The sequence below is a fragment of the Dermacentor variabilis genome, unplaced genomic scaffold (genome assembly GCF_050947875.1).
Source record: "Dermacentor variabilis isolate Ectoservices unplaced genomic scaffold, ASM5094787v1 scaffold_17, whole genome shotgun sequence".
In the NCBI taxonomy this organism is placed as follows: domain Eukaryota; kingdom Metazoa; phylum Arthropoda; class Arachnida; order Ixodida; family Ixodidae; genus Dermacentor; species Dermacentor variabilis.
This window is the reverse complement of record NW_027460335.1, coordinates 9354744-9498922: the sequence shown is the minus strand read 5'-3', so window position 1 is coordinate 9498922 and position 144179 is coordinate 9354744. Positions and strand designations below refer to the sequence as shown.

At 45.9% G+C, this 144179-nt stretch overlaps 2 protein-coding genes across 2 annotated transcripts; both read right to left on the bottom strand.

Annotated features, from left to right (window-relative positions):
- Positions 1–26690: 26690 nt before the first annotated feature.
- LOC142568148 (uncharacterized) lies at positions 26691–115117 on the bottom strand. Its single transcript, XM_075678226.1, has 5 exons — positions 114982–115117; positions 88677–88732; positions 74243–74395; positions 65436–65531; positions 26691–26851 (listed from the first exon to the last, which is right to left on the bottom strand). The coding sequence occupies exons 1-4, from the start codon at positions 115064–115066 to the stop codon at positions 65463–65465; spliced, it is 363 nt and encodes a 120-aa protein (XP_075534341.1). The 5' UTR covers positions 115067–115117; the 3' UTR covers positions 26691–26851; positions 65436–65462.
- On the bottom strand, positions 80466–82400 carry LOC142568133 (uncharacterized). Its single transcript, XM_075678202.1, has one exon. It carries the CDS (start codon positions 82210–82212, stop codon positions 80905–80907), a length of 1308 nt encoding a protein of 435 aa, XP_075534317.1. The 5' UTR covers positions 82213–82400; the 3' UTR covers positions 80466–80904.
- Positions 115118–144179: the final 29062 nt, after the last annotated feature.

The window sequence follows — 144179 nt, the reverse complement described above, 5'->3', positions numbered from 1 at the left end:
CGACTCTAGAAGGAAACCGTGCGGTAGCGCGAAGAACTGGGAGGGGAACTAGAACCGGGGCGAGGCGACGACACCGTTGGTGGAGTGGAAGATGTTGCGTGCGAGGCGCTTCTTCGCCATCGGGAGCTTCCATCGGGAGCGTGGAGACGATCCGTTTCTCGCAGTCGACCGTGACTGAGCGCGTGCGACGCGTGGCTGAGGCTGTCGTAAACGCAGGGCTCTGCAGCAAGTGGGTCCATTTTCCTAATACGTCCGAAGAAAAGGCAGCCGAGAAGGAGGGTTTCCTTTGACGCGAGGCTGTTCCCGGCATCATCGGATGCGTTGATGGCAGCATTATTGCCATTATCGCACCACAGGGTGAGCGCAAAAGCTGCATTCATGTGTTGGAGGGGCTACTGCCCTCTAAACTACATGTTTGCAAGTGTGCGTCATGTTTTCTAGTGCTGCTGATTCTTTTCACAGTTATCTTGCACTTGTGAATGCGAACACATAAATACTTCGTTTAGCGCAAAACAACGGACACAAGAAAAGGCGACAGGACCAGGCGCCTTGTCCTGTCACCTTTTCTTGTGTCCGTTGTTTTGCGCTAAACGAAGTATTTATGGATCCGCACCAACTAGCCCGCCAACACATTGTTGTGAATGCGAATTCTCACCGTTTCCATATACCTCAGATCTGCGACGCGGACATGACGATCCTGGCCGTGGATACTATATGAGATCGGAGTCGGAGCACAACTGGTTCGAATTGCGGAAGACGTTCCTGCGCCGGCAGTTACACGCGGGGCGCATCGCGGAACACGGGGAATACCTCCTCGGTCAGACAAAATATTTTTTGTCACAGTTACGCCTCAGTAGCGAATAGAACGCCATGTCCGCTCCAATACAAACGTTTAGGTGAATTACGAGCGCATGAGTAAGTGCCTGTCTGGAGTGGAAAAAAATGCTGATCCCACTCACTGCGGGAATCGATGTAAGCGAAATTTTCTCTACTGTTTACTTTGGTGTACGATGATTAGCGGCAATGTTGACGTCTAATGTTTCATTTCTTCAACATTTATTCCAATGCGAGAGTAGTGAGTTGATGTTAAACATTTCCTAGCTTGCATACACTGCAGTTTATCTGCGTAGTGCACAGAGGACACCTGGGGTGGAGTTTGCTTGAGAAGTCATTGTGCACCGTACTTCATAACCTCTGAGAGGGATGAGCATATTCATTTCCTCCCGTAGCACATCGCAACGTGACAGAAGTATTAAACTTTAATTGAATTATTGGGTTGTACGTGCCAAGCCCTCAATTAGATTATGAAGCACGCCGTAGTGGTGGACTCCTGATCAATTTTGACACCGAGCAATTATTAAGCGTGCCCCTAAATCTAAGTGCACCAGCGTTTTTTTCTTTTTCGTCCGCGTCGTAATGCAGCTGCCGTGGTCGGGATCAAGCCCTTGACCTCGAGAAATTCCATAGCCACAAAGCTACCACGGCGGGTACAGCAGTGTTGATTTGACATGTCGCCGCTTCCATAGTGACGCCTACAACCTACTGTGCGGTTTACTGCGGCTTCGCTTCTGCATGCTTTGCCCGCTTGAGAAGTTTGCATGGTGTTTATTTTTCAGAAATAGCAGAAATGTAGCGTAGCGTACATTGAACATAAATTTGTCTCCTTTGCCCGCAACCGCTCTCGTGTCTATAGTAGTAGCGTTTCCCTGAACTCTCACGTCACCTTCTCCCTAGCCTTCCATCCCTACCCCCTTTTGTATGGGAACTGCGAGCGTGACTGGCAAGGCTATTATTCACTTATTTCGCGACTGCCTTGTTTTTACCCATCCTCCGCCTCCTGTCCTCATTCCCCTGTACTATACTAGCTAGCTTCCCTCTCAATAGCTAAGATAGATCAATTTTATTGAAAGAATTATCAAAATCATCGCTGATAGTCGGGGCCCCTAGTCCAGGGCTCCGCTGGCTTTTGCAATCTTCTCAGCTCTCTGGATCAGCTTGAGCTGGTCGTCGAGAGCCTAGCTGAACAGCAGTGCCTTCCGTTGTTCCACGGTAGTGTTCGTATCGTTGTGTGTTATTTTGCGTAGCGTTCACTCCCAAGTAATGTGGTATAGGGCTGGTGCGGCTCCGCATTACGGGCATTCGTCCTTGCAGACTGTGAGGTGTATGCGATGTAATATGTGTATGTTCGTGTAAGTGCCTGTCTGGAGCCTGCGCCAGGCAGTGGCATCCTCTGTCTTTAATTTCGATAAGGTGGTGGGTATCGAGAACGACTCTCTCTGGCGGTTCACGAAAGCTGAATACTCGAGGTCAACAGGGTCCGGGTCTTCTGCAGCCGGAGTGATCAGTGCTCGGTTATGCGCGAATACTCGAGTTCTCTGTCGGCCTGCAGGTTGCGCGAGACACGAGTGTGGCCTGGTATCTAGATGATGGCTTGGGTGGTGATGTCCTCAGTGCCCTCCGTGAGTATTTATGCTGCGACTTGTGCAGCATGTCTTCCGATTCTTCCCTGTAGGAAGTTGTGACAGGCCTCTTGGGAATCCAACAGGCCTGTCACAACAATCCAACAGTGGTTTGCTTGGGCGTTGGCCATCGCGGATGGCTAACGCGATGGGATCGATGGGAAGACGTGGGATCGTTCCCCACTTGCGCAATTTATCTTTTACTTCATCCAAATAGATTTCGATTAATTCATAATTTCTTCAATTTATTTAGTAAGAACAAGTAATTACCCCTTCTCTGTCCTAGGTGTCAATGTTTGTTGGCTTCTTATGATATGATTATTAAAAATCGGGCCGCTCGGTTAACCCCCTTTCTCCTCGTTTATTAAATAACGAGGATCTCGAATCCGGCAATATTGATGCCTCCAGGTAGCATGCGTGGGTTTATTGACCAGTTGGCTTCACCCAAAATGATCCCGTACTCGTGACGCCTGCGGCAGAAAGGATGTTCCACATCAGCTGCCAAGTGTTGTGAGTCGTGGCGCTGACTAACACTCCCAGGGTTCTAGTAGGAAACACAAATACCAAGAAACTGCATGGGGAAACGGCGCCGCGGTAGCTCAATTGGTGGAGCATCCCACGTGTAATGTGAAGGCGTGGGATCGTTACACACCTGTGGCAAGTTCTTTTTTCATCTAGTTTCATTTCGATTCATCCATAATTTCTTTGTTCTTTTCTTAAGTGCAACTAATTTCTCCTACATTGTCCTTGGTGTCAATATTTGTTGGCTTCTTATGATATGATGAAAAAAAATTGGGCCCCTCGGTTAAACCCTCTTCTTCTCGTTTATTCTATAATGAGGGTCTCAAATCCGTCAATATTTAGGCCTCCAAGTAGCATGCGTGAGTTTATTCACCAGTTGCCTTCACCCAAAAAGATCACGTACTCGTGACGCCTGCGGCAGAACGGATGTTCCACATACGCCGCGAGGGCTTGTGAGTGGTAGCAGCGGCTAAAACTCACAGGGTTCTAGTAGGAAAGATAAATACCCAAAAAAGTACATACAGATACGGCACTGCCGTAGCTTATTTGATAGATCATCGCATGCGTAATGCGAAGACATACTTACCTATCTGCATAGCTAGTGGTCCTTGCCGGTATACAACATGAACGACTCCTTTCGCACGGTGCTTTCTTCGACAGTGACAGAATTTTACGTGCCAAATCCACAATTTCATTACAGCACACGCCGTAGTGATTATAAGGTGAGAAATTCAAAAATAATTGCCTGAATAAGGACGTATTATTGGAACAACAATATCAAACGATACTATAATCGGCAATAAGGTTATATTCATTCATGATATCATCGAAAATACGGTGTCCAGAGTAATAGCAAAAGTTCGACTCAGCAAACTAATCAATTTGCCGCTGCAAGACTTGTCCTAATTGCTCATGACTATTACGATGTAGATTCACATAGAAAATAAATTCAACATTGATGGAGCAATGAAAAGCTGGATTTTATACTTTGCTAATCAAAGTTGCAGAAAAATTGTTTAGAAGCGTCTAAGAACGGGCGTCGTACCTTGTTAGGAGTGTTACCATGCTTTGTCAGAGTTGAGAATTTAATGGTGTTTGAAATGCAACCACTGAGGTAGTTCCATGGAGTAAGGTTATATTATGATTACTGCATAAAACACTGTGAAATCTTTCTTTCGCAGGCTTAACCTCCGTATGCTTCCCCCGTATTTATGCTAAGGTTATCCTCGACTCAGACAAGTCGACGCGACTGGCCTACTTCCCTCAAAACGTCGTTGCGTTTAATTGGCACTACTTCACAATTTCTCTGCCGAGAATGACCTTGAAATTGTGCGCTCGACTCGAATGATGTGCGCCGACCGAGAAAACGGTCTGATATCGAAAATATTCCTAAATGCACTTAGCAAATACCCCATTATTTAAAGTGCGTGTCTGTTTCCCTCACTTTTCTTCGTTATAAAACGACAAAAATGCGAATTGCACAGCTTAAGCTCGGAAACACTGCCGCTGGAATGTTTCTACTATTATGCCAAGCGGGAGCTCTGCTCGAGGTCTGGCAACAATCACAACCGAACAGCAGAGGGCATAGCGCACGGCTGAGAAACATCAAAATCTGTGCCCGCAGTTGCCTATTGCTTTTTCTTTCCATGCGCTTAACTTGTAGTTCATGTGGATGTTGTTAGTCCGGGTTGTTATGGCTGATATTGTCCCTGCGTGTATTGTGACCGAGCAGCATCGACTTCCAAGGAGACAACAGATGTAACGGCCGGTGGAGAGCTTTGCATGTTGAGCTTAAAGTCCAAGTGCTGCTGAAAGCTTTCTGAAAGCAACCATAGCAGAGCAAATATGGGTGAGTGAGTCATTTTTCCGTGGAAGCACATTGCACTGATGCGGTTTTCATGCAGATGCCACCGCAATGTCAATAAACGCTTGCGAAGTACCCAATCACGACTGCTCCAATTAAATTGCTCATGCTGCAGGCATTAGCACCTGAAGGATAATATTTGAGGCAGCATAAGCATTTGCGACACTACTTCTCCTTTTTGCGAATTTGGAGATTGTGCAAGATTCGGCACAAGAAACTCTTATTCGTTCCGCTTCCTTATCGCAAATGCAGAAGATAACACTCGTCGCCTTTGTCCAATAATCATTCCCGTATCATGTAAGAAATCTTTCAGTAGAGGAGAAGCAGTCAAATTATACATGTCACAGAATTTGTATGGTTGAATCTGACAGATTCAAGAAAACGTTTTTGTTCCCTGTATTTTGTTTTAGAAGACGTAGTTGTTAGTCGGTTTGTTGATATTGCAGCACATACGAGCAGTTAAGCAGCATCGATGTGCATTTCCAGTGCTTCCTTACTTCACACATACGCTGCACAAGCTTTTATTCTTCCGAAAATTCACTTGGCAGTAGTTCATTAGCATCATTGGTGTTTTTCGCTTTAACTCTTTCAGTGTGCTAAGTGGCAGGAGCTGATACGTTTCGTAAACTGTGCATTAACGTTCACGCAACGGTGATATTTTTTAGTTGTGCTGTGTCCTTTGGTTTCAGTTGCCTAGCTACACTGAAATTAGCGCAGAAACGCTCTACGTACATAACATTTCTAACATTCTGATGCAGGATGTGAGCCTGCGAAGCTTGCGGGATCGTTCGCCACCTGTGGCCTGTTGTTTCTTCATGCACTCTTTCATTTCCATTAACTTAGCGTTTCTTTATTTCATATATTATGCACAAGCAATTTCCACTATGTTGTCCTTGCTGTCAGTGTTTGTTGGCTTCTTATGATATGACTAATAAAAATTGGGCGCCTCAGTTAACCCCCTATCTTCTCGCTTATTACATAATGAGGGTTTTGAATCAGGCAACATTGATGCCTTCAGGTAGCATGTTTGGGTTTATTGACCAGTTGCCTTCACCCAAAATGATTACGTACTCGGGACGCCTGCGGCAAAAAGCATGTTTCACGTCTGCCGCCAATGTTTGTGAGAAATGGCGCTGGCTAACACTGCCAGGGTTGTACTACAGAAACATAAATACCCAAGAAAGTCGATGGGGAAACGGCGCCACCGTAGCTAAATTGATAAAGCATCGCACGCGCAATGCGAAATTTGTGGGATCATTCCCCACCTGCGTAAAGTTGAGTTTACTTCCACTTTCATTTTCATTAATTTATCGATTCTTGATTTCATTTATTACGCGCTTGTATTTTCTCCTATGTTGTTCTTGGTGTCAGTGTTTGCTGGCTTCTGATGATATTGCTGTTATTTATGTCATTTACGTGAACTAAAATACGGTGGACCCCATAATCAAACCCTGCCACACTCCATATTTTATGCCACATATTTGCGAAAAATACCGTTTACTTCAATGAACGGCTGCTGATTGGAGAAATCACTTGGAATAAGAAGCTGGTGTCTCCCTTCAACACAATACCTTTCTGTTTGATAAAATCAAACATCTTACCTCATAGAATCACAACGCATTCATGATATCAGTAGGTATACATACATTAAACAGCCGCTGATTTAAGGGGTTTGCAGTGATTTGCTTTGTGTGCATTTATGAGAAATATGATTAGTGATTTGCTGCCTCTGCGTGCGACCTCCAGTGTAAAATATGTTATTGTTTTCTTGAGAAACACCTTTGTTCACCGTTTTCTAACATAGTATATATTTTTATGACATATGTGAAGAAATTCGTGTAATATTGGTGTGATCATTTATCTTTGTACTCTTATCTAGTTCTCCAGACACTCATGCTTCCCTGCTTTGTGGGCTGCTGTTTTACCTAAAGGGAACGTGTCGTAGTCTGCAGCATGAATTCTTGAAAGAAAAAAATATTGTAGCATGCGTGTTCATCCTCGCTCATCAGCCCATCTTCAAAGCCCTTGTTCACTGTCATTACACCTGAGTATAACTCTACGAGATTGAACCGCATATTTGTGCGCTGTTCGTTTTGGTTCGGCAAAATCTAAAGCTTAGTGATGTGGCGAGTGAAGTCACACGAAAGATCAACAGCCACAACGTCGTCTATCTTCGAATTTATGATACATCGATCTAAGAGCCTGTTTGATTGTTTTCAAAATCTGGTTCGTAAATATGTAGTGTTTTCAGAAGAATGCGCGTGGAGAACATTTAGTAAACAGTGCTTTTAGTGCCTACAAGCAAGTAACTCTTGAAATGCCCTTATTCCTGTTGTTCGGAGGCGGATGGCGTCTCCAAAGTCTAGCAGTAGCTCGAAAAGTCAGCAAATTTGGATACAGACGCGGTTGGAGGATTTTAAAAGCACAGCAATAAATAGAAAGCTAGTTGGATACAGAAAAAGTACAATACAAGCATTCAAGTACGAAATGGCAAGGCATTCAACTTCTCTTGTTCTGTGAAATATTGAAGTACGCTGACATTGTGATATAGGGCTGTAGACCGAGTGCTCGTTTCTCGGTTTTCTGGAATTGCTTCAAAATCTCTTGTTGCAGATTACATAATTATCGTGTTTCAATTGCAGTCTTCAGAGATGCGGAAATTACTTGCACCAGAAACACAAACCTATGCTCAATAATTTTAAAAAATCACTTACAACTTAATTATTTACCTTGCAGAACATACTGAAAGCTACAATCTGTAGCCGGTGAGTCCGCAAAGCGTGTACAGTTGGAATTAAGTTCCAGAATGACACGAGTTTTATTATTTGCGCCATCATATTCCCCACCGAGAAGCGTTGTTGCTCCACCCACTTTCTTAAGAAAACGCTTTTTTCATGTATTGAATTACAAACGTAACCGAGTCGTGCATGTATTTCGTTTCATACTTTAGGACGGAAAATAATATCCCAAAACTCATTTCAGCCTGCACATCGATTTTAATTAGAAACCCCCTTGCAATCTCACCTGCTACAATTCATAAATCGTGATATGCGCCACAATGTAATTATGAAGAATTTGATTACTAAATTTTGGCTAGTTAGTCGTATAATTGTTTCAATTTCTAATGCTAGTAATGTCGGCTTGAATAATCTAGCTCTAGCTAAGAATTATGCAATATGCTGCAAACAATTTTTAAAAATTTCAGAAAGCTAACAACTGATCCCGTATAGAGCAACGTCGCCACCCCTTTCTTTTTCTGGCAGTGCAAACTACTAAGAATATTATGTTTTGCTATACGATGAAGCGTGCGAACTAAACCATGTTGCAGTACCCGCTGTCGTTGCTCAGCGGCTATTGTGTTGTGCTTCCGAGCACGAGGTCGCGGGATCGAATCCCGGCCAAGGCGGCCGAATTTCGATGTGTGCGAAATGCGAAAACACCGATGTACTTAGATTTAGGTGGATGTTAAGAACCCAAGGTGGTAGAAATTTCCGGAGTCCTCCACTACGGCATGCTTCATAATCAGAAAGTGGTTTCGGCTCGTAAGACCCCACACAAAAATAAAAAAAGCATGTTGCTGAAAACGCAAAGAATTGAAAGTAAAAAGAGCTGATGCAGCAAAAAAAAGAAAGAGCCATAATGATAGCTTACCAGAAACCTGTTCCTAACCTTCTTGACATGCTATCCTACTGGTACTATGCCTATATTCAGGTACTAGGGCTATATCTTCAGAAACTCTGACACTACTAGATTTTTGACGCGACGCTGTGTAGTGCCGCAGCACTGAAAGGAACGCCTACGGCGTTTACCACTGCAATTTTGGTGTGGTATTTGATACCATAAATGGTCACATCCCCATAAAGTGCACACACATTCATGCGATAAGCTGAAAGAATTATTTTGTTAGATAACTGAACCCATGATTCTCCCTTAACTAGTTTCCGAGTGTTCGATCGCCTTGTTTCTTTACACTTTACCGTTGCCCTAAACTTCGAGTTTGCTGAAGAAAAAATATCTCAGTGCCATTCCACTCTGTGAAAAAGGATGACCAGCTTAGCTGTGTGTGTGAGCCCCTTAATGCTGAACTACACCTCCGCCGCTGGTCGGCCCGGCATTGCCCTATCTTCGGGATCGGCCTTCGTATGGGGAGTGCTTGACGCCTGCTTCACATCCGCCGTGGGTCGGCCCGGCATTTCACAATCTTCGGTATCAGCCCACCTTTGGGGAGTGCTTAAAGCCTCCTTCACCTCCGCCGCTGGTGGCCCGGCATTGCACCACCTTCGGGATGGGCCCAAGTATAGGAAGTGCTTAACGTCTGCTTCACCTGTGCTGCGGGTCGGCCCGACATTTCACAATCTTCGGTATCAGCCTACCTTTGGGGAGTGCTTAATGCCTGCTTCACCTCCGCCGCGGGTCGGCCTGGCATTGCACTATCTTCGGGATCGGCCCACGATATGGGAGTTTTTTGCTTACCACGCTAACAACGAAACAAAAGTTTCCTTGGAAGGAAGAGGTATACAGCTTCGCTTTAGAAGAGTGCCATCAATTCGAACTCGCCCAGCTTTCCGGCTTCATGAACTAGCACCTAATGTAACGACGCGCACTTCATGGGTTGCACCTTCTCGACTACTGGCCGCGTTCTCCTCTCGAGCTACGGATTGGGAGCTGCTCCCTTATGGCCGTGAGCGGCTTAGATAACTTGGAGGAGGTTCCCGTATAAAGGGGCCGAATACACATCTATACTGATGGTTCGGTCTCACATACCAGCTCTTCGATGCCGTTGTCATTCCGGCTACGAAAACCGCAATAAAATTCAAACTGTGCCACATGACAACATCAACGGCGGCAGAGCTTGCTGCCCTGCGTGTTTCAAATATATGCTGCAAGAGACAGCTCAGAAATGCGTAATTTTTTGCGACTTTAAGGCGCATTTCAGAGTCTGCATTTTACCATATATCATAGGACTCATGAGCAGCTGACATACTAAATAGGAGATCACCATCCAGCTATCGCTAAAGGACATGAAAATATATTCCAGTGGCTCTCTGGACATGCCGGTATTGCTGGCAAGGACCTCGCCGGCGAAGCAGCCCGGTCTGCCCATCGGGATGCCCGAACAGTTCCAATCCCCCTATCAAGACCCGACGCAGCAAGACACCTTCATGTTGTGGCGAAAGCTATGATCCACAAATACTGGTTTTCTCCCAACATCCGAAAGTGTCGCCTTCATAGGCTGGATTCATCCTTAAAGCTACAAGTGCCACCAGAAAGTTTCCTGTCTGATGCGACAGTATTGAGCCGCCTCTAGCTCGGCGTGGCATTTACGAAGGCCTGCTCGTTCCGCATTGGAATGGGGGATACGCCCATGTGCGACTCTTGAGGAACCACAGAAACGATTGACCACATCCTATGTAACTGTCGCCAATACGTCGTCGAGCGCGAAGTTCTCTTGATAGCACTGAACTAACCTGACTCTAGACCATTTTGCGTAATGAAAATTCTTGCACCCTGGCCATTCGCGTCAATGGCACAGAAAATCATGGAAGCACTCTTGAAATACCTCAAGTCGACAGGTCTTGGGAACCGTGCGCAGACTCGGTGCGAACCTTCCACTGTGCGCGAACTTGTGCTCTCTCTCTCCTCTCACTCTTCGTCCCCATACCTCCTCCCACCAGTGCGCCATAGCAAACCGGACATGCATCTGGTTAACCGCCCTGCCTTTCCGGTCTTCAATTTCGTTCTATCTCTCTCTCTTTTAATTTCCAGAGAAATCATTTCATTTCTTAGAAGGTATTGCAGAGGAAATTTACGAGGATGAATCACAAACTCTTCGCCCCTTTTTTTCTACCTAAGTTACGGCCGTAAATTTAAAGTCGACATTTCCATTACAACCAGTAGACCCTTCTTTGACCGGGCCGGTTTTATCGGCCGGTAGCTCTGCGACACGGCGCTGCTGTAGATGGCAGTTGTGCTTCACATGTCCATAACCTACGAGCAACGAAGTCTGGCAGTAAGAATGGCCAATATGCTCTGGTAATTTCAAAGACGGAGTCTGGACAACCCATCATAGAGTACGGATATTGCTCCTATTGATTTCCACGTTTTCGGTCCGCTGAAGAAGTTCTTTCTAGGACAGCGATTGGCGTGCAACGATGAAGCCAAAACAGCCATCCAACGGTGGTTCTACACCGGTTAGGGTAGCAGTACATTAGGTTGTACGGATAGGGTCGCAGTGCATTAGTGTGCCATCTATAAACTTGTACAGTGCTGAATATAATTTTTTAGATTCTGTCGCAGGAGTGCACTCTTGTGATCGGATGTTGGTGGCTCCTGCACATGGTGCTCACTGCACATATTCCTCTAGTTTCTGCGGTCTATAAAGGAGTGATGCAGTAAAATGATGTCAGTTGAGAGTGTAGCGCCTTGTCCTGTCGCCTTTCTTGTGTCCGTTGTATTGCGCTAAACAAAGTATTTATGGATGTGCTTCTACAGTTGGCCGGACGAATTCTACCATCGAGTATTTCAAATTTAGTGCTGTGACAGGACAAATATCTGAACTCGTGTGGAGACTATGTGGAAAAATAGTGTATGCTAGTAGAATAATACGTATGCTTGTAATTATCTGTATAGGCCTGTATGCATCTGTTGCCTTATTTTGGCTAATACATTATATGGACAAGTATTTTCTGATTGGTCCTTGTAAAACACAGACATAAAATGCAGTGAATTCACCCGTTTAGTTACCACCGCACATTCGACGCACACAACTAGTCAACATAAAATTTCAGAAATCAATTTCAACTGTAACAAAATCTGGAGACCATAAAAAGACAAGTTTCACACTGCGTAGCTATAAAGCAACCTCCGTGCCAAATTTTAAATGTTAAATTGGAGCGGTTGTCACAGCAAGAGCTAGAAAAGCAGGCACCTATATCTACTGAAGCAGAAAGCAAGTACTGCTCCTACCATCTGCAGTAAATGTTGTTTGACGTAGAACATTGACAGCAACCGCAGTTCTACAGCGTAGTGTGCGAAATCCGGAAGCAGCCACGGCAGGATGCAAATAAAAGTCAACGCGCTAAAATTTGCTTCGTATTTATTAACAATCCTTTTCACGTGCCGTACACCGTTGAGCTATTTAGAGGTAGCTAACAAAGGGATTTGCCAATTAGGAGTCCTGTGGCTTCGCCAGGGTTGTTTCAGCTGTATATACACCAAGTGACAAAACTCTCATTTGCGGCAGTTTATAGTATGCATCCAAACACAGCTGAAAAGGTTTTGTTTTCATCCAGCTCGCAGTGTTTATATGAACACATGCCATGACATATGAGCCATCTACTGCGGCACGCGCACATTTAGGGGTATGAAGAGGAGGTGAACATTTTTTTTTCTTTGTCTGGTCCCTGTATAGACGTGGACGCTTGGCTGTCTGTTGTTTCGCCCATGGCATTACAGGTGGAAGTTCTGGGCAAATGCACCTTCGCCTTCATGTTTCCGCGATCACTTCTAGCCCCTTACAGAGAACCGCATCTCGCACAGCAAGAACCAGCCGCCGCCTTCAAGGACTTCAATGACTTTAAGGATTCGCTCCCTTGTCATCGAGATTGGAAACAATGATGTCATCGACGACTACAAACCAGGCGAGCCGAACCTACCATGCCCAGTCTGCTCTTCCTCATGTTTCCCATGCGCCCCAGACACCCAGACCATTCCACGGATATACTTTTGACGATGTTGAAGACCGGCTCGTCCATTTCGATCGCGTTGCCAGCATCAACAAATGGGACGATGTTCTCAAGCTGTGGAGAGTTTACTTCGCGTTGGAAGACTCGGCAAACACGTGGTACGAGAACCATTAGAGTTACATTCCGACATGGCAAGAGTTTAATCTCCAGCTCCACGATGCGTACCGCCACGCTGCAAGAAAGGAGAGCGCTGAACAAGCCATGTCTTCTAGGAACCAGCGGCCAAATTAGAGTGTCTCGATCTTTGTGGATTACATGCTTCGTCTTTTCAGGCGTGCAAACCCTGGAACACCCGAAGAAAATAAGGCGCAATATTTAATGCGCGATGCCAAGGAACACCTTTTTGCTGGACTCGTACGCAGTCCATTAAGAACTATGGCCGAGTTTGTGAGTCAAGCAACCACGATGAAGCGCGCTCTGTCACACGGGTCGTCACAGTACGAACGCCATGACATCACGGCTAGTGCATGCTCTATTGGATTCGACAGCGAGTAGTCCCTTGCAGACTTCATACAACGTGTTGTGCGCGATGAACTGTGGCAAGTCCAAGCAGTGGGACCCCAACCCCCTGTGACAGCACTTGTAGAAGTCATACAGAGTAAAATCAGACAGACGGTGCAACCACTGGCACCACCAAGACCTGAGATCCCCTTCCTAACGTATGCGGTGGTATTGAGCGCTCCTACGCCACCGCCTACAGATCCCATCATGCAGACAGCTGGTGAGGCTACACCTCTGTTCTCGAACACCCATTCGCATTTACCACTGCGCTCAAGGTACCCGACATACCTATGTATCTACCACCTGGACCTAGACATTGCGGTTCTAAGGCAAGTGTACGGCACTCGTCGGCTAACCGTACGCTCTGCTATCACTGTGGCGAAGTGGGTCACGTGCACCGCGATTAGGATTAGTACCATCAGCTAGGTCTCCGCGGCTTTTACTCTGACGCGCGGTGCCCACACTATGGTTTGCGTCCTCATGAAATCGACGCGTATCTGACTGGCCAGCAGGTTCCTGTTCTGGGCCACCAATCACGATCACCATCTCTTCATCTTTCCGTGTCACCAAATTTCCCTCGGTGTCTTACGCTCCCCTCAACATTCGATCAGGCATTCCCTACCGGGGAAGCTAGGAACCGCGACTTCTGGAGTCGAAGATGTTTTCCAACGAATATTTGAAGAACCTCTCTCGACGCAACGACCCAATGAAGACCGTCCCGGTTTTTGTTATTTTGCTACAGTAATAAGATTGTTTCTGCCAACATCACTGCCTTTGCTAATAATAATGTTCTACCTGCCCTCGTTGACACCGGTGACGATTATTTAGCTATGAACGGTGCACTTGCATCTAATTTGAGGAAAGTCAGCACATCCTGGCAAGGGCCCCAGTTGCGCATGGTAGGCGGCCATCGGGAGATACCATCTGCAATGTGCACGGTACGCATTCGAATCCGTGCGCCAACATTCACGGGGTCTTTCCTCGTGCTACCTGTTTGCTCCCGCTGAATAATCCTTGGTATGGACTTTCTTCGTCAATACGGGGCAATCATTGACCTACGTGAGTTGCTGTGAGGGCCCCTTTTCTTTGTGAATATGAACAGGACGTTCCTGACGCTGTAATTGCGGAGGGAAATTTCTCTTCCCTTCTTGCACGCCAGGTATGCGTTGGCAGAGGCGTTATTCCACCTAGAAACAAACACGCCCACCTGCTGGTCACGAACTTACCTGCTCATGCTCACCAACAGGCTCACCTGCTGGACACGATGAACCGCCATTGCTTACTTTGACGAAATTGTCGACGTCTGCGGTCCGCCAATATTTGCTGTTCTTTCGCCGTGCGACCATTCGGCAACAGTGTTCACGTGTACTCCCAATGTAAAGCCGAGCCAATCATCATCGCAACGAGAAAGCCTTTTACATGTACTCGGTTCTTTCCAAGATAGTTTTTCTACAACGACGAAGGCTAAACCGTCACCCCTTTCCCTGCATTGCATGGTTACCGAATCTACCGAGGAACGTCGTCAATCTACTCCTTGACAACGTGTCTATCAGGGGTCGCAAACAAAATAAGACGCTATTATTTGCCAAGTTCAGCAGACGCTTACAAACCACGTCATCCAGCCATCGACCAGTCTCGGGGCTTCGCCACTTATGTTAGTAAACAAGAAAATGGTGCCGTACGATTTTGCGTCGATTATCGAAAATTGAACAAGATCACGAATAAAAACGTTTGACCTTCGCCCCACATAGATGATTCCTTAGATCGTGTTCGCAATCGTGGATACTTTTCTTCCATAGATTTACGCAGTGGCTATCAACAAATCGCGTTTGACGCCAGTGATCGCAAAAAAAATGATTTTATTACTCCTGAAGGCCTCAACGAGTTCAACGTCCTTCCTTTTAGGTTGCACTCGGTGCCAGCTACTTTTCAAAGAATGATGGAGTTCGTTCTTTCTGGGGCTGAAATGCTAATCCTGTCTCGTTTATCTAGAAGATGTGGTACTCTATTTGGACTCGTTTGAACATCACGTGCAGCGCCAGCAGACAACTGTCGAACGGCGGGACGTTCTCTAAACCCAGAGAAATGCCATTGTGGGTACGAATAACTGAAGTTTCTTGTTCATTTTGGGACCCATGTCGGCATCCGCCGAGGCACTGACAAAAGGAACGCCGGCACCGTGTTTGCCGTGCTAGCAAATAATCGCGATCTCCGCCGATTTCTTGGGCTCTGTACGTACTATCGACACTTTGTCCAAAATTTTGGAAATGTCGCTGAACCCATAAACCAACTTACGAAAGGAGGCGTCGCGTTTTTTTGGAGTCAGGATCAGCGTCACGCCTTCTATTTCCTCCGAAGCCTTCTCCAAGGCCCACCTGTACTCGGCCACTTCGACTAGAACGTTGATACGGATTTGCACACAGACGCCAGTAAGGCCGGACTTGGAACTGTCTTGGTTCAGGGGCAAAATTGCGTCGAGCGTGTGATTACCTATGTGAGCCGCACGTCATCTGTGTGGATCGCATGTTGCGGAGTGGAAAAACTACTCTGCAAAAAAAAAAATACTTAGCTGTTGTCTAAGGCGTAGCAAAGTTTGGGCAGCCATATTTGTACGCCCATTCAGAGCAGTCACCTGCCGCCATTCTCTTTCCTGGCTCGCAAATCTCAGGGATCCCTCCGGTCGTCGGGCACGTGAAGCCTTCGACTGCAAGAATTTGACGACACGATCATTCACAAGTCCAATAAACACACCGACGCTGACTGCCCCTCACTTGCACCAGTCGGAATCCCTATGCTGACCTTGAAGAAGAACTTTTCTTTCTGCCGTATCATCAACTGAGTTGGCTCGACAACAACGCGGCGACTTGATGCTCAGCTATCTTATCGACTACCTGGAAGGGTACTCACTAAGTCTTCTTCACTGATTAACATGCTCGCTAGCCTTATTTTCTTCCCGAGATGGCATCCTATATAAAAACTGTGACTATACGCAAGCTACATACCTGCTAGTTTCGCCGAGCTCGTTTCGTGACCATATTTTACGTGCCTGCAACGAAGAACTATCGTCCGGAGACCTAGGCTACACACGTAGGTTGGAACGCATCCGCCGTTCTTATTACTAACCATGTCTCCCCAAGACTGTTGAGCAGTAAGTCCACACATGTGGCGACTGCCAACGACATAAGACTCCACATGTGGGACCAGCAGGACTGCTATAGCCAATAGCCACACCGAAGACGCCGTTTTATGAGTTTGGTATCGATTTGCTAGGACCATTCCTTACGTTTGCCTTCGGAAACTGGTGGATTGTGGTCGCTACCGATTACCTAGCACGCTACTCCAAAAGAAAGGCCCTCTCAAACGCAACCGCAGCAGATGTCTCCAAATTTTTTCGTCCACAACATCCTCCTCCGTCATGGAGTGCCAGCGGTTGCCAATATATATAGTAGGACAGCTTTGACTAAAGCGATGCAACAGGAATTCTTGAGGCGAATTGGTACTGCACATCGCAAAACGACGACGTACCACCCCCAAACAAATGAACTGATTTGAGAAATGTAACAGCGCTAACACATGCTGCCACAAAGGAACAAGGACGCGACACAAGCGCTGACTGTCAACTAAATTTTATTGACGGAAGGTGGACGCCTTATATAAGGCGAAAGGCAGAGGTGAAGTGGGAGGGAGTGATACAATCCGGAAGAATTACGCGACGCATCGATGATACAGGCAATCAACAGATACAGAAACAGAAAAAATTAAAAACCGTAAAAGGGATAACATACCAAAGAGCTTCGGGTTGTCTTTTTGTATCTCCTGCCTTTTTCTGTTTCGGTATTTGTTGATTGGTTGCACGTACGTTCACGGACGCGCGATGTCATTCTTCCCGATTGTATCGCTCCTTGCCACTTGACATCAGTCTTTCGCCGTATAAAAGATAAATAAACAGCCTATTAAACAGCCATCTTATCTAAGGTAACATTCACAAATAAACAGCCCAATATCAGTGTGAAACTACGAAAAATAGAATTGCTAAAGCTTCGTTACTCCAATACAAAAAGATCCTGTGCTCTCAGAAAAACTCGCTTTTCCTGAAATATAGTATAAAAAACGTAGCAGTTATTACGGACAAGTAGGTTGCTAGACAGTTATGGCACTGAAGGAAAAAAAACAAGATATATGCAAACGGTTGAAAGCTTACAGCCTGACTGTAAGAAAGCCCTAGTCCATTAAGCTTCACTGATAATGGTCCAAGGACAATAATTCAAGCTGGATGATTCACCACGTTTTATCCCACAGTCAGCGACAAACACATTTTGTTAGGGATATACCAGCTTTTCTGAAGATTTGAGAGAATGTTTAGGGAAGCAAATGGAACAACAGAAAACCACAGTAAAACTTGTTGCATCCTTAAGGAGCTGCTTTGTCCCAGGGCTACCAATCTTAACCTAAAGGCTGAAAAAGTTTATTGCGGTACACCAGTCAGTTCAAACTACACACGCGATGAAAGAAGGTATAGAGTAAAACCACATTCATTCAAATTTCACAGGACTTGAAAAAAATTCCTACTTAACCGAATGTTGAATTATTAAGGGTATGCAAAGAAACAGAAACTAATGTTTACACATACACACTTTTCTACTGAATTGTTCCACAAATACTGCTTCAATTTCACACATAAGCACTGTGGGAGCTGCAAATGCCGTCATTTCGTGACTGATTATACTTCTCACAGCGGCAAGGGCCTTCAGGAAGCACTTCCGTTGTAGCGCAGTCACAGCACAAGAGGCGGCCGTGTCTTTATCTGAGACGTGCTATTTACTACCACAAGTCCATCCCTATAATTTTTTTTCACCACTGAGCTTGCTGTAACAGATTCTTCATCAATCGCAATGTAACTGGCTGATTGGATATCAGCGCGCGGCCATAGTACAATCACTATTGACCCTCGACAGCTTCCGCCATGTTTGCGAGACTGCGCGCATTGCACCAAGTACAAAGAATCTACTGCTTGTCGCAACCACTGCGAACGAAACCGTGGTCACGATCATCACAACTAGAGAAGGAAACTATGCAGTTCCGAAAGCACGGGGCCAATGCAGTGTCATGCACGGCAGTAAACGTAACAATAAAGGCACAACTAGGTATGACGCATTTTCGCTTTCCTCCACAGCTCATCTTCCTCTTTCCAGGACAGACGCTGAAAGGCAGCTTCGTCACCTGGCACGCAAGCTCTATTTAACAGAGTGGAACATCCCAAATATAAGGCGCATCAGGTTGTACGAACTGTACCATTCCCTACAACTTCGACCTCCGACAGGGCATCACCGACGTGAGGCATTGCTTCTATACCGGCTGTGGTTGGAAGTGGCTTTCACGAAAACGTGCACTTCTTTGAGTGGAATGACCGACATGCGACGTCTGCGGCGTGGAAGGGGCCGTTGTTTATCCAGGTGCTACTTGAAGACCCTCGCTATCGCTCGTCAGCCCACAAAGCCATGAAGGCACTTTTGTCTTTCTTGAGGGCGACTGGCCTTTGTGAACGCCTTTGACTCGCTGAGACCCTCCGCGTGCGTGCGCGAGCGAGCGCACCGCAGCTTTTCTCCCCCTCCCGTCGCTCTGTCTCTCTTACCTCTCTATTCACTCTTTCCCGTCCCCCAGAGTAGGGTAGCCAACCACACGCATTTCTGGTTAACATCCCTGCCTTGTCTCTTCATTCCCTCATCCTCCTCCGCCTCCAGTACAGTTTCCCCAGGTGGCAAGGCAATGTTAACTCGCTGTGTCCTTTCAGTGGGACACTGGCACCACTTTTGCTCTTTTGATTTGCACAATAGTGGCACACATAGCTCAGAGCAATACGAGGGTCATTAGGCACCACCTAATGTCGTGCGCAGTTCTCAATAAATTGAATAGAAGTACTCACGATTCGGAGGGGAAAAAAACGTCTCACAATGCAGAAAGGATGACAGGAAAGAAAGGGCACTGGTCTCCAACTAGTTTTATGGCATTCAGAAAAACCTTTTAAATGTTCCACAACAGCCTAAGCAACTGTTCAATACGTGGTACTTGTGCCGGGCCCCGTCCCATGTACGTGTGGGATACAACCGTTGGCATGGGTTTTTTCTTTATTGGGTATTGCAATAGGATGCAGGACTGAAACTATTATCACGTAGCTTCTATGCAGTGAGCTTCCTGCAACGTTCTGCATTACTTTCTTTTTACCTTCCTAGAATGTATGCTGCCTGTTACTTATGATGTAGTAACAAGAACAGTGTTAACGCACCTATCTGCTAGGTACGAGTATTAAGGGCTTCTATTACGCCACATGTCAGCTGTTGTCCGGTACTGCCCACGATACTACACTAGTCGAACAACGGCACAACCACATTCCTTTTTTACAATGGCACGCTAGTGACACATTGCCAACTTCGTTCATATTTTTGGTGTGCTTCCTAGCCAATCATACAGGCATCATCCTGTTTTTCCTACATAAAATCTAAGGCATGGCAGGTGCATGTGCCCGATAAAGCACTTCGCACAATAAACAAACTTATTTCCATGCTTTTTTTCGCAGTGGTGTTTGGCAGCATCATTCGCGTTAGTCATGCAGCATACCCTTCTAGTTTTTTACGTGGAGAAAGTACTACTTGCACATTTGATCGTTGGGTAGTCTTTTTCAAGTTGTGCGACCGCTGTGCTGCCATATATACATAAGTTATTGTACAACACAAAAGACATCACGTAACGATCGAATGTAGAACTAGTATTCTCCGCACCTAACAAGCTACCAAGGCTATGCCGGATGACTAGCCCAAATGATTTTGCCAAACACCACTACAAACACAAGCATGAAATTGAGTTCATTGATAGCGCCTGGTGCGTCATCTGCCAGTCCTGAACACTAATAGCAAGCTGATACCACATCACAGGAACGAGTACCTTCTTGTCCGTGCTGAAAGGTAATCGAATGGGAAATCCTTGAAAATAAAAAAAAGTGAAATGCAAGCTGCATCACGATCGCCCGCCCTTGCAACAGCCGCCCGCGCGCTTCTGTCCATGAGAGATTCACGCGAGCCTCGCGCATCTCTCCCGTCGCCCTTCCACCCTTCCGAACACTACTGGGCTGAGCTCTGTGCCGCACCACCCTCTGGAACACGAATAGACCACGCCAGCTGCACTTCCGGCACTCCTCTCAGATTCCTCGCTGGGCCACCTCTCTGGCTGGGCCCTCACAGCTGGTTTTTTATTCTATGGCCCTCATTCTGCTCAATTCTGCTAATGGGTTAGGTAACTCGTGCTTGTCTTTCTTCGTAGCACCGAAGTCGTTCCTGGCCATGTTTTTTTCGCAGCCTCCTTTGACTTACCACCGAAACAGAAGATGGCCGACTAACCCGCTGATCATCAGAAATGCACTACGTTGACAGTGAAAAGAAAGTACGCTACTATAGATTTCGAAACAAAGTGCTCCTCCTACCTGATGAGGCGATCTGATGAGCACGATCATCACGAACGTGGTTGCATCGGACAGCGACAGTGACGTCTACGATGACAGCGGTAACGCTGTAGGGCAGGCTGTTTCAAATCTTCTTCACCAAGTCCTTCATGGCGCTGTTCATAGAACTTTTTTCTTGAGCGAGCACAAAAATATTCCAGGGGAACTTTTCCTCGGCCAGCAGTGTTTTGCGCCTGTCCATCAGTAAACAGCAAAATACTCTTTTGCACTGTTTGCAATAGACTGTCGTCGTAAGCTTGATCTATTTCCCCCTTTTCGTTTACCGTGTATGCCATGGAAATGTTGAAGAACATCGGTGTCTGGTCAGTTTTTGCAATTTGCTCTAGTTGATAGTTCTTTTGCGGCCAATTTATCATGACGTAGTGGTGGAATGCGATGAGCTTCTCCTCGGAAGTCGCTGGTTAGTTTCTGCACACATATATCGGTCGCCTGAGGCTGAAACCAAAGCGTTCCATGAAGGCCATTACCTAGTCTTTGCTGCCCTTGAAATTGATTTGTGCGATACCCTTTGCTATGGCGACCTCCCTAGCCTTTGCCTGTATAATCTTCGTCGTTGTGTGCGTTCCCAATTCTCTCTGTTGCCTGATGAATACGGCCACATCTTCTTCCTAACAAGTGTTTAGTCCTCTCTGCTCTGGTGAAACCAATCAGGGTTGCTGCGCAGTTGAAAAGCTTGTCCCGTCTCCGCCACCATGGCACATTCATTTCGTCCATGCCGAACTCGTGCTTGGTATGGAGGTTGGAGGTTTTCGCCACGTTTAAAACGACCTATTGCCTAAAGGTTGCGGTGTGATGGCACCGCTTGGTCTGTGTCACCGCAGTGGCACGAGGCTACGGCGCGACACTTTCAAAAAGTTAAGACAACTGCTCTGAACAATCGCTTCCAGAAAACAAGATGGCGCACACGTGCGCCGCTACAAGTCTGTACTGTCAGATGACATTAGGTATGTGGCAGTTGCTGCCAAGTCACCTACTCAAATCTAAGCCGACCCATGCTTTCGTACTTCATTTTCTTTTTTAAAAGTATCGACCTAGATTTGAGTAATTACGATATCACAAACGCTGCACACATGTAAATACACTTGTCTTTCCTGTCTCACATTTGTAGCACATTGTGTGGGAAACATGAACCTACCAGCCCATCTAAATATTTAACGGCTATGTTATCAGCATTTGTAGGCGTCAGTATTTGCGCATGAAACTGTTAAACTAACATGTACATTCTTTTAAATAAGTCAATATAGCACAATGTTTGTAGTATCAACTCACCAAAAATGATTCTTTTCATATCCAGTTTCGTAACCCCCTTAGGAAAACTTAATGCTGATACGGAGATACAAATACGGAGAAATACTTTAATGGCGAATAATGAAATGATTTTTCCTGGTCGAGTTGCGCCAGCATAGTTTTGTTGCTTAAGGAAATCGGACATCACAGCCACCACCTGCATTACAGTTGGAAGAGATCCAGACTATACGGTACATGTTTCTCACTGATAAACAAGTAGAACTGTAAATTCATAGTAACACTGACCATGTATCTTTAGGCTATGAATTAGTAGACATCAAATGTGCTTTGTTGAACTATTTCAGAGGTATTTTTGTTGTAGAATATACCAGCGACGTCACTAGTTAATTTTATACATATTTTAGAACCCATATGATGGCAGTAACGGACATTTTTTCAGGTATTACGAGAATAACTAGATTGTACTTGTGCTCTTGAAGCCAAATTCTAGCGACCATGAAAATAGTGGCCAAACTGCATAGCTGAGCACTCTAGTGATGGCCTATCTTTGTCCGAGACTCCTGTATTATCCAAGTACATCACTTTAAAGCAAAGCATTCTTTGGCGTCTTTTGCATAGGAATGTTTGCTCGATCAGTTTCTTGCTGGTTAAACTTGGCGAGCATCTTGCTTAGTAAACTAGACCAATGTTTGATGCAGTGCAAGGAAACTAGCCTGGTCCTGGAGACGGTGCAGTCAAAACTAGGCCAATTTCTTGAGACGGTAATGTGCTGTTGCTTGAGTCTCATAGTGAGATTTCCACGGTGGTGTTCGTATTCTAGTGGGACAGTATTGGTAAGTTTGAGCATATAAAGACCCGCCTTTTGAGAATTTGTGGCATGCACCTCCGTCATAAGACCGAAGTTTCCTTTGAAAACCTCGCTATGCTAAAAAACGTAGTACATAACGCAGTTACCTGTGCATTACCACTATGTCAACTGACTTAAGTTGGCTTTGATGGGAGAATAAGTGCAGCTCCTTGCATGTACAGTGTAACCTCTAATACATACCATGCGGTAAAAAATCATAACTACACACAAAATGGTAAAATTGCCAACTTGCAACTACAAATTTGCATGTTAAATGCTGGCTACCGCCAACAAAGGCACGCGACACAACAGTAAAGTATGGGTGAAATTTGGACTTAGCTTTTTTTCTTAGGAAGCATTGTAAGGCCGGGAAATGCCAAAAAGTCTTTAAAAACTTTGGTTGGAGAGCACAGCTAAAGTGCAGGCAAGGTATCGACGCGTCCAGCTTTCCCCACTTCACATGTGGGCGTGTTTGTAGTTTGTGTAAAACACCACGTCTCGTGTAACATGCACTAAAGGAACATAAAGCCACTGGGGAGATTATGCAGAAAAGAAATAATGGAAACCGCATAGGATTACATGACAAAGAAAAAGGTAAAAGCCATGATGAGGATAGAGGAATTGCCACTCTTCAATAGGAATGTGTGTATAGAGCGCAGCGGCGCTGTTTGACCCCCCTTCCATGGTTTATGCAATCTTGCTCTCAGTGCATGCACACCACCGCTTATTTGTGCTCAAGTGTTATTATGGAATAATCTGTCTTCCTCACTATAGTTATTTCAACACCACTCGCTTTGTACACAGCTTCCAATGAACAGTTTTTACATGCAGCACACACCTTGTTGTTAATTAAGTGATTGTACATATCCGATCTAGGTTTAAAAATGAATGCATTGTATAATGCAGTGGCTTACGTTACATGCTACATATGTAATGCAAGTACCTTCTTGTAAAAGAAGTAATGTGTACTTCAGTTGCGCACTCATTATTCCTGGCACTGCCAATATTGCACCTTTTGTTACCCTTTTGTGCATATGGTAGTTCACGTTGCTTCAAAGAAAGTGTCTTCCTCAGAGAACCTGAGGAGAACGGGACACGTACGAAGTTAAAGCAAGGTGAAACAGAGTGACCTCTTCGCTGAAAAGTATAGTTTGTTACGCTTTATTTGTCTATGTTTAAATACACAATGGACCTCTTACAAACTGCCTAACCTATATTCATTCCCATGAACTTGCATCGTACTGATTTGTTATCCTCATAAGAATTATAAAACTTTTTTTGTTGTGTGAAGCTCTTTTTGAGCCATTTCGCTAGTCCCATGTGACAATATGCGTTCTCACTTAGAACCAATTCTGTTCATTCTACTTTGAGGCATTCATGCAAGGATTGGTTGCCAAAGTAATTTTTCAAATTGTTCCCAATTGCTGTATACCGGTTATGTACACTTGCATCATGAAACACTATGGTGAGATTGCACAACACGCCAGTTTAAGTCCGTGAATGCATTTCGTATAATCACGAAACTATCAATTTACGAAACGCTTTATTGCATGGGCCAGCAACAATAAGCTACTTTTCTTGTGTGACTTCTGGTTGTCTTTTCCCACACAGTTATCGTGCCTTCTCATTCGTTCAAGATCTCATTGCTTGTTCTATACGAATTCGTATGATTTAAAAGCTTGTAGTACTCATGCAAGATCTAGTTTCTTGCACGATGCCAGTATCTATATTTCGCCCCCCGTAAATAGTTCTCGTGGGAGATCTCGTTGCTTTTGCGATGCCAGTACGTATACTTTGAATGCTGTTCATTGTCCTGGGAGGTTTCATTGCTTGTAGGATGACAGTACGTACACTTTTTGTGCAGTTCATAGTTCTCGTGGGAGATCTCGTTGCTTGCACGATGCCAGTGTGTATACTTTGTGCTCAGTTTGTAGTTCTCGTGCGAGATGTCGCTGCTTGTACGATGCCACTACGTGTACATTGTATGCAGTTAGTCGCTCTCGTGGGAGTTCTCGCTGCTTGTACTATGCCACTACGTATACTTTGTATGCAGTTCATCGTTTTTGTGGGAGACCTCGTTGCTTGTACGACGTCAGTGTGTATGCTGCGTATGCAGTTCATAGTTATCTTAGGAGATCTCGTTGCTCGTACGATGCCAGTACACAAACTTTGTATGCAGTTGATAGTTCTCGCGGAATATCTCGTTGCTTGTACGATGCCAGTACGTATACTTTGTATGCAGTTCATAGTTCTCATGCAAAATGTCGTTGCGTCTAGGACCATAGTGCGCATACGTCATATATCACCTCGTACATTTTGTACGCAGACGCGATGATACTACGTAGCTTCGCATACCCATCGCGTAACTTTTTTATGAGATGCGTACAGCTCATACATTTCTCATAGATTTCGCATTCATATTGATAGATGCATATTGCGTGTTTCTTGTGGACGATGCGTGCGGGCTTCCCGACGAAGAGGACTAACGCTCTCGAGCTGTCGGCAGAACTGACCAGCGCTGCTGTTCTCCTTTGTAAATATACTTTGTAGATAGTCTCCGGTTCTCAATCATTCGTTCGCGTAGGGAGAACGAATGCGATTGGAAGAGAGAAATATTTACTACCGCAAAAAACCAGAGAGGTCGGCATGAATCAAAGGTCTGACCTGCTACACAGTACTGGAGAAAGGAGACGGGAGAAAAAAGGCAGACAGAGATGGAGGTGTTGATGAAGACGGTGGGGATGAGTGAACTCGAACAGCAAAGGCGCTTCAAAGTCTCAACTCTTGATCGCTCTCGTGCAAAGATTTGATAGAAGCCTTTGCGACATCATGCCGAGAAGAATCTGGCCAAGCTCCCAGTAGAAAATTTTCAGGCAAAAGATGATAGCTTCACTTCAGACCTTTCCGTGGTTGCTTTGTGGCTATTATGTTGTGCTGCTAAGCTCGAGGTCACAAGAAAAAATCCCGGCCACGGCTGCAGCATTTCGATGGGGGCGAAATAAGATTTGAGTACAAGTTAAAAAATCCCAGGTGGTCTAAATTTCCGGAGTCCCCCACTAACGCGTGCCTCGTAAACACATCGCGGTTTTGGCACGCAAAACCCCATAATTTAAGCATTTTGTACTTGAACCCAGTTGTTCACGAATTACAAAATTTATTTTGTGGGGTTTTACGTGCGAAAACCGCGATGTGTTTACGAGGTACGCCTCAGTGGGGGACAACGGAGATTTAGACCACTTGGAGATCTTTAACGTCCGCCTAAATCTAAGTACACGGGTGATTCCTTATTTCGCCCCCATAGAAATGCGGTCGCCATGGCTGAAATTTGAACCCGCGACCTCACGCGTAGTAGCCCAACACCATAGCCACTAAGCAAACATGGCGGGTTTGTAGACTAATAATTGTCGTTTTACAGCATATAGGACAATGTGCGTATAGTACACATATATGCGGTCTTAAGCACTAAATTTCGCAAAACTGCGTGTCGTGCACACAGTTATCGTAGCCACAAACCGCGACATAAAAGCTTGCTGCGCTGTACTGGTATCGCTATGCGCTTCTATTATGAGCACGCCGGCCACCGAGGTAGATTGAAGCTACAACCCATTCTAATTAAGGTAGGCTATGGAAGCATCATAAAAATGTCAAACATGGCGCAACGAAAGGAATTATAGTTAAAGTGGTAAAAGAATAAGAAATAACTAAGAACTAAGTACAGTTAGTCTTCACATACAAAATTGCGTCCCACATGCAATATGTGCCTACTCGTCACAAATTACAGTTAACGAAGAGCGCGCAAAATAAAACAAGGCTGCCTTCGCCTTCACGTCTCGGAAATGAGGGAATAGCATTTAAAGTCGTAATTTGACAAACATTGTTTGATCCTGAAGCGGCGTATTTCCTACTGCTTTAGGTTTTCACTGAGCACAGTAGCTGTTATGGTTCAGGAAGATAAGACATTCTAAAAGCGACTGCCATTGCACTACATATTTATTTACACATTCCTGGTAAAATTACATTTCTTCTGATGCTCCCAGTACATATACCAGTTTCCTGTAATAGAACTGCACTTGTTGTAGAATGCATCTTCGCATTTCGTGCGGTTTTGTCCAGAACTGCTGATGTCTGTCCAGTATAAACACGAAGAGTCATCTGTAAATAAATTTGTATATTTTAAAGAAAGCCAAAATGAAGATATAGATAAAATTAAGCTAATTAGGAGTAAAACAAATTCAGTCTTTTTTTTTGTAACTTCGTTAGGGAATAAATAACCCTTACGTCTAAATATAGCCGGGTTTTAAGCGGTAGATCCCAAAAAGTATTCCTGAATATTGTGCGTACTATATTTTGTACCTCGACTGGTTAAAAAAGGACTCGACTAAACGCTCTCTCATACTGGCGCATCTTGGAAATCTCCATGTTCGCTAACATAACTGCACTTAGTAAGTAAAATACGCCACAAATGTCTAGCGGGACAAAGCTCATGAGCACTAAGATAGCCGGAAATATTGATGCTTATCTTACGTAATTATCTCTCAGTTTTTTTTTTTTCAATCAAAGCGGATGGAGGGCTCGAGGTGTGGCCCGGAGCGGGATTATAACGCGAACGATGCTGGCGTACTCTCGTATTAACACTTTTAATGCGTAAGCATTCTAGGGCGCCTTAACTCGGAAATGTATCTGTCCGTATGTTTGCATGTCTCAAGCACGTGACACCACGCGCTTCGTAAGTATAAAGAAGGCCTGTGATTATACAGGGTGTTTCACGTAACTTGAACCAAGCATTTAAAAAAAGGTGCTTGACCGCAGCTGAATGAAACCTTTCACAGATGGTATGCCGTCATGTGGCGCTCCCTAGAGTATTCTTTCTATATTCCGCCTAATTAGTTAATCAACTAAGATCAATTTCGCTAAGTTCTTATTATTCACATGAGAGCAAAGTGCATTTCGTTGCTTTGTAGATGGGATTCAGGAACGACCAATCTAATTTTATGTGGCAACGTACTTGCTGCATGGCTATTTTTTGCGTTTAAATAAAGGCTGCGAAATATGAAATTACACGACGTGGCTTCGGTCGTGCGCGGTGGAATTGCAGTACTCTCAAAGTGCGTCGTGCCTGACGCTTACCAGGGACGATGGCGCTTTCTGTTGTCTTCCACCAGCAAAGATTCTAAACACCGTGCAGCCGATGCCTGGAGCCGCGGCCGCTCACTCTACCACGGTCCGCATGCACGGTTCTTTCGCACGAAGAACGATTGAAAGCGCTGGCGCACGATGGCGATGGCGCACGAGCACAATGACGCGGTTTTGTCTCACATTTCCCCGGATTTCTTTAGATGCCGAAAAAAAAAATCTCAACGCCGCATGTACGTTACCGCAAAAAAATTGGATCGGTCGTTACTGAATCTCCTCCTCAACGCAACGAAGGGCACTTGGCCCTGAAGTGAATAATCAAAATTTCGCATAATTCATCCTAGCTAACTAAGAAAGCAGAATATAGGAATACTCTAGGGCGCGCCACATGACGGTAAACCATATGCCGTTAGTTTAATTGAGCTGCGGCTAATCACTTTTTTAAAGCCTTGGTTCAAGGTATGTGGAACAGCCTACATATGAGTTGGCTTGTAACTATGTGCAGTACTCCGGAATAATTATGGTTATGAATTCATTTAATGCCAATTAAATGGTATTAGGAGTAATTAAAGTTAATAGGTTACCATAAAGAATAGGTAAGATGAACCTAGTGAATCCTAAGCAAGACTCCTTGAGATTAATAATGGGTAAGCAGGCCTAATCCAGAATAATTAAGTACTAAATAACGTAATTATGAATATCTAAGCTATGAGGATAATAAAGATATATAGGTCATATTATTAAGCGTAATTAAGAGCAACTGAGGTTTAAATAATTGTCACAAACAAGCACAATTATGGTGCCCAAAATGTATACGTTCTAATTTCGATTGTATAACATGAAATTAATATGTCGATTCATGAGTACCTAATGGTACTTAAGATGACCTAAACCTAAATAAATGTCCTTAAGAATAAGTGAGGGTAAGGAAGCCATCTAAATAATAATTATGATGAAATAGCATAATTGCATTGACGAATAATTGAGGGTAAATATGAATAGTGAGGCTAATCAAAATTTAAATTATGGGGTTTTACATGCCACAACCATTTTCGGATTATGAGGTACGCCGTAGTGGGGCACTCCGGAAATTTTGACCGCCTGGGGTTCTTTAATGTGCACCTAGATCTAAGCACCACGGGTGTCCTCGCATTTCGCCCCCATCGAAATACGGCCGCCGTGGCAGGGATTTGATCCCGCGACCTCGTGGTCAGCAGCCCAACACCGTAGCCACTGGGCAACCACGGTGGGTGCTGATCGAAATAAATTTAAGGTATGTCATAACCTTCAAAATCGTTTTTCTGAAAAAAAATGTCTGTTTTGTGCCATTTGCTGTACTGAGCTCCCTGGTTATTCTAGAATAATTTGCAAGAAAAGAATGAAGTTTCCATCTTAAGTAGTTGAAAAATAATGAACGTTTTTCAAATCCTTCCTGCTCGCATCTGAAACCGAACTTCTTTATTTCAAAACATGGGTGATATCTTCAGAGATATCGCTTGCTTTTAATATTATGCAGTGTTTGTTTGTTTTAGTACCTGATAAAAGCTTCTAGAAGCATTTTTGGATACTCGCCGTTTTCGAATCGGTTAAACAATTTCGCTAGAGAGCTAACACTACCTAGACATTTACGTATGTTAAAAGCGCTATTTTTCAAAAGTTTTTATTAGATATTATACTTACACGAACAGTGGCAACCTTCTTGTAATATTGTTTGCATAAAATTTTCGAACCGTTTCTTTACACATGAAGGTGTGCAATGAAGGAGAACGACCAAAACTGAGCTATAACTTTCCGTACTACGTGCAAGTGTTTCAGAAAAAGAAATATGCCACAAGTTGTATATTCCAGTCTTTTGATGATAGCGGGCTTTCACTCCAAGATATAGCAATGATAGTCGTTGGCCGCAAAATTTATTGTTCGTATTACGTACCTGCCAAGTGGCATTTGGTTCTTACGTACCATTTCATAGTTACGACGATTGGCGCAACACTAATAATTTGGCAAACTTGATATACCATAAGCAATGTTCTAATTTTGTTCGTAATTCAATCATCTTAAAGGTTTCAACTACACAGGCTTTACAATATGAATATGCAATACCAGCATTGTGACTAAAATCGAATTTTTTTTTCTGAAAGGTTGTGACATACCTTAAGCCAAATTGTTTAAGGCAATCAGGAGTAAAAGTAACTGTTAAAATATTTAGGGGCGCTCAAGAATAATTAAGGGTATTGGATATTATTTAGATCAAATATGCTGTATAGTAATAAACTGAATAGGAAAAGCCAAAATTATTTAATCATGACTAGGATTACCTCAGCATAATTAGGACTAATCAGGGATACATGATTTAACCATAATCACTACAGTAACCCTAACGAAAAACCTAGTATAATGTTATACGTGCCACGTATACATTCATAGGTGCTACGCATGCATTTTATGAGCCACGTACACATTTTTAGCAGCCACGTATTCATTCTTACGAGCCACATATCCATTCATACGTTCCACGCAACCGTACATACCTGCCACGTATCCGTTCAATATGTGCCTCGTATGGAAGCATACGCGCCCCATTTTCATTTAGATGTGCCTCGTACGGAACAATACGTGCTACGTATAGAACCATATTTACCATGTATAGAACTAAATGGGCCTGATATCTATTCTTCGTTCCTTAATTAAAGACTCATGGGTGCATTCTTTGTGCTCCTGTGCGGGCATGTCTGGCCATAAGGGAATCACATGCAACCAACAGGCCCAAGTAGCTTTGTTAAAATTTGTCCGTGCCTTGTAAGAGCTTTAATGCATATCTGCTTGGCAGAAATTTTTCGACATATATTGTGCAATTAAATCTGTAGGATAACTTGTATACGTGTGTTTTATTTGCCAAATATTTAAACAGCCAAAGCTGTTCCTTAAGCCCTACAGTAAGCTTACTGGTGACAGGAAGATCTTATGATCACAGTAAGATCTTATGAGAAACAAGTTTCTCTTCAATAAATAATTCCAAAATTGTATTGTTGAATTATTCTTAGTCTGCACTAGTTTTTGGAAAGAGACATATTCAGTCAGGATGGTGTAAGGTGGATATCGGCCTAGCGGTTGTGATGACGCTGTTGAGTAAAGGAATTTGTGGAGTGGTAATCAGGGGCGCTATAACGTAAAACCATCCCAAGCTTTTCGATTACAATTCTGCAATCAGCCCACCCCGATTGGTCAAAAACTTTTTTGGACGACCCGCACTTCACCTGCCAGTGACGCGACGTCACGAAAACCGCGATAGCTCCCCATCTGATATGACGTGTACACATTGATTACGCGTAATTTGAACGAACAAAACAAAAAAATGTTATTTCTGATTCGATGCCTTTCTGCCATTAGCTCCCGGCTATTGGTCAAAAGTTTTTGGGCTGCACCCCCTTCACCTGCCTCTCACTCGACATCACAAAACTGCAAAAACTTACCGCGTCAAAGTGATGCATACACCTTAAAGGTGCATTAATATGCCGAAAAAAAAACTGAATTTTCTTTTCAATAGCCACAGGCTGCCCCGTTCTGAAAGGAATAAAAGACGGCTGCCGCCGATCGCTCCGGCACTGGCTACTCGCCCCTGTCGGACAGCGTTGGTTTATTTTCGTGTAATAAAACTTTTTGAGTGGCCGCGTAACGTTTTCGAGAACATTCGACACATTTACGACCTCGTTCTGCCAACTCTTCTTTGCTGAGGATCCGTTTTAGCGTAATTCTTCAGCTTCCGTTGCAGGCCGCCGCGATTGTCGACAAGCCACCGCAAGCTAAGTAAGGGAAAGTGGCCCAATCGCAGACGGCGGCAAGACCCTCTTCATCTGGTTATCAACATTCAGTGCAGTGGCTTGGCCCCATCGACTCCCTCTCCATTTGAGGATACTCCTCGCCTCTTGTGAGCCAATCAGATAAGACAAGCCGCTCAGCGCAGGCAATGTTATTCGTTTTTCAAGCAAACTAAAGTGACCTCCTATGAACGAGGGAAGCATTTGATTGGTTTGTTCAGACAGCCCTGTGGGTGACCGCCCGATGCTTACGTCGGCGATTACGCAAATTTGACGTCAGGAAATTGGAATAAAAACTCATTGGAATAATTTTACGTTATACTGCCCCAGAGCATGGAAAAACTTCAATAGTTCAATCTGGCGAAACGAAGAGAGCGTGAAAAGCTAACGATTTCAAAGATGGTAACAATTACAATGAAAACCATTGCAAGACAGCCATGCTTGCAAGTTAGGAGAGAAAGCATGAGCTGAAACATGACATCCGATACATTAACGTAAATGTTTTAATAACCATGAAGTTACTCATTTACTTACCAAATTATAGTATACATGACACTAAGCTGCCTGATAAAATGATGATACATTGTGTATATGCATATATGTATATATTTCCACACTGTGTCGATTTAAAATAAAAATTACCCGCTTCAATTTTCTACTGTAATACTTTTATGACAATAACCGTATCTTCATTAGTTATTGTTTTCCTTTGCACGAGCAGAACTCCCATGGAAAGTAGTTTAATAATGGCGGACGAACAGCTCGGTGTTTGTGCTTGCTAAATCGTGGTGTCCCTCTTGCACGTAGTTCGCAAAGACGAAGCATTCGAAAGCAAGTATTTTCAAAATATGCAAGTGTAATGACTACTGAATGCGTTCTATTCCTATGCTTTGTAGAAGGCATGAAACAAAGTGATTATGATGAATTAAAGTTTGTGGTTCTAGCTCTCATAAAATCAATTTTGCGTAATATGCTGAAAACCGGTGCTGGTACCTAACACTTGTGCTTCATAATACTCCCTTTTACTTATGGTATATTAAACTAAACATTATTTCGGAGCCAGATAATCATTGTGCCAGGTGAAGGGAAGAATGGGCTGCTAATTACTAAGCACAATCGCTGTGCCTACAATGGCTTGGCAAATGTGTAACTCAAAAATGCACAAACATGTTCACTAATTAAATCTATCAGTTTAGCAGTAGTGGCATTTAGGAGCTTACTTTCTAGAGAGCAGATGGCTGCTGATGTCATGACCTGTACGATTGTCCAGACAAATCCATAAAAACATCCGGCATGCACAATAATTTGTTAGCAAATAAAAGTCAAATTACCAAACTAGCAAAATTTGTGTCAAATCGCGTTCTTTCAGACGCAGGCTGAAATTATTTATTTGCATCATGTCCAAAAACCATAGGCGATGGAGGAATCAGATTTTGTGTATTCATATAGATACGTGTACAAAGTAACTATACACGGCACAACATATAATACTCCTGAATTCATGTCGAAACCTTATAACTCACACTGCTGCGTAAACCTCATGACGTTTGCGTAAACCTCATGATGATAAAGAAAACTGCACGTAAGCGGTCACGTCTATTCGCTGGAATGCGATGCAGCTCTCAGCTGCAGACACATCTTACAGCACCGCACATTTCTGGCACACACCACATAGGAGATATTCACGCTGCAGATACATGTTTTATCTGAGGAATCTTCGTGAGGCGCAAGATAAACATAGAAAGCACGAACGACAGGAGCGCAATGAGCGCACATTCAACAAACCGACACGAAAGCGAATGCGGGCGAGACAGGTGTAACTTGAGCCACGCGCCACACGAGCGATAAACTTTCGCAGATTTCATGCTTTCCCACCCAAACAGTTACAAAGCCCACGGAAATATCACACGCTGCACAAGTGTACTCCGATACCACGTAAACAATTCTTGAAGCTACAGTTAATGTTGACCACAGCATAAACATTATATAAAACAAAGTGACGGTGCAGGTAGCATAATGAGGACCGCAAAACGTCATGGAGGGTCTTCGATAGAGCTAACCGATACCCAAGAAATTGTTCAATTCACGCTCCACCGACGGCTTCCTCAGGATAGCATAAAGGGATCTCGAAGGTCATGCTTTTGCTTCCTGCATACAGCAGAAGTTACTCAAAATAAAACTACGGCATAAAATTTCTACGCTACCCTATATCGTACAATACAGATGATTCGATGGTTCTTTTTGACTCACGGCACGTATACGTAGTCGGATGCAACAAGCCACGAAGCGTGACTAATATTCTAGGTAGCACGCAGGCCACAACAGCCTCACAAATATGCAAGTGGTACTGTTACTCTCCTGTTGAAAACAGTAGAAAAGCTTTAAAAGATAGACGAATGCCAACCAGTTGGCGGCAATGTAGATAGAAATTAATTTATAAGTGTAAGGGGCAGAAAGATGGAATTCAATCAATATATCACTACATCAGTATTACCATTCCATTACATCGCTAATATACAGGTGAGCAATGCAGGCAAACAAATTAAAGCTGCAAGCATAGGCCGCTTATTATGGCATTTTCGTATTATTCGTCCTTGCTCTGTGTATTGAAATATCCAGAGTGGAAAAGAGACCGTTATATGTGATGCTTTTTTTTAGACTTTACAGGAGCGTATGGTAACGTAGACCGCAACATTTAATCGGATATATTGGAAGGGGAAAGTTTAGGCGATGATTGTATAGAGCTTTTTGGAGAGATTAACTCGAAAAATACGTTGAGTAGGAAGAGATGAGGAGCGACGAGTAAGTTGACACCAACAAGGGAGTGGGTCAGAGGTGTCCTTTATGCCCACTACTCTTTATGGTGTACATGATGAGGATAGAAAGGGCGCAAGAGGTAAGTAATATCGGTTTTATTCCCTCATATAAACAAATGAGTACAGTAGTAGAGTTGCAGCTTTTCATATCCCCCATTTACACGTAAGATACAAGACACCTATCCAATAATCTCGCATATAAGATCCACATATCACACGTACATACAAGATTTATCAATAGGGAAGGTGTATGAATTTTTTGTAGTATAACATCCCTACATTTTTTTGAAATACACAAACGCCTTTGCGGCGGCCTTTATTGGCTGCACGTTAAAGAACGTTACAGTCCAAATTATTTCGCCGTCCCACACTACAACGTGCTTCCTAATTCTTTAATAATATTTATGTAAATGCCCTGAACCGCATTTTTAACATAAATAAAACAATGCCAGCACACGTCCTTAGAAGACCACATTAAGGTGCTTACTTCGAAGACGGTGAATGCTTGTTTCAACATATTGCCGCGACACCATATGTGCGCAACCACGCTGACGATAAAGACGACAACCTCGTCTCTGCAAGCGACGCGCTAGAAAACAAGTCTGGACTGAGCGCTTGCCCTAACTCTCTCGAATAAATACCGCTCTCCGCTCTTGTCTCCAGTGAGGCGTGACACTGGTAGAGGTGCTGGGTATCGCATGATCACCTAATGATAGGGATGACTCCTGCGAGTAGCCCTGCGTCCAGCTCTTCAAGACATCATCCACGCGTCGAGACACCTGTGCACCGCGCAAGCCGCCGCCTGCAAGGTCTATTCCCGGAATTCGGCATCTTCCAAGGAACTTTGCCAGCGACCTCACCGACTCAGGAAATGGCGCTCGCAAGTCCAACACAGGTGACCATTCAAAACAATCTAGTCCCCACTAGCTTCCACGGTGACACGTATGAAGACGCCGAAGACTGGCTGGACCAGTACGAACGCGTAGCTAAGGTCAATCAGTGGCGTCCGGACCAGAAGCTTTCCAATGTGTACTTCGCTCTTGAAGGTAGCGCAAGAAAGTGCTTCCAAAACCGCAAGGCACATTTGACAACGTGGGATGAATTTTGCCGTCGGCTACTTGACACCTTCGAAAGCACTGATCGCCAAGATAATGCACAACGCCTTCTCGAGTTGCGCATTCAGAAGCCCAACGAAAGTGTTTCGATGTTTGCCGAGGACATGTCTCGTTTGTTTCGCCGCGCGGATCCCAACATGCCTGATTCGAAAAAGCTCAGCCACCTCATGCGCGGCGTCAAAGAACAGCTATTCGCTGGTGTTGTGCGAAACCCGCCTACAACAGTAGAAGAGTTCATTAAGGAAGCCACAGCAATGGAGCGGGCGCTGCAGCAGCGTTGCCGGCAATACGAATGCCTGACTAATGATGCGCCTGCAGGAGCCGCAGTACTAATAGTCACAGATGAGACCTTGCTGTGTGAACTAATAAGAGGCATTGTGCGCGAGGAGATTGCGAAGCAAACTGCGACACCGAAGGAGTTCACTGTTGCTTCGGTCGCTGAAGTTGTCCGCCAAGAAATCCGGCAAGTTCAGGGCAAAAAACTCCCTGAACCTTGTCCCTAGCCACGCTTCGAGCCGCGCGCATACAGCTACACAGACGCTGTTCGTCGCCCGCTTTCTGCCGGGACAGTACAGCAGTACCACCAGCGGCCACCCATTGCTGGTTGGATACAGAGGGAGCATTTCAGGCGACCCCAGCTTCGCAGGACCGACGTATGGCGCACCGCTGATCGCCGACCATAGTGTTTCCAATGTGGCGAACCAGGGCATATTTATCGTTTTTGCCCTCATCGCCAGGGTGGCACCCAGGAAATGTCACCTGCCACACCGCGACAGTTTCCAGAGAGACATCTACGCTTCGACGACATTGTCACTCGGGAACAAGGCAGCTCAGCTAATCTCCGGTCGCGCTCGCCGTATCCGTTGCATTATTCTTCGCTCAACCGTCGCAGTTTCGCCGACGTGGTGAGACCTCCGGAGGGAAGGTTGCAAGTCGTCGAACCGCCGAGAGTCCCCCAACGTTACAGAGAAACGAGCAGAGCAACCTGGAGAAACGGAACGCCGACAAATTTGTGAGTGCCGACCTACTCTTAACGATTGATGGGCACGACGTGACAGCTTTAGTTGATACTGGCGCAGACTTGTCGATAATGAGTGAGCAGTTGGCAGGCAGGCTTAAGAAAGTCAAAATGCAATGGACGGGCCCTTATGTTCGAAAGCCGGGGGCCAGATAAAGACATCTATAAAAAATGTACTGCACGACTCCAGATAGATAGAGAGATACAAATACAGCTTATGTCGCCAGTTTTATTATTTTAAATGAGTGCTGCAGATCCCTCATCCTTGCAATGGACTTCTTGCGGGAGTACGGCGCCGTGGTTAACATACGGGACAGCGAGATAACCTTGTCAACTAGTACAGACACGAGCCAAGACGAAGAGCACCAACTTACATCGTTACGTGTCGCCGACGACGACGTCTGCATACCACCGCTATCATGCAGCCTTGTTGTCTGTCAGTTGCGGAGAACAATTTAACAAGCACGGTGTAGCCGAACAACTAACTGCACTTCTGTTCCATCAAGTTACTGCCATCGCTCGCGGTATCGTTAGCCTAATCGGTGGTCGCACAGAGGCACTTCTGACAAATTTTACCAATGAACGCCGGCACATCAGTAAAGGCACCGCTGTGGCGAACTTTCATGAAATTGACCACGTTCAACACTGCTTTGCTGTAAAAGAGGAATCGACCACCGATACGATGCCATATGCACCCGTCGTCGAAGTTGACCCAGGTTTAGCGCCGCAACAGAAACAAAGTCTCAGGGAACTGCTTGACGATTTTAAGGACTGCTTCTCTACAACCTCCCGAGTACGTCAAACTCCACTGACGAAACACTGCAACATTACGGAGGAAGCAGCAATACCCATCCCACAGCATCCGTATCGCGTGGCTGCGAAATAGCGGGAAGCAATACAGCATCAAGTCAAGAAAATGCTAGATTATGACGTCATCTAGCCGTCAAAAAGCCCTTGGGCATCGCCCGTGGTGCTCGTTAAGAAGAAGGATGGTACCCTGCGGTTTTGTATCGATTATCGCAAGCTCAATCGGGTTACAAAAAAAAGATTTGTATCCCTTAGCACGCATCGACGATTCCCTCGACAGGCTACGGCTTGCACGGTACTTCTCATCGGCGGACTTAAAAAGTGGATACTGGCAAATAGAGGTCGATGAGCGGGATCGCGAAAAGACGGCTTTTGTAACGCCTGATGGGCTCTATGAATTCAAAGTTCTCCCTTTTGGTTTGTGTTCCGCCCCAGCCACGTTCCAATGACTAATGGATGCTGTTCTCTCAGACCTTAAGTGGAAGACTTGCTTAGTCTACCTAGACGACGTCATTGTTTATTCTGCCACATTTGATGAGCATCTCAGACGGCTATGGTCGGTTCTTCAAGCCATACGGTCCGCTGGGCTTACATTAAAACCTGAAAAGTGCTACTTTACCTATGAAGAACTACAGTTTTTGGGCCACGTAGTAAGTCACACAGGTGTCACACCTGATCCTGAGAAAATCGCAGCCGTCTCAAAGTTTTCAAGGCCTAGAGACAAAAAGGCAGTCAGACGCTTCCTGAGCCTATGCGCATATTACCGGCGATTTATTGCGGGTTTTGCACGCATCGCCTCACCGCTCACCTGCTTAACCAGAGAAGATGTCACGTTTGTGTGGGGCGAGGAGCAGGAAGCGGCATTTAACAAGTTGCGGCACCGCCTACAAACTCCGCCTCTTCTTGCCCACTTTGACGTGGATGCGCCGACAATGATCCACACCGATGCCAGCAACGTAGGTCTAGGTTCCGTCCTTCTTCAACGGCAAGACGGCGCTGAGCGAGTCATCGCTTACACGAGTAGAACATTCTCACGTGCCGAGTCGAATTACTCCACCACCGAGAAGGAATGCTTGGCTGTAGTATAGGCAGTTACCAAGTTCCGCCCGTACATATACGGCAGCCCATTTCAAGTTATAAGTGACCACCATTCTATTTGTTGGTTGACCAACATGAAAGATCCATCTGCACCTTTGGCACGGTGGACACTGCGGCTTCAAGAGTACGACATTACAGTGGTCTATAAATCGGGAAGGCAGCATTTAGACGCTGACTGCCTTTCCAGACCGCCGATCGAGTCGTCAGCCGGAGAGTATGACGAATCGGCAGGTTTTTTGGGAGTTATTCATGCGGCCACCATCTCTCAACAACAGCAAGAGGACCAGGAGCTCGCGTCACTTATTGATTTCTTAGAAGGCCGCACCACAAACAAATCCAGATTGTTCTCAAGGCACGTGTCATCATTCTGCCTACGCAACAGTGTTCTTTTTAGGAGGAACTTCTCTTCAACATGGAAGAGATATCTGCTAGTCGTCCCTAAACCTCTCCGGAATGAAATTTTGCAGGCCTGTCACGACGAAGCTAGCTCAGGTCACTTAGGCTACACAAGAACATTAGCACGGATCAAAGAGAAGTATTACTGGCCACGGCTCGCAGCACATGTGAAACACTACGTTTGAACGTGCCTTGACTGTCGGCGACGAAAAATGCCACCTACGAAACCTGCCCGATTATTACATCCCGTTCCAGTACCGGAAGCACTGTTTGCACAAATTAGGATGGACCTTTTGGGCCCATTCCCAATATCTTCTGCCGGAAATAAATGGATCATAGTTGCGATAGATTACCTCACGCGATATGCTGAAACCAAGGCACTTCCTAGCAGTACAGCAGCCGAGGCCGCACAGTTCTTCATTGCAAACGTCGTCCTGAGGCACGGTGCTCCAGCGGTCATTGTAACCGACAGGAGAACTGCGTTCACAGCTGAACTTTTGCGAACTGTACTCACCCTCAGTGGTACGGCGCACAGAAGGACGACAGCCTATCATCCGCAAAGCAATGGACTTACAGAGCGCCTCAACAAGACTCTCGCAGACATGCTGTGCATGTGTGTCGATGTCGAACACAAGAACTGGGACCAAATATTACCCTATGTAACGTTTGCTTATAATATGGCTCGCCAAGAAACAACAAGAATGACGCCATTCAATCTCCTCCACGGTCGAGAAGTAACTACAATGCTGGATGCTATGCATTGACTATGTTCCGAGACTGACGCCGCAGATTTTAAAGAGCGCTCCGAAGAAGCAGGACAGCTCGCGCGCGTTCGTATAGCCAGCCAGCAAGACCGTGATGCCCGACTTTACAATCAACACCATCGATGTGTCGTCTACCAGCCCGGCCAGAGAATCTGGGTTTGAGCTCCAGTACGCCGCCGAGGACTCGCGGAGAATCTTCTGCACCGATACTTCGGGCCGTACAAGGTTCTACGACGCCTTAGCGACGTCAACTATAAAGTCGTTCACGACAACCCATCCTGCTCGAGGCGCGTCATGACCTGCCTGAGACTGTGCACGTGGTGCGCATGAAACCTTATTTTTCTGAATGACATGGACACTCTGTGGTTTGCTGGACACCGGATGCTACCCGCCGAGCATCGGGACGATGCTCCTCCTGGAGGGGGGCAAATGCCGCGACACCATCTGTGCCCAACCACGCTGACGATAAAGACGACGACCTCGTCTGTGCAAGCGAGGCGCTAGAGAAGAAAAGTCTGGACTGAGCACTTGCCTTAACTCTCTCGAATAAGTACCGCTCTCCGCTCTTGTCACCAGTGAGCCGTGACAATATGTTTTAAATAGAGACACCATATTGTACGACTAATAAACGAGAAGAAACGGGGTTAACCGAGGCGCCCTATTTTTATTAGTCATATCATAAGAAGCCAACAACCAATGACGCCAAGGAGAACATAGGGGAAATTACTTGCGCTTTAATACATAAAATTAAGAAACGATAAATTAATGGAAATGAAAGTGGATGAAAAAACAACTTACCGCAGGTGGGGAACGAACCCACAACCTTCGCATTTCGAGTGTACTGCTCTACCAATTAAGCTACCACGGCGCCGTTTCCTCGTCCATTTCCTTGGGTATTTATGGTTCCGTGTAGAACCCTGGGAGTGCTAGCCAGAGCCACAACTCACAGAGCTTGGCGGCGGACATGAAACATTTTTTCTGCCGCAGGCGTCACGAGAACGGGATCTTTTTGAGGGAAGGTAATAAGAAACCCACACGTGCTATCTGAAGGAATGTGTGGTTATGACTGTAACATGAGCCCTGACGGACTGTTAGTTGTATCAGCTCATCGAAGGGAACAGAATGATGATGTGCCGACTGCCGGTCAACTTGGCGTGTCGCTAAGTTATGACTGCGTTTGGTACACGTCTTTTTACGTGGTCATGAGCTGAACACTTGCCATTACATCGGCTCTTGTGACTTTGTTCAACAGCAAAAGAAACTACCACACCCTCTGCTGGCTGTCATCAACTGCGGCACTCACGATTACAATCATTCTGCCCTGCAGCTGTTCAACTTCTAGGTCTTTTTTCTATAGCACTCCTAGACAACCGCAGATCACAAATCTTCACCGATTCGAGATCGGCGGTCAGGGCTTTCTCTTCGGGATCCATCGCTGAGGAGGCTCACAAGATTCTCAAGAACAAGATAATCTCTCCGCACACCATCACGTGGTTTCCGGCTCACCTCGACCCCCAGCTTGACTCGTTTCCCAATCTGAATGACATCGCCCACTGCCAAGCGCGCGCACTAACCCACCGCGCGGGAGCAGGATCGAGTTCAGACTCCGCGGTTCTCGAGTTTCGGGACACTGTCACTGCTTTCAGCGAAATTACTCCACACTATCACCTGGGTAGGAGGACTTATCCTCCCCCTCACAGCAAACTGGCTAGACCTCTGGCGTCCACTTTAAGCATGCTTCAGACGAAGTGCTATCCAAACCTGGCCTTTTCCACACGATCACTCCAGAGGCTTTCAGCTCTACTTGCCCCGACTGTGGGGCTGTTAGCAATCTCGCACACATGCTCTGGCGGTGCCCCTCGTTACAGGGACCCAATCGCATCACGGAACAAGAATGGAGCTCTGCCATCCGGAACTCAGAATATGCACGACAAACTTGGGCTGTCCAGAGAGCCCACGATGCGGCGGTTAGGCTCGGCCTACCAGTCCCCACGTGGGAGCGGCCCGCAGCTCTGCCCTAGGGCTAAGCTTCTCAGGACCTTGTAATTAAAGTTTTTTGTCTGTCTGTCTGTTTCTAAATATGCTGTTAGCCTAAATGAATTTCAGTAATATCATGTTTAAGGCACCGATTATAGGTCACTATAATTCTTCCGATAAGTTGCACAACATGTGTCAGTGATTTCTTCCTGGAACATTCCGGTGCCCCTTAACAGCCATTCCATGGCAGAAGGTGCCACCCAGCCATCGGCCATACCATGCTGAATACGCCGGTTCTCGTCCGATGCCCGAAGTTTAGCAGCGTTGGGCTCGGTCAGTACTGGGGAGGGAGACAACCTGGGAGCACCGAGTGCGAAGCTGCGTATTGAACGCTTGTTCGTCCCACTTTAGAGTACGCGAGCGTCGTGTGGGATCCGTTTTAAAGAAAACCTGGTAGATAGAATTGAAAAACTTCAAAGAAGAGCGGCAAGATTCATCTTGTCAAAATATCGTTCAACCGACTCCGTAACTGAAATGCTCAGGAAGCTGAACCTACCTCCACTTTCAGAACGCAGAAGGGCAGCTTGACTAAAATTTCTTTATCTTATTCGCCATAACTGGTTTAACCTTAATACACAGCAGTACATAAAACGGCGTCTGTCTCGAACAGTACAAAGCAGCAACCTAGAGAAAATTCAACCCATTTCAGCACGAATAGATGCACATAAGTACTCGTTTTTCCCCAGAGCAATAGAGGAATGGAACACGCTACCACCTGAATTACTAACAGTCGACAATCTAAATAAATTTGAAACCACACTAAGAAAATTCGTTACTTCGGCTACAAGTACATAGCTTATATTTTAATAAGGGTATTTTGTCTTATTTATGTTCCTGATTGTAACACACATGATTAATCCAGCGGCTGTGGTACATTTAATACCACCTTATTGTAATTTTTTTTGCTGCTTCTTGCTTTGTATTGTGCCTTTCTCTGTGTATATGCCTTATTTAATCTGTTCTAGACTGCGGCAGCGCTATCTTGTTTCATTTGTCTTGCAACCACCCTGTAACGGCCTTCGGCCAACAGTGTTGTTAAATAAATAATAAATACTAAAGAAAATAAGCCGCAGTTTGTATCAAAAGTTGTTAATAACCTTCTGGCTCGTGCGCGACCCAAAACACACTTCGTACTACATACCCCCAACAAACTGCTGGCCATAAGTGAGCGTCTCAACGAAACATTTAGGGCATACTTTCTTATGTATTTCCGACGACTATCGCCCCTGGAGCGACATGTGACGTTCGTCATTATTATGCAAAATAATTTTCTCCGCGACATCACTGCATTTTCTAATTTTTTTCGTCTTGATTTGCCGCATTCCTACACTACCATTTGACACACTCCCGTCTGCTAGCCAGAATTCCAAGTCGCAGCAGGCCAGTGATGTCATACTGAATGTACAAGAGGCACACAACATCAGACAACGTCGGTTTGTAGACCCGTAGGACGTATATGACACCCGCCATCGTCACAACCACTAGACTCTGGGTGTTCTGGTTCTCGTTTGCCTACCGTCACAGTGCGGCGGGTTCTTGAAAGCGCTTTCGAGCTCCTTTTGTTTGGCGTCAAGTAACCGACAACACATATGAAATCACACGCACCATCATCTAAGAGTTACCATCCCATATGATGACATTCTTTTATGTTGTATGATATGACAATTTGCTGTGACCTATATATATGTACGGCCTTCGTCTCAGTAAAGTCTGTTATTAGTCAACGCTACACGTGCTTGTTGTGTGCCTTTTCTGCGTCCTCGTCTTTAGCGCTGTTCCTTAGTTCAAGATGTGCAACCAACTAGCCCACACCTTCACTTTATGAGGCTTATGAAAAGGCCTCTCTGATTCCAACAGTGACCCAGCCTCACTCCGACGTAGTCGACATCGCGTGCCTCAAGACGTATCGCTTGATCGCTCTTAAGCAGCATGGAGTCGATGCTTCAGTCGCCGTGGGTCAGGTAGCAGGCTCATGAACACATTGAAAATGAGTTAAAAGGCGATGACGCTGTTGGATGCCTCGAGCCAACCGCCACTTTATATAGTCATTCAAATTATTTTAAATATTTATTAAATGTATATCGTGATCTTCTCGATCAGCGTTACATATCTCGAAAGAGTCGTGACATAGAGTGAACACCTACTACGTTAACTGCGCAGTCCTGCTATAGAACACGCTAACGTATTTGTGAAATGTAACAGTAAGTGTACCACATTGTTCACTACTGCTATTTCCGTTGCAATGCAGTTGGACAAGCTCCTTCGTTTAAATTGTAAGCATGAGACTTAGCGGATCAGTTAACTACAGCCCTTGCGCAGTGAGAGGCCATGGACTTTATTATGCGACAGATAACAGTTCTACAACCAAAAGCGTAACTGTTCTCCTAGCTTGCCACAATTTCCCAACCTACTTTCGGCAGTGCAGCTGACAACCTGCAGCACGCTGCGCGCAGTCATTCTTAGCCGTTAATTAGGTGCAGAACAAGGTCAAAAATGAACTGATGCTCACATGTGGGCGGTAGCGCCGTCTGATTTCGCTTCTACAAATTCTTCACGCTAGAGCGCGTATATATAAACAAAGCTTCAGTTTCGCCCACAAATCGAGGCATCGATTGCGATATGAAATTGGTAAAAAGCTATATGAAGTGAGGATAGTAGTTTTATAGGCCGTGTAAACTTCGAAACATTAGTTTACTAATGTTTAATTCCAATGGCGGAGTCGGAGCAGCCGACGGACTCCGCGAGCGAGCACGCGACATTGGTGGCGCAGTGCAACGCTTCCAGTTCCGCGAGTGGAACACAACCTGCGCCGCCGGAGCAAGGCGGAAGCGGAAGTTCTATCAGCGAGTTACCTAGGATACCTTGACTGTTGTCATTTCCTTCCGCTGTTTGCTCCCAGCACCGCCGCACCGGTCACTTGTCTCTTCAGCGCCGTTCACCTGTCTTTTTTTAAAGTGTGGAATGGATATCTCGCCAAGCGTGCAGCAGCTTTTGCTTCCTCGCGAGTCGTGACCGGTAGCGCCGCCCAGCAGACAAACGTGGTAAATGAAATACGTCACGCAGAGTTCTGATCCACTCCGGCGATTTTTTCGGAGAATCTTTTTCTGCTCCACGGAGTGACTGCCACTCTGAATCCCCTCGAATCTCTCATTGGAACACCTTATTCCCGCCCTCACTCTGTCATTGGAACAAACTTGCTCCGAAACGAGCACAAAAACTTTCTCCGACTCCGCCATTGGAATTCAACATAACTGATATAACAAGCATAGTATCAGCGCGCATAAGCAAGGATGAACACATCACACTCGATGAGCGCGCACACTCACTGTCAAAACACTGAATCCCACCATGTGAGCAATCGCGGAAGCCACAGGGAGCGAAGTGAACATCGTGCGGTCTATTGCTTCCATGCAAGTGCGGCGACAAGACAGCGCGCACATAGGTATGACCGGTCTGCAGATCATTTTCGATATACGGCGGACACGTCCGCGCGCCGCTTAACAAAGCATGCACTTGTTGGCGGAGTCGAAGGCCCCTCTCTCTCCCCCTCCCTCTCGCGCTGCTTCCCTGCTTGCCTCCATATATGGCGCGCGAGTTTAGGCCGCGATTGTCAGTTCCCCTTGTGCTCGGTCTCGGTCGCGAAATCTGTGTTGTCGCAGCCCAAACCGCCGCCTCCCCTGCCTCCCCTGCCTCCCTCCTCTCCTTCCAAGACCTTTCGCGCAGCCAAAAATGGCACGTTTCCTCTCCGCTTTCTTAGTTCGCGCGTGCCAGATTGAGCCGTGATGGTAGCCTTCCCTTGCGTGCTTTCGCTAGAACATACACCATATGACGTGCGGCGATGCTGATATCGCCCTTGCGATTTTATACGATAGATGGCGGCGACGGTAAAAATGCGCTTGGATAGTCTATATAATTGCTATCGCAATAAAACTGTTTGAAACTAGTACATGTCCTAAGAAACGTATCTCTCTATATCCAGTACGCTGAAGAATACGTTCCTCTATAGAACAGCGGTATTGTCCTTGAGGTATCTTATGAAAACCAGATAATATGGAATCCAAAGTTGTCCACATTGATCACTCTGAAATCGCATGAAGGATATTGTACAGACAGAAAAACGATTGCATGTTCCTTTCTTTAAACGGTACTGCCAGAAAATTTGTGCATCATTTGCAGTTTAACAAAACAAAATAATGGCCACTGACCAAGTCAAAAGTATTAGACGTACCCAAAACCCGTACGGTTTCCTTTTTCACCACGCCGAGGACAAGGCATCGTGGTCAGATTATATGCGTATCACGTGACGTAGAAAGTGAAGATAAACTTGAGGCAGGGTCCCGTCTGTCTTTTGATAGGGTTTTTGTCGTTTGTAAATGCAAATATTCAAGCAGCAACCTTGTGGTCACATTCTTAACTTTCCAAGTTTGAAGCATTGTTCATTGTTTTTGTGTGATCACACCTGTGCACGCGTTCCGCCAATATCTTCAATACGTGAAGTTTTTTCTCGATGTCGCATTTTTGTTCTTTCAATCGCCTTGTGAAATTGCCAGTTCCACTAATGTAGGAACCCGCCATGGTTGCTCAGTGGCTATGGTGTTGGGCTGCTGAGCACGAGGTCGCGGGATCCAATCCCGGCCGCGGCGGCCGCATTTCGATGGGGGCGAAAAACACCCGTGTACTTAGATTTAAGTGCACGTTAAAGAACCCCGGTTGGTCGAAATTTCCGGAGTCCGCCACTACGGCGTGCCTCTTAATCAGGAAGGGGATTTGGCACGTAAAACCTCTTTATTTAATTTACTTTTACCAATGTAAGAGAAGGCACACTCATTGCAAGCTATTCTGCATACCACTCCCGGTAATTTGTCGTCTGCTACGTGGTCTTTTACGCTAACGACTTGGTTCCGTAGCCTATTTCCTGGCACATGAGCAGCAGGCAAATCGTACTTTTAAAAGGCGCAAAACAACGCTTCGCTTACGCAGGGCACCTACGGGATGTCTACGTTTATCCAGAAAACTCTTTTCTTGGGGCTGATTCTTCAACACACTCGTTCCAATTTTCGCAATGAAAGCAGCAGGATAACTGTTTGCAGGTAGTTCCCAGTGCACAGTTTGTAGCTCCTGTTGCCTTGCTTTCTGACTGGAGCACATGCGTGTCGCGCGGGTCACGAGGAACGATAGCGCCGATGTCTTATGGGCTACCGGGTTGCACGATGGGAAGTCAAGATAGCGACCCGTATGTGTCGTCTTCCGGTAAACACAAAACGACCGGCTGTCGTCAGTAGCGCATATTAGCACGTCGAGGAAGGGCAGTTCAGTTTATGTTTGTACATCCATGAACTTTGTGGCTGGTTCTACAGCGTTGAGACGTTGCGAAAACCGGTTGGTGTCAGCCTTGCGCAGAATACAAAAGCAATCGTTGACGCAGCGTACGAAGGCTTTCGATGTGGGCGCGTAGTCAACAAGAACGTTTCCTTCTAGTGCCTCCATCACGAGATTCACTGTTGTTACCATTATAAACGCACCCAAGACACTCCCTTGTTTCAGATTGTAAATCTTTAAATTGATGACGAAGTATGTGTGGCCAAAACAGGATTCAAGGAACTCAGATTCCTCACGTGGATCAAGAGGGGTCCTGTCATCGAGGAAGTAGTCTTTTGATAAAGCTTCCTTGCAATCAGCTACAGCCAAGTTGGGTAGAACGCTCGTGTAAAAAGAGTTGATGTCGAACGAAACCATTACGTCGTCATGACTAAGTTTGAAGTTGCGCACTCTGTCGACGAACGCTGACGAGTTCGGAATATGGCTCTGGGTTTCGCCGACTAGCGGAATTATCACTTGGAGCAGGAAGCCTGAAAGGCTGTGGAGCGGAGACCTGGTGAAACCGACAATTTATTTATTTATTTATTTATTTATTTATTTCAAAATACTGCAGGCAGCAATGCTGCCCTAGCAGGAGAGGGTTACATCAAGTACAGTGACAAAGATTTCACAAAGTAATCTACATTTGCACAATCAACAACAGACGCTGGCAGACAATTCCACTCTTCAATTGTGAGCGGAAAAAAAGACTTCTGGAACATTTTCGTCCTCGCAAAGTACGGGCGGATAACATTCGAGTGATTAATTCTAGAAGACCTGTGTTGTGAGCGGGAAAGATAAGTTTCGCGCGGGAGACCGATTTTGTTCTGATATATCAAATAAAGCATTTTTAGTCTCGCAATCTTTCGGCGTACACAGAGGGGTTCCAGATTCAGTCGCTGCAACATGTCAGTAACAGATGATGTAGACCGATAGTCAGACACAATAAATCGGGCAGCCAGGCGCTGAATTCGTTCTACTTGTGCGATATCTTTAACGTAGTATGGGTCCCATACTGCGGAAGCGTACTCAAGGACTGGTCGAACCAAAGTGCGGTATGCCTCGAGTTTAACGCTTGACGGCGAGTCTTTTAGTTTCCTGCGCAAAAAGCAAAGTTTATTGAACGCTGTTGTACAAACGTTCTTCAAATGTTTGTCCCATTTTAAGTTGCTTGTGATAGTTAGTCCTAAATATTTCGCAGACGTTACTGATTGAACAGCTTTATTAGCAATGTGGTACGTATGAGACAGTGGCTCTTTCCTTGTGGTTATTGTCATGGCAACTGTTTTATCAAAATTTATTTGCATACCGTTTCGTTCGCACCAGTCCGCGAGTGTACAGAGGCTATTGTTCAGTAGTGTTTGGCAAGAGGAGCTCTTGACAACACTATACATCACGCAGTCATCAGCGAACAATTTTATTGTAACAGAGTTATCGATGTTAGAAGCAATGCCGTTTATATAAATTAAAGACAACAGAGGACCAAGCACTGAACCTTGTGGAACTCCAGACAATACCGGCAGATCAGCAGACCTAACACCCGCACACTCCACAAACTGTGAGCGATTACTCAGATAAGCCTGCAACCATAATATCAATCTCTCAGGAAGCCCAGCATCCCTTAATCTGTCAATGAGTAAAATGTGTGGCACGCGATCAAAAGCTTTTGACATGTCAAGAAAAACCGCATCTATCTGCCAACAATTATCTAGAGCTGAAGCAAAATCATGTATAACCGAAATTAATTGTGTAGTTGTTGAGACAGTCCTCCGGAAACCATGCTGATACTCAACGAAGAATTTTTTTGATTCAAGGTACTGAGATATATGGTGAGCTATTACATGCTCCAGCAATTTACAGCATGTGCTTATTAGAGAAATTGGTCTGTAGTTACGAGCTTCTAGCCTGTCTCTCGATTTAAATATGGGAACTACTCTTGCCGTGAGCCAATCTGCGGGTAAGGAGCATTGGTTGAGTGATGCGTTAAACAGAACAAAAAGGTAATGGGACACAATCTCTGAGTACCGTACAAGGAAGGTATTCGGTATGCCGTCAGCACCACTTGACTTTTTCACTTTTATATTTAAAAGAAGAGAAAGGATTCCTTCGCGACCAAGAACTAGGTCAGGCATTGAGTTTGCAATGGGCGGTGGGTCAGAGTATTGCGTTCGTAAATATTGAACATTTGGTCTTGTAAACGCTTGATGAAAAGTAGTGTTAAATTCATTTACAACAAGAGTAAGGTTTGTACACATGTTACCATTAATCTTTAGATAATTCACGCGCGGTTGGGAACCTGACAAGTAGCGCCAGAATTTCTCAGGAGATTCCTTCAAGAAAGCTGTAAGAGTTTGGCCATAAAATTTACTACGCGCAAGTTTCAATTTAGTAACCAGCTGTTCTTGAAGGGCGGTTAATGCTGACGTAGTTTTACCCTTCCTTTTTCGCTTAATACGCCGCTTTAGATGGATTATGTCCCGACTAATCCATGGGTTCCGACGCTTTGTAATCTTTCTGCGCAAAGGAACAAACCTGTCAATGCATGATGACACTAATTTCTTGAACTCGTTCCAAAGATGAGAAACATCGCCACCATGCTCAAAATCAAAAAGTGAGCAATGCATTGCATCTAGGACAGATTCATCATCTGCAGCAGAAAAGTCGTGAAAAGTTGCTACCGAGGAAGGTGCTTTTGTGCTATTGATTTTTAGGGTAACTTGAACAATCTTGTGGTCCGAGATGCCACCAGAAGTAATAACTGAGTAATCTTCAGGAAAATTTTTCAGAAAAACAAGGTCGAGAACCGATTGCACAGTTGCAGTGGTGCGAGTCGGAATAGTGACTATTTGTTTCATGTCATGAAAAAATGAAGAATCGAGAAGTAAGCGTGCGTTGTCTGCATCATCGGGCCCCGAGATAGCGAGTACATTCCAGTCTATGCCTGGCAAGTTGAAATCGCCAGTGAGCACCAGCTTGTGATTTGGTTTGAGCATGCGCTCTAGGTAAGCGGCCAGTGCTTCCAGGTATGACACATTGCTTTTTGGTGGCCGGTAAACCACGCCAAACAAGGTAGAAATATTTTTGTAATTGATTTTACACCAGACACTTTCATGGTTTCGAATGCCCTCAAGCTCGACACATTGTACTTCATTTTTGTTATTATAGCCACGCCCCCTCCTCGTCCTTCGCGATCGCGTCTTATTATTTTGTGGGAAGGCGGAATAATGTCGTAATCATTAATATTAGGTGTAAGCCACGTTTCAGTTACGGCAAGTATATGTGGGTTGCGAAGAAAAAGAAGGTCTTCAAGCTGATTAGACTTATGGGCAAGACTTCTTGCATTAAGCAAGATCATTCGGAGTTCTTTCGTTTCGGGTCAGTTAGATGTGCGTGTAGATCGAGGTTTATAAAGCGCGACAACCTGCGAGCTTACTTCATCCCATTCGTATATCTTGTCGTCTACACGTAGTCGGTCATAGTCCAGTGAAATTTTTCGCGCGTCATCTTTAAATTGCTTACCATACCGCCAAAGATGAGAACGCTTAGTCAGCGTAGCCTTACAGTAATCCTCACAGATCGATATACCTGTTTTCTTGAGCTTAAAGCAATTCTTCAATACAGACACTTTTTCATTGTAGTCAAAGAAATTAAGCAACACAGGTCTAGGTTTATCGCTGATTCTACCTATTCTGTGTATCCGTTCGACTGTGTTGGTGGTGACACCTAGTTTTGCACAAAATATGTCATCAAGAACCCGCTTTATCAAGTCACCAGCGCTCTCATTTCTTGGTTCTTCAAGGCCAAAAATTATAAGGTTCCTTCGTCGACTTCGGTTTTCAAAGTCATTTAACTTCTTCTGTTGATTGTGTAGAGTTTCTTTCAAAGAGTTGACCTCGGACCGTAACTGAGCCAGTTGTTCTGCGTGTTTTGCAATAACAGTTAGTACGTCGTTTAGTTTATCGAACCTATCATTCATAGTTTTTTCACGAGATGTTTGTGAAACAGAAACGCTGGTAATCGAGGCATGCAAGGTTTCTTGCATGTTTTTTAACATTAGCTCAATACCAGAAGGTCCGGGATTCACTTCTACATCCCCAGCCAGCAGTAGCAAAAGTACATTCCACGCTTCATCAATCAGTGACAAACATACAGAGGGGCACGGCAGGACAATAATGAACCTATTATCGCTACGAAGACATACAGATGAGCGTTGCACACCAACCTGTACAAAAAGGAGCAACGGATTCATCGTTGTGCTCACGAAGGTCCCGCCGTGCCCTCTGATGTGGTCCCCGTCGGCGTGGCTTATATATCCCAGTGGCGGAGCTGATGTCATGTCCGGATGGTCTGGCCTCGTCATGAAAGCCCGTCTTCCGTAGGTGAGCACGTGGTCTTGAGCGTCGGCGATCGTTGTCGTGTTATCCGATGAATTGCGAACTGGTATGGACGCAGCCCACAGTGTGACCTGTACAAAAAGGAGCAACGGATTCATCGTTGTGCTCACGAAGGTCCCGCCGTGCCCTCTGATGTGGTCCCCGTCGGCGTGGCTTATATATCCCAGTGGTGGCGCTGATGTCATGTCCGGATGGTCTGGCCTTGTCATGAAAGCCCGTCTTCCGTAGGTGGGCACGTGGTCTTGAGCGTCGGCGATCGTTGTCGTGTTATCCGATGAATTGCGAACTGGTATGGACGCAGTCCACAGTGTGACCTGTACAAAAAGGAGCAACGGATTCATCGTTGTGCTCACGAAGGTCCCGCCGTGCCCTCTGATGTGGTCCCCGTCGGCGTGGCTTATATATCCCAGTGGCGGCGCTGATGTCATGTCCGGATGGTCTGGCCTCGTCATGAAAGCCCGTCTTCCGTAGGTGAGCACGTGGTCTTGAGCGTCGGCGATCGTTGTCGTGTTATCTGATGAATTGCGAACTGGTATGGACGCAGTCCACAGTGTGACCTGTACAAAAAGGAGCAACGGATTCATCGTTGTGCTCACGAAGGTCCCGCCGTGCCCTCTGATGTGGTCCCCGTCGGCGTGGCTTATATATCCCAGTGGTGGCGCTGATGTCATGTCCGGATGGTCTGGCCTTGTCATGAAAGCCCGTCTTCCGTAGGTGGGCACGTGGTCTTGAGCGTCGGCGATCGTTGTCGTGTTATCCGATGAATTGCGAACTGGTATGGACGCAGTCCACAGTGTGACCTGTACAAAAAGGAGCAACGGATTCATCGTTGTGCTCACGAAGGTCCCGCCGTGCCCTCTGATGTGGTCCCCGTCGGCGTGGCTTATATATCCCAGTGGTGGCGCTGATGTCATGTCCGGATGGTCTGGCCTCGTCATGAAAGCCCGTCTTCCGTAGGTGGGCACGTGGTCTTGAGCGTCGGTGATCGTTGTCGTGTTATCCGATGAATTGCGAACTGGTATGGACGCAGTCCACAGTGTGACCTGTACAAAAAGGAGCAACGGATTCATCGTTGTGCTCACGAAGGTCCCGCCGTGCCCTCTGATGTGGTCCCCGTCGGCGTGGCTTATATATCCCAGTGGCGGCGCTGATGTCTTGTCCGGATGGTCTGGCCTCGTCATGAAAGCCCGTCTTCCGTAGGTGAGCACGTGGTCTTGAGCGTCGGCGATCGTTGTCGTGTTATCCGATGAATTGCGAACTGGTATGGACGCAGTCCACAGTGTGACCTGTACAAAAAGGAGCAACGGATTCATCGTTGTGCTCACGAAGGTCCCGCCGTGCCCTCTGATGTGGTCCCCGTCGGCGTGGCTTATATATCCCAGTGGCGGCGCTGATGTCGTGTCCGGATGGTCTGGCCTCGTCATGAAAGCCCGTCTTCCGTAGGTGAGCACGTGGTCTTGAGCGTCGGCGATCGTTGTCGTGTTATCCGATGAATTGCGAACTGGTATGGACGCAGCCCACAGTGTGACCTGTACAAAAAGGAGCAACGGATTCATCGTTGTGCTCACGAAGGTCCCGCCGTGCCCTCTGATGTGGCCCCCGTCGGCGTGGCTTATATATCCCAGTGGCGGCGCTGATGTCATGTCCGGATGGTCTGGCCTCGTCATGAAAGCCCGTCTTGCGTAGGTGAGCACGTGGTCTTGAGCGTCGGCGACCGTTGTCGTGTTATCCGATGAATTGCGAACTGGTATGGACGCAGTCCACAGTGTGACCTGTACAAAAAGGAGCAACGGATTCATCGTTGTGCTCACGAAGGTCCCGCCATGCCCTCTGATGTGGTCCCCGTCGGCGTGGCTTATATATCCCAGTGGCGGCGCTGATGTCATGTCCGGATGGTCTGGCCTCGTCATGAAAGCCCGTCTTCCGTAGGTGAGCACGTGGTCTTGAGCGTCGGCGATCGTTGTCGTGTTATCCGATGAATTGCGAACTGGTATGGACGCAGTCCACAGTGTGACCTGTACAAAAAGGAGCAACGGATTCATCGTTGTGCTCACGAAGGTCCCGCCGTGCCCTCACAAGTGAGCACCTGGCTTACGAATCATAGGGAGACCGTAAATTGCAGGAGCCAAACAGTTTGTATGCATTAAGTGATAATATAACTTCTTATGTTGAGGAGACACCACAGGTAAGGTGCTGGCAATAACACCACCAGGGGTGTGTCCTTAGCATAAGCAGTCGTTTTAGCGCTTATTGTGCACCAAAGGCTCCGTTCAGCAACACGGTTTCAATAAACTCAATGTTTTTCAAAGTCAGCGCTATTCTGGGCCCTTTTTTTGTTTTCACTATAGAATAAGGAGCGGGTCGTTTGAAAAAAGACAATCCTTTACATTGAGGTGAAATGTCGCCACCAGCTTCATCTTGAATTTCTGATCAAGATGTAACTTCCGGAGGCTCATCAGCTAGATTATGGAAGTATTTTCCTGTACACGTAAAGGAAATGCAGGCGAAAAAATTCACCGACAATAACAATACCCTCTATTTAATACAAAATTTGAACGCAGATGTAAAGGTGTTTCCATTTCGCAATATATTGAGGCATGGGACTGATAATCGCACCGACTGCCAGAGCCACGATGCGCGGCGCTACATATAGACCGGCCAAACTGTTGCTGCTTCCCCGCAACTGCAGTTTATGCGACCGTAACATTCACTATGAAACCCTTACGGCAAACGCTATGCCCGAAGGCAAGATTTCTGCTTCTCGTGTTTTCTTTGCCCAGGACGACCGCCGCCACCGCTGCCGCGGATGCGTGGACGTCAGCGCCGTCTGGCGGTGTTTCAAGGTGGTCTCCTCGGCTTTCTTCCTCGTGCTCTCTTTGTCTTTGGTACCATAAAGACTACAAACGCCGTAGCACGCCAACGCTCAACGCGGGAACTGGCGCTTAAGAACTGCGCTCTAAATTTTTGCAGTGTAGGTACGTTGCTGAACAGCCACAAGTGCTGGGCCAGCGCCCTGAGATGTGCGATGAAGGAACAATTTACGACGTGTTATGAAGCTGGCTATAGAAACAATGCATCAGATTTGTGCGACTTTCAATAATTACTGCCCATTATCCGGTGAAGCTGTTCGTTTTGAGTCGCTGCAATAACACTTTTAGTTGTACGTATCTAAATTATACGACCTAAATTATGGTGCTTGTATTGCTTCACTTAAAACCTTGGCCGCATATGACGCAGCCGATCCCCAATTACAAAAATAGTACAAAGGCAGCAATTCACAACACACCATTCAAATCACTAGAGCATTAGTGTTACGCTCCCATTTGCCTACTCCCGATTTTTTCTCACTGAATTTCAGTTGGTCACGTTTACATTCCTTCTAGGGTAGCAGCTTAAATTCTGCTTTTTCCGTGAAACGCACCTACAACGGTCCTTATCGCGTCTATACATAATTTACTGTCACAATTTAAAAAAATGTCGCAGTTTCCCTTGAAAGGTGAAACATTGATTTCCATAGCAAATGCATACAGAGCTACGCAAATGAAAGATGTAAATTTCTTTGGCCGTGTAAGTTTGCTAACATTCGCTTACTCTCTAAATTTACAAGCATGGTGCCGGCGTGCACAAGCAGAAATGAACACATCGCACTCGATGACTGCGGACACTCGTTGTCAAAATATACGCGTGAGAAAGCGCTGCAGCAGCAGCGAGCGAAGTGATCTTCGTGCTGTGTATCGCCTAGATGAAAACTGCGCGGTGAGAACGTAGCAAGCACAAAGGTATGAGCCGCCGTCGCCCCTAGACTGTGGCTCCAACTCAGATCGCTTTCAAAATGGGGCGCGTGCGGCCACACAATGCCCAGTTACAGCCGGAGTAGAACGCCGCCCGCTTCTCCTTTCCTCACCCGGCGCTTTGCGCTCACACGGACGACTACGCGTTTCCTCCCCGCTTACCAACCTAGCATGCAGAGATAGTGTTGCCAGATTTGGCTATATATATCCAAATTAGGCTGCAGAAAAAATCTTTGGTGTTGATTTTGGCGATTTGGATATGTGCCTATATTGGGGCTACTGAAGACCTGCGATTTGGCTTTGTTTGCGCTATAAGTGCCACCCTAATCAAAGCTCTAGAGGTGGGTCTTATCGAGTACAAATAAATCTCAAAGGCTTTTTTTTACTTATTTATTTAATACTGCTATCTTATTTAGAGACATGGCACAAGTGGGTTAGGTTACTTATGAACACAAAAATATCAACTTTCTTGGCAAGGCAAGTGTTCCTGAAACAGATTATTCGGGAATGAACGCGGAGAACCATCTGACTTTCTTCCTAATTCAAGAGTGTGGAAAAAAAAGAAACATAAAACAATGTATTATTGGGACGAAGAGAGCTATGTTGAATGGGTGAGTACGTCGGGTTATTGGCGCAGTAGGAGAGATCACTCAGATAAGCGCTACAGTGTAAGTCGATCCATGTACAATATTGTGCAGCATGATTACGCGATCGCATGTGCGACGAAATGACAATGGGTCCAGTGGTAAAGCGCGTTCCTGCGATGACGGTGAAAACATACGGTCGTAACGGCCATAGATAAATCTAGCAGCCTTTTTCTGAATGTATTCTAATTTGAAAATACCCTTTATGAAATGAGGCGACCACACTACAGAATCATACAAGAAAACAGGCCCAATTAGTGGTGTATAGGCTCTTACCTTGCGCTCCTTAGTTCGGTGTTTTAACGTTAGTTTTAGGCATCCTAGTTTTTGTGGTGCTTTAGAGCATATTACATTAATATGATCATGCCAACTAAAGTTAGTTGTGAAAGTAACTCTAGCTTTGGGCTATGCCGCCTCGCCCGACTTGGCAACACTGTGCGGAGATTGAGCCGCGATCATCGGCGCCCCTCGGGCGTGGTCACGCAATACGCATTTGCTGCCGGAAAGCAAGGTCGCCCTCCCCCCCTCCCCTCTCGTGCCTTTTGCGCATTAAAAAATCTTTGCACCGTAGGTGTGTTGATATCACTGGAATATCAGGACCATCAAGGTACACTTTACACCGACATAAGATGCCATCCTGCTGGTTAACCGTGCTCCCAGAGGTGTCGTTGGGAAATGGTGGCATGCACTCCAATTATTCACCGAAGTAGGCATGCCGACGCTCCTCTCCAGTTATGTTTTGGAACGGACTGGTGGAAAAGACGCACTCGCTGGATTGAGTACAGTAAGAGTCACAGTCAGCAGCATGCAAGCGCGACAAAAATCTCCGTCTTTATGCAGGCTCCTTGCCTAGATACGGCTGTATAGGAATAACACTCCAGGTGCAGGGCCCATCCAGTGTGTGTGCCTGTGGATCTTTAGGAGCCGAGCTCAGAAATGGCGTTTTGGCTAGAAGCTACCGTGTACTGTCATCGGAATACCGTAGGGACTCGTGTAAGGGCAGAATACGTGTAAAGCCGTATTTTGGGGCATCCAATTGGAGGCCCGAATAGGCTTGCGCAGGACCCAGGCAAAATGGGGAGTCTCATTTAAGCAAGTATATGAGTGGTTTCGCAATCACAGCAAAGTTCTTGCCAAACCAGCAAAATTATGAACACATCCGCACACAATTGAGAGAGGTTTATTAGTCATGGGCCCAATGAAGTCGATCGCGGCCCGAATTTTCCCTGGGCCCGGTATTATGCCGGCAACACCCACAATATGGCTCAGGATGCTAATGCGGCGACGGCGAATGAGGAGCTAATTCGGCCGATGTCGAGCATGGTGTAACTCGTCAAGAATTGTTAAGAGGCGTTCGAGGTGTGCATAGAACGTAGGCGACCGTAAGCATAGAACGTGCGAAAGCGCAATGACAACCTCTAACTAATCGAGGCAAGCATACCACTTGAGCCCATAAAGAAAGTCCATCATTCACTCGACCATGCCTTTCGGTAAGCACACCGAAAGGCATGACTTTGAACCGGTATAGCCCATAAAGAATTACAAAAGCCATTTGCTCAGTGTCACTGGGGTCTACATAATTTGCCAATATCCTGGCCGAAGGTCAATAGAAGAGAAGTAAACGGCTTGATGCATAATTTTAAGGGCACCATCAATTCGGATTGAATTCCTCCGTAATGTTGTTAAGTTTGCGATAGTCCAGACAAAACGCCCTGACGCGTCTTTCTTTTGATGCGAAAGCATAAAAAGAAGGATCCTTGTCAAGTTTGGTTGCACAGAATTGGACGGAAACACTGAACCATCGGTAACTGCAGGACTATGCGAGGAAAGTAACGTAGAGCGATACGAAGGTGCGACAGAAAGTATACACGTGTGCGTGCATAGCTGCGATAGTATTTCGTTCGCGCGCATGGATGTTGATTGCCGAAGTTTGTGGAGATTATTGATTTTAGTGCATTATGAGCCTGTTGACTCAGCAAGTGCAAAATATACGACTTGGCATGCAAGTAAATTGTGGGGCAGAAGCGCACCAACTCGCTTACGAATATCTGCATTGTGGTACGTGCGATAAAAAATCACATAGTTCAGCAGTGAATTCTACTTTTACACTTTCCTGAGTTTTTTGCGCGCGTGGTTAACTGCGCTTTACAATATGTTCAAAAAGGCATTTCCAACTCTGCATATCCTAATCCTATTTTGTGCATTGCATATGTGAATAAATATATTCCTAAGTCCCTGCATTACTCTGCTATAAAAACAAATACTGCATAGCCACTGCTACTGGACATCCAATAATAAAGTATAATACAATATATCAAAGTACATCACATACACCTGCGAGCTCCTTCCTTCCAAGTTTCCCTTAGACTCGAAGGTGTTTCCGTAATCGGCGATGCCATTTTACTGATGAAAAACACACAACTGCAAATTAACCTAAGAAAAACGCCAGAAGCGATACACGCATCGTCAGCAAAACACAGCGCAGTAGAAGCTAGGCCTATCCGCGTGCGTTTCGTATGAGGGTCCTCTAATTACTACGGGGCTTTAGCGGCGCACGGAGGCGAAAAGGCTTAAACAGAGCAATACGTGTAATGATTCAAGTTTACGTAGCGACGTCGCACCGTTCACGATAACAGTCAACCGAATTCACACACGCGCACACACTACGCTCGATGTAGGTGTGCCGAGAGATTAGATCGTGCTGGCAGCCTGAACACGATCGAGGAGACTCGCTAACACAATTCATACCGCCGATTCAGAATGTCACGGCAGTTGCACTGGCTCGTAGCACTGAGCCACAAAGCACAACAGTGGTCGTGTAACCGCTACACGACAGACACACTACGCGGCAAGAAGAATGTTGGCGCACTCGTTTACAGGATGTTGTTTAGCTGCCATGACGGTCGCACGTTTCAGCGACGTTATGTAGAAAATTTTCGGTACAAGCGACTGCCAGCCTTTTTTACACGAATTATTCGTTCAAAGTAACCGCTATGTGTATGCAGCACACTTAGAAGCAAAGGAATTCACAGAGCAAAAGGGATTAAGCGCAAGCATCACCAAGGCTCGCGCGGTGATTGAGCGCAAACGAACGAAAGGTAAACATGCGGAATTGAGGCGGTCAAGCACTCATTCCGCTCTCTTGAGCGTTTTTCTTTCAGCGCTCATTTGAAGTTAAATGACTAGATTTAGCAGTTCGTGCCTTTCCTTCGTTTTTCCCCACATTCAGGCACCAGTAGGTTTTATTTGCGCGCGTGTGCCGATACTTTTTCACCGCACGAATGCCGCGACGCCGCGGTTTAGCTCGGGCGCCGTCTGCTACACGAACTTCCTAGGTGGCGCGCGCGGCAGATGTCGCTACCTTATTATAGAGGTACCTTAGCGACGCCACGTCACGAGCACCTCTGTGGAGCAGAGCGTGCGAAAGTGTGTTGGGTGAGAGAAAAGCGCATCGCACTGACGCCACGTCACCAACGTGCCTCGACGCAGCAGATACAGCGACGCGACGCTGTAGGGCGAGATTAGTTGTCAGCAAAATTTCGCGTGGCGCGCGCGTGTGCTTGCGGCCGTCTCGCTCTCGGAAGCAGATGCGCGGTCCCTATAGCTTTGTCTAGCCCCCAGAGCGGGTTAGACACCTGTTGGCCTTTGCGGCCGCAGCTGCTTACTCGATCTTTCGTCGCAGACAACTTCAGTGGCTTGCAACGTTAGCACCACAAGCTAATCCTGCTTGCAGGCTCATGTAGCACGGATCGCTCTCAGATCTTACTCATATTGAACGCAAATAACGCCGGAAACAGCAGAAGAGAACACAAAAACGACGCGAGCGGTAACTTTCAACTGGTTTATTAACGGCAACCCGTGGCAATATATAGACGAATGGAACGTGCGCAGAACGCAGCAACGAGAACACTCAGCAGCCTATCGAGGTAGCAAATTATCAATAAAGTATATCTCCGATTGAAACAACCTAATAGAAATATCACTAACACAGCCTTGGCCACTCTTTCTTATGTGATCTGTCGCCATCAGCTCGCGTGCAGTCTGACCCTGGCTTCTCCCTAGAGTATTTATCTGCTGAAAAGTGGTTCACAGGGGCAGGCATTGCAGTGCACAATTGACGGAGTACTACTGAAACCACATGGTTTGGTCATCTTCTTAGAGCATCGAACGGCCCGACGACTGGTCCGGGACAAGAAAATGAGGCGATTGTGCAGGGCAACGCAAGCATACCAGAAGATGGGATCTCCCTGATCTGGAAAGGACCGAAGTACAGCGTCGAAGATCAACTTCCTGCCCGTGAACTGGATGCTCATAACAGGCGGGTGGCGAAGAAGGCTCCGTAGGATTACCATAACAGGTGCCTGTTGGGAGGTCTTGCCTATTATGCGAAGCATATTAACGTAGGTTTCGGGCCTTCGCGCGACGCCCGGCGGTGGCCACCATTGACCCTGAAGTGGGGTCACGTGACATGACGTCACATGATGACGTCACACAGGCTGCAGATGGCGCCTCATATCGCGCCGTCGGTCGCCTCCCGGCAGTGGCCACCATGGACCCTGAAGTGACATCACATGATGTGACGTCACGTGATGACGTCACACCGGCTGCAGATGGGGCCTCATATCGCGCCGTCGGACGTCGCCCGGCGGAGGCCTCCACGCTTCGGTTCGCGCTGTCGCGCGCGACGCGGCGGCGGCGCCACCATCACTGCATCACGTGATATGTGACGTCACGCCAGGGATGAAGCGGCGCGCGCCCGCCGTCGCGTCAGTCTCTGTGCCCGCAACCGCGCCAGCGTCTTTGCGCCGGGCGTGTATGCGGTCAAGATGCCTCCAAACGCTAAGGATACGCTAAGGTTAAGCCCAGTGGATGCGAAGCAACCACTGGGCTTAACCTTGATAAGCCTCCAATTTTCTTAGCAGGAGTGTCTAGAAACGGACTTCCACTAAAACAGCATCCGCCATACATAGGGCTCTGACATTTTTTAAAGGAAACGAGGTTGTCATTTTAGAAGCAGACAAGGAGAGGGGATTCGTGTGCTCCCGAAGGGTATGTTAGGTGTTAAAACCACTGAGGCACTGAAGATGAATCTTAATCTTATTATAAACTCTGAAACCAGAGTAAAAAGCAGGATTGTAAGAATGTGTAAGTCCCTTTATCAGCACACTAGCTGGGGACATTAGTAGAGTTTCGGGCGCTGAGCAAAATGTTTTCTTTAGTGCGAAGACACATAAGGCCGGCATTCCATTCAGGACAATAGTTCGCAAGCGTGGAATGTGGAAGGTTCAAGTTAGCCGCTTGAATTTAAAGAGTTTGAGGACGCTTGTTATCCGACACCTTAAGTACAAAAAGCTCTGACGAGGTGGTTGATTTTCTAAGGGCTAACCAGAAAATTGGTCCGGCTTTTTCAGTAGATCTGGAAGATCTTTTCTGCTCCGTTCCTCGTAAAGACCACTTTGTTGCTGTGAAGAAATGTATTGAAACAAATCGCATTGTTCTCTTCCATATCGCAGCTGGTATCTCGGTGGAAGATATTTTGTCGCTTTTAGAAACCTATCTCAATAGCACTTTTATCACGTTTGACGAACGCTTCTTTCTGGAGAAACGCGGCATCTGCATTGGCACGTGCACTGCGCCGCTTCTGTGCGATACTTTTTAGCTACCATAGACACAGCGCTTGACGAGGAATTTGGGAGTGCGTTTTTAAACATTTTGAAAGATTTTAGATATGTGCATGACTTTTTCATTGCTTTTAACGGGCAAGGCAGAATAATTACTTGTGACAAGCTTTCTAGCCATCTTTAGACAACTCGGTAAAGGGCTTTCATTTAGTCACGACCTTCCACTCGAAACTTCCCTGCATTTTTTAGACCTAAGCATTTAGAACAAAGTATTTTAGACCTAAGTCAAAGATTGCCAAACAAGGAGTAGCGATGCTCTGTATAAAATCGGCTCTCCGCAAGTCCTGTGTATACAGGATGCAGCTTGCTTTCGACAATCAGATTTTCCGTCTTCAGACCGCAGGGTTCGCTGACTCGATGGTAACCCCAGTAGTGAAAACCTTCCCGCAGAAGGTAGAAGGATCTAGGAGCAAAGCAAGGGTGAGCATGAGTACTGTGGCCGTAAGACCTGAAATGGTACCGTATGTTCACAGGGTCACTCACAAGATAAGGAAGGTGGCAAGGCAGCGTTGGAGTACTCCTTGTCTTTTCAGCCCCATTTAAGCTGGTGCGGCTCTGCCCTGGCACCTCCTGTGATCCTAAAGGAAAGCAAGGCTGTGGCAAGAACGAAACCAAGCTGTATGCAAAATGCAATGAAGGAGTTATGTGCGAAATTCCCCTGGCGTGTGGCAAGTCTTACATAGTGTAGACGGGACGGTCCCTGAATGATCAAGCCAGTGAACATGAGCAAAAGTTAACGAAAGATGAATTGGCGCCCTTGCCTGCGCGCGATGATTCCTTCCCCTGTGAACCACTTTTCAAGGCGAGAAAGATTTTGGAGAGAAGGCAGGGCCACACTGCATGGGAACTGATGGATGTACATGACATAAAAAAGAACGGCCAAGACTGTGACACCTCCATTACGTCGTTTATATGGGAGATGGAGTTTATAGATAATTGGTTGCCCCAATAGGCTGATGAGTATTGTTGTTGCTGCGTTCTGCGCATGTTCTGTTCGTATTTACGTTCGTACCAGTTGAATGTTGCCGCCCGTGTCGTTTATGCGCTCTCTTCGGCTGTCCCCGTCTTTACTTCCAGCCAATATGATCTGCAGTACATACTAACTAGGCCAAACTGAAGTTTCTTTGCAGATCTTACTCGCATAGCAAAACTCAAAGGACGGCTTTGCAGCGTTCAATTGGACGCTAATACTTTCGCAATCACAACTCATAAGAATGGCTTAGGTGGCCTCAAACTTTCTTTTTCACCAAAACGAGAGAAGACGCCTAGGAGTGCTGGTTTGCTTGCTAATATCCTTGTCAAGGAGTTCTTGACTTGCTGCTGGAATACGCTTGACTCCGACACCAACACACGAATGGGGCTTCGAAGAACAGTGCTCACATTGCATATGTGAATGCTATGCGCGACAATGGACTCTTTATCCAAAGGCCAATTACCGAAGTATTAAATGTCTCGATACCACTCGAGAATACGTCGAGGCGCTGCAGCGTGCTGAGGCAGAAGATCGTTGGCGATCATACTGTGGATTTTCCAGCTGCCCCAATTAGTCGGTATTGTAGCACAGGCAGCAACCAGTGCAAAAGCTCTTACGTGAAAGTCTTGGCTCATGGTTCATGAACCCTATATTTGCAAGTGGAAGATAGCTTTTGTCAACCGTTATGCTAAGGACCAGTTAGGGTGAAGTGACACCATGCGTGAGCTGGGCCTCAGTAAGAGGCGTCACATAGTCGTCGCTGTACGGAAAAGCTCGCAAACAGAAGAATTCAAAATACGTATACGTTTTAGATGGTTGGTGAACCTAATTTCTGTAATGTAAGCTAAACGGAGGAGATGGGCAACGGGGTTCACAGAGGCGACGATGTCCAAGGCGAAGGCAATCTATCAACCAGCGAGGGAATCAGTTAGAGTGGGATTGGCAGAAAGAAAATCAAGTGCGAGCATCAGGCCTTGAAGGCGAATGGGAATGGCCGTAAAAATAACAACTGTAAATAACAACTGATGTCCCTAGAACACCGAAAATCCCACTATGTTGAACGAGTAAGACTCGGGTCGTAGGAGGTGTAAGGATCTTGTTTACGCAACAACGAAACCTGGCACTAATAAAAAAGACGTGCTCCCCAGATGTGTCCCCCAGTCCTGAGACATGGACGCTGTCCTTGTGGGTTTCAAGATTATTCTCGTATGTACGAAATGGACATTGGAAACCAATTTGAGACAAGGTGGACAGTGCAGCTCCACTTACAAAAACTGCACAGTTTAGAATTTCGCGAGAATGACGAATGAACGGCGGAGAGCAGCGGCGTGTCGGTGATCAAGATGGATGGCTATGCAGCGGATGTGGCCACGCATAACGGCTTTCTTGCTGAGGGGCTTTGGACGCAGAGAATTTGGTGCGAGGGGGATAGCAGTGGGCATTTTAAAAACGAGCAGAGTAAGTGTGAAATGGCCAAGGCAACTGAGAAATCCACTAACTACGGTAGTAGCACGCAATGTGTCCAGCACGGTTGCAGTGAAAACCGATAAGTTCATCAATGACTGTTCTTTATTCAAAGGGGTTTCTCCAACGAGGAAGACAGTAACTCCGCAACAAGGCCTGTCCGTGGAGGCAAGGATGGCGCAGGTGTGTTCGAGGCACTCAAAGTAGAGAAGAAGCCCAGGTTCACAAATTCCTTGGGAACAACGGCGTGTATCAATAAAACAGTAGCCGTAGAGGTGTGAGATAGCCTGCGTTTACAAGAAGCTGGATTTGCGGTCTCGAGTTCTCGGCGCACGATGTTCATCACATTGTCTGGTGTGGATGGTTGACAAGGAGTTGCCTCGCTGGCCGAGGCTGCAGCGGCAGCCTCGGCCAGCGAGTAAAAGAGTCTAGGGTAAGAGATATTTCTCTTACTCTAGACAGCGGCACACACTCATCGCATTATCAAAGGTGGTCACATTGGTGAAGATGAGCAGATTGAATGCGTCATCCACAATGCCCTTCACAACATGAGCAATCTTGTCAGCCTCGGACGTCTATTAGCCTCGGACATAAAAGCAAAGAGGCCCAGTATGTACAAGTAAGGTACAGTTAACGCCTTGGTACATACGACCAGTTGTTTCCTGGCGGCAGGCTATCGACCAAGCGGTTTTGTGAAAAGGTCGCTCAGCTGCTGCTGGATCCCGCGGGTGGGGTCGGCCTCGTAGGTCCGAAGCCACGCGCGAATGGTCGCGATGAGGTAAACTATGACGTTTGTCAGCATTATAGTTGCATATTAGCCATTATGTTCGCTGACATGCAGGTACAGGCTGAGCCAATCATCGATGTCGATGCTATTCGTCCTGAAAACTGTCCCGAGGTAGGGGGAACGTGAAGCGATAAACTGGGTGGTTGTCGGAGGCGTAGCCGGAGGCGTAGCCGGAGGCGACGTGTCATCACCTGGCGGCATGGAGGTAGACCGGAGATGAAGTCAGCTGGGAGGCTCCATCATCAGAAAAGTACCGTAGCACCACCACCAAACAATATTTCCGTGGAAAAAGTATAGGCAAACCATTTTTAGGGTATATTTACTACCGTTGTAAGCACTGACGAAGATAGGGTCCAGCCTAGATCAAGCAAGGCACGTCGTCGTCATGAGGTCACGCAGCGGCCGCCTATGGTTATGTCTCACTAAATCCAAGGGTGAACATCGTCTTGAGGAGCATATCGCAATATGAACAGTGCTAAGGGCGGCAAGCCACGAGATTTGGTAGTAAGAAAAGGAATGAACAGAATAACGGTAGAAAAAAGATCAGCGAATCACAGAAATCAACAATCCAACGAAGCGTAACATTTAGCAGCAAGCGTGCTGGGTTTACTTGCTAGGGAAGTCGGAAGAAAAAGCGTACATTACCTCCATTTGTTTTTACCGTTCCAATAACTAAGCAGCTATCTTGAGCGGCAAAAAGCGTGTAGGTTCCACTTTTAGTGCGATCTCTTCGTTGCCCATCTGTAACGAAAAGGTATGTTAGTACCAGGTTTCTGCAAGGCAAAGTCTACAATTCTTGTTTATTTTTCTGCTATAGCCTTATGCAGACCGATTATGGTTGGTGATGTGTACTCGGCGCCTTTACAAGGGCTGATTCCAAAGCAGTGAAAAAAGAAAGCTTTCGTTCGGGATCCTGACATCTTTCCAAAAAATCAATAGTATTCATTTATACTCTGTCTCGTAATCTGCAAGCGGTGCAACGAATGTTGCAGTTCATGTTATCACCTTTCTTCCACTATCTCAGAAGCTGTGTCGCCGAGAAGAAACTAAAACATACGCTATCAGAGTTAGATGCGACAAAGTATTTCTTGTGCAAGGGATTCTATGCCTCACATTTTTTTTGGTTGCCCTAGCTCATTAGAATAATGACCAAGCACCTAGCTGCTTTAGGTAGCTGCACTAGGTTTGTGAGATTATCTTCAATTTCGAAGTTTTCTTACACGTTTTTCAAATCTCAGTTGCTGTAAAAGTTCTAAGTAGTGCTGCACGTGGAGTGGTAGTTGCTTTTCAAGATCATTGAAGCAGTTTTAAGGTCCGTGCATAAGGACTTTCTTAAGCTCAGACACTTAAACTTATCTGATGTCCTACATCTGATGTCCCGAGCAAAATAACACCTCTCTGTACGAGATTCCAATGAATTTATTTTCCCTGTGCATTTGTAGTATCGATAAATAGGGCACTTGTCAGCTGCGTATTTTGTAACCGTTTACGCTAGCTGGATTAATCACTCTGACATTGCTTTTGGTATTGTGATTGTTCGTGCTATCTACCTTCTTTTCCAAATACTACCTATTTACGGCGCAGCCGCCTTTGTGGCTATGTGCCGTGGTGAAGCTCAAACTCATCAGCGCCTCCTTCGTCATAACACAAGGCCTCCTGTGTGCCGGCAACCGTTTCTATGTTCACGGAGGAATATCTCCGCGCAGAAACACCGCCATCTTGTCAATGACATTTACTATACGATGCACTGCATAATACAATGTTCGTTGACTGCAGTTTTGTCGCTTCTGGCCTCCGAAATACGACGATCTTGAGCACCAAGCCTTGCACTACATGCTGACTTCTGTCGTTGTCTAAAATCTGAACCTCCACATAGGCTAGTCGTATGGAATAACTGTCATGTTCGAGGAAGTTGTACTTTCCGTTATTTTTTTCCTTTATAGATGTAGGTGCGCGTGTTCAAAGCAATCCGCTTAAATAGAAACGTCACTGATATTGTGAATGTATTGCAGGAAGTTGCACAGGATTTAAAAAAAAACATAATGGCTAAGTTAGTGATCAGTGTGCTCGACTCCCAAATACACATTACTTCAGTGGCATCGGTTTCACTGCCATTAAAAGCGGTTGTAAAAAACATTTTTTCATACTATGCTGCTTGCGAAGTTGAAGATGAAGGAGTTATCTTCAACAACACATAAACATGAATCTTCCTTCTGTGTCGTAGGAAAACGGTCGTCGTTAGCGTAAGAGAGCGCACGCAGAGACGGACGGACGAATGGGTAAACAAGGCGAACTGAACTTAGAGCATTGTATGTTATAGTAGTAAAAAAAGCAATCTTTGGTTAGCATGGTCACAGCCAGCCGCGTCATGGTATAAAATGATTTATAAGGTAATCTTAGAGGCACAGACGAGGCCGTACGGGAACAACGATTCCCACGCGCCATCTGCAGTTGATTTACTCCGCTGTAAGTCTGCTAGGCGACACTGAGGTTATTTGTTTTTAGTATATTTGCTATACGGTGAAGCACGTGCCTCATGGCGAGCGCCATACACAGTACTTTGAGTGGGCTGCTACGAGCATCGCTGGATATGCACGCAGCTCCTCTTCGTTTTAATTTCACAGAAATCCTGCCACATTTCAAAGAGTATAGGTATTTTTGGGACCCATGTTAGAAACGCGGTTTGGCCTAACGAAAAACGCCCACACGGTTCAACATCTTGCTGCGAAATTTGTACTTCAGCAAGCCGCATCATTCATATTCCTGAGTAACTGTTCCTAGAGAAGTTAACAGATCTGCGTCAATCTCTGCGTCACTATGAGAAATGGGAGTCAAGATATCACGGTGACTTAAAGTCCTTTAAAACCCACAACTTAAGCTCCAAGATTACGGAGAATACCTAATAGCATAAGTATCAATTAAAAAGCAACAACAAATAAACTCACTCCATGCATTGAAGATTACTGTTGATACACCATATCTTGCCTTTACATACCAGTCAAGATCTCTGTAACGCTAACGAGATACATTCATGAAGTCTGGAAGGTTTTTACGTGCTAGGTAATACTGTGCGGTAAGCTATAAACGAAGATCACTGGGTTCAAAGAATGCGCGAAAAAGCATTCAGGAACGATGAAGCATGGGACACAAATTATCAGAATAGTGGTTTACTTTCTGAGAAATTAACTCTCATATAACGACAAGGTTCAAGGTATTAAGAAAAAATTATGGCAGAACTCATCTCATGATTACTGTCGTGGTAATGCGACTATCATTGGAGCAATATAGCGGCAGATTCCCTCTTTCTGTTTCTGCAGTGACGTTTATTTAACACGTCAAGTGCCAAGTAGGAGACTTGGGTTCATTCGGTTAAATGCCGCATACTCCGATAACTTTGCACTTTGCTATGGTATTCGCTTGCCAAGGACACCCAATAGTATGACGACATAAGTACGACTGCAAGAGGCCCACGCAGTGATGATGAAAAAACGAAAAAAAATGATACCGATTGGACGAGAAAGGCAGTATAACGAAGACGGCATGACCACAATGAGAGGCCACTTCTTAAGTAATGACGAAGGTCTAACGACAACAGCTTGCCGACCACGATAACACGACAATGAAATGATTGTGACGATGATGGCGAGATAACGATGATAGGATTAAAACGGGATGAAGAAGCGCTAATAACGACGATAGCATGACCGAGGCGGCATGACAACGATTTTATAACAACGGATGCATTAAAGCGTCTGCGTGACACCGATGCAATGACAACGATAACATGACAACGGCGAGATAATTAGAATTGAATGACGATAGAGTAATTAAGATAGAGGGGCGAACAAGGAATAACGCCGATGGATCGACGAAGTTGGTGTGACGACGACGGGATGAAGACAATTGGATGACGTCACTGATGTTATGACAATCATGAAACGAAACCATGACCGGGCATTGTGCGGCTCAATTCCTCCTCCGGCACATAATGCAGACACAGAAGCGTGTGGATGTGCGTATGCCCGAGCTGGGATTCCACACGTCAAAGTAATCCATAACACTATATGGCTTGAACGGTGACACGGTTTTGCCCTTCAGAATATTCAGAATGACGTTGGGCAACCGCAGGATGCAAATGGCACACACCGCACGGTTTTTGTTAACTATTTCAGTTGTGACCAAGCACCGAAGGTCGTCTACGCATCTTTGCAACTGTGGGTTCCCCTGCACCCTCAATCTTTTGAGGAGAGCGATAAAGCGATCCCAGTGCACCTCCGGTGCCGACATTATGCCCTAATTGTCGAATTATAGCGAATATTTTCTTAGTTTGTTCCATCCAGTAATGTACGGTGTTTGGTACACCACGGATGAACACCATGATCAATGTTAATCGCGGCCTGTAGGTTGTCACGGTACTCGAGCTGTTTCCGCGTGACCCTGTTGGTCTCCTCATTGACGTAAAACGTTATCGTATTTTGGTTTGCTATTCTGTATTGGATGATTTTCATCACCATGTTGTACAAGGCATGTGCCGGCGCCCCATGGCTCCATTCAGTGTACCGAATTTTACTTGTGGCTGTAGAGAAGGGCGTCACACACCCGCTTGATTTTTCTTGGGTCGCGCAGGTATGCTTGTGCGAAGAATAATGCTTCCGCGTTTTTGCCAGACAGAAGCGGTATAGGAACTGGTCCTTTGCCGGGAGCTATCACCACGTAATCAGTCTGAAGTTCAAGGCCTGCCAGAACTACGTCGTCTTAGAACAGTTTCGCTCGATTCACTCATTGCGGCTACATAATCCTTGGGGTCATGCAATTCTTCCGCGTCATCAGTCAGTACCATGATTTCTTCATCGTCAATGTTCGTAGCATCGGGGATGCTCTCGAATGTACCAGAGTTGAAGCTGATGGTATTATACTTGTACAATGGACGCTGCGAAAAGAATGTCCAATCAAACTTAAAAATTTTCAGCACTAACCAATGCAGATATGTGAGCTTCGTCATAAGACGACGCTTTATGTGTATGCTGAAGGCGATGTCGCCATTGACGTGTGTCGGTAGGGTCTGTACAGCCATTGCAACAATTATTGGTATGCTGACGACTTGCCCTTTCACAACAAACTGTCCACCTCTGTCTGTTAGGCGCCTAATGCTCTTGAACTGGATACGCGGAGCGACTAGCCGCTCTTCGACTGCATTTAGTTTCGGCAAGTAGGCTAATATATTGGAATATATATAGCCATACGTGTTCGAAAGCAGTGACACTTTATCTTGTAGAAGGAAATCTGCGTACGCGCTACAAGATCTGAAGTTTGTGATGTTTTTTGTGGGAAACGCCTCGTGAGAACACAAACAGCCGTTTTCTTCGTAATGTCCTTCACAATAGTAAGGCTCGATAAGTAACTTTCATACCACAGTCGGTGACATACACTGCACGATAAATCAAATTCATGGAGCGGGAACTTACGCTTGAAATTGGAGTTGGCCCCCTCGAAATTTGCCTTCAGATCCGCTTGGTACCTCTGTAGTTTTGGAGCGTTCTCAGCGTGCCGGAAATCATCGTCGTCTTGGCGAGCTTGTCGCTTGCACTCGACTTCTCTTGCGCGGCTACTATCATTCAGTTCCTCCCTGGCTTGACGCTTGCGTTCAGCTTCTTGGGCATGATCGTCATCTGTGGCACGTGCGCGGCACCAAGCCATATATGGACGTATCTGTTGCCTTCAACTTTCGGCTGTTCCTCGAGAGTTCCAAATATGCGTAGCCTACCCATAACATTGCTCCAACTGGATTGCCTGTGGAATCTGCTATCGATATGCGTTCACTTTGTCCTTCTGGATTCAAATGAACTCGTTAGCTTTCCTTTGTTTTTTCAAGCTCTCTCCTGAGTGCTTAAAGCCTCTGAATTACGGGGGTACCAACCACTGCTCCTGGCCTGCACTGCTACCGAGATGGGCCGCACATTTTTGTTAACCGACGGACACTAAAAATGCCGGGCACTGAAAGACTAAGAGCTTGGCTATAAAATGCTACTATAGCTCTACAATGCATTTTCTGTACTTACTTGAATATGTCAGATTGAGTGCAACAAAAAAGATGTTTGGCTATGGGGGTTAGGAAGGAAGCTTAATAGCTGAATCAAATGTACAAATAGGCACAATAGGTACAATCATGTGCACGGGGTAACACATGATGTTCGCAATGATATCCTTGCTTTTTCTGTTTCAGTTTTCCTATTTATTCGTTTATGCGTTTGCAATAAAGGCCAATTGTGAGTCAGTGCTCGACTTTATCTTTTCTGGGCATTGTCCTGGTGTCTCCATGCAAACTTTTTCATGTGCATTTCAACCAACTAGCGCAACTATCTTCTCTCCTTAGTACAAACATAAATGTTAAGTTGGGGCTGTCCCGGACTATTTTTGCTTGCAAGAAAGAACATGAATATTTTCTGCAATAGTTTTGCCCGTCTCTGATCATTCAAGCTAACATAAATTGGCATTTTTACAGATCTCCTTGCTCTTGCACCTCTGGAGACCATTGTGAACATTGGTTGTTGTTTGCAGCAGTGACTTCTCATCCAGTAATATTGCACTCACCGTATGAATCTTTTTTTTTCTATTGTTCTCGAATAACCTTGCTTTGATTACAAAGGCCATTTGAGTAATGCTGGGTTGTGGTAGGCTTGTCTACAGTTCCAAATATTGGCACAATATGGTGGTTGCCGAATACTTGTTTGCTTTAGCATTGCAATTCCATTATATTATGTTGCCACGAATGCATGTACACGCTTCCTACTCAGTAACCTCGCCTTGTTGTTATTTCTGTGCAAGGTTTTTCCGCTCACGCCCTGTGTAGGGTATTGGTCGCCACCTGGAACAAAGTTACTCGACCTCTGTGTCAACAGAGAGAGGCCGTTCATGGTGAAAAATGCGGAAGAAGGATTCGTGATCATCATGAGTACATTTTTTTTTTGCTTTGAAACACTCTATATGGGCCCAAAACCTGCAACACCAGCGCAGTCTACTTGAAACGAATTCTGAGAATGACACCAGTTTCCATCTATTATTTCCCGAATTTCGGGTTGCAATGCATCGGCGCACCAGCTACTTTTCTGGTTCAATGCATAAAATGACGAAGCGTAGAGTGTTGCGCTCGTTAATACATCATGTTGTTTCGTTGAGCAGAAATGCTGGCGGGAAGAAACGCGTGGACCGGATAGAGGCTTACAACTGCAGTTTAATGAACAGTTTTCAAGAAAGCGGTGGGGCGCACATGCGCTACCTGAAGGCACGTGCAGAGCTCATATATGAACTTGTAAAAGGCTTATATATATTCATACGTACAAAGCCTATGAAAAGCATCCATGCAAAGCGTATACGAATGCATACATGAAAAGAGTATACATAAAAAGTATAGGTGCGAGTCGTATATAAAGCTCGTATGTACGATCTTTACGAATTCTGGCAGCGCATGCGCGCCGCTCCGGTTCCTGGAAACTTGTCATTGAATTTCAGTTAAAGTTTTGAACAACGTTTTGTAAAGAAAGTCAGTGGAACCGCATATCATTTTTACCGCAAATTCGACAGCTTATATCTCTCGATTGTTGTATTCATATAGGAGGTTGTGGCTAAGTACTGCACCAGGGCGGCTAATCCTGCTCTGGTGAGGAGTGCGTTACCGGTTCTGGCTACCGGGATCAGGCCGCACTTTAGGCCTTTTTATGCAATTTTACCAACACGTGGATTTTCCTTTTTTTTTAATCCGGCGGAAAATTGCGCGGCACCGCGATTCGAACCACGGTCCTCTTCCACGCGAGGCGCATGCTCTACCTCTACACCACCGCTGCAACTTTCACCGCTGAAGCTTTCATTGATTACAAGAAAGCGTTTGATTCAGTTGAAACCTCAGCAGTAATGGAGGCATTACGGAGTAAGGGTGTAGAAGAGCCATATGTAAAACTACTGAAAGATATTGGTAGCGGCTCGACAGCCACCGTAGTCCTCCATAAAGAAAGCAACAAAATCACAATAACTAAAGGAGTCAGGCAGGGAGATACGATCTCTACAATGTTATTCACAGCATATTTAAAGGAGGTATTCAAAGACCAGGATTAGGAAGAATGGGGCATAAGAGTTAGGGAGAATACCTTAGTACCTTGCGATTCACTGATGATATTGCTTTGCTTAGTAACTCGGGGGACCAATTGCAATGCATGCTCACTGATCTGGAGAAGCAAAGCAGAAGGGTGGGTCTAAAAATTAATCTGCAGGAAACTAAAGCAATGTTTAACCGTCTCGGCAGAGAACAGCAGTTTACGATAGGTAGCAAGGCACTGGAAGTGGTAAGGGAATACATCTACTTAGGGCAGGTAGTAACCGCGGATCCGGATCATGAGACTGAAATACTCAGAAGAATAAGAATGGGCTGGGATGCATTTGGCAGACATTCTCAGATAATGAATAGCAGGTTGCCATTATCCCTCAAGAGAAAAGTGTATAACAGCTGTGTCTTACCAGTACTGACATACGGGGCCAAAACCTGGAGTCTTACGAAAAGGGTTCTACTTAAATTGAGGCCGACACAACGAGCTATGGAAAGAAAAATGATGGGTCTAATCTTAAGGGATAAGAAAAGAGCAGATTGGGTGAGGGAACAAACGCGAGTTAAGGACGTCTTAGTTGAAATCAAGAAAAAGAAATAGGGGGGGGGGGCATGGGCTGGACATGTAACCCTTAATAACCGATGGTCATTAAGGGTTGCGGACTGGATTCCAAGGGAAGGTAAGCGTAGCAGGGGTGGCCGAAGGTGAGATGGGCGGATGAGATTAGGAAGTTTGCAGGGACGGCATGGCCACAATTAGTACTTGACCGGGATAGTTGGAGAGGCTTTGTGCTGTAGTGGGCGTAACTAGGCTGATTATTATTATTATTATTATTATTATTATTATTATTATTATTATTATTATTATTATTATTAATATTATTATTATTATCTCTTGTTAATTAGACTATTATGCATTTCAACTTTTCGTGCAAGTAATCTTCATCCTTTCGAGTAGACCCGCTCATGAACTAGAATTGTGCTATCTGCCGCAGGCAACTAAAGATAATGATAGCGTTCGCTTAAACACCGTCTATTTTACTGCCATAAATATACTATAATCCATAGAAATATTGTGATCAATTGGACACTACTGTTTTCCGCTGTGAGACTTTCCAAATAAGATTAGCATCTTATGATTGTCCAAGAATTTCAGCCTATTGTTTCAGCTTACTGTGGGCCTAAATGCACCTATTTTAAAGAGTGTCCTATTTACGCCCTTAGGGTCTCGTCTATCAAATAACCCTAGTTAAAGCTTTTGGGTATAATATGTTTACTGTATTTAAAAGGATGCATATCAGCATGTATTTATTAGTTGAAAAGCGATGGAAATGTTAAAAACTAATTGAACACTCACCCGAATACCGTTTTCGATGTAGATCAGTTTATGACGAATTCCACCAGCGTTCAAAGTGTCAGACTTTGTAGAGGACCAGCACATATCTTGCTTTTGTTTCGCATATGCGTTCACATCATAAAATAAGGTAAGTCTATTCGTCCCATTCAGCAACTGAGTATCGAAAGAAATATGGTTTCAACAAACGGGCAGCAAAGTACGGGTCTTCCGTGCACGAAAAAAAAACAGAATCCTTATTGAACAGTCATGTTATGTGTTTACATTGAACGGTACATAGCATTAAAAATCATAATTAGCCTTGGTCCCCCTATAATATAATTTTGCCACATGGCTGCATTTGGTGCTGAGCACACTATGCGCTTTAAGGGGAGAGATTATCTATTATAGTGCATGCAGCACAATTAGCAGGGAAGCGGATTTTCTGAACCCTACATTGGAGACATGACAATTGTGAATGCAGTTAGCTACAATAGGCGGTAACAAATATTGCGCGATACAGCTCTAAGTCAGCGTAAGTTAACTCGTATGGTTGACCGCAATGTCTTGCCTCTCCTTGCATTCTTTCTCTCTCAGTATTGTAGAACAAAAGTAACTCGCATCCTTAACCTAATCACAGCATCAGCACTCCGGCACCAACATAACTCGATAGAAACTGTGACCATCTAGTAAAAAACCTCGCTAAGCAAGCCCAACCTTTTTTCTTAACTGCATCCAAACGTTCCTTTACCGCTATTATACTTAAATGCCTAAATAATAAGGGAATGAACTTTCAACAGGGACACAAAATGAATTGCTACATTTAACTTGAAAATAACATTACTTTGACGTTTTTTTCTGGTTTCATTATATTTTTCTTTCTGGACTTGCAACAAAAGAACTACTTGATTAGTTCCTCTTGATTTGTTTATTTCATCTTTTTATTGGATACTCAGGCCCTCGATTTTCACAACCTTCGTACGTTCAGGCTGCATTCGAGGATTACTTGACGAGCTGCCTCCTTCTAAGTACATATACCATGTACGCCTGTGAGTGACACAAGATTCCACATAGTTTGTAATAAATGGGCGGGGGAAGCGCTGGCGGCGATCCCTAAGCTGATCTTGTAAGCGTACTTATCATCATTGGTTTATTCTTACGTCCATTACACGAGTAAAGCCTCTCCTAGCTATCCGCAGTTACTCCTGTCTTGCGGTAGCTTATTCTGGCTCGCGCCTGCAAATTTCCCTATATCATCAACCCACCTAATTTTCTGACGTCCTCGACTGCACTTTCCTTCTTATGGCACCTGTTCAGTAACTATAATGGTCCATCGGTTATTTGCGCTACACACTACATGGCCTGCCCAGCCCCATTTTCTCTAATATTGTCAAATCCAATATTACCACCGTTTGGACTATGATTCACACCACTCTTTCCCGGTCCCTTGACGTCCTGCCTAACAATATTCATTCCATCGCACTTTTCGCGCTCCCTAACTTCTTCTCGAGCTTCTTTATTTTAAACTCCATGTTTCTGCCTTATATGTTAGCACCGGTAGAATGCAATGATCGTACACTTTTTTTTCAGCGACAGTGGTAAGCTTCCAGTCAGGATTGCGTAATACCTGCTTTATGCACATCACCCCGTTCTTAATCTTTTCTAAATTTCCTGCTCATGATAAGTGTCCCATGTAAGTAATTGCCGTAATTAAACTTATTCCTGCGCAGGCCCAATAGGTTATCTAGCGATCATAAATTCTTCTTGCCTTGCTAGGCACTTGTAAATTATCTTGGTTTTGTCCCATATTAAGCTTCAGACCTACTCTTACACTTTCTCGGTGATGTCCTCAATCATAAGTTGTAATTGATCCCTAGTGTTGCGGAACAGGACAGTGCCATTGTCGTTTGGAAACCGAAGTTTCTTCTGATATTTGCAGTTGATCGCCCTCGAAAGCCTTCCCAGTCAAATAGCTTGAATATTTTTTATGAGCGCGCGGTCAATAGCATTGGAGAGATTGTGTCTCCTTGCCTGACGCCTATCTTCAGAGATAATTTTCAACTTTTCTTGCGAAGAAGCAAGGTAGGTGTGGAATCGTTGTACCTATTTCTGAATACATTCACGTATGTATTCTGTACTACTTCATTATGCATTGCCTCCGTGACTGCTCGTATGATTACTGAATCAAATTATTTTTGTAAGATATATAAAACCATACAGAGACGTTTATTGTACTCCAGCAATTTCTCAATTACCTCGTTGATGCAGGGACGGATTAAGAAAAATGGGGGTCCTAGGCTAATGCGTATGCTGGCCTCCTTTCCCTATACTGACACCCCCCCCCCCCCCTGTCGGCTGCTACGCTACTGGAAATATGCCTTGGTTCATTTTAATTCCACTAAATGAAAAAGAACGAAGTGCGATCAACAGGGATTATTATTATTGTTGTTATTATAAGGAAAACAACAAAACTTGCTTGCAACGCGTGCTGTTGCAAACATCAACACATATGTTCACTTTGTGATTAGTCTTCATTCTGTTTTCAGCAAAAGCTATGCTTTAAGCAAAAGTTTAGTGCACTCAAGACGAACAAGAACGTAAAAAAGACTACACAGCGGAAATTTCGATCCTTCTGAAACTAAGCTTTGTTTGCATCACTAAGTTTAATCATGTGAGGAGACGCATGATTGCATCCAAAACATTCTTTATTGAAATTCAAGGATCAGACTGCAGTAATCGTTATACACGTTACTCTATAAATATGCAATAAATTATACAATACTTAAGGCGATACAAGCTCCATAAAATGCACTGGAATACAGATGAAGATTACCAACTGTACTTAAAAAAAACATTATTTGAAAATATTTTCGTTAAAGGTAAGACAAGCAAGCACGACAAAAAAATTCACGTGGCACTATCAAAAACAACAAAAAAACAGTTTTTTATAAGCACGCTAAATATCACAAGAAGAACAAACAAGAGACAAACAACAAAGATTTGCATATTTTGAATTATACTGCTCAGCGTTTCATTGCCAACGTGGAGGCTGGTAGGTGGCACAGCGAACTTATTGGAACTTTTCATGTATAGCGCTATTCATGTATAGCTTTTAAAATGGCATCTTTAGTGCCTGCTGTTTGGCGAAATCAGATATAGTCTGTTCGAAGGATAGATCGCGGAGGAGGTCACTTTCAATGGACATGATAGCAAACGAGTTCACCTTGTTGTCAAGGAGGCTCGAGCGAAGGTGATTTTTTATCAGTGACAACTTGGAAAACGATCGTTCGGTCTAACAGTTTACCACGGATATGCTAAAGTACATTCGCAAAGCAAAAGAAAGGTTCGGAAACACATTAATAAGCTTTCTTTCGTGCAGCAACTTCATTATTCCCAGCGGAGTCGTGTCCTGGCACACAGAGTTGTGCAGAAAGTTCGCAAACTGAACGATTTCAGCTGAAAATGCTGGCTCCAAATCATTACTGTAGGTTTTCAACAACTTCTCAGCCTGCTGTTCCAGAGAGGCCTCGGTCCCAACTTCTGCCAGCAATTTTAAGAATCCAACTCTTTCGCAGAGTTCAGTGTAGGCAGCCTTACGCACTCGCAAAGCAGAGCCTAGACTGTCAAGTACAACATTGTAGGTCTCCACGATAAAAGTTTTTCTACCTTGTACCGCACTATCGCTTTTTCAGTCCGGGCGCTTACTCAAAACGATGCATTTGCCCTCATTCTTATAACATTAATTGGTCCTTATCGTGCGTGCTCTCTCTTCGAAGCTGTCAAAGAGAGGTCGCAAAGAGTTTATTTATTTATTTATTTATTTATTGTCATACTCTCAAGGCCCGGAGGCATTACAGAGAGGAGTGGTGATTAGTACAAACATATTCGTTAACAATATTCTTGAAGTTTGTGGCGTCAGAAATGGCAGTGACGGAGGCAGGGAGGCGGTTCCAGTCATTCGTCGTTCTTGGTATAAAGGAATCAAAATAAACGTTCGTGCGACAAGTTGGGACTTCAACCTTAAAACGATGATCCGTGCGTGACGATATGTATGATGGAGGGGAGATTAGTTCATCCTTAAGTGTTTCGTTAGAGTAATAGATCTTGTGAAAAAGGCATAGGCGAAAGTATTTACGACGTAACTCTAGGTTAGGCAAGTCAAGGGTTAGTTTCATTGATGAGACACTTGCATGACGAGAATAATTCGAAAGAATAAAACGAGCAGCTCGGTTTTGAATGGATTCGATGGTGTTCTTTAGCTTTAGAGTAGAAGGGTCGAAAATGGAGCATGCATATTCAAGTTTAGGCCTCACTAAGGATTTGTACAGAAATAACTTGACAGCTACAGATGCCGATGAAAAATTACGCCGTAAAAACCCAAGCATGCGATTAGCGTTACCGTAAATGTAATTTATATGAATATTCCATGTAAGATTGTGCGTAATGTAGATACCAAGATATTTATATGATGATACATTTTCTACAGGTATGTTGTTAATATTGTACGTAGGAAGGGTGGTATTTCTTACAACACGGGACACACGCATCGCCTTACATTTATTAGAATTGAGCTTCATTTGGGATCTAGCACACCATGATGTTACTATGCCAATGTCTGATTGAAGAGTATCGCAGTCGCCAGAGTTAGAAATGACACGATAGAGAACACAGTCATCGGCGAATAACTTAATTGATGATTTAATTTGGTCTGGGAGGTCATTAATATAAATTAGAAATAATAATGGTCCTAGAACCGAGCCTTGCGGTACACCGGAGGTTACTCGACCAGTGGAAGAGAAGTATTCGTTAGCATAAACAAATTGGGAACGGTTAGACAAAAAACACTTGATCCAAGCAAGCACGTTAGGATCAATGTTGAGGTTACTTAATTTGGTTAAAAGTAATTCGTGTGAAACAGTATCGAATGCTTTGGCGAAGTCTAAAAAAATGCAGTCAATAATAATGTTAGCATCCATCGCCTGGAATAAATCATTAGTGAATGACAAAAGCTGTGTTTCGCAGGAATAGTATTTTCTAAATCCATGTTGGTAGGGGGTAAAAAATAGGTTTGACTCGAGAAATGAAACCAGGTGTGAGTAAATTATGTGCTCCATTAATTTGCAGGGAACGCTGGTTAGGGATATAGGTCTGTAATTAAGTGGGGAGTACCGACTGCCAGACTTGTGTACGGGAATCACCATCCCTGCCTTCCAATCATTCGGAAGGATGGTGGTTTGAAGTGACTGAGCAAAGATTTCGCTCAGAATTATAGATGAATAAGTAATAGTTCCCTTAAGAAATTTCGTGTTGATACCATCTACTCCACTGCATGCAGAAACTTTTGAGGTCTGTATCAACTTTACAACGCCATCAAAGTCAATGGTAATAGGAAGCATTGGAAAATAATGCACATCAGGAAAAACAGCGCTTGCGCACAGCACAGAATCCGAAAATACAGAGATGAACGCGTCATTCAACACTTCACAACAGACACTCCGATCGACAGGTTCGTTGTTAAGGTCACACAGCTCAATGGCACTAGATTTTTTACCGTTGACCACACTCCAAAATTTCTGTGGGTTGTCTTTCAAAAAAGAAGGCAACGTGTGCTCATAAAATGTTGTTTTGGACTCTGCTACAGCATTCTTGTAGTCGCTCAGTGCTAGTGTGTAAGCATTCCAACGATCATGATTGCCAGTTAATTTTGCTCGTCGGAAAAGCCTTTTCTTTTTGTTCAGTAAACGTTTAAGACGCGAGTTGAACCAGGGTGCGCGAGAATTAGAATAAATACGTTTTTGCGGGATGTACCGGTTAATTAAGGAGTTGGCTTTCTCTTTGAATATTGACCAGTTTTCTTCAACCGATCGAGTGTGGAAACTTGGAATGTAGTCAGTGATGAAAGTTTCTAGTTCGTTATTAATTGCGGCAAAATCAGCATTTTTGTAATCACGTATAACTTTCGACGAATTAACAGATGGGATGGTTAACATCAAATTACACTGGATTATACAATGATCGCTAATACCCGGTAGGTAAGTTAGGGGCGAAACAAATTCCGGGGATGTAGTAAGGATTAAATCTAGGATATTAGCCGAGTGTGCAGAACATCGAGTAGGCTTCAGGACAAGCTGGTGCAGGTTAAAATCGAGGCAAAGGCTGATGAATTCGGAATATTCAGAACAACACTCTTGGGTTGAAGGGGGATCAGTATGCCAGTTAATGCCAGGAAACTTAAAGTCCCCAAGGAGTATTAGTGGCGTGGAAGGGAACCGTAAAATTAAACTATTTAAGGCATCGTGAAGGTCTGAACAAAATGTGTTAGGTGAGGAAGGGGGCCTGTAAACGACGCAAATGATAAAATTTTTGCGTTCGAAGCCTACGCGCGTGCACACTAGCTCTAATGGCGACGCAAGCTCAATTGCAGCAGCGGTAATCGAATCACGAACACCGATAAGTACACCGCCACCACACCGCACATCACGATCATGTCGATAGAAACGGTAAACACCCTGGCATTCCAAAATTTCACGGTCTTCAATTTTGCTAGAAAGCCATGTCTCTGTCAGGATAACAATATCTGCACTGCACGTGTCGACGACAGAAGATAAAGCATCCCGCTTGTTGCATACGCTGCGAATATTTGAATACAGAAGAGAAATATTTTTTGCCACCGGACCATGACTCCGCTATGTTTGTGAATTGCTAGGGCCATCAGAAGGTGCATTTGGGACAGAATTTGTCGAACGAAGCTCGTTTGTGTGGATTTCGCAGACTCGATCAGTTACCGGACAGTAAACGTAAGTTTTTTTGTCGATTTGTAGACGGTTAAGCCGTAACACATATTTCTGTCCGCTAGCCTTTCCGAATTCAATCAATTTTTTCTGTGACAAGTGTGTGGCGCGGCAGAAGTCTTCGCTAACAGAAATGCCAGAACCTTTGAATTTTTTTCGCTCGGTGAAAACCTTTTGCTTAAGTTTTGAGGACGAGAATTTTACGATTATGGGCCGGTGCTTATTTACTGCATAGGTACCCAGCCTGTGGGCGCGGGAAATGGCTTCATCTATTAAAGTTATCTGTAGTAAATTGGTAAGGCAGTTTCGAATTTTAGTTTCCGATTCGGACCAGTTCTCAGCTGGGACGTCAGGAATCCCGTAGAATATAAGGTTGTCACGGCGAGAGCGGTCTTCCAGCTCGTCCAACCGAGAAGTTATTGCTGCAGTTTGGTCTCGCACAGCTTCATCGACTACTCTCGGTAGATCAACACCATTCTGATTTGCTTCATATGATTCCACCAGGGATTCAACTGTTGCGAGCCTACTGGCTAAGCTGGAAACTTTTTCCTCAAGTTTTTGCTGATTAGCTCGGACCTCTGATAGCATCCCTATTACCTCGGTATGGCGTGCGTCACTTTTAGCCGACAAGGCCGCAATGGCGTCTAGAATCTCCTTTTGAGGACCAGGGTTCTGTTCCACATCCCCAGCTAACATAAGCAACTTAACAACATATATACACTCAAAAAAATCACAAAGAATCACCAGTGGGCCTGGGAAGAGCAGCAGACAGATATTACTGGATCGCTTAGCGTGCAACGCCGGGTGTTTACCAACCTGTACAACAAACAAGAACGGGTTTTGAAGCGGTTGCATGGCTGCCGCTCCGTCCAGCCCACTGAAGTGGCCCGATGAAAGCGTCGCTCTTAAGTACATCCGGCTGACTGGTGTCGTAGGCGATGGGAATGGCCAGCCAAGTCGGGGCACGATGTACACCGCGTCAAGGGTTGATGATGTGGCGTTTCCGCCATAGTGTTGATCTCTGACGTAACATGGTGATAGAGGCAGGACGATAGCCTCGCAAAAGGAATCCAAGGGCTGCCATGTGCCGAGGAACGCCAGAATCTGTACAACAAACAAGAACGGGTTTTGAAGCGGTTGCATGGCTGCCGCTCCGTCCAGCCCACTGAAGTGGCCCGATGAAAGCGTCGCTCTTAAGTACATCCGGCTGACTGGTGTCGTAGGCGATGGGAATGGCCAGCCAAGTCGGGGCACGATGTACACCGCGTCAAGGGTTGATGATGTGGCGTTTCCGCCATAGTGTTGATCTCTGACGTAACATGGTGATAGAGGCAGGACGATAGCCTCGCAAAAGGAATCCAAGGGCTGCCATGTGCCGAGGAACGCCAGAATCTGTACAACAAAGTTAACAAAGACTTCTAGAGAGCTCAACAGGTCTACAGCACTTGAAATGACTAGGCCTGGTTTCTGAAGTGCTACGCTCATTTTTTCAAAGCGCTCCTAGATTACACTTCAGAAAAACGCCATGAACGCCATCTCTATTTTTGCCATTTTCTTCAAGAGAGAATGCGCATCGTTCCTAGTGCCTCCGTTTTCTTCCTCCTTCTTTGATATAGCTTCAAGGCGACACAAGACTGCATGACATTCTTCAGAATGGCCTTACATGATTCAGCGTGTCGTGACCACCTGGTCTCAGAGATACTTTTCAAAACAAGCTGCTGGCCAGTTCCACCCATGCTGTCCAAAAGATACTTCCATCGCTTAGGTGAGGCAGCAAAGAACACATACAGTCTCTGAATTAGAGTAAAAATATTTGACTGCTTCAAGGCAACTGTCAGCGCCTCACGCGCCAACTAAGTTCAGTGAATGACCAGCACACGGGACGTAGATGGCCAATTCGTTGAGGTGTTTGATTTGAGCGTGCAGTCCTTTGTATTTTCCTGACATATTACTCGCAGTATCATAAGCTTGGCCCCTAAAATTATCAATTGAGATGCCTTTGGTCGTCAAGAGGGACACCACGGTATCTAAAAGATACAAGCCTGTATGCGATTGAATTGGAAGAAATCCAAGGAAGGGTTCGCGCACTTTCCCATTCAAATTGTATCGTAACACAACTGACAGCTGATCAACGTGAGTAAGGTCTGGAGTCGAATCAGCATTTAAGGAGAAGTATTTTGCGCGTTTCACTTCGTCAACGAGAAGTACCTTGACAGCCTTTGCCATATGCTTCACAAATTCATCACAAATGGTTTTTGACAGATACGATGGGTGACCTTCTCCTTTGTCCCCGTAGCCTTTTATGTGTTCCTCTAGAAAGGGATCAAACTTGGCAATGGCCTCAAGAACTCCAATTTAATTGAACGGAAAATCTCATCACTGCCCCTAAACTCTAGGTTGCGCTCAGCTAGAAGCTTAACAACAACGACTGCGCGCTTCAACAAAGCTGTCCAGTAAGCGGTCTCAGTGACAAGATGCTTAACCAGCTGCTTCTCAATTGTGCTGCTTGAGTTAGAGCGGGTGAGCCATGCTGCCGCGCAGTTCCGGTGCTCGACGCTATTTTCATGTGCGCAAACCTTTTCTTCTGCTCTCTTCCAATCAGAAAACCCGTGCCTGGTGAAAGCACTGGGGTTACTTAAAATCTAAAACAGTTTGCACATGAAACAGTAAACGGAACCTTTGGTCTCCGAGTACAATAACCAATGTCGCTCGTACGCCTCCCGATTTACAGCCTTTCGCATGAAAAGATGAGGTGACATATAGCGTTTCTGAGTTTTGTATTGCCTTTCGGAAGACAGAATATTTTCTGCCCCATTTTTAAAATACAATGGCCCTTTCTCAAGGCATACATTCCGAAAGCTGTCAGTAATAACGTCCGGCCGCTTAGCTGGGTCACTTCGGATAATCTCGCAACGTACCTCTTGCTGTGGGGCTGTCTGTACTTCTCTGTTGTCACAACGAGAAGCATTCTCATTCGTCCTCTTGAGGCACCCTTTGTGGGTGGGAACATGATGATTTGAAGCCAAACTAACAGGAAACGGGTGTGTCGGTTCTTGGAGTTTTCTTTCCTGGTGCTCGTGAGTAGAAGGAGGCTCATCGAGAAGGTTTGGCACCTGTTGATCAGCAGTAATAGAAATCGAGCGTGGCGGACCGGACACCTGGAGCTCTGTGGCCGGGGCGCGGCCAAGTAGCATAGACCTTGCTGACTCAGGAACAGGACAGGGCTCGGTTAGCGTCGGCTGCTCAGAAATATGAACGACGGAGGTTGGCACCGTTTTCACAGGATCCAGACAACCAAGATCAGTCAAGCCTTGCTTCTTGCCAGGAAACGGTGGTGATGGAGTTGGCAAGTCCTCCACAGAAGCACAGTCGGTACTATTAGTAGTTTGACATGGACTCTGGCTAGAGCGATCATAATGCTCCGGAGAAGCTGCATTCAGTAGGTACTGTGTCATCTTGTGTAGCTTCTTTTCACGCTCTTCTCTTTCAATCTGCGCCTTTCGTTTAGACGCACCACTTTGATGCTTCCGACCGAGAATTTTCGCATGAATGGATGCTAATTGTTTACCGGACACTTCGTCAGTCCGACGCGACCGCAGGTGTCCAACGGCGGCCGTCCCGATGACGGGTTCACACTGCCTGTATGGTCCGGGGCAGACCAAGAGTGGTGCGTCCCCCGCGAACTCCTCAGCGGGCGGGCTTATGCAAGCTTAACCTGCGACTCGGGGCTGAATCGCAGCCCACGATCACCTTCCTTTTATAGACGCACGCCGCGTCTGTCTGTTACTAGCGCTAACGCAGGCCTTCACATACGCATAGAGTTCCTCGTACAAAATCCCTCATTCTCTGTACAAACTCGCTCCTTCTCCCGATCCGGTCTCGCCTTCCTACTGGCTAGGAGCAATCGTCTGTTCTGGGAGGTTCTCGATTTTTCTTTTGCCCCGTCGACGCCGAGCGCCAGAACGAAGGGGAGAGAGCGACTCCTAGCGCGGGCGAAGTTATGCGCACTCCGTCGCCTCTGAGTAATCTTTTTCTACTTCTTTCTGGAAAGTTCGGCGACCAGTCTGACCTACTTTTTCCGTCCAGCGCGCGCGAGGGTGCGCCGCCACTAGGCAGGAATGGGCCCTGTAGACAGGCCTTTGTGTCCAGCTCTCTAACTTCGCCCTTCACTCTTCCACAACCCTAGCCCGAACAGTAAACATTCCATGCCCCACGGCACGCGGACAAAAGCACGTGTGACGCCTTCTTTCCTTTCCTGCATAGACTCTGTCATCAGACTCATCATCATCTGCTATCGGACTCATCCTCTCCCGCCCAAATTACCATCACGGTAAAGAAAAGTCGCATGGGAGGCACTGTTGGGTACTGCAGCACATCCTTTCTATGAGAAGGACAGCGGCAGAACTATTTGAGAAGTGGAAGGTGGCGTGGTGGTGACGGAGGGGCTAGGGAGATTTAGGTCCTCATCCCACATTACACATTTAGGTGTTTCCCCCTTTCTCCTGCTCTCCAGACAGCACTGGACAGACGGACTGAGAGGAAACCACGAAAACTTCCAAGCAAACGCACCTTGCTTCGTAAGAAAAAGGGCCTCGCCGGGATGGCAGGGGATTCCTGTTTTTTGCAGCTCGACAAGCTCTCCCCAAATGATCAGGCTAAACGCATGCTGTTACATTAGGCGGGAGGCCCCATCTGCTGCTCCTAGTTTTCTCGCTTCATACTTGTCGCTCGAAGTTCTGTTGCCCATGGTTCCATATACTAAGCAGGTTAGAATAAATGGACCTCCTACTCCTACTGTCCGAGGTGAGGCCCTGGCCTGCAGACCCCTTAGCCCCCCCCCCTTAATCCAGCGCTGCATTGATGACATGGATGTGATTCATTCTAGAATATCCATTCCTGAAGTCAGGCTATTTTGTTCGTTCATTAAATTCAAGTGTTGCCCTAATTCTATTAGAAATTGCATTGATTAATATTTTATGCAGTATTGAAAGCAAGCTAATGGGCGTGCATTTCTTCAATTTTTTCATGTCTCCCTCTTTATGGATAAGTAAAATTTTGGCACTCTTCCACGTCTCTGTACACTAGTACCAAAGCAATTTGATCGAAGAACGAGCAGCCAGGTAGCTTAATTGCAAAGATAAACGCGCGTATACAGAATATGTGTTCGCAATCTGCTGTCATTAGGTTGTGTACGACATCTTGATTTACGTTTCCCTTTCTAACACGAAGCTTTGTAGGCAAACCCTGTTTACCACCGTGTAGCTTAGTGTCTATGGCATTGTGCCGCTGACATCAGGGTCGCGGGTGCCATCCTCACTACGACAGCCACAGTCTATTGAGGACACGTCTTCTACATACCTAAAGAATGCTAGTCCTTTAACACATATGAGCCGAGGAAAAGTGTCGTGGAGTCCGCCGCATTTCCGGATATCAGGCATATTAGCGAATTGCTGTCACGCAATATGCAGCTTACCCTTTGCAAGGAGCCCTCTGCTTTGCACGTGGCGGCGTGAACACTAACATTCTTGATTGTTCCGCAGGCGTACGAATTCAAAGAAGAATGGCTGAGAAAAAACATTCCCTTGTAATTTTTTGCCCACACAACTCATTCAGTTTCTGGAATAATGCCAGCTGGCATTTATCTCTCAACAACAAGCAGAGAATGGCTGTTTTATAAAAGAATCAGTAGAAGCTATCTTGCGATCAGTGTCGATGGTAATAGTTTCAGCATTGAAGCAATACAGCGACCAAATCTACTGCCACCTTTGATGCGCCTTATGAATGAGGCGTATACTGCAGCAGGACTGTTCTCTCGGGCATCCCTTGTGCACATGGCGCCATTTAGCGGTGTCAACGGGAAGCCTGTGCATAGTATTCAAAATGCATGGCACGCCGGCGCAAGCGCTGAGGTAACACATCATGTGGCCGCCGGGCTACTCTCGCAATTTCTTCTCGACGCGCTGTGCTCTACTAGCACTGCCGCTAAGCCCGCGTGTGGCTTACGACATAAGATACGTGGCGCGCCTTGCGTGCGAACGCTGACAATTGCCTCCTCTTTAGGCGCACGCCTAATTGTACATGTTTCGTGACCCAAGTTGGGGACAGGTTCTATGACGGGAGACACATATCAATTGTACTTATGCCACAACTAGCCAATGCATTGTCATGAATGACGTTTGTTGAAGAGTTCCACATAGCTAGCGCGTTTGTGGTGTAGCGTGCTAAAACTTCGGGCTGTTGTTGTTGAGGCATCCGTGGGAGGTGGGTTTGATTGTATACAGCAGGCAAAAAATTTGAAACGTTTTCTAACGGAACATTTAGCTGGTTCAAATCGCCCGGCGCGAAATGCACCCGGGCTTCCATCCCACTCCACTGCTGCTGCTGCACATTGCTTCCAACTAGAGACGCTGTGCCACCTACCCGCGCCGCTGTAAAATACGCACTCCCTGCGAGTTTGATTCCGCCAACTATCGGAGAAATTAAAGGGATGTTTTGCTATTATAAAGTGGCCCATTGCCAGTGACGATTACCTACTTTCCAAAGTTGCCTTTAAGGACGGTCATTGAAGAGCGGCACATACGCAGCCACCCAAGTTGGTATCACTGAGCTTCATTGCAGAGCAACACAGAGCGAGTTCAAGGAGTTCAGTTGCTCCAAGTCAGCATGAAAGAAATTCACTGAAGAGCGGCACTTACTGGTGGCACATACCAAGTCCTGTATCCCCAGTCTCCCATTTCGGTGTCAAAGAGTGACAGTTAGGTACACAGTGCCGCATGCTCAGTGACCCAAGTTGCTCCGAGGATTGCTTACGAACCCCATTCCACCAGCATAGCAGCCCGACGTGCTACCAATTACAGACGAACGGGCGTACGGGTGGACGGACGGACGCACAGACACACAGACAGACAGACAGACAGACATAAACAGGGTTAGCCCCCGAAATGTACATGATGTTCCCTAAGAATGCTAATCGCAGTTTTATCTGCCGCTGCTCTAGTGTACAATACGCCATGAATACTTAAAAACGCCAAGTGGACCAGCATGCGAAACGATAGGGCACATATGCAATCTACAAATTGTTTCATTAATAATTCAATAAATGTAACTCTAAATACTCTTACAAGTTTGGAGGTTAGCATTATTGCATTTAGGGACTCTTTTGTACTATACCACCTAATCTCCTCACATTGTTCAAGGCGAATTTCGCTCCCCAATGTAGTCTGCAACAATAGACCTGATTGTCAGTTTTCTTTTGGTGCTATCTCGTTTAGACCTTGTCTTCTTGCAGGAGAGCAATAAAGTGCTATAAATGTGAATTCTCTGAACTAACACAACCGAAAAGCTGTCATTATGTTTTCTACTAATTAGCACATAAACTTTACAGACAATGAACAGACGTAGAGGCATGAAATCGCTGATAATAGCAACTTGTGCATATTACTGCTGATCGCTAGAAGCCGGGCACTAGCAACAAGGCCGAAATCCACTTGTATCATTTTGGCTCATAAACCTATGAAGTGGTGTCTTTAATTTGAAAACAATTTTTGAATTTCAATAACCTTCAAGTTTGGCTGCGTCTGAGCACTTTTCCATAAATACATTATTAGGTCTGTGGCAGGGCGCTAAAACATTGTTCTGGATGCAATTTTTCTATAATGCTGCCTTACCTTTCGAGCTGTCTCCATATCTTTTCGCTGTTCTTCAGTGACGCGTCCCTCAGGTACTAAAAATGAGACAACAAAACGCACTGCCATGTAAAGGGGGTACCGTGATTAGAGCGCATCTAAGCAACAATGAGAATTTACACGGAAATGCAAGAACGCATAGCTAACGCGTGACCATTTAGAATTACGTAAAAATAGCTAAAACATTTTTCGGGGAAATGAACCTTTCTCAATGTGCAAGAGAATTTTGCTAAATTTTAATTATCACATGACATCAATTTATTTTTATTTTATTTTTTGTGTTGAAGGAGGGAGCATTCTCAAGAAGCTGCTAATTTTAGTAGCTTCACATGGTGCCAGCCCCGATGCATGGCAGTAAATACATATATTGAGAAACAGGCAATACATTCGCGAAAAGTTTCGCTGAGGATTTCCGAAAAACAAATTACATAAAACAGCGCATCACTGTTTTGTTGTTAAATACAGATGTAAAAAAATATACAATGATGCAGTTGAGAAGCAGCATGAACAGGAACAAGTTCCTCAAGTGCTTTTAGAATGATGAGAAGAATGAATTCCTTTTTTTTGCTTTATGAACGCAGTGGCAGGGCATGTTAGTTACTGTGAGACAGTAGCGTCGAAGGGTGTAGATGGGGGTTGCGTCGTGTCTCCGGAAAAGTGTCGTGCAAAGCAATATTCATTTTGAAATTATCGAAGCCACCAACGAAGGAATCTTTGTGTTTATGCGAAAATGCTCACTTAGGCGCTCTTCAAAGAAACTATTAGTCTGCATAATTTCATGACGATGAAACATTTCGTTTCGGTGAGAACCACTTCCTAGGTTTGCAACTTCTCGTAGTACTTCTTTGTACGACTAATAACTTATTCAGGTTCGTTTGAGGGGTCCTTTCCCACACACGGTATGCGTTTTTAGGGTGTTGTAAACCCAGGGGAGTATACGACGGTAACTTTATGTGTTCAGAAAGCATGTGCCTACTTCTGGTAAATATTCCTGCTACTTTCAGGTTTCTTGTACGAATCTATATCACAATCGCAAGTTAATTTACCAGAAAATTTGCACCTAATAGTCAGACAGTTTGCACTACGTCTATTTTGTACGCGCATAGTGTCAGCGACTCATATGTTTTGTTTTGGGTTATTAAAGTACACTTTTTGTTTTGTCCATAACGATAACAAGATATTTTTTTATTTTCTCAACCTACAAGCAGAGATAAGATTTCGTCTATCACGTAACTTATGCTATTTGTTCTTTCAGATATCACTAGTACAGTATCATTAGCGTAGCACATAATCGACGCGTGCGAATTAAGAGTTAAACCGTGCAGATCATTTACGTACATGCAGGTTAGGATATGTCCTTGGATATTCCCTTCGAGGACGCCTGCTTGTATGTTTTAAGTTCAGAAGAAAACTCACCCAATGATGCGAACCGTTTACATTGTTTAAAAAGGAAAACATGCCGTCATAAGCAATGCCATGAATGCCATAAGATTCGAAATTTTCGAGCATGTTATTATGATTTAAGAAAAGAAGCGGTTTATATCAATCAGCATCAACACTAAGTGACTGGAAAAATTTTACAAGAGCAGTTCTTTTGCCACAGCAGTGCTAGTTCTAGTGAAAGCAGTATTGAAGGTGTGTAACATTTATTATTTAGTAAAGTAGCTGAAAGCCTGACGTTTTTTAGCTTCTTAACAGCTTTAGAGAGCACTGGTAGAATAAATATTGTTTAGCTTTCCGACACATTTCAATTTCCACATTTCAGTATGAGTAGAACCTTAGCAATTTGTATTCTTGATGGAAGACTCCAGTTGACAATATTAGAGTACAAATAAGCGGCAGTGTATAAGGTACAAGGTCTGCGACACATTATGGGTTTCAATACACGCTTTTAATAACGCCTAAATCACAGTCATTAAAGTTCATTTTTGTAGGGAACTACCTCTTGATCATGTGTTTCCAAATCATATGAAATATGTGCGTTTCCAAATTAATGTATGAAATGCACTTCACTTGTGTCAGTTTTCTAATAGTGAAACAAATTGCTAAATTTTAATTATCACAATTTTCTTTGTTGAAGGAGGGAGGATCCACAAAAAGCTGCTAATTTTAGTAGCTTGACATGGTGCCAGCCCCGATGCATGGCATTAATATACATATATTAGAAACAGGCTAAACATTCGCGAAAAGTTTGGTGCCAGCGAAATCACAGTCATTAAAATTTGTATATACATATATATATATATATATATATATATATATATATATATATATATATATATATATATATATATATATATATATATATATATATATATATATATATATATATTTGAAAAATCGCCATGGTTGCTCAGTGGCTATGGTGTTGGGCTGCTGAGCACGAGGTGGCGGGATTGAATCCCGGCCACGGCGGCCGCATTTCGATGGGGGCGAAAACGCCCGTGTACTTAGGTTTAGGCGCACGTTAAGGAACCCCAGGCGGTCGAAATTTCCGGAGTCCTCCACTACGGCGTGCCACATAATCAGAAAGTGGTTTTGGCAGGTAAAGCCCGCATAACTTTTTTGAAACTACCTCTTTATCATGAAATGTGTGCGTTTTGAAATTAATGTATGGAGCGCACTTCATTTGATTCAATTTTGTAATAGTGCGAAAAATTGCTAAATTGTAATTGTCACATAAACTTGCTATGTGCTATGAAAGGCACTTCGTTGGGGTCAGTTTTGTAATAGTGCAAAAATGAGTAACTAGAAAGTCAATAAATAGGTTTCGTTAACTGCATTTTGATACCATTTGGCCTTATTGAATTACTGATTCAATATTTTTTCATCACTCAGTGCCTTGAAGCACATAAGAAACGTATTTCCTGTTAAGGTCTGACCACTTGGGGTTACAAGAAAATAGGTACTTCATTCCAGCTTTTCTGTGCATGCCTACAAGCTTATTTTAAGGATGCTTTGCATGTTTTGTCACTTCTCGATCCTTGGTTTTAAAAACATTATCATGCGTACCAACCTAACAATTTCTTCACGTACTTTCTCGCTAACCCAAGGTTTCCTAGGGCAATGTCTTGGCCTAGTAGTTTGTTACAAAAATGGTCCTATAAATAGCATCAGATGCAGTAAAAAACTTTTTGTATGTCAAATTATCATCCCGTGTTGAGTATCATCATCATCATCAGCCTAGTTACGCCCACTGCAGGGCAAAGGCCTCTCCCATACTTCTCCAACTACCCCGGTCATGTACTAATTGTGGCCATGTTGTCCCTGCAAACGTCTTAATTTCATCCGCCCACCTAACTTTCTGCCGCCCCCTGCTACGCTTCCCTTCCCTTGGAATCCAGTCCGTAACCCTTAATGACCATCGGTTATCTTCCCTCCTCATTACATGACCTGCCCATGCCCATTTCTTTTTCTTGATTTCAACTAAGATGTCGTTTACCCGCGTTTGTTGCCTCACCCAATCTGCTCTTTTCTTATCCCTTAACGTTACACCCATCATTCTTCTTTCCATAGCTCGTTGCGTCGTCCTCAATTTCAGCAGAACCCTTTTCGTAAGCCTCCAGGTTTCTGCCCCATATGTGAGTACTGGTAACACACAGCTGTTATACACTTTCCTTTTGAGGGATAGTGGCAACCTGCTGTTCATGATTTGAGAACGCCTGCCAAACGCACCCCAGTCCATTCTTATTCTTCTGGTTATTTCAGTCTCATGATCCGGATCCATGGTTACTACCTGCCCTAAGTAGATGTATTCCCTTACCACTTCCAGTGCTTCGCTACCTATCGTAAACTGCTGTTCTCTTCCGAGACTGTTAAACAATACTTTAGTTTTCTGCAGATTAATTTTCAGACCCACCCTTCTGCTTTGCCTCTCCAGGTCAGTGAGCATGCATTGCAATTGGTCTCCTGAGTTACTAAGCAAGGCAATATCATCAGCGAATCGCAAGTTGCTAAGGTATTCTCCATCAACTTTTATCCCCAATTCTTCCCACTCCAGGCCTCTGAATACCTCCTGTAAACATCCTGTGAATAGCATTGGAGATATCGTATCTCCCTGTCTGACGCCTTTCTTTATAGGGATTTTGTTGCTTTCTTTGTGGAGGACTACGGTGGCTGTGGAGCCGCTATAGATATCTTCCAGTATTTTTAAATATCGCTCATCAACACCCTGATTCCGTAATGCCTCGATGACTGCTGAGGTTTCGACTGAATCAAACGCTTTCTCGTAATCAATGAAAGCTATATATAAGGGTTGGTTATATTCTGCACATTTCTCTATCACTTGATTGACAGTGTGAATATGGTCTATTGTTGAGTAGCCTTAACGGAATCCTGCCTGGTCCTTTGGTTGACAGAAGTCTAAGGTGTTCCTGATTCTATTTGCGATTACCTTAGTAAATACTTTGTAGGCAACGGACAGTAAGCTGATCGGTCTATAATTTTTCAAGTCTTTGGCGTCCCCTTTCTTATGGATTAGGATTATGTTAGCGTTCTTCCAAGATTCCGGTACGCTCGAGGTTATGAGGCATTGCGTATACAGGGTGGCCAGTTTCTCTAGAACAATCTGACCGCCATCGTTCAACAAATCTGGTGTTACCTGATCCTCCCCAGCTGCCTTCCCCCTTTGCATAGCTCCTAAGGCTTTCTTTACTTCTTCTGGCGTTACCTGTGGGATTTCGAATTCCTCTAGGCTATTCTCTCTTCCACTATCGTCGTGGGTGCCACTGGTACTGTATAAATCTCTATAGAACTCCTCAGCCACTTGAACTATCTCATCCATATTAGTAACGAAATTGCCGGCTTTGTCTCTTAACGCACACATCTGGTTCTTGCCTATTCCTAGTTTCTTCTTCACTACTTTTAGGCTTCCTCCGTTCCTGAGAGCCTGTTCAATTCTATCCATATTATAGTTCCTGATGTCCGCCGTCTTACGCTTGTTGATTAGCTTAGAAAGTTCTGCCAGTTCTATTCTAGCTGTAGGGTTAGAGGCTTGCATACATTGGCGTTTCTTGATCAGATCTTTCGTCTCCTGCAATAGCTTACTGGTTTCCTGTATAACGGCGTTACCACCGACTTCTTTTGCGCACTCCTTAATGATGCCCATGAGATTGTCGTTCATTGCTGCAACACTAAGGTCCTCTTCCTGAGTTAAAGCCGAGTACCTGTTCTGTAGCTTGATCCGGAATTCCTCTAGTTTCCCTCTTACCGCTAACTCATTGATTGGCTTCTTGTGTACCAGTTTCTTCCGTTCCCTCCTCAAGTCTAGGCTAATTCGAGTTCTTACCATCCTATGGTCACTGCAGCATACCTTGCCGTGCACGTCTACATCTTGTATGATGCCAGGGTTCGCGCAGAGTATGAAGTCGATTTCATTTCTAGTCTCACCATTCGGGCTCCTCCACGTCCACTTTCGACTAACCCGCTTGCGGAAAAAGGTGTTCATTATCCGCATATTATTCTGTTCTGCAAACTCTACTAATAATTCTCCTCTGCTATTCCTAGAGCCTATGCCATATTCCCCCACTGACTTGTCTCCAGCCTGCTTCTTGCCTACCCTGGCATTGAAGTCGCCCATCAGTATAGTGTATTTTGTTTTGACTTTATCCATCGCCGATTCCACGTCTTCATAAAAGCTTTCGACTTCCTGGTCATCATGACTGCATGTAGGGGCATAGACTTGTACCACCTTCAATTTGTACCTCTTATTAAGTTTCACAACAAGACCTGCCACCCTCTCGTTAATGCTATAGAATTCCTGTATGTTACCAGCTATTTCCTTATTAATCAGGAATCCGACTCCTAGTTCTCGTCTCTCTGCTAAGCCCCGGTAACACAGTACATGCCCGCTTTTTAGCACTGTATATGCTTCTTTTGTCCTCCTAACCTCACTGAGCCCTATTATATCTCATTTACTACCCTCTAATTCCTCCAATAACACTGCTAGACTCGCCTCACTAGAAACATGGCACTGTTTAACGTTAGAACTCTATCTAGTGTTGAGTATACTAGTTATTATATAACACTTTGAAGTACTGCAACACACATTTTGTTCGTATATATCCTCGTAAGCACGGATTTCTTTCTTGCATGACTGTTTTTACATTCTCGATTAGAATAAAACCAGTACATGATCGAATATAACTACATCTATGACGTCGCTGAGAAGTACTGCTAGAAAATTGATTATTATAAATACATTTATTAATGTAAACGATTTCCCTGAAATTAGGTTTCAGTTTTCGGAATACTATCAAACCCGTTAGCACTTGTGAGTGAGATAAGGTATTTTTGTTGGTTACTTTGGTCCAGCTAAATAAATCTAGATTGCCTTCAAGAACAAAAGTAACGTCATTTTTCGCTTCAAAAAATCGGGTGTGTAAAAAGCAGCAGTTGCGTAGACCACCCGGTTTTGGGCCAATACATGCCGACAAATAAGTTAGTGTCAGGACACATTTGTGCACGTCTGTAACAGCAGTTATTTCTTCGTAAACATAATCTAAAAAGAGTTTCTACGCTAGGACAGAGGCACCCCTTACGCTTGCTTTTATGTGTGGGAAAAAAATTGGGCACACTGGGAGCAGAGGTGAGTTTATCTACTACTTCATAAAAAACTAGATAGGTCGCAGTCTGTCCATTGGCGGCAATTACAAACACGGAATGCTGTAATCCAGTAATGTGGAATATAATGTATCTAGATATATAGAAGGCAAACGAATGTAAGTTACAAGGCTCAAGAGCAACTCTTGAGTATATGCTCTGGGAATGCAATGGGCTGGCGAGTCGCAACGGGGAGACAGACAGGCTCCGCGCGCATTGGTATGATCCGCTGCTCTGCTTAGCTCAGCCCCAGAAAACCTACTGTGGGCAGTCCAGTGGGCTGAAGACGACGCCAGAGCCAAAGGGGTCGTGGCAGACGCATAGGTAAAACCCACCCTAATAACTTTAGGACAAAAATTAAGTGTTCACCACGACAACCACTGGTAGCATACGCATGTCTGAATTAGTGTCAAACTTGTTTCAGTAGGAATGATAAGAGAATACGGAAAGTTGTGTGTTCGAGAAAGTAATTCCAATGAATTCCAACGTAATTTCAACGATGACTCAGTTTTTCCAACCGAACGCGCGATTTGAATTAAGGCGACGTTTGAGATTCGTGTGCAGGAAGCATCCTTTCGCGAAACAAAAAAGCAAGTTATCTTCTAGGGCCCTGCACGATTAAATATGAGTTCACAGTGGCAGCACAGTCTCCAACTGCTTTTCTGACAAATATCATTGAATTTCAGAGCCAGACGAAGTGGAAACAATGTTCGGCAGTCCATTCCGTTGTCCTCATAAGTTCATGGTTTCGTTTCTTCAGGTTCTACGCAATTGATGCTCCAGTTATGCTGACTTTTTGCAATGAAAGCTGTATGTGACTAATCTTCAGTAGATTTTTCGCCATCCGGCCACAGAAAATGGCTTAGCGATTTCTCATAAGCCCATTCGGGTGCCGTAAAGCGGGGCGGATGTTAAAATGCGGAACAGATTAGAACCCTCGCTGTGAACAATAGCCTGACGTCAACGCTATCGCAGTATATAGGAAAGAAAATAGGAAATAAAACAAAGATTTATTTTCTTCGTTATCTTTACAGAAACGGTGAAAAGAGCAAAAGGCACCGAGACTTGACAGAGGCTCATGTTTAGTTAAAATTTGGGCAACGGCGAGTAGCTTACACGTAGTACAAAATAAATACAACATCGTCATTTAAAAATTTTATAAGAGAAAAAATAGCCTTGTATACTAGCACATTACAATGATAAATAACTACTAAAATTTAAAGTATTTGTTGTTTTAGGACAAGTGATATGCTGTTACTATATTACATACGCTCAATGCGAAAATGGCAAAATAGTTTAGAAACAGTCTATGTAACATCCAGCACGAAATTATTACTAAGAAACATTATACAGACTTCAGGTTCTCAAACAGCATGAAGAATTTATATAAAATATAAATATCAAGGAACAGTAATTGCCAATCTAGTAATCACAGCACACTTTGAATATGGAACGGGAAGTAATAACAGTGAGTTATATGCAATTTGATTTCCAAATAACAAGAACTTGAAATATTCCTTTGTAAGCATATTGCATTGCGCAGTTCCTGAACGATTCAACAATGCAGAGATTTTTAAATGACGTTTCTGCCATAATTGGTTCTCGTCCGCGCAACTCGAACTGCTTTCCAACGTGGTGGATACTGATTTTGCGATTGTGACCCGTATACATCAAAAAGTTCATTAGGTTTTATAGATTCTATTAACTTACAATAATAAATTTGGGAGGCCTTTAGTAGTTCATATTTGATAAACAAAGGCTCTGTGCTCAAGGGTTGCGGCCTTCCTCGATAATTTTCGAAAACTCTCAGCACTCCTCTCTCGTGTTTCTTGTAATTCTGTGCATACGTAGTGACCCACACCAATATACAGAAGGAAAGCCTAAGGTAAAATAATGAATAATAAAGGACAGTTTTTACCCAAACAGGTATAATGTCACATACTTTAAAGAAACAACCTGCAATTTTGCTATACTAAGCTGCAAGGTTGATGACATCTGTATTCCATGATAGGTCCTCTTTGAACGACACACCAAGAAACTTATGAGCATGTACCTGTTAAAGTTCAGCCCCAAGCAATGTAACTGTAATTTTATGATGACGCGCTTTGTTAATCGGTGCAAATATTATGTACTTCGTTTTGTTAACGTTTAGCTGTAGCTCATTGATGTGTAGTGAATTCGATAGCCGATATATATTATTAATGGACCTTTGCATTTCTGTTATCGCTTTGTCCGCAAAAAACACATTAGTATCATCGGCGTACATTATTAATCTTTGGCAAAATGGAATTCAAGCAAGATCATTAATATACACGGTAAACAATAGCAGACCTAGCATAAACCCCGGAGGTACACCATTATAAATTTTTAATTTCGGTGACTTTACGTTACTGACTGAAACATATTGGTATCTATTTGTAAGGTAGCTTTGTGATAATTTTAGTGCGATACCGCGTATTCCTTAATTATGTAACTTCTCTCAAAGTACTTCATGACTCACCGAATCAAAAGTTTTCCTTGAATCTATGAATAGCCCGATTGTGTACAGCCTTTGTTGAAAGTTTTCTATGATTGTATTTTTAGCATTCAGTAGTCCCTGCTCAAAGGATCTTCCTTTCCGAAAACCGTACTGCGCATTAGAATAAAATTGTATTTAGCCATGAAGCCATGAATGCAGATATTTATGACTGTTTCGAAAATTTTCGAATACAAAGGAAGCACTGAGATTGGTAAAAGTATAGGATGTGTGACCTGTTCCTCTCTTTATGAATTGGCCATATTCTTGCTTTTTTAAGCGCACCAGGAAAATACACCACATTGAAATATTGAGTTAGCAGTGTGACATATAGGAATATAAACTATGTATGCTACATGTTTCACTAGAACCCAGAGGATTTTATCAATACCATAAGCAGTATCACTTTCTAGGTTTCCGGTTATTTTGACCACTTCATGCATTGTTGTAGGCAATAAAACACGTTAATTCAGAAGTGTCTTTCTTCCGTGTTCGCAGTGTTTGCTAGTTTAACAGGTAGTATATATTCACCACTACGTATAAATTGAGCATTTAATACTGCAGCAGCTTCTTCGTCACTAAGAGTATCTTCAGCTGTCGTCACATTTAATGTGCTGATTATTTTTTTTTCCTATTATATCATTTACAGCTTGCCAGACGTTCCTAGAATTATCTGGAATCCGGGTAAATAAATTTTCAAAATACTGTAGTTTTGCATGTTTTAAACCGCTATGAAGCCTATTTCAATAGTTTATAAACTCAGTCAGATCTCCACTTTCAACGAAGGTGTGGTATAATTAGTTTTACTTCTTGATTCTGCTCAAAGCGGGGCACTAACCCACAGTTTTCTACTTTTGTTTTTTTACGATTCCTACTGTAAATAAGAGAAAACGCCAGGTTGTAGCAATGCTTAAAGCTCTCATAAAATTAATTGTATGCTTTATCTCGGTCTGTAGTTGTCATCACCAATTCCCAGTTTACTTTTTCAATAAACGAGCGGAAAGCCTTTAGTGACTGCGGATTGACGCTAATATAAGACGATGCAGGTAGTTTGTTGTCCTGAGCTTTTACAAGCAGGGAACAGAAGGATGGCAGATGATTACTTTTATCTAGAGTCAGCAAAGCAGGGGCGCTATAACGTAAAACTATTCCAAACTTTTCTATTCCATTTCTGCAATCAGCCCTACGCGATTGGTGAAAAACTTTTTGGGACCGCCTCAAAGCTATCGCGGTTTTCGTGACGTCGCGTCACTGCCAGGCGAAGTGACCCCCACTTCGCCTGGCTGTGACGCGACGTCACGAAAACCGCGGTAGCTCCCCATCTGATATGGCGTGTACACACTGATTATGCATGATTTGACCGAACAAAAGCAAAATAGTTATTTCTGATTCGAGGCATTTTCGCGATTAGCCCTCGGCTATTGGTCAGAAGCTATCGGGCTGCACCCACTTCACCTGCCTGTCACAACCACGTCACAAAACCGCAAAAACTCACAGCGTCAAGGTGGCGTGTACACATTAAAGATGCATTATTATGCCGAAGAAAACTGAGTTTTCTTCTGAATAGCCGCAGGGTGCCCCGTTCCGAAAGGAATAAAAGATGGCCGCCGCCGATCGCTCAGGCACTGGCTACTCGCACGTGTCAGAAAGCATGAGTTTATTTGCGTATAATAAAACTTCTTGCGTGGCCGAGGAACATTTTCCAGCACTTTCGGCGCCTTTACGACCTCATGCTGCCAACTCTTCTGTGCTGAGGATACGTTTGAGCGTCATTCTTAAGCTTTCGTTGCATGCCGCTGCGATTTTCGACCAGCCAACGCAAGTAAAATAATGGAAAGCAGACAAATCGCAGACACCGGCACCAGCCACTTCATCCGGTTATCGGTTTTCAGTGCAGTGGCTAGGCCCCATGAGATCCCCCTCCACTTGAGCGTGCTCGTCGCCTCTTTTCAGCCAATGAGATAAGACAAGCCGTTGAGCGTAGGCAATCTTATTCGTTTTTCAAGCAAACAAAAGCGACCTCCTATGAACAAGGAGAGCGCTTGATAGGTTGGTTCAGACAACGCTGGCGCGTGTGAACATCCGATGCTTGCGTTGCCGGTTACGCAAATTTGACGTCAGGAGATTGGAATAAAAAGATATTGGAATAGTTTTATGTTATAGGGCCACAGCAGTCGCGTCCTGGCAGAACATATTTGTGATACAAACACCAAGTAACATTGCATTATCTGCCCTGATCCACGTCGATAAGTCGATAAGGTTATCACATGTGTAAGATTTGTTTATATTTTTGAATTCCCTTGTGCCTACATAATTTTCAAGCACATATATATTCACAGAACCGGTAATCAAGAACATAGCATCACTATTACTTAAATATTTTGAGGGTTCTTCTGCGAATTTAAGAAAATGTATCTTGCTGCCGCAGGGCGGCCTGTAGATAACACAGAAGTACTAGCATTTTGTAGGAATAACAAGATATTCTACATTTTTATTCATGACAGTATATTCACGTAATACATCATACTGGATACACCTTTTGACATACATGGCAAGACCGCCGCCGGGACTACAGTTTCTTCTTAAACCTTCATACGCATACCCATCAAATCGGTGTGGACTATCCTGTTCTGTAAACCATGTTTCGAAGAAACATGCAATGGCAAATATGCATTTGATATTCTTAAGCGCCTATTACACTTTTTCCCGCTTATTTCTGATATCTCGTGCATTCAGGTGGAACACGGATATCCATTCTTTATAAGTTACATTGTCATAATATGCATTAAAAGAGTCATACTCATGCTAAGAGCAGACCTTATGACTAAGTCAAGTCAGGTCTGCAGGAACACTACAAACAGATGAACTGAAAGTGCAGACCATGTCTGCAGCTACACTACTAACAGACGAACTGAAAGTACCGATGTCGGGTAGAATCGTCCTTAATAAGTGTTGTGCTTAAAAAGCGCAAGATCATTCAGGAGTACTATCAAAAAAGAGCTAAAAAGAGCTGCGTTATCGGTGGGGCAGACATGTATATTTCGTACACCAGAAGAACAAAATGGTCACGAGGAGCACCGGGGGGAACAGCGACGAGAATGTAAACGGTGCCGGCACGAAACGACCACCGATGACCGTTCCCGCAGTACTGGACGAACACGACAATCGCGAGCCCGGCCTGCTCCCAACGATCCACGACACCAACTCAACTCGCAACGCAAAAAATGAGCACCATTTCACTCTGCGAAGATGGAATGGCAGCGAAAGCTGATGACAGTCAATGTTCTCAAACGAAAATCAGAGTGCATTCGCTGCCATTCCATCTTCACAGAGTGGAATGGTTCTCATTTTTTTGCATACTACGTCGGTGAAGCTGCTTGTCTTTGTTGATGCGAGAGCATTAGATGGCCCATCGAGCGACAAAGACGGTGTCTGTAGCCGCGAAGCGGTATCTAAATTCTCATTGGCTGCGGCGGCACGTAACCTACTGCGCCTACTGCTAGCGTGCTCCCACACCAGCTGTCGCATGGGGAGACAAAGCATCGCCGCGACGCCACTTCACCCTTACTTTCGGAAGCATGTACTATGCGCGCGTTACTCGTCGATGCAAGCTCTCGACTGGGTTTTAATTTTGCCTCGGCAATCGCTGAAAGGAAATTAATGTATCAAAAACAACAAATCCGATAAAGAAACTTTCATGGTAGTGAGTTTTGAACCTACGACCCCATGCTCAGAAGCCGGGTTTATAACCACTGGGCTGAACCAGCACATCCTAGTTAGCACGCCTGTGCACTACGCTTGATGACATTATTATACTTGGACAGAAATTTCTCTTGCCAATCACGACGTGATGAAAGCAGTAATGTCAAAATCACCACCACTTGCACTGGAGCGTCCCCATTAGTACATGTGGTAGCCGGAAAAGGTACACTCTCACAGAAATGTACGCCCTTTGGGGTGTATATTTGCAGCACAGAAATAATCATCTGCCTTAATTGCGTTTGCTTTCTTCAAAACGCTGCGCTCGCGACTTTCCTGTTGAGCATGCTCTGTCTTACTGATAAAACACATGTCGTTCGTTGCTTGGAGGTACTGCGCTGGCAGCGTTACCGAAAAAAAATGTGGCCAAGACAAATGACAATTATTGTTGTTTGGCAAGATACGAACAAAACGGTGTAATTTTGCTTAAGAGTGTAGCTTGGCGCCCCAGTTCGAGTTGTGCCGGCCTTAGCTGTCTTGGTAGCGTTGGTCAAGCGTCTCAACGAGTTAACTTGCCCGCGAAGAGTTCATAACTCGAAGGACCGCTCAGCGGCGTTCAAGTGGAGATTAATGCTTTCACATTCATAACATCGTAAGGCGTGCTTAGGAGTCCTCGAATTTTGTTGAAATCAGTAAATGTTAGTTCGTGTAAAGATTATTGGGTTTAATTAAAAAACATCTTACGGCGTTTCAGTATAAACAACAATAATCGTGCGCTGCATAGCCCTGAATCATAGACATTGATAAAGTTGCTGAACAATTCATTACAAAAATATGACAGCGCTTTAAGTGCTCACGTAGCATAAAGAGTGTTACATAGCAGCAATTGCGCAGTTTTGAGCATTTACTTGGCTGTTAATCGATGCGTTTTTCTCATGATCATCATCATCATCAGCCTGGTTACGCCCACTACAGGGCAAAGGCCTCTCTCATACTTCCGACTACCCCGGTCATGTACTAATTGTGGCCATGTTGTATCTGCGAACTTCTTAATCTCATCCGCCCACCTAACTTGCTGCCGCCCCCTGCTACGCTTCCCTTCGCTTGGAATACAGTCCGTAACCCTTAATGACCATCGGTTATCATCCCTCCTCATTACATGTCCTGCCCATGCCCCATTTCTTTTTCTTGATTTCAACTAAGATATCATTACCTCGCGTTTGCTCCCTCACCCAATCTGCTCTTTTCTTATCCCTTAACGTTACATCGACCATTATTATTTTCAAAGCTCGTTGCTTCGTCCTCAATTTAAGTACAACCCTTTGCGTAAGGCTCCAGGTTTCTGCCCCGCATGTGAATACTGGTAAGAAACAGCTGTTATACGCTTTTCTCTTGAGGGATAATGGCAACCTGCTGTTAATGACCTGAGAATACCTGCCAAACGCACCCCAGCCCATTCTTATTCTTCTGATTACTTCAGTCTCATGATCCGAATCCGCAGTCACTTCCTGTCCTAAGTAGATTTATTCCCTTACCACTTCCACTGCCTCGCTACCTATCGTAAACTGCTGTTCTCTTCCGAGACTGTTAAACATTACTTTAGTTTTCTGCAGAATAATTTTAGGCCCACCCTTCTGCTTTGCCTCTCCAGGTTAGTGAGCATGGGTTGCAGTTGGTACCCTGAGTTAATAAGCAAGGCAATATCATCAGCGAATCACAGGTTACTAAGGTATTCTACATTAACTCCTATCCCCAATTCTTCGCAATCCAGGTTTCTGAATACCTCCTGTAAACACGCTGTGAATAGCATTGGAGAGATCGCATGTCCCTGCCTGACGCCTTTCTTTATTGGGATTTTGTAGCTTTCTTTGTGGAGCACTATGGTGGCTGTGGAGCCGCTATAGATATCTCTCAGTATATTTACATACGGCTCGTCTACGCCCTGATTCCGCAATGCCTCCATGACTGCTGAGGTCTCGACTGAATAAAACGCTTTCTCGTAATCAATGAAAGCTATAAATAAGGGTTGGTTATATTCCGCACATTTTCCTGTCACCTGATTGAGAGTGTGAATATGGTCTGTTGTTGAGTAGCTTTTACGGAATCCTGCCTGGTCCTTTGAATGACGGAAGTCTAAGGTGTTCATCATTCTATTTGCAATTACCTTAATAAATACTTTGTAGGCAACGGACAGAAAGCTCATCGGTCTATAATTTTTCAAGTCATTGGCCTTCACTTTCTTATGGATTAAAGTTATGTTAGCATTCTTCCAATATTCCGCTACGCTCGAAGTCATGAGGCATTGCTTATACAGGGTGGCCAGTTTTTCTAGAACTATCTGCCCACCATCTTTCAACGAATCTGCTGTTACCTGATCGTCCCTAGCTGCCTTCCCCCTTTAAATAGCTCCCAAGGTTTGTTTACTTCTTTCGGCGTTACTTGTGAGGATTCGAATTCCTCTAGACTATTCTCTCTTCCAGTATCGTGGTGGGCGCCACTGGTGCTGTATAAATCCCTATAGAACTCCTCAGCCACTTGAACGATCTCATCCATATCAGTAAGGATATTGCCGGCTTTGTCTCTTAACGCATACATCAGATTCTTGCCTATTCCTAGTTTCTTCTTCACTTCCTTTAGGCTTCCTCCGTTCCTGAGAGCATGTTCAATTCAATCCATATTATTGCGATATCATCGAGCGATGCTCAAGGGACGAGCCGCCGCGAGAACGACGACGAAGTGGGTCTGTGTTCTTGGCGCGAGTGAATGTCGGCCTGGTGCTCTTGCTCCAGTCCAGTGTAAATAGCCTGTAAATAGTCTCTTTCGTCTGTCTTTCTACACGTAACATTCTGGTGGAGGTCAGCGATCCCCGTCGTCGCCACGGAACACCGGAGTGGTCGGTACATCGAGCTTGTCACCATGCCTCCCGGTGACGAGCCCGCCTCTGCAACGGCTTCGGCTGGTCCGACTGCTCCAATCGTCACGGTTGCCCAACATCGCGACCCTGGTGTGTTCTCTGGCCTAGAAGGACAGGACGCTGACGAAGGGATCAAGCTATATGAACATGTCAGTGCTAATAACAGGTGGGACCCAACCATTATGCTCGCCAATGTCACCTTTTATCTTGGCGGCACCCCCCGCGTGTGGTACCAGACGCATGACAACGAGATAAGCAGTTGGGACACTTTCAAAGAAAAGCTACGGGAACTGTTCGGCGGCCCCGTTGGCCGCAAGGTTACCGCGAGAAAGGCTCTTGCGTCTCGTGTTCAGACATCACCAGAGCCGTACGTTCCACACATATTCGACGTCTTGGCTCTATGCCGCAAAGCTGATGATATTATGTCCGAAGCAGATAAAGTGTCACATGTTCTAAAAGGCATCGCCGACGACGCTTTCGATTTGCTTGTTTTGGGCAGCGTCTCGACAATCGACGCCATCATTAAAGCATGCCGTCGCCTTGAACAAGCCAAGAGCCGTCGTATCACACATCACATCACGCGGCTACCCAACACCGCTGCTACGCCGGCATGTGAGTGTCGACCACGCCAGGCCACCACCTGTGAAGACGTCACCCGTATTGTTCGCCGTGAGCTCGAGGCCACCTGTTCGACAGCTTCCTCCACGACGCCTCCCGATCTGCCAGCAACCACGATTGCTATGATTCAGGCCGTAGTCAGGCAGGAATTTGAGAACATGGGTCTGAACTCCGTGTGTTCAACATCTCAACCCAGCGTTCCCCAGCTCTCTACCGGCCCTCCTCGACCCCAACAGTCCTTTTCTACCACATCTCGCCGCAACCCGTCCGAATGGCGTACCCCTGATGACATACCAATCTGCTTCCACTGCTGTCGCATCGGCCACGTCACTCGTCACTGTCCCAACCGATGGCCACCGCCTCCTCAGACATACGCCGCCACTTATTCCCGCACCTTTGGACCTTCTGTTCTCTATGCCACCCGCCATGAACCCACTGCCGCTGATGTCCCTGCTCCGAACCTTCGCTACGGCCACTCGCTCTCACCTCGACGCCATCACTCTCGTTCGTCCCAACCCCGCCGCTTCTCTTCGCCGCCTATCGCCTCACGGGCCCAGCCGGAAAACTAGGCACTGCAGCTTCTGGAGGTGCAGCTGAGTTGTCGACACTGCCCTCAAATCCTTTGCTCACGTTAAACACGAACCAAAATCTTCTTGACGTTGACGTTGATGGCTATCCTGTCACGGCACTCATCGATACAGGGGCACATCTTTCTATCATGAGTGCTGCCATCCGACGGCGACTGAACAAGCTCCTCACCCCAGCGTCGACACGGGTCGTCCGCGTTGCGGATGGCGGTACTGTGCCTGTCATCGGCATGTGTACGGCACGTGTCAGCATCGCAGGCCGCCACACTCCTGTCCTCTTCACCGTGATTGCTCATTGCCCCCACGACCTCATTCTTGGACTCGATTTTCTCTCCCCGCATTCTGCTCTTATTGACTGCTCTGCCAGTACGCTTCGCCTTGAGTTGCCGATTCTCGCAGAACTTTCTGACGCACCCCAGTGCCGCCTACGCCCCACCGGCTTTATTCGCGTGCCGCCAAAATCAATAGCCTACATTGAACTCTTGTCTTCCCCACCAGTCCCTGATGGCGATTACCTCGTCGCACCTCTGCATCAAATTCCACTACAGTATGACGTTACCGTGCCTCACAGTATACTTACTATTACTACGAACCGCGCTTTCATGCCTATCTTTAACTTTGGATTGGCAAAGCAAACTCTACCGCAAGGTAGTTGCCTTGCCAACGTTGATTGTCTCGGCGGCCAATACGTGGCAGCGTTATCGACCGATGCTTCTTGCCAGCTTAGCAGGCCCATCGGGCCCGCCTTGGCCGCCGATCCCAAGAATAAAAAAAAAGTTGCGACGGACCTGTCTTCAGCGCAGGCTGAAGACGTTCACCAAGTATTATCGTCCTACAGAGATATTTTCGTGTTCGACGATCGCCCTTTAGACCAGACGCTCGCGGTCAAGCATCGGATACTTCCTGGTGATGCTACTCCTATTCACCGACGACCCTATCGAGTTTCTGCGTCGTAACGTCAAGTAATTCAAAGTGAAGTGAACAAAATGCTAGACAAAAACATCATTGAGCCTTCTTCGAGTCCCTGGGCGTCACCTGTAGTGTAAGAAGAGGGATGGCACGTGGCGCTTCTGTGTAGACTACCGTCATCTGAACAACATTACTAAGAAGGACGTCTACCCGCTCCCACGCATAGACGACGCCCTTGACTGCCTCCACGGTTCCAGCTATTTCTCTTCTATAGATCTTCGTTCTGGATACTGGAAGACTGCTGTTGACGATATGGACAGAGAAAAAACCGCGTTTGTCACACCTGATGGCCTATACCAGTTTAAGGCAATGCCGTTTGGATTATGCAACGCCCCTGCCACCTTTGAGTGTATGATGGACTCCTTGTTCCGAGGTTTCAAATGGTCCACATGTCTCGGCTACCTCGACGACCTCATCGTCTTCCTGCCCACGTTCGACACTCACCTGGAGCGTCTAACAGCTATTCTTGAGGTATTTCGAAAGGCGAAGCTGCAACTTAACTCGACCAAAGGTCATTTCGGCCGCCGCCAAATTACTGTCCTGGGCCACCTCGTTGACGCTTCCGGAGTCAAACCTGATCCCGACAAAACTCGCGCTGTCTGAGACTTTCCGGTTCCGAAGACAGCCACAGACGTTCGAAGTTTTCTAGGGCTATGCTCGTACTTTCGTCGTTTTATTCAAGATTTTGCGGCAATTGCTAGACCCCTCACTAATCTTTTGAAGAAAGGCGTACAATTCTCGTGGGGTACTGCAGAAGCCGCCGCCTTCTCTCGTCTCGTTACTCTTCTCTCCTCACCACCCATTCTCGCCCACTTCGACCGTGATGCCCCTATAGAATTGCGCACAGATGCCAGCGGTCATGGCGTAGGTGCCGTCTTAGCCCAGCGTCAGCGTGGCCAGGATCGCGTTATTGCTTATGCGAGCCGCCTCCTCACACCGTCGGAGCGCAACTATTCCATTACGAAACGAGAATGACTTGCTGTAGCCTGGGCGGTTGCGAAGTTCCGTCCTTACCTTTACGGTCGTCCTTTTTCCGTAGTCACTGACCATCATGCTCTGTGCTGGCTCTCATCGCTAAGAGATCCTACAGGCTGGCTTGGTCGATGGGCTTTGAGGCTACAAGAATTTTCATATTCCGTGGTCTACAAGTCTGGCCGCCTGCACAAAGACGCTGACAGCTTGTCGCGTTACCCTGTTGACGACCCTGACTCCTCCAATATTACCAGTGCTGCTTGCATACTCTCTGTGTCCCAGCTGCTTCATTTCGCCGACGAGCAACGTCGTGACGCCTACATCAGAGCACTCATCGGCCGTTTTGAACACTCTGCGGCCGACGCCACACTACGCCTCTTCGTCCTCCGCGACCGTACTCTGTACCGTCGTAACACTCATCAGGACGGCTCTGACTACCTACTTGTCATACCTAAACACATCCGCTCAACCGTTCTAAAAGAGCTTCACGACGCACCAACGGCAGGACACCTCGGCGTGTCTCGAACCTGTGACCATGTACGTCGCAGTTTTTTCTGGTCGGGCCTTGCCCGTTCCGTACGACGTTACGTCGCTGCTTGTGAACTTTGCCAACGACGCAAGAAGACTTCCCAGCTCGCCGCTGGTTACCTGCAGCCGCTCGAAATCCCTCCCAAGCCCTTCCATCGTGTCGGCTTAGACATTCTCGGCCCATTTCCGGAATCTACATCAGGAAACAAGTGGGTTGCAGTCGCGGCGGACTACGTGGGCCGCTACGCCGTAACATGCACTCTTCCGACCAGTTGCGCAACTGATGTTGCCGACTTCCTCCTGCGTCATGTCATTTTGATTCCTGGTGCTCCGCGTCAATTGCTAACAGACCGTGGCCGTACGTTCTTAGCCAAAGTGATTGACGACATCATGCGTGCCTGCTCAATACAGCATAAATTTACCACCTCCTACCACCCTCAAACAAACGGCCTCACTGAGCGTTTCAACCGCACCCTTACAGACGTGCTATCCAAATACGTTTCAGGCGACCACCGTGACTGGAACCAGGCTCTACCTTACATCACCTTTGCGTACAACTCTTCCCGTCTCGACACTGCTGGCTTTTCTCCTTTTTACCTCCTCTTGTATGGCCGTGAACCGACGCTACTAATCGACACTGTGCTTCCATCCACCACAGCATCAACTAGCGCTTATGCCCGTGATGCTATCGCCCATGCTGAGCATGCTCGCCAACTTGCGCGCACTCGTCTACAAGTCTCTCAAGGCAAACAAAAGCATCGCTACGACCTCCGTCACCGTGATGTCCATTTTGGGTCCGGCACCCTCGTGTTGCTTTGGTCACCATCGCGTTAAGTTGGCCTTTGTGAAAAACTGCTTTCCTGCTATACGGGCCCATATCACGTGCATCGCCAAGTGAGCGATGTCGCCTACGAAATCGCTCTTGCCACGCCCACTACGTCCTCTGCTGTGACCACCAGTGACATTGTCCACGTCGCCCGACTCAAACCCTACAACTCTTTACGCCCCTAGGATATTTAACAGCACCATGACGGTGCTTTTGCCGCCAGGGAGTAGTATTACGATAACATCGAGCGATGCTCAATGCACGAGCCGCCGCGAGAACGACGATGATGTGGGTCTGTGCCCTTGGCGCGAGTGAATGTCGGCCTTGTGCTCTGGCTCCAGTCCAGTGTAAATAGCCTGCAAATAGCCTCTTTCGTCTGTGTCTTTCTACACGTAACAATATTATACTTTCTTATACAGCTGTCATATGCTTGTTGATTAACTTGGAAAGTTCTGCCAGTTCTATTCTAGCTGTAGGGTTAGAGGCTCTCATACACTGGCATTTCTTGATCAGATCTTTCGTCTCCTGCGATTGTTTACTGGTATCCTGCCTAGCGGAGTTACCACCGACTTCCATTGCACAGTCGTTAATGATGCCCACGAGATTGTCGTTCATATCTTCAACACTAAGGTCCTCTTCCTGAGTTAAGGCTGAATACCTGTTCTGTAGCTTGATCCGGAATTCCTCTAGTTTTCCTCTTACCGATAACTCATTGATCGGCTTCTTATGTGCGAATTTCTTCCGTTCCCTCCTCAAGTCTAGGCTAATTCGAGTTCTTCCATCCTATGGCCACTGCTGCGCACCTTGCTGAGCACGTCCACATCTTGTATGCTGCCAGGGTTAGCGCAGAGCTTAAGGTCTATTTCATTTCTAGTCTCGCCATTCGGGCTCCTCCGCGTCCACTTTTGGCTATCCCACTTGCGGAAGAAGGCATTCATTATCCGCATACTATCCTTTTCTGCAAACTCTACTAATAACTCTCCCCTGCTATTGCTAGAGCCTATGCCATATCCCCCCACTGACTTGTCTCCAGCCTGCTTCTTGCCTACGCTGGCATCAAAGTCGCCCATTAGCATATTGTATTTTGTTTTGACTTTACACATCGCCGATTCCACGTCTTCACAGAAGCTTTCGCCTTCCTGGTCATCATGACTGGATGTAGGGGCGTAGACCTGTACGGCCTTCAATTTGTACCTCTGCTTAAGTTTCACAACAAGACCTGCCACCCTCTCGTTAATGCTGTAGAATTCCTGTATGTTACCAGCTATATCCTTATTAATCAGGAATCCGACTCCTAGTTGTCGTCTCTCCGCTAAGCCCCGGTAGCACAGGACGTGCCCGCTTTTCAGCACTGTATATGCTCCTTTTGGCCTCCTAACGTGAGAGAAGTATTAAACTGGAATTGAATTATGGGGATAGGTTCTAAAACCACATTCCGATTATGAGGCCCACCGTAGTGGCGGACTTCACATTAATCCTGACACCGTGGTTTTCTTTAACGTATTATTCTGTGGTCCTCCTAACTTCACTCAGCCCTATTATATCCCATTTACTGCCCTCTAATTCCTCCAATGGGACTGCTAGGCTCGCCTCATTAGATAACGTTCTAGTGTTAAACGTTGCCGGGTACAGATTCGAATGGTGGCCTCTCCGGAACCAGGGATTCCTCGCACCCTCTGCTGCGTCGCAGGTCTGACCACCGCCGTGGTCAGTTGCTTCGCAGCTGCTGGGGACTGAGGGCCGGGGTTATATTGTTGTGTTCATATAGGAGGCTGTGGCCAAGTACTGCACCAAGGTGGCGAATCCAGCTCTCGTGAGGGAGCGCGTTACCGGTTCTGGTCACCGGGATCAGGCCACACTCCAGGCCTGTTTATGCAATTTTATCAACAAGCGGATTTTTTTTTAATCCGGTGGAAAATTGCGCGGCACTGGGATTCCAACTACGGTCCTGTTGCACGCGAGGCGAATGTTCTACCTCTACGCCAGCGCTGCCCCTGTATTTAGATTTAGGTGCATGATAAAGAACCTGATGTGGCCCAAATCTGCGGAGGCCCCCACTGCGACGCGCCTCATAATCACATCGTAGTTTTGGCACGTAATACCCCGTAGTTCAATATAGATGAGAGGGAACTTGAATATGCTGACTCACTAGAAGGGGTGCTATCCCTGCTATGGCGAAATTTTGAAAGCAATAAAAATTACAGGACAAGTGCATTCCTCATTTAGAACTTGAAAGAAGAGAACGATAAAAGATTTTGAAGTTGTTATCGAAGAAGCATATGATTTCATTGCAATTAAAGGTAGGTGGCCTCAATTTACCAAAGCACACCTAATGACGATAGTTCTCATTATGGGTCAGAAAGTAGGACTGTTGCACAGAGCAGCCAGCTGGCAGAGGGCGTGTAGAAAGGGGGATCGCAACAGGCAAGTTTGAGAGGCACTTGTTTGATCTTCCTCCTAAGTTTCCACCACGGAAGCATTCCCTAATAGGTTAGTATTCTTAAGGCAGGTCACGCATTTTCTAGAGTGCCAAACAAATTTTACAGCGATACTCTGAATGGAACGCCCCGTACTTGACAGTTGTATTTATCAAATCCCTCGCAATGTTGACAAGCTACCACTCCCATCTTCAAATCAGGCAACAAACAGCTAATCACTAAATACAAACCTATATTGCTGCTGCTCATGTGTTGCAAACTTGTGGAGCACATTGTTATAATATGTGCTATGCGGGAGTGCAAAACAAACATACGGTGCGCCGTGCGGGGGCGAAGAGGACGAATCTTGGCAAATACCCGCAAGAGAGCCATCATCATCATCGACGCCGATTCGGGAGCGTCGGCAGTGGCGCCTCAAAAAAGCGTGGCGCGAGAGTGTGGCCCGTGGCGTGAGCAGTGCGCGAGGTTCGGCGGTCGACGGAAAACAGCTTCCTCGCTGGGCGTCTGGCCCAGAGGAGCTATCGCCGCCCGCGCCAATACGCCACACCCGAAGCAACACGGTGACTGCTGGGAGGTTACCTCGCCCCGCTCTTCCGCTGGGCACTGGTCCAGGAGGCTGGCGGTCCTGAACCGGGGCGGTCGAGCGTTCGGGTGAGCGGCCACAGGGCTACCCCGCCAGCTGTGGACGCGACCCGGTGACTGCGGCCGGCTACCTGAGCCCCGCGACGCGGTCCGACCCGGCTGTCCGACCCAGCCGTCCGTCCCGGCCGTCCGACCCGGCTGTCCGACCCAGGTGTCCGACCCGGACGTCCTACACGGCTGTCCGACCCGCCGGCCGACACTGCTGTCCGACCCCGCTGGCCAGCATCAGTTCCGCGAGGTCTCAGACAAGGCGCCACACGCTTCCGCCGGAACTGTAGGCCAATCATAATCCACCCATCCATAGAGATAGTGCATGTCGCCTATGAGGCATTGTCAAGTGTGTGTGCCGTTATCTGTGTCGTGTACGTGAATACAAGTCCGATGTGTGTTCGTGCTTTCGCGTGCTGCTTCTCCCTTTTTCTGGAGTGATCCGGCCCCAATAACATCACACACATCATCCATGAGCCCCTCATTCAGTATTTATCGGCAAATAAATTTCTGTCCCCACAGCAGCATGGTTTTTGAGAAAGGTTTTCCTCAATGATTCAATCATTAGAATTATCGCATGACATAGCCACAGCACTCAATAACCGCGATCAGCTTGACGCCATCTTTATCGACTTCTCAGGAGCATTTGACACGGTAAGCCATAAAAAATTACTCCTAAAGCTTGCTGCAATATTCCCTGGTAGTAAACTGATTTACTGGATATCCGATTACCTGCACCTTCAATTTCAATCTGTCACTTTTAGTTGCAAAATCTTTTCTATAGCTCAGGTCATGTCAGGAGTGCTGCAGGGCTCAGTTCTCGGGCAACTATTATTCATCATATATGTTAATGACATTATTGAAGCAGCCAGCAACACACAAGTGAAAATACGTTCCTACGCTGATAATTGCGTGCTCTATTCCAACATTCGCGCTCTTCGTGACTAAGGTGTGCTCACCAACGTATTTTCATCGTTTTCAGAGTAGAGCACACTACGGCAGATGTGCATTAACTTCAGCAAAATTGTGGCAATGACTTTCACTAACAAGAAAGAGCCCCTAAACTTCACCTACAGCACTCAAGGGTACAGTATTAACCAAGTTAACCAGTTCAAATACCTTGGAGTTAATTTCACAACTAACCTTTGTTGGCACAATCACATAATGTAATCTGCTCTAAAGTGCTGCGAAAATTGGATGCCTAAAACGAACGTCAAAACACGGCACTAAAGAGTGCAAGCTTACAGTCCATAAATCACAAATTATAGCGGTTTTAGTGTATACTTCTGTAGTGTGGTCGCCTCAACACAAAATAACATTTCCAAATTATAATTGATTAGGAAAAACGCTGTTAGATTTATCTATGGCCATTACGACCGTATGTTTTCACCGTCATCCCACGCACACGCTTTATCACTGGACCTACTGTCGCTTCGTCGCATGTGTGACTGTCTAATCATACTGCACAAGATCGTACACGGATACACTACCATTGAAGTGTCTATTTCCCTGATCACATATACTGCGCGAGTAAACCGACATACCCGCTCATTTAACATAGATCCCTTCGTTCCAATGATAGATTGTTTTCAGTTTTCTTTTTTTCCACACACTGTGCAATTATGGAGTAACTTAGATGGTTCTCTGCGTTCATTGCCGACTAATCAGTTTCAGAATGAAGTGCCTAACCAGGATAGTTGAAATGCTGCTGAGCACGAGGTCGCGGGATCGAATCCCGGCCACGGCGGCCGCATTTCGATGGGGACGAAATGCGAAAACACCCGTGTGCTTAGATTTAGGTGCACGTTAAAGAACCCCAGGTGGTCAAAATTTCCGGAGTCCTCCACTACGGCGTGCCTCATAATCAGAAAGTGGTTTTGGCACGTAAAACCCCAAATATTATTATAGGATAGTTGAAATTTTTGTGTTGATAAGTTATGTAACCCACCTCTGCTATGTCTCTAAAATGATATAAATAATATAAATTGAAAATAAATGAAATAACCCCATGCGGTATGGCGGTGGTTAAAATCGCCCACAATGATTCGATGTGTATAGCGTGTTTCAGCGAGAATTTCCGGTATCCGTGTGCCCTTATCTTTAGGGGCCCTGTATATGATGACAACCACCAGTGCTTTCCCCGATGTGGGGTTGGACTGGATCATCTCGAGAGCGGTGTACTCGGTTCCTCCTTCGGAAGGACCCCCCCCCACTGTAGAATTTCGGTCTAGGAAGGGGACGGTTTTATTATTAAGAATAGTGATACGCGATCTTACAGATGCCACGTGATATCCCGGCAAGGCCACTTATCTGGCGGCTTCGGGAAGGGTTCATTGTCGGAGACCAATTGGGCGAGTTTGTTTTTGATGCTTTTACAATGCAATTGCAATATGGTCCGGTCAGATGAAGTTTGGTTTCCGGGTGGAGGAGGTAAGCCCGCTCTACCCTAATTCTGTCGCTTATTGTAATTGGGCATGTTGAGTGGTTACGGGGGTCAAAACCCCCAACTGTGTGCTGGTCAGCTCCTCCGTGGGCTGAGGGGAGGGAGCGGCAGGTTTGGGCTGTTTATGCTTACGGGTCAGAGAAAGTCCGGTTTCCGCAATTCGCGTTTCTCAGCATTGGCACACATCGGCATCTGTTGCGTTTGAAAGACCACACGCCGACTTTCCGGCGGCGGCGGTGGCGGCGGCGCTAGATGGCCCCGAGTGTTCCTAGCAAATCGCGAAAGGGGGATTGCGCTGCGTTCACGCCAATGCGTTACGCCTCTATATTCACTGAATCCTTACGCATTGCTGTTGACTGTCGACTAATAAGACAATGAGATGACTTACAGGCACATTTGTGTTGCTAAAGGGTACCCCTCATTGCAGTTGAAACGAGAGTACGCTAACAGTTGAAAGTGGGGAATAGCCGTTCTATATTGGCACGGCTCTGCTGCGCCTTCACAAAAGGATCACTGAGGATGCTGGGAAAGGTACGAGTGATACTCACCACAATCTACATGATACACGCATGTCATGTCTATCTTTCGGTATGTTCCTTCTTTGCAGCCGCAGGTGCGTTTACCATAACCCATATACCCGCCAACGCTACAGCTTGTTTTCCTGTAAGCATTCGGGCATGGCTGTTCGCCTGCTCCACCGGTGTAGCATCCCACTGGCACTTCATTCGGATTCGTGCACACTATTCAAAGGAAAAATAATTGTGAATTATTCACCTAAAACGTTATCGTTCATCAATTGGGATATCTTATTTCGATAGCGTAAATACTGAGCAGACAAAATTATTTGCACAAAAATTTTACATCAAGAAAGGACGTGCAGAAATCTCACTCTGAAGCCGCAAAACACTCGCATCGCTTGACATGAACTTCTCTTACTGGGCCAGATCATTACATAACCTAAAGTCTATCCTGATCCGCAGCAGTCATCTACCATGGCTAACTTTCAGCAGCCCACCGACACGAACAGATTCGTCAAGGTGCTTTCAGGAACCGTCAAGCCATTGACCCATCTCACAAAATTTGAAGTCCAGTTCGAGGGGGAGGTACCACCGCTCGAGGCATTTGCATTGACCGCCGGTGCTTTATCACTTCGGCAATGACGTCAATAACGAAGTTCACAGTGACCCTAGCAGCGCTGGGCTCGCCGCAGTGATGGTTCAGTGAAGAGATGGACTGGGAATTGTAGTTCGCTACGCTACCAGGTCACTCTTCAAAGCGAAAGCCAATTGTTCTACAACGGAATTCAAGTTCATTTCCCTTATTTAGGCTTCGGTAACATATCGCCCATAACTATATGGCAGACCCTTCAAAGTCGATAGCGATCACCACGAATTGTGCCGACTGGCAAACTTAGCCTTCAGGTTGGCTAGCACAGTGGAACTTCAGACTGTATTAATTTGACATCATGGTGATTTTTAATCCTGGGCACTCTGATGATAATTTTGTTTTGCGCCCCGATCCTCCCGCCGCTACAGCACTAACGAGACAAAGAGGCATTCATCGCGACAATGCGAACCAATAGTGAACTGCAGTGAGCGAACCTGTAACTAGGAAGCCTCGTAGAGCACTGGAAAGGCAAGATCCACCTCATCCCGAGGTCGTTTAAGCACGCATTACCGTCATTTTTGCTACAATACCACGTCCTGTTAATGAATAGCCTCTTCCTAGTCCCTGCAAACTACTTTCTCGTTGGGCCACCGGAACTGTAGCCATAAGTCCCGCACACCCTTAGTGATGACTTCACAGCCGGGCATCCGGGTTTTCTTGTGCGCTCACAAGGATAAAAGAAAGTATCATCGGCCGTGCCTGACGGCCGACGTGGCCAGTTACATCAACATATGCCGAGGCTGTCCGCAACACAGGACACCATCACAATGATCAGCGGGATTGCGACACCCAATCGAAGCTTTTTGCCAACCGCTCTTACAAATCGGGATGGACATATTGCGGCCCTCTCTGATCTAAACATACGTGAATAAATGAATTGTCGTGGCTACCGAGTACCTCGCTCGCTACGCCGAGGCAAAAGCTCTGCGCAAAACTTGTGCAAGCTAACTTGCAAATTCTTCGTCCATAATGTTGTGCTTTGACATGGTGCCCCGGAAGTGTTTTTCACCGACGGAGCTTAACCAAGCAATCTTGCAACACAACCAGAGAGGCCACAGGAGGCCAACTGCTTATCATCTGCAGAGGATTGGACTTATGGAGTGTTAGCAACTACGTGAACATCGAGCCCACCATGTGTCATGTCGTCTTTCCGTGCGTAACCCTCGCTTTCAACACGACAGTGCGAGAAACAAAGCCGATCTCGCCGATCAAGCTGGTTTTTGGAAGAACCCTGAGAAAGAATCCTGGCGCCATGCCCCCGCACTTCAACGATGAGGAGAATCATGACATTACTGCTTACGCACACCTTGCCTATGAAACACGATAACTAGCCCACCTGTGCATCAAGAGCGGGAAAAAGATTGACAGCCAATACCACAATATGTGACAAGGCTTCGTTAAATACAAGCTCTTCCCATGTTTGGGCCGTTACGCAGACGCGGACTTAGTGAGAAACTGTTATGATGCTATTTCGGACCCTACATTATCGTGTGACGTATGGATGCATTTGAATATCAGGTCGTGCCAGACGGCATCGCGCAATGAGAGCGTCACCCCTCATGACCTGAAATATTTCGTTATGTGGGCCTTAAGGCGTTCTACTAGTGCTAACGAACATCGGGAATTAGTTGTTTTGTTGCTTCGCTATTTTCTTTCCATCAAATTACTCCATCACCGAGCGGGAGTGCTTGGCTTTAGTTTGGGCTGTGGCCAAGTTCCGGCCATATTTGTACAGCCGCACGTTTTCGGTCGTCACAGATCATCACGCACTCTGCTGGCTGTCTTCCCTTCAGGACCCGACTGGACGGCTTGCTCGCTGGGCTTCGCGGCTCCTGGAATTTTCATTTAGTGTCCATTACAAGACTGGACACCTCCACAAGGACGCTCACTGCCACTCGAGTCACCCCCTTGATGACCCCGATCCATTGCGTACATACGACCGCGTATGACGCCGGTTCTTCTGGCCGGGTCTCTACCGCTCTGTGCTTCGTTATGTCGCAACTTGCGAATTGTGTCAGCGCCGGAAGAAACTACCCCTGGCACCTGTCAGACGACTTCATCCCATTCAAGTTCCCTATGAACCATTCTTTTGCGCAGGCCTTGACCTCCTTGACCCTTTTCCGACGACGTCTAGAGGGAATAAGTGGAACGCTGTCCATACTGATTACGCGACACACTACGCGATAACAAAGGCGTTGCCGACTAGTTGCGCAACTGACGTCGCCAATTTTCACTTCACCACGTCATTCTCCAGCACGGTGCACCTCGACAGTTACCTACAGACCGCGGCCACTCGTCCTTGTCTCGAGTTGTGGACAACCTCCTCCACTCTTGTGCCACTGAGCACAAGCTGTCCACCACCTACCACCCACAAACTAACGGTCTTACGGAGCGTCTCAACCGAGCACTCACAGAGATGCTGTCGATATACGTTTCCAGCGATCACCACGACTGGGACGCTTCGCTGGCCTACGCGGTATTCGCGTATAACTCGTCCCGACATGACACCGCAGGATATTCACCCTTTCATGTTTTGTATTGTCGCGACCCCACTTTTCCCTTTGACACCACCCTGCCTTGTATTTCCCGCGTTGCTACTGAGTACGTTCGTGAGGTCATCGATCACGCTCACATGGCGCTTCAAGTCGCCCAATCTCGCTTATTAGCCTCGCAGTTCGGCAAAAAGAGTGTTACGACCGGTGTCATCGCAATGTTCAGTTTGCCCCTGGGGCCTGGGTGGTGCTTTGGTCACCATTTCGTCGAGTCGGCCTCTCCAAGAAGCTTCTCTCTCGCTACACAACGCCTTATGAAGTCCTACGTCAAGTTAATGACGTCAATTATGAGATCACGTCGTTACAGTTTCATCGATTCCCAAGTCCGCCGCCTGTTGACAACGTGCACGTTTCGCGGCTGAAGCCATACTTCGCTCGCAGTCCATCGCCTACCATGCGCCGAGACGGCGTTTTACCGTCCGGGGGTCTCGTTACAGAACGGTGAAAGAAGACACAAAGAGGAAGAAGAACGCGGGACACTGGTTGCTGCGTGTTGTTGGTGGTCAGCCCTCTTTTCTAATAAGACTGATTCTGTGTATATATATATATATATATATATATATTGCAAATACAATCTTCTATACTCCCAACATCCCAGTAAAGTATACTTGCTTTAGTTTCAGAGCGCAGCTATAAGGCTCCCGTTCCACCCGCCGTGGTTGATCAGTGGCTATGGTGTTGGGCTGCTGAGCACGAGGTCGCGGGATCGAATCCCGGCCTCGGCGGCCGCATTTCCGTGGCGGCGATATGCACAAACACCCGTGTACTTAGATTTAGGTGCACGTTAAAGAACCCCAGGTGGTCGAAATTTCTCGAGTCCTCCACTACGGCGTGCCTCATAATCAGAAAGTGGTTTTGGCACGTTAAACCCCATAATTTTTTAAGGCTCCCGTTCCAGTGTTGAGTGTCGTCGTCGGTGTAACCGCGCGAATGCGTTCGTGCCACTGCTCGCGCGTTCGTTGTCTTCTTCCACAGCTGGCTCTGATCCCGCTCATCATATGAGCGTTTCGATACTGTCCCTCCCTCTGTCAACGCGCTTACGGCACCAGCCCAGTGCCAATAGGTGCGGTGATTTCAGTCTGAAATTATTTGTATCAATATATCGCTCGGGCAGTCGTCGTTGCCGTCTTCCACACCTGTCTCCAATGCCGCTCATCATGACATCGTTCCCGAACTGTACCTCCCTCCGCGAAGGCTCTCACGGCACTGGTCTACTGCCGGACGGTTCGGTGATTTAGGTCTGAGATTATTTGCCTCAATACATACATCTTGAAATGAAAGCACGTTTGAAGGTGTGCTCAAATTTCAGATTCGGGAGGATCGTAATCATAGGATATTTTTTCGCTCTTCTTTTACAATTGCAGGATCGGGACGATGTATATTTTAAAGGGGCGTTAACACGCCTGCTTGTTTATATTAATCCGGTGACTGCATTTCACCTGCTATGAAATATTGCAGGTTCTCGCTCAGCGCAAGACGTACCTGCAAGTTCGGATGCCTACTCAAACGTTATCGTCGATTCTCTCTGCTGTGTATGTTCACGCCGAAACTTGTCTAATCGGACTATATGCCCCAAGCGAATAGTGTGGTACTGTCTGGAGGGTATGCAAGGACCAGAGATTACGCTGATCTCTTCGACGAGTCAAGTATAAAGGCTGATCGGCTTTCCTGCAGGTCTTATTCTCCACAATCGCTGCCTTTGCTCACCGGTATTGTTCGGCTGGAATGGTAATGGCTTTGCTGGGCACTAGTTAACACAATAAATAGAGAAATTCATAACACTCAGTTATTGGATTGCGCCGTTCTTCATCGTGAACAGAACGTGGCCATAGTACATATTCTGCACACAGACACTGGTACTAAGACTTATGTTCCTGGGTCCGGATTCGAAAAGGTTCAAAAAGTGCTTCTTTCTAGGGGCTTCCCACCTTTGATCATTATATTCATCAAGATTCGATGGTGTCTGCTCTTCAGAGCAATTCTAGCGTAAGAGCTAGGGGTGTGAGAACATCGAATAGTAGATTCCACAAAAAAGATTGAACCGAATAAAGAAAAAAGAAAGCCGCATATCAAATACAATATTCACTATCAGAAATCTTTTCACAAAATATATTTTTTACAAGTTGTGTGCAAGATAAGACAGCGCTGCAGATGCAAGGATGTCTACTAGCATTGCATTACAAGAATTGTGCCTTCTTTCAGCAACATAGGTACTTAGAAATCAAGATATACATTACGGTCTGCTCTTATTAAAGGAACAGCAAATTTCTATGTCAGCAATGATTAGAGCTCAGTTCTTGTATAATCTCACAAAGTAGCGAGGGTGAAAAAAAACACAGCAGCAAAAATTACAATAGTTTAACCCACTTTTTATTGGGCGAACCTGTGCCCACAAAAGCAAGTTACACTCCAAGCAAATCGATTGCGGCCTACGCAGTCAGTGATCATCGAAAATGTAATCTGCCGGTGAAGCGCGTCGGCTTTTATGCTTGAGTCATCGAAAGTTTCTAGCGTAATTGCTCGTGCCCGCGTGACATCCAGAAAACAATCAGGTTATAGAAGTTTCAGTAGCAGACAACGCATATAAACGTCGCTAACATTCCAGTAAGTTTCATTCATGCCGGTGCATATTGTGTTAAGCGATCAGTAACTTGTTGGCGGGTGAAATCAAGTCCCCGAGAAAAGTATAATGAAGTACACGTGTCAATGCCCACCTCTTAAATAACATCATCCCGATGCTACAAATGCGAGCGCAAGGAAATAAAGCTCATGCAGTGAGAGAAATAACAATGAAACAAAGTCACAGAGTTATTTGCCGTTCGCAGAAAGCCTTGAGGCGTACACGGACTATTTCAGGCTGTGAATGGCACCGCTGTGATTGCTAAAAGCCATCTGGCATGACCTCATAGTCCAGGGCATAACTAAGTCAGATGATCTTGTAGGGAGCAAAATAGCGCCGCCAGAGCTTCTAGCTAATGCCACATCGGCGTATTCGAATCCAAACCCAAACGCAGTTACCAGGCTGGTACTCCACGTAGCGTCGTCAAACATCGTAGTATTGGCTGTCACTCCTTTGTTCGTCTTTGATGCCCGGGCGGGTGAACTGTCGGGCTTCGTCCGTGGGCTGGAGATTAGCGGCGACGTCGAGATTCTCTTCGTCGGCGACGTGCGCCATCATGGCGTCGAGAGTTGTAGTCGGGTTGCTGCCTTAAACCAGCCTAAACGGCACGATCTGCGTTTTCTTGCACTACCTTGTTGTAAGCGAAGGTTACCTACGGCAGAGCGGCAACCCACGTATCGCTTGCATGTCGGCGAGTGTCTTGTTCAGAGGTTCCGTTGGGCCATTCGTCTGCAGGGTGGTAGTCAGTGGTCCTCCGGTGACTTTCCTCGATGTACTGCACTATGGATTCAATAAGCTAAACTGTGCAAGCTGTTCCTCTGTCAGTAATGAGGACTTTTGGCGCACCATGTACAAGCAGGATATTCTCGACGAGAAATGTGGCTACTTCAGCTGTACTACCCTTAGGCAGGGCTTTCGTTTCGGCGTAGCAGGTAAGCTAGTCGGTGGCCTCGACGATCCGCTTGTTTCGAGATGTTAACGTCGGGAAAGATCCTACAAATCCAGCCCGCTCAGCAGAAACGGTCGGCAAGGAGGCTGAATCAGCTGTAGTAAACCCGCTGGCCTTGTCGTGGGTGTCTTGCGTTGCTGGCAGTCATGACATGTCTTGGCATAGCGGGCAACGTCGGCGGTCAGGCGCGGCCCATAGTACTTTTCGTGTATTCGTGTATTTCGAGTATTGCGAGCGTGCGGGAAAACTCGAGCCGCGTGGATGTCTGATTGTCATGCAGGGTGTGCAAGACTTCTGGGTAGGTGCTGCTGGTACAACCAGCAGGAAGTCTGTGCGTAGTGGGGAGGAGTTTTTTTATCACGACGTCGTTGCGCAAGCGCAACGAAGACTGTCCCCACCGAAATACACTAGGCACAACGTCAGTCTTGCTTTCTAGGTACTCTTCAAAGATTCCTAACTCCGGGTCTACTCGTTGCTGATCGGCCAAGTCGTCTGGAGCTATTGTTCCCAGGAACGCGTCGTCGTCCAGCTCGTCTTAGCTTGGCGGGTCAATAGGGGTGCGCCACAGGTAGTCGGCACCAGAATGCTTTCTCTCGGACTTATACAGCACGGTGATGTCGAGTTACTGGAATCTGAAACTCCATCAGGTGAGGCGACCTGAAGGTGCCTTTAGGTTTTCAAGCTAACACAAGTTGGGGTGGTCGCTTATTACTTTGAAATGACTGAGGTATATGTAAGGCCGAAATTTCGCAGTTGCCCAAACGATCACAACGCACTGATTCTCCATCTTAGGATAATTCACTTCCACTTAGAGTAGTTACGGGCTAGTGTAAACTCTTGCGCTGTCAACTCCATCCTTCCTTTGAGCTAGCACAGGACCGAGAACAACACTACTTGCGTCGGTGTGTAATCCCGTCTCGGCGTCTTCATCTAAGTGTGAAAGCGCCGCTTGTGACGGCAGCTGTCGTTTCAGCTCCTCAAATGCATCATGCGTCGTCCTGCCATGTTTCCAATTTAAATTGGTAGTCGGCTGTCGTGAGATGACTTAAGGGGTCCGTAATTCTTGAAAAGCCTTACAAAGCGCCTGTAGCAGGCACAGAGGCCAAGTGCCTTCTTGTCGACAGGACGCGGGAACTTGGCGATTGAACAGGTCAGGACGAACTCCAGGCTTACAGATGGCGTGGCTTATGAAAACAAGTTCTTCGAAACCGAAATGGCAGTTCTCTGGCTTGATGGTGGATCCAGATGAGTTGATTGCCTCTAGTGCTGTCTGAAGCCGCCTTAGGTGATATTCGAAATTTGTGCCAAAGACTACAACGTCACCGATGAAGACGGGACCAGTGTGGCCCTGCACTTCTGTCGAGACTCTGTCCATCACTCGCTGGAACGTTGTAGGTGCAGAGCAAAGCCCGAGTTGCGTCACCTTGAACTCGAAGAGGCCGTCTGGCGTGACAAACACACTTTTCTCGCGATGCCTTTTGTCGACTTCGATTTTAGAATAACCAGTCTTGAGGTCTATCGAGGAAAAGTACTTACCGTTGCAGAGTCGTTCTAATGCCTCGTTTTTCCGTAAGATCAGGTATACGTCCTTCTTGGTGATTTTCTTGAAGCGGGGATAATCGACGCAAAAGTGCAGACTTCCGTCGTTCTTCATTGAGACCACAGTAGACACCCACATGCTCTTCGACGATTGCATGATCTCGCCGCCAACCATTTCGTCAACTTCTTGCCTTGTAGCTTCTCGTTCTCGCGTAGACACTCGGCAAGGGCATTGGTGGAGTGATGGAGCAGATTCTTCGGTTACTGGTGCTTGCCGACTCTTAGATTGCGTGGAAAAGCAGTCTTTTTATCGTCGCAGAACTCTCGAGCTGTTATTGCTTCCTCGTAGGGAGACTTGGCTTTATTTCGAAGACTGGTTCGGGAACTATGCTCATCGAGGTAGAGGTGGCAGAATACTACCGGACAAACGCATTGGTGGTTTCCACAGTTTTCTCGACGTATGCGATCGTCGTGCCCTTGTTGACGTGCTTGACCAGCCTGAAGCTGGTCAGCATCGGTTTCTCTTTTTCTCCATGCAGTGGAGCGATCCCTCTTGCCACGCAAGTTTCACAATGGAGAAGTAGACGTTAATCGCCCTCGATGACATATTCTATGTCTGCGGGTGCTTCGGTGCCGGGAGAAAAGACAAAGCGAGGTGGCATGCTGATTTGATCTTCGAGCGCACTCTAGCCGAGGTGACTACAAGCGCTCTCCGGCGGAATCGCTTGATCTTCGGACAGCGTTATCCAATTTGACTTCAGGTTGATTTTTGCGCCGTGTTCGTTCGGGTAGTCCATGCCGAGAATGACGTCTCGTAAACACTGTTAGAGGATAACGAAGGTTACCGGGCACGTCCAGTCATGAATGGTGATTTTTGCCGTGCAGATTCTAGTCGGCGTTATTAGGTGTCCTCCCGCAATTTGAGGCCCTTCCCATGTATTCTTTACTTTCTTCAAGTGGGCTACGATCGGTCCACTCTTGACGGAGTAGTCGGCTCCGGTGTCCACTAAGGTGACTGCGTGGCCACCGAGAAGCTTTTCGAGGTCGGTAGTTTGTTGTCTTGCATTGACATTAGGTCTTTTCTTCGGATCATGGCTGCGTCATTTTGAGCTATGGCTGGGACTTCGCGTTGTCGGGTCTTCTGTTGTCGGCGTATTCTTTGCTTCTAGGCTTCGTCGGTATGGCGGCGTGTCACTGATATGTCGTCCAGATAGTATTTTCGGCCTTTGCTTTTCGGCCCCGGGCTGGACCATTCCATAGTCGGCGCTGCGGCGACAGGTAGCGGCCTGGTGATGGTGAACGGGGCGGTCGTCGAGGGCTCTACTGAAGGGCTCTACTGAGTGGCGGCGAGGTAGCTGGCAATATGACAGGGGCGTTCAGCTTGCTGAGAACTCGGAGCGTTGACAGCGAACCCTCGTAGTTCAATTTCTCGGTATGGGCAACGGCGGTGGACGTGGCTCGCTTCTCCGCAGTGATAACAGAGCGGACGATGGTCGGGGGCGCGCCAAACGTCGGTCTTCCTTGGAACGCTGCGCTGGACGACGGTGGGGCGTCCCGGCTGCGGCGGTCGTGGAAGACGGAATTGTGGCCCTGCGAGGCCCTCGCGCGGGTGCGGAGGAGAACAGTGCCGGCGGGCGACGGCGGTGTATGTCATCACTTCTGCCAGGGTTTGTGGCGATAGGGGTTGCACCTGAAGAACTCCAAGTGGTCGATGTAGTTCATCCTCGACCATGTCAGTAACCGAGGCCACCTCAGGTTGCGACGAAGGCAAGTTTTTGAACAGTTCTTCGCGCACAATGGCCCTGATACTCTCTGGAACGTAGTCGTAGCCCAGTGCTTGGATGGCACACTGCGGCGTGAGCAATTAGCGGTCATATTGCCTGGTGCGCATTTCTATACTTTTTTCAATCGTCGATGCCTCTGCAGAAAACAGCTGCGGTCCTCGGTAGGCTACGGATCGTTCCGGCGAAAACTTTAGGCTTCAGGCCCCGCATCAGGAAGCTGACTTCCTTTCCCTGCGACATTTCCGGGTCAGCGTATCTAAAGAACACGGTCCATCTCTTCCGTAAGAATCGCAATGATCTCGTTGAGCAGGTGCACTTGGGTTTCTAGTAGAGCTTGGGTTCAATGTTTGTGCCGGAAGCTTATAAAGTCTGGAGGAAGCCGCTGCGAAACAGGTCCCACGGTTTTAAGGTGACCTCGATTTTCCAACCATGTCATGGCGACGCCTTCCAATACGAAAAAGACATGGCGCAGCTTGTCGTCAATGTTGTAGTTGTCAAATGTAGCGGCCACTTCATACGTGCACAGCCAGCTTCCGGGTCCTCAAATGTTGATCCGTGGGATGCCTATCTAGCCACATTGAAGTCTTCAGGTAGCACGCTTGGGTTTATGCACCAGTTGCCTTCACCCAAAAATATCCCGTACTAGTGACACTTGCGGCAGAAAGGATGTTCCACATCCGCCACTAAGGTTTGTGACTGGTGGCGCTGGCTGACACTACCAGCGTTAGTTCTACTTGCAAACACGTAAATACGCGGGAAAGTGGATGGGGAAACGGCGCCGTGGTAGGTCAATTGGTTAAAGCATTGCACGCTTAACGCGAAGACGTCAGATCCTTCCCCACCGTCGGCAAGTAGCTTTTTCATCCCTTTTCAAATCCATTTATTTATAATTTGTTTATTTCAATTAGTAAGTACAAGTGATTTCCCTTGTGTTGTCCTTGGTGTCTTTGTTTTTTGGCTTGATATTGCTACGGAACAGTATTTGCAATGACGAAGAGGTGAGCAGTGAGAAGACGACGACGACGACGATAGAAGGCTAGCGCGGGCTGTTGCCTCTTGGCCAAGTGCGGCGTATTCCCTTCAAAATATACTTGTATATAGCTTTTCGTCGGCATCTCTTCCTAGCTAACGTATCTGGTGGAGGTGGACGTTCCCTGTCACGGAGCTTCGCAGTGGACGGTACGTCGAGCCTTCCTTCATGGCTCCCGGCGGTGACAACTCGACTCACGCCTCCGACACATACTGCCACTTCGGCGACCTACATCGCTCTCCCCGCTTCCCGTGATCCTGGCGTATTCTCGGGCAAAAATGGGGAAGACGTCGAGGGCTGGATAAGCCATTACGAACACGTGAGCCGCAATAACCGGTGGGACCCTACTATCATGCTCACCAAAGTAGTTTTTCACGTCAGTGGCACACCTCGAGTCTTGTTTCGGACGCATGAAGATGAGCTCACCAGTTGGGGTTCGCTTAAGCAAAAGCTCCGAGACTTGTTCGGCAACCGATACGGTCACCAACTTGCCGCGCAGGAGGCGTTATCCGGCCGCGTACAGACGTCAACGGAGCCCTTCGTCACGTAAATTCAGGACGTCTTGGCTCTGTGCCGCAATGTTGACGCACACATGACTGAGTCAGACAAGTTTTCCCCCATCCTCAAAGGCATTGCCGATGACGCCTTCAACTTGCTCGTTTTCAACAACGTCGTGACGGTGGATGCAATTATAAAAGAGTGCCGCAGCCTGGTACTTGCTAAAAGCCGACGTATCGACCAGCAGTTTGTCCGTCTGCCCAACGCTCCAGCGATATCTTCCTGTGCCGATGCTCCCCGTCCCACCAACACTGGCGATCTTGCCAGGATCGTCCGGCGTGAGATCGAGGCCGCTTATCAGCCTGCCTTCGACTCCAGCCCCTCCTACGCACCTGCAGTCATGGTTTCCCTGATCCAGGCTGTTGTCCTCCAGGAATTCGCAAACATAGGTCTTGACACCATCTGCTCGGCCCATCGCCCTGATACCCACCTGGCTTCTTCGATGCTGCCCCGTCCCGCATCTTATTACCCACCACGTTTCCGCAACCCATATGAATGGCGCACTGCTGACGACAAGCCCATTTGTTTTCACTGCCGTTGAATCGGGCACATTTCTCGGCACTGTCGCAGTCGCTGGAGTTCCCCCGACACGGTCTACTTATACTGCGTACTCTCGCCCCTCTGGTGGCCCGTCTTTTCCCTATGTCGCACGCTCCGATAATGCCGCCACTGATTCTCCTGCGACGAACCGCCCCTATTCTCGTTCGCCTTCGCCCCAACCACGACAATCTCGCTCTCCCCAGCCCCGTCGCTCCTTTTTGCTTACTTCCTTCGGATGCCGCTCCCAACTGGAAAACTAGACGATGCAGCGCCTCGAGGTGAGGCTAAATTGCTCCTTACGCCGCCAAGTCCACTACTGACGTTGCCCACTCATCTGAACCTTCTTGACGTGCAAGTCGACGGTGTTTCTGTATCTGCTCTTATAGACACTGGGGCGCATTTGTTGCTAATGAGCGCTGACCTTCATAACCACCTGAAGAAAATAATCACGCCCGCTACGACGCCTGTTGGTGTCGCCGATGGCGGAACAGCCCCCGTAATTGGTATGTGTGCTGACCGCGTCTCCTCCACCGATCGCTCCGCTATCGTGCTATTCACAGTCATAGCCCACTGTCCCCACGACATCATCCTCGGCTTAGACTTCCTCTCCGCACATTCTGCTCTCATCGATTGTTCAGCCAGTACTCTCCGCCTTGACATGCCTGTTCTAGATACCGCTGAACCCCACCCCAGTCACCTCAGTTCCGCCGACTTCGTTCGTTTGCCACCTTCGGCACCGACTTACGTTGAATTAATGTGATCCCCACCAGTGCCCAACGGTAACTGCATCGCGGCTCCTATGCAAGACGTCCTCGTTACACACGGGATCACAGTGCCTCATACAGTTTTATCTATTACGGCGAATTGCGTCTGCCTGCCAGTGGTCAATTTTCGCTTGACGACGCAACTGCTGCCACGCGGGATGTCTCTGGCCCAGCTTTGCTCATTCGAGGATCACTCTGTAGCATTTATTGCAATAGACGACAATTCAGCCGGTGCTTCTCTACCATCGCAGTCGACAACTTGTACCATCGCCGACTTACAGAAAACGATGGCGCCTGACATGCCGTCCGAACACGCTCGTGAGCTCTACCGCATTCTGTTTTCATACTACGATATTTTTGTCTTTAACGATCGTCCTTTGGCCCAAACTACGGCGGTTGAACATCGCATTAATACCGGCGATGCGCGGCATTATTAAATATTATTAATAAAAATCGGCAACTGGGTTAACCCCCTTTCTTTTACTTCATTAAATAACCAGGATATCGAATCTGGCAACATTGATGCTTTCAGGTAGCACGTGTTGGTTTATTGACCAGTTACATTCACCCTAAAAATCACGTACTCGGGACGCCTGCAGCAGAAAGGATGTTCCATATCCGCCACCAAGTTTTATGAGTGGTGGCTCTGGCTAACGCTGCCATGGTTAGTTCCAGTAGTAAAACATAAACCCCCCGGAATATGAATGGGGAAAGGCGCCTCGGTAGCTCAAATGGTTAGAGCGGCTCAATTGGGAAGACGTGGCATCGTTCCCCATCTGTGGCAAGTAGTTTTTCCTCCACTTTCAATTCCATTTTGTATAATTTGTTTATTTCACTTAGTAAGTACAAGTAATTTCCCCTGTGTTGTCCTTGATGTATTTGTTTGCTGACTTTTTATTGTATTTCCTCATCGAATCCCTCTCAACTTCAGCGTGCTTCTCGCCTCTTCTCAGCCCATCCGTTAAGGAAATCTGCTCAATGTAGGCAGCGCTATTCGCTTTGAAAGCAAAAAAAAAGTGACCTCCTATAAACGAGGAGCGCGTTTCATTGGGCCTTTGAAACAACGCTGCGGGTTACCGCCGGATGCTTGCGCTGCTGGTTACGTTGTCAGGAGATTCGAATAAAAACAGATTGGAATAGTTTTACGTTATAGAGTCCAGGTAGGAGTCTCAATATGAAGATAAGGAAAATAGTCTTCATCAATACAATTCCTGTTGAATGGAAGCAAGTGCCTTCTTTCCTATGAAAATAGGGAATTGTTAACGTCAAGTTACATGAATACCAATGAGGTTCTCAATTTATTAATGGACCTGTGTTTTGCGGGCAACATTTGTTAATTTCTTACTATGTCTTGCTATTCAGTTTTTCTCCAAACTCTAGAAGGGCTATCCCAACTGCACGGCATGTGCGTTATGACGATAGGATCGCGCATCAGGTGGCTCTCTTAGCTGGTGATGATAGTAAACGCAGGCGCCGCCCGCTCCGTTTACTTGTCAGGTCCCGCTTTATTTGCCACGTGTCCAAGTTTCTAAAATCTACAGGCTAACGGCAATTTCGGACGACGCTTCCCCACCCGCTCTTTTATCAGCCGTCCGCGCCAGTGCACGCAACTATGTCATGACAATTTCGCGGCCGAAGTGAATTTACAACCAAAGCTAGTTTTGTGACGGGTTGCTCGAAAGTACAGAAAGAAAGACTTATGAGCACCTGAGAACGGCGTCTGTAACGAGAGACCGCGAGTCCGTGTGTCGCAAACATGGCGGCGGTGAACAACTTAGTTTCACTTTCGAACAACTCACTTTCGTTTGCCAGGTGGTTTGTCAGCTTTCCGAGTATCGGGAGGCTCCTGCGAATAGATCTACGTCGACTGGTCGGGAAGCCGTAGTTTTAGACACCGACACCCGATGTACCAGCGCTGATTAGGCCTAATGCCCTAACACCGCGACGAGAATTCGCTGCTCGCCGATGTGGTAACATTCCGTAAGCCGCCGCGGAATGCCTGCCGCCATTTGTTTACATTTGTGGCTAATGATGATTTCAGTGCCAAAGTTACGCGTGCGAGTTAGAATGACGGCTGTTGAAGCGGCGTGAAATTCATCGCCCCCCATCGGACAGCATCTGCGTAGCTACCGACGGCTAAGGGGCCCAATTTTCTCCCTTTATAAAATAGGCGCTGCTTTTGTTCCTTTTTCATCTGTGCCTGTCACGCTATATTTTCGATCGGTCCTGTCGACCCGAACGAACCCATTACCGACAAAAGCAGCCCTGGCCTACGCCATGCCGTTCTGCAAATTGCGGCGTTTGGGCACTGTGCGTGCGATCCTCTCATCGGACAGACTCCAGGGAGCGCTCTCAGAAACACGAAGTCCGCTACTGTGTCATCCGTCACCACCCGCCCGCGGCTCCATCGGCGCTCCTTTGGCGACGCAAAAAACGTGAATCGCTTGCTTGGGCGGCACGAAGCACGAGGGGCTCAGGGGCGCATGTGGCATGTGGTAATTCGCGGGTCTCTACAAGGAACATATCGAATATTTAAAAAAATCATTCAGTAGATATCGGATTCGGCAATATAATAATTGGATTCCCACGATTCCATTCAATTTCGTGATATCCGATATTCGCACACCCTTTCTACTGATAACGTTTTCGATATTACCGGACCCTCATTCTTATTTTCTAACGCTACTCAGTTCACAGAAGCTTCGCAAGGCTCTATGAAAGTAAACATACAAAACTGGAGCTCTGGAGTAAAAAAAACCTACTCACCAATGCAAATACACGGGACGAACATTGCCATCAAAATGAGCAAAGCAGCTAGTGATATTTGCATTTTCCTCCTGCTCCTTGCTATTGCCGTTGACACCATCGAAAATATCTGTCGGTAAAAGTTGCACAAGTCAGGTGAATATTCAACTTGGGGAAGTCTCTTTAAAACGCATTGGCAATTATTCTGAGTTAAACAAATTATTATAATTTAACATTCACACTGGTTATCATGGCGGACATTTGTGCGGCAGCCAGAGAATGCACAGAGGACTCCTTCCGAGGCTGCAGCCACAGCAAACTCCAGGCTGTCGTGTCGACAATTTCAGTAGTGAATGTGTCATTTTTGCCAGACCAGACTATTGGAATGCTTTCGATGGAAATCGTTGATGCAACAGCAGGACGACAGGTTAAAGACAGTGAATTTTTTTATATGTAGAAACTTTCTTTCAACATTAATGTGAAAAAGCAGTTGGGGCTGATGAAAAGTGAAAAATTGGCGAGTTGGTATAAAAGCATGACTTAACACGTGCTTTTTTTTTTTGCGCGCTAACACCTACTTTTATTCATTGTTTTGTTGTTTGTTTGTTCTTTTTCCTTAATGAAGTAGGACATGTGGGTTTATAATGTATTTACACTTACGAATAAAACTTTTTGTGGCGAGTAGCGCCGTGTTCTATCATTTCTTGTGCCTGAGCATATGTCCTTGTAGCTTGCGCGGGAAATTTAGTCGGGGCTGAAGCAATACAAACAAGAATAATTTCTGGTGAAGGTCAGGACTAAAACTAGACAACCGCTCGAGAACAGATAAGTTTATATGCGACAATACGCCCTGGACTGCGAAACATGAATGAGACATTATCTATATATTCACACAACTTTGCTGAAATAGTTCAGTTCCTGGAAATGTATCGCTGTTGCTGCTTACCTTCTCTTACCACAAAAGATTGGCAGCATGTCTATTTCAATTACTCTTAAGACAGCGCTAATTCGACAGCTAGAAAGCCACTGTAATTAAAATTGGAAGCGACGAAGAGTTACATTTTTATCATTTGGTAATTCTTCAGAGGTGACTGGTATCAACTGCGAACCGAGTTCAGAAGTGGTATCCAATACAGGTCTTCATTAATACTGCAGGGTCACACATTCTCGCGATCCCGGAACTTTCCATGCCAATGATGGTGCCAGCGTCGAGGAATGTCTGGGGATTTCTGAGCAGGCGAGCAGCCTCAGTCGACGGACGGAATGACAGGTTCATGCTGGCCAACGTAATTTTTACCTCGCGGTAACAGCATGATTGTGACTACAGAAGCATAAAGAATGAACTGTGTGACGGGAATCCCAGCAATTAAAGTTGCGAGATTTATTTGAAGAGCGCTTGTGTAAGAGGCCATAGGAAATTTTCAAAAAAATATGGCGAAAGGTTTCGTTGGAATACGGAAACTTTTACGAACATTCCAGAATTAATACTATCGTGACTGCTCAATTCGGCGCGAAACAGACAGGATTCCATATTTCTTTTACGCGAACATTCGTACCTTTGCCCCGCGTTTATATCTTTATGCACCCTCTATAAATAAGCGCTTCACTGGCAAGTTTCATCTGACAATATTTTAATGAACCCGCAGACTGTACGCATTAGGACGAGGTTATAAATTGTGAGAGCTATCCGAATCCTTCAATAACAGGTCGCATAAATATATTTACACACTCGCTTCGTCGGTCGCAGTTGGCCGCGTATGCGGCCCGTGTTACGCTCGTCATAGGCGCAGATATGTGAATGTGTTTGCATGGTTTTCACAGATTTGTTGTAAGCGCGTTGCAGTTTATAATACAGTGTATTAACTTAGGCGAACCAAGAAGAGTGAGTATGTGTGCAAACGAAAAAATCTTGCGCTGCTTAGGTGCTGGGTCGCAATAACATAAAGCTATTCCAAACTTTTCTATTCTGATTCTGCAATCAGCCCTCTGCGATTGGTCAAAAACTATTTCGGACCGCGCCTACGTCACCTGTCTATCACGTGACATCACGAAAACCGCGATAGCTTCCCGTCTGATATGACATTACACACTAATTATGCCTAGTTGGACCGAACAAGAAAAAACAGTTATATTTGACTCGACGCCTTTTTGCCATTAAACCTCGGCCATTGGTCAAAAGTTTTAGGGCTGCACCCGCTTCCCCTGCCTTTAACGCGACGTCATAAAACTGCGAAAACTGACCACGTCACAGTGACCTGTACGCGTTAAAGATGCATTATTATGCCGAACAAAACGGCTTTTTTTTTTTTAAATAGCCGCAGGTTGCCCCGTTCTGAAAGGGACAAAAGATGGCTGCCGCCGGTTGCTCAGGCACTGGCTACTCGCATCTGCCGGGGAGCATGGGTTTATTTGCGTACAATAAAACTTCTTGCGCCACCGTGTAACGTTTTCGAGCATTTTCGGCACGTTTACCACCTCACTTTGTGAACACTTCTTTGCTGAGTATCTGTTTTTGCAGCACTCTTAACCTTTCGATGCATGAAACCGCGATTTTTGACCAGCCGACGCAAGCTGAGTAACGGACAGCGGACAAATCGCAGACCCCGGCACCATCCTGTTCATCCGGTTATCTATTTTCAGTGCTCTAGATTGGCCCCATCAAATCCCTCTGCCCTTGAACGTGCATCTTGCCTTTTTTCAGGCAATCAGATAAGACAAGCCGAACAGTGTAAGTAATTTGATTGTTTCTTAAAGGAATCAAAAGTGACCTTCTATAAACGAGGAGAGCGTTTGATTGGTCTCTTCAGACAACCCTGCGGGTCACCGCCCGGGGCTTGCGTCAGCGGTGACGCAAATTTGACGTCAGGAGTTTGGAATAAAAACATATTGAAATAGTTTTACGTTATTGGACCCCTGGTGCACATTGGTACTCAATGCAAAAAATTGTGCGCACTATAGACCGCACCCAATGGCAGGGAATGATATATTGACCATAATTTCGTTTACATTTAGCAACAAAGAGTCTCGTATCGGAGGCCGATATATCCAAGTACTACGGCCAGAAGAAATGTTCGGATGCGAGAAGCAACCCCAGAGGGAAACGGCCTTAGGGTCCAGTAGTTGGTTTCAATTGCCCTATAGTATTCAGAAATGTCCCTTCTTTGTCAATTCATTAAAACTGCACGATTACGCATAATCTTCACTATTCATGTGTCGCCATTGCTCACGACAAGATGCAATCGCAAGCATACGCCGCTTCGTCTTCAAACAAGACCGGCGAGCAGGCACCTTATTGTACGGCAGAATAAAGTTATCGAACATGCCCGGATACATTTGAAAACTACGCGAAGATGACCGAAGATGAGGGACCTGGTGTTGTGTACTGCAAAAAAAGAAGAAATCTCGAAGTGCGGAGTTGACGTGAAGATTGAACCATTCTACCTTTTTTGACCCCAGGTACAACACCATTTGTTCTACGAGCTTTAATCAACCAATGGGAAAAATTATGACACAATTCATTGTTTAGCCTTTCTTTACATGCACCATCAAACCCAAATTAGCAGTACGCTAGAGTTTATGGGCGCACTGCAGGGCACTGCATGGCAACAGTGTATTTCGCTACCCCCAGTGTGTATAGGGAAGCAAACAGGAAAATCGTCTGGCTGACCTGCTTGCCTTCCCTCATCTTACTTTCTCTATTTCTTTGTACAAAATGTACTACCTCGTGTGAGAGAAAGTGTTCTTCTTTTTCGGAATTGGATTATTTGTCAAGTAATTACTTTGCTGTTCCAGCCACTACAGCATAAATGCGAAAGGGAAACTGATGTTATTTTGTTGGTCGTGCTACAAAGTGCGGCACCAGAAAGCAACGAGTGCGGCGCTTCCAATCGCGAAAGATCCAATGAGCAGTTGACAAAGCTGCAAATGTGTAGTTAGCCGACGTTTGTCGTTGATTTTGTAAAAATTGTTAGTTTAGCGCAAATATGTTTTTATCTTTCCCAAAACGTGCAGCAAGGCCCCAACGAACAACGATTGACCCATCGTGAGCGAAGAACAGAAGCGGTGTATGGTTACGCTGCTTGGCTCTTGGCGTCTTCAAGTTTCTCGCAGTACGCTGCACGATTGTGTGCTCGTCATGTGAATTCATAACGCGGGAATATTTGCACTCAGTAAGCTTAACGTCGACTACAAAGCTGTGCACGCTGCGGCATTGAAGTTGCCCTGAGTTAGGGTGCACGTATGCGCTTGGGCGCGCGATAGCCTAGTCAAAGGATGTTTAAAATTCTACACGCCCGCGTAGCTCGCTCATGAGGTAAGCCTGTTATCATTTTATTTATTTAGTTTGCATAGCGTCGGTGTGAAATGAATTGTGAAAATCCGGCGCCGCGAACAGAAATATTTTTTTCAAAGTGCCAATAGACAGCATCTTAGTGCAACAATGACGCCTGAATGAGACAGAAGATCACACATCATTTCAGATGGATCTCTATTGGACTCGACTCGATCATGATCTACATTTTTTCATGGAACATTTATAATCACTTGCTGATTTGTGTTTAAACGTAGAATAAATGTGCCTTCAGTTCCGCACGTAACATGTATTGACGCTTGTACCGGCTTGAGAACGCAGTCTATGGGATCATCTGCCTTAGAGGACTAAACAGAAACGTTAGAGCTAGGAGCAGTGGTTCACTACGTGTGATAGTCACTAGTTTGTGTGTTTGCACTTGTTTATTGTAACGACAAAATATTGTTAGCACTTCTGTTTTTTTACCTCTTCAGCGTGTCGCAGAGAATCCGGCGTTAGGCTGGGCATAAGCGCCGGCGTTGGCGTCCCATGAGCGAAAGTTGCCGTGTATATATAGTTATACGTATATGCCACGTCTTGCTTTATGACATGCAGTACATGCAGGTTATATTGCCACACCATTCTATCACTGTAGTTGCTCATACCTGGCCTTACATGTTTGACAATGCTATTCCTCGGAATTTTTAGAATGCCGGCCCACAAACAAATGTCATGAAACAAAACACCGACAGCGCATGCCTGAAAACGATATAATTTTATGTCCGGTTTGCACCCAACCTCCGAGATCAGCCCAAGCAAGCGTCCACGTTTCTACCAGAAAGCTCGCCTTCGTGCTCAGCGTTCGCCAGCGTTTCGCGGTAAAGATTACGGTTACATAATCTGAAGTTGGCGGGAAGGGTGAGGTGCAGTCCGGCATCTTTGAAATATATCGCGTTCCACTCTTAAAGGTGCAGCTTAAGCGTCCTCAATATTTTACTGGATTTATCCAAAACAATTTTTCTTAGTGCAGCTGTCTGCGGTGCAGCAAGTTGTTTTGCTTTGATTGATGTCTGTTCAGTCAAGGCATTCGTGCAAGGGAGCTAGCTGTTTACAGTTGTATCGGTTGCGAAAAAAAGTTTGGACTTGACAGAGGAGTGAATGCGATTACTATAGACTGTATTTCAGGAAGACCGTGGGTACTGGAATATAGGCCGACGCCCCAAACTCTCATTAAAAGAACATTTAAATACAGTATAAATCCGTAAAAAATGACCGGCATATCAGACGATATGCCGGTCATTCGGCGACTTTTTGTCGCGGCCTTTTGAATAAGTTAGACCTATACTTCGGTTTTTACGATACTTCAGTTGCATTGCGAAAGCGTGGTAGATATGTACTAAAATAAGAAGATTGTGTTGACACTGATCAGAAACATGGTAACTTAGCATTACTAATTCACCATTTTTTTACAGAAAGACTAATTGCCACGCTGGAACTAAGAGAGGTCTCCTCCTTGTCATGGGTTTATGTCTGTCATGTTATCGGAATATTGTTGCCCTCAAAATGAGCGGACTTTTTTCCTCTCAGTGTTTTACTACAAGAATCACGGCCATCTACTTAGCTGTGTAGGCGATCACTGTTTGTGACATGGGAGTGCTGGTCGACAGCCACCCCTTCAATATCACAACAGATCTGCTACTGTGGCAGTACGCGAAGTGGTGAACATAAGCCAATTAAGGCTCTCTGAATTGATATAATTATTTCATTTAATTGTGGTCTAGCAGACAGCAATACTAAACCGGAAGAAATAATTTTACTTTCCCCATTGGATGTTGTGTAAACGAATAAATCAGGATATAGCACATAAGTGAGGCATTTGCAGATGTGTTCTACAGCACCGCTGCACCGCATAGCTTTCTAGTGATGTGCTATTGCTGTAATTTCTTTGTAAAGCATGCAGAAAGGTTTAGCGTTGTAGGAAGCTGTCCTCATCACAGATCTAATAACTGCGAAAATCAATTATAAAGATGACGTGTTTCTGTTAGGTTGACTGCATAAAATTACCCTTTAGTTCCAATCTCGAATGAGGCAGTCTGAGCTGGGTAAATTGATTTCTACTGGGTAAATTGAGTCCCTAGCGCGTTTCATCCACCTAGCGTAAAGTTATTGCAGAACAAGTCAAAGTGATGATGAGCAAATTTGTTATTCAAGAGTCGTCTAGCCCTTGGGCAACCCCAGTAGTCCTGGTCCGAAAAAAGACGGCTACTGGACATTCTGCGTGGATCACAGAGGTCTAAACGCAGTGATCAAAAAGAATGTCTACCCGTTACCGCGAATCGTTGACATCATTGATTGCTTACACGCTGCTTCTTATTTCGCAACACTTTATTTGCGATCGGGGTAATGACAAATATGCATGGACCCTGACGACGAGGAAAAGACCGCTTTCGGGACTCCAGTAGGCCTATTCGAATGTTATGTTATGCATTTCGGCCTTTGCAAGGCTCGAGTCAAATTTGAAAGATTTATGGACGTAGTACTGCGGGGCCTAAAGCGGGAGATAAGCATGCGTTACCTTGATGATGTTGCAGGCTAGGCCATACGTTTGAAGAACATAACGACCGCCTCAACCTTGTTCTCGAGCGAATTCCAAAAGCTGGACTGGTTCTGAACTAAGGAAAATGTCGGTTTGGTGAAGGTTATGCATTGGTCATGAGACACTTAGCCGACAAGGATGGCGTCGGACCCGATCCTCGTAAGATTGGAGTGGTAAGCTCATTCAAGTCACCGCACTCAGCAAGATAAATTTGTTCATTCATTGGCCTATATTCGTCTTTGGACAGTTCTATTCCCTGGTTTGCCAACATTGCTTACCCGTGGGCAAGTATTGTGCGACAATATGCGGTCTTCAATTGGTTATCAGAGTGTGACGCATCATTCTCTAAAGTTCAGGCTAACATCAGCAGCCCTTTTTCCAGCCACCTTTTGTACTCAAGGCAGTGCCCGTTTTGCTGTTCGTAATAAGTTGCTCTACAAAACAAATTACTTTGGGCATGGAGCGTGTTTTTTTCTTTGCTAGTTGTCCGACGTTCTATGCGCTATGCATGGAGAAGCTGCATCCGGCCATTACGGCTTCTTACGAACGCTGCACTGCGCGCAGGAGTGCTTTTACTGGCTCAAGATGTACAAAACTAAGCCCTATGTCGCCAGTTGTAAAACGTGTCAATTTTTACAAGCAAATGAACACCGCTGCCCCATTTCTATTTCGGCCATTAACACTGCCCTGTCTGCCGTTCGAGCAAGTAGGCCTTGGCCCTTTGGTTCGTTCCTGTTACCTCACAATAGGAACCATTGGATTATGGTCTGCATGGATCATCTTACACGCTGCACAGAAACTGCGGCCCTACCATCTTCACCCGCCGCTTGCAGTGAAGTCTTTCTCTTGTGTTCCGTGGTCCTTCGTCATGGCCCACCGCATCTTATCATGAGTGACCGTGGACTCCGGGTGACTGCTGATACCCTTGAAAAGTTACTTCGTTTGCGCATCTCACAGTTCTGTCATTTCACGCTCTATCTGCCACAGACAAATTGCCTTCGTGAAAGGACAAAGAGGACGCTGACCAACATGTTTGCCATGTACGTCTCCTCCAAGCATAATAACTAGGACGACGTGCACACTTTCATAATTGACGCATACAACACGGCAATGCACGAAACCACAGACTATAGCCGATTTTGTTTCCTGTATACAAGAGAGAGAGATAGAGAGAGAATAATTTGTTTAACGATAGGCAGAGAGATCGGCCTGAGCTATAACTTGCTCTGGCCTGCTACTCTACACAGGGGAAAAGGGATCGGAAGGGAGAGCGCTGATAAATTATGATGATGATATAAGGAAGAGATGCGTATATACAAATTGACAGTGTTGTAGCATCTCTAAAACCGTGCGTCCAGCCCAGCGGCTTGAAGGAAAGCTATGACAACATTTGTTATCAGGGCTGCGCTGGTTGCACTAGGCCAAGGACCTAAAAGAAACTCGTGTGATAGTGGCCTCTTATGGAGCTTTGCAGTGAACGAGAGTAGTTGTCGTTCTTGCGCGTACGCGGGATACACGCAAAATATATGGTCAAGTGTTTCTGGCACCTCACAGTATTCACAGTTCAGGCTAGTGTCACTGCCAGCTATCATATGTCTATAACGGTTGGTGAATGTGACACCAAGATGAATTCGGTGCACCATGCTCGTTTGGCTCCTTTTGAGCTTGGGAGGCACACGAAATCTCATTTCCTGGTTCCATTTGTGTCGCTTGGTCCCACTCGCTTGTTTATTTATTTATTTATTTATTCAAAAGAACCTTACAGGCCCTATGGAAGGGCATAAAGTAAGGGGGGCACATTGAACAGTAAGAGGTATAAAAAGTACAAATTTCTAATAGGAACAGTGCTATAAAAAGATTACCATGTTACACAATATTGAAGGCACTAGGAATACAAAGCAATATCTGAAGGCACACGAACACTTGTTACTGTTAACAGAGCAAAGGAATACCGTTTATGAAAATGATATACAACATGGCAAAAATGCACGATAACATACACTAGATTGGTCACTCGTGAACGGTATTAAATGGGAAAAGCATGAGTAACTGAGAGCGGAACGTGTCGGGATTAGATATGGAGGCTATGTTATCAGGGAGGTCATTCCAGAGACGGATGGCACGTGGTAGTGCCGATGAATTAAATGCATTTGTTTTACCGTATATGCGCATGAAACTGAACTGATTATGTAATCTGCGTGAAAAAGAGTGGGGTATTTGTAGTTGCAACCGGGTCGATCTGGTTGGGTCCAGTGCTTCAACGTACGGTTGCGTATTACGCTACGAAGTAGGGCATTTGTGTCTGTTCGTGAGAACGAAATGCATATTTTAGAAGCATTATCTAAAGCCGTTTTCGCTTCAGCGTCTGCTTGTTCGTTCCCTATAACGCCACAGTCTGAAGGTATCCACTCAAAGATGACATTGTGGTCATTTGTAGTTGGGTGGTCGAGATGCTCTGTAATTTCCATAGCCATGGAATAATTCAGGCCTCGTCGCAGGACACAGACAATCATTTGAAGAGCTGGCTTGTAATCGCAGAATATCTTCCGTGCGTGAGGAGGCTCCTCGGAGAAAAATCGAAGCGCCTCCTGGATAGCAACAAGTTCTGCGGCAGTTGATGTTGATCCATGGTCTAGTTTAACCGCCGAGGCATGGTCATATGCGGAATGAAGAAGGCTGCATTGGAAGCATGTGGTGTGACAGAGCCATCGGTATACACGTGTACTGCATCTCCATACTGTGCATAAATGTGCAACACGGTAAGTGGCTTGAAGCCAATAGATGCAACGGATGACTTTTCAGTAGCTCCTGGAATCTGCAATGTAACGAACGGTTTATATAGAACCCACGGGGGTATTCTCGGAATACAGGCGGGAGAAAATCTTGACGGCAGAACACTCTGATGACGCGATATAGTCCTTGAAATGGTGGAACCTGGGTGGGTAGCAGGGAGCGATGACATAGGATGATGCCTGTGTCGGGTCAACACGAGAAAGCACTTTCGGAGAGGCTCGCAGAGCAAGCATGCCCCAATAGGACAAGCACTACCTTCCTCTATTGTTCCACTGGTTGACGTGCACCATGGGAGGCCCAAACATGTGTGCAATGCTTGAGCTTGAACGCTCTCCAGCGCGCGCGCACAGCAAAGTCCCATGCTTGAGAGCCACCGGCATGCTGTACCGTATATACTCTACGAATAGGGCTTAGTACAATTGTAGTAATGACGGCTCCGAGGGGCCCTATCTTGTTCCTGCAACGACGCGAAGGACGTGAATAAAGCTCTGAAGCTTTGACTTCATTGTGGCGCCATGTTTTGACCATGATTCCCGGTCTATGGGTAAGCCAAAGAACCATAATTGTGTAACCATAGGTATCGCTACTCTGTTAACGATTATCGGATATCTGATCATTCGTTTTCGCGTGAATGTAATTACGGAACATTTTTCTGTTGAGAGCTGTAGGCCTTGACGCCGCAGATACTTAGTTGATATTGTCACTGCAGGTTGAAGCCTAGCATGCATTTGGGAACGGGTGGCTGCAGATGTCCATATGCATATGTCATCCGCATATGTGCAAATCTTTACCATGTTAGGAAGTTCAGATGCAAGGCCAATGAATGCAACATTGAAAAGAGTTAGACTGAGAACTCCCCTTTGGTTGAACACCTCGTTGGATATCCTATGGTCAGGTGTCGCCATCACTTGTCGTCATATACAACGTGCGGCCACTGAGGTAGCTCAAAATCCATACATAGAGCCGGACAACAACGTTTAAGTCTTCTAGTGCATCAAGAATTGCATAAGGAAGTACATTGTCGTACGCACTATTAATGTCCGGAAAAACAATTCCAACTAACCGACGGCGACTTCTTTCCTGTTCAACAGTGGAGACCAAATCTATAACACCGTGAATGGAAGAACGGCCTCTTCTAAATCGTGCATAAAATCAGGAAAGCAATTATTTCTTGCTAGAAACAATTCCAGCCTTGACAAGACCATTCTTTCCATTACTTTGCTGACGCAACTAGCTAAGGCGATCGGTCTGTAGGAGGAAAGCTCGTTAGGGCAGTTCCCCGGTTTAAGCAGCGCTACAACGCGACCGCATTTCCAACTATCTGGAACACTTCCTGTCTCTCACGTCGTGTTATAAAAAAGATAGAAGAAGACGTTGTGATTCTGTGCCGAGGTGGCAGAGCGCAGCCTGGTGCCGATGAGCGTCGAGAAACCGAAATTGCAGCTTCAAGCTCTTGCATCGTAGGTACTTCGAGTCGCTCATCAGTTGACGGGGGCGCGATGGTGACAAGGGATGATGTCATTGCATTACATGTGTCCACAATGAGTTTACAGTAGTCCTCTGCTAACTGCCATTCGGTCTGGCGTTGATGTAGCCACCGCACGGAGTGGGTGTCTTTGTTCTGGAGTTGTCTGGAGACTTCGTATGACCCGCCGATCTTAGATAGAGGCTGTCTTGGATCTTGGCAACCACAGGATGTCCGACAACGCTATCTGTCAAGCTTTTCCAGATGTCAAAGAACATGTCGTTGAGCTCGATTACTGCACGAAACATCTGACGCTGACTTTGTTCTTCTGTATCGCCGTTCCGCGCGGTGACGGATTGCACGAAGGGCCTCGTGTTGTATGTCGACCGATGATCTGTGCCTCGGTAAGCTGACTTCTCTGGTTTTGTCCCGCAGGGTAAAGGTAATGATGTCCTCTATTTCGGATGGAGATGACATACTCTGACAGGCGGTGTCGACTGAAATTTTAAATAAAACCCAGTCTGTTTGACGAATGCAACTTGAGGCCGAGCGGCGAAACCATCTAAAGTGAACGTAAGCTGGGAGGTGGTCACTACCATATGTCTCCAGATCTCTCGACCAGCATGCTGAAAACAGAAGGCTCCTTGAAAACACGCTAGGTCAAGACAATTGTTGTCGGACGTGCCACGAATGAATGTGGGAGACCTGTCATTGAGTACATTTATTTCCTGACTACACGTGAAGTCGGCCAAATGTTTGCCACGAGAATTCATCAAAGTGCTACCCCACAGGGGATAGTTTGTCTTAATATCACCAATCACAATATAAGGACCTTGCGATCCTTGCAGCAGAGACATCAGGTGCGAGCAATATATCCTCGCTCTTGGGTGGATGTATCCTGCAATCACAGCAAGCGCCCGCCATTTGTGTTTTATGGTAAGGCATACGCAATCGTTAGTAGTATGCCATGGCACGTCATCTCTGAAATAGACCAGATCGTGACATATACAAACTAACACTTTTCTTGAGGTTTGGTCGTTACACGGTAATATCAGGACATATCCAGAAATACGGGAAGAATTCATATTAGGTTCACAGATTACAATAACTGGAAATTAGTACTTAAATACCCGCTGTCGGAAATCCGACAAATGACCACGTAGAACCTTAGCATTCCATTGCATAACAAGCGATTGACGCTTCCGTTCTTCAAACATCATCGCCATAGTTGCTTACTTAATACCTACTAGAAGTGGTTCCAACAATCCCAGTAGCTGCATGGCAGCCTTGGCAGCCGGGCTATTTACGCCGGAAAGAATCCTGCGAATGGAGACCATCAAATTGTTCAACATATTCATGACGTCTATATCATCCATCTTTTTATCCTCTTTAATGCGTGTAGAAGCGGTGCGTAAGCGCGTTCCCGCAGACCTTAATGGTAACGAGGGCCACTGAGTCTCCGATATGTTTGAAGCCGATGATGAGTCGCCTTTTACTTTTGTAGAATACAAAGCCTCTGAGGCACGTGCTTCTTCATTCCTCTGACAAGGAGGGGCTGGAAGCTGCACTTGAGCTTTCGATCGCTCTACGCGAGGAGTGCTGCGGTCCCGTTGATGTCGCTGTCGTGAACGGCGTCTGCGGTTGCGGATAGCCCTTGCCAGTTCCCTGGGTGTGGAATGATCTTTAACCATCTACACAATACCCATTTCATTCCTAATCTTTGGCCACTCTTATGACGTTGCGTCGGGGGCACAAGAACAATTTGGACACTTCGCAGCTACGTTGCAGTTGTCTCCGTGAGGTCCACCACATCGTTCGCGTGTTACTGCAGCCTTGCAAACCGCACTGACATGCCCAAGTTTCATACACTTGTGACATTGTAAGATCCTCAGCGCGTAAGGACGTACCGAGTGCCTCAAATATCCAACCTTGACGTGTGTTGGCAAAGTTTCCAACTGGAACACTAATTTCACACATAGGGATCGTCCTAAACGGTGAAAGCTGACACAGGAGCCAACGATGATAGTAGTTTTCCAGGTCAGTGTTTGTAATACCAATGTCCACGTCGTAGATGACGCCTGTCGACGCTTCCTTGCCGTATGTGGGGAATGCGCTAGCAGGGATGCTTCCCAACTGAGTGACGTTTTTCGGTGTTTCTAGTATTGTCAGTGTATTGACTCCCAGCGTAAGGATGTTCTTTCGATCGTTTATACGTATTTATTTTTCTTGACCGTGGGTAGTTCATTAGAAATATTCTGATAGGCTCTGCCTATTCAGTGAGTTAAGGTTGTCTGTTGGCGTTGTTGGTACGTATGCAATAGTGCATGACTGCTTGCCACGTGCCTTTTTCGTCACA

What these genes read in the sequence shown, in the direction of transcription:
- LOC142568133 (XM_075678202.1), bottom strand. Translation starts at nt 82,212, where the DNA reads ATGTACTTAAGAGCGACGCTTTCATCGGGCCACTTCAGTGGGCTGGAC.
- LOC142568148 (XM_075678226.1), bottom strand. Translation starts at nt 115,066, where the DNA reads ATGGGTTATGGTAAACGCACCTGCGGCTGCAAAGAAGGAACATACCGA. An exon ending in CGTGTATCATGTAGATTGTG is followed by an intron (nt 88,733 to 114,981) that starts GTGAGTATCACT and finishes TCTCATTTTTAG; the next exon opens with TACCTGAGGGACGCGTCACT. An exon ending in ATATGGAGACAGCTCGAAAG is followed by an intron (nt 74,396 to 88,676) that starts GTAAGGCAGCAT and finishes TTCGATACTCAG; the next exon opens with TTGCTGAATGGGACGAATAG.